The sequence below is a fragment of the Ptychodera flava genome, chromosome 21 (genome assembly GCF_041260155.1).
Source record: "Ptychodera flava strain L36383 chromosome 21, AS_Pfla_20210202, whole genome shotgun sequence".
Classification (NCBI taxonomy): Eukaryota; Metazoa; Hemichordata; class Enteropneusta; family Ptychoderidae; genus Ptychodera; species Ptychodera flava.
The window spans coordinates 13,649,994-13,785,832 of record NC_091948.1 but is presented as its reverse complement, the minus strand read 5'-3'; the positions used below and the strand labels follow the sequence as shown (position 1 = coordinate 13,785,832).

General features: G+C 36.9%; 3 protein-coding genes across 4 annotated transcripts; all 3 read left to right on the top strand.

Annotated features, from left to right (window-relative positions):
• The first annotated feature begins 3,858 nt into the window (after window positions 1-3,858).
• Window positions 3,859-14,821, top strand: LOC139121475 (sodium-dependent multivitamin transporter-like). Its single transcript, XM_070686376.1, has 11 exons — window positions 3,859-5,123; window positions 5,603-5,822; window positions 7,277-7,394; window positions 9,418-9,485; window positions 9,881-10,035; window positions 10,703-10,840; window positions 12,740-12,825; window positions 13,023-13,079; window positions 13,632-13,690; window positions 13,963-14,051; window positions 14,516-14,821. The coding sequence occupies exons 1-11, from the start codon at window positions 4,942-4,944 to the stop codon at window positions 14,679-14,681; spliced, it is 1,338 nt and encodes a 445-aa protein (XP_070542477.1). The 5' UTR covers window positions 3,859-4,941; the 3' UTR covers window positions 14,682-14,821.
• A 28,694-nt stretch (window positions 14,822-43,515) lies between these two features.
• On the top strand, window positions 43,516-58,200 carry LOC139121474 (sodium-coupled monocarboxylate transporter 1-like). 2 transcript variants are annotated; one of them, XM_070686374.1, is made up of 16 exons: window positions 43,729-43,880; window positions 47,747-47,918; window positions 48,336-48,555; window positions 49,011-49,128; window positions 49,712-49,779; window positions 50,893-51,047; window positions 51,471-51,608; window positions 52,398-52,483; window positions 53,107-53,163; window positions 54,099-54,154; window positions 54,471-54,559; window positions 55,331-55,473; window positions 56,040-56,193; window positions 56,491-56,596; window positions 56,981-57,117; window positions 57,693-58,200. In XM_070686374.1, the coding sequence occupies exons 2-16, from the start codon at window positions 47,794-47,796 to the stop codon at window positions 57,793-57,795; spliced, it is 1,755 nt and encodes a 584-aa protein (XP_070542475.1). In that variant the 5' UTR covers window positions 43,729-43,880; window positions 47,747-47,793; the 3' UTR covers window positions 57,796-58,200. The 2 variants fall into 2 exon arrangements, with proteins under 2 accessions (XP_070542476.1, XP_070542475.1); XM_070686375.1 differs by lacking the exon at window positions 56,981-57,117 and having other exon boundaries at window positions 43,516-43,880.
• A 9,259-nt stretch (window positions 58,201-67,459) lies between these two features.
• Window positions 67,460-135,427, top strand: LOC139121473 (uncharacterized). The gene is made up of 14 exons (XM_070686373.1): window positions 67,460-67,756; window positions 68,237-68,282; window positions 74,825-74,998; window positions 80,748-81,011; window positions 89,741-89,934; window positions 94,600-94,831; window positions 103,034-103,155; window positions 103,509-103,596; window positions 103,877-104,059; window positions 109,548-109,741; window positions 130,221-130,452; window positions 130,975-131,096; window positions 131,454-131,541; window positions 131,840-135,427. The coding sequence occupies exons 1-14, from the start codon at window positions 67,577-67,579 to the stop codon at window positions 132,028-132,030; spliced, it is 2,310 nt and encodes a 769-aa protein (XP_070542474.1). The 5' UTR covers window positions 67,460-67,576; the 3' UTR covers window positions 132,031-135,427.
• Window positions 135,428-135,839: the final 412 nt, after the last annotated feature.

The following is a 135,839-nucleotide window of genomic DNA, read 5'->3' as shown; positions in this document are numbered from 1 at the left end:
TGTTTAAAAAATCACTTAAAATTGACACAAACTGAAAGGCATAAGCTTTGTAACTTTAAAATATGGACTTTTCCCAATAAAACTATACATGTTTGGAAAGGCCCATTTCAGAGCTTCCAAACGGTATAACATTTATATTGTTTCATAATTCATGGTTCAAGACAGAACGGGAAACATTACCCCTACCCCTTTATTAAAATTTTGTTTAAAAAAATCACTTAAAATTGACACAAACTGAAAGGCATAAGCTTTGTAACTTTCAAATATGGACTTTCCCAATAAAACTATACATGTTGGAAAGGCCCATTTCAGAGCTTTCAAACAGTATAAAATTTATATGGTTTCATAATTCATGGTTCGAGGCAGAAAGGGAAACATTACCCCTACCCCATATGTTGTAATTTCTTTTCTTAAAAAATCACTTAAAATTGACACAAACTGAAAGGCATAAGCTTGTAACTTTAAATATGGACTTTTCCCAATAAAACTATACATGTTTGGAAAGGCCATTTCAGAGCTTTCAAACAGTGTAACACTTATATGGTTTCATAATTCATGATTCGAGGCAGAAAGTGAAACATTACCCCTACCCCATATGTTGTAATTTCGTTCTTAAAAAATCACTTGAAATCGACACAAACCGAAAGTTTAAGCTTTGTAACTTTTAAATATACAATTTTACCCCATAAATCTATATATTTTTAGAAAGGTCTGATGCAGCACTTTCAAAAAATGTAACATTGTTATGGTTTCATCATTCATGATTCGAAACAGAAAGGGAAACATTACCCCTACCCCTTATGTTACACACGGATATGTGGCATACCGCGTAATAAGAAAACAAGCTCATGCACCCACTAAATCTCAAGACACATACTTTTAATGTTGTTGTTCTTGTTTATTGCGCTCAGTTCTTCCAAAAAATATATAAATACCTTATGAAAAATTGTTTGGAGGAACGGGAACTTAACTATTGGGTGTGAAATTTAGCAAATTTTACGATTTACGGCCAATGGCCGATATAAAGTCTAATCGACGTTCGAATATTAATTAATCCCTATTAAGTTATATATCAATGAAAAGGCCATGATCTTGGCTTTCTAAAAATGTAACGTTCATAGTATTTTATTGTTTCTGTTTCCGTCGAGCGGTAGATACGTGACCCCTACCCCATTGTTGAAATCCAAGATGGCGGCCAAGATGGCGGCAAAGATGGCGCCAAATGAACCCCATGGGACACGATTTGATTTTGGGAACATCAAAATTCATTAAATATAGACCCTAAGGATTACAAAAATGTGGGTTTAAAAAATACATCCATGGGGTGCATGGGACCCTACCTTCCGACTAGACTACATTGATTATTTCACTCATTATCTGCCAACGATATTCTTTAAGTCTGATGTGTGTTTTTACAGGGGTGTCTTTAATGGCCTCGTTACTGCCCTAGCCTTCGGTATCTTCGTCAATGCTGGTCCAATATTAGCGAAGGAGTTCAATTTAGAGGTGCTAGCGATACATAAGGTAAAAGAAATTCAGAAAAACCTACATTTATTTTCAATGCATAGACACAGCGAAAAATTTGTCCGCTTAAGTAAAATGTGTTTTCCCATAAGTATGTAGCTATGTTTGTCGGTAACGACTGAAACCTGGCATCAAACGGCATTACGTTGTGGTTTCACAAGACTTAGCTTTCATTTTTGTTTTTCCGCAATTATACATGATTTGTCTCTTCAAGCATTGTGATTTCTCTCTACAAAGTAACAATTCCGAACTTATCAACGTTTTACAAGGTAATCATATATTAAATTTTCTCCGTTGCAAAATTAACAGAATTGATCCTTGAGTGCATAGTTTCTTTCACTTATTGATGCCCAATTTCAGTTATTTCCTTTAGGGTTGACTCTTTGTGTCTGACTTGCCACGACTTATAAACTAATTGTAACGGCTTATAAACTAATTGTATCTCCTCAGATATCCTTCATTTTGTTACGCAACTGTTAACTTTCTGGTCACAGTATTTGTTGGTTTAATAGTCAGTGCTCGATGTGTGAAACCATCACTGAAGAGACCAGTTGATCCGTCGTTGCATGTTATTGCACGCAGCTAAGGAAAACAGGATTATATATACAAAAGTCAAAGGAGTTGCATCAACGCTATTTATTTAGTTTGAAGGGAGGGATGGAATGGACAATTGGGATAGGAGTGGGTAAGATATCATTAAATGGCATAGCACGGGATGGTAAGGGGTGTGTTGGATGGAGGCATGATTGAATGCATTGAATGACACACTACTTTGATAGCACATATACTCGAATCCGGGGTACTACTTGTTTGTATACTGATATGAGTATTTGTACAGTATCAATGTCTGCTTCAAAGCTGCTTATCACAATTAATTGATTCGCACATGGGTAGAGGCTAAAAGTTGATCCGCCAGGTAAACTGTGCATGCTTATCGGCGAGATCTTATTCTTCTTTTGGACGGGTTGATAAACAGTATAGCTGCGCGGCATTTACTCTTAACAACAATTATTAAGATACGTACACTGTGGCAAAGTGCTTTCTTATAAAATTTCAATGATATGAAACAAACAGGCGAAGATCTTATCGCTGTGTAGAACGTCTAAACCGGGGCAGCTGGTTCACTTTGGTGAGTCATGACCTGTTCATATGACACTTTGCCCCCAAATAATCACGACTTCGACGTCTAGACTTTGTTTAAGTGCTACAGCTACTTCAGCTGGTGCACGCACGAATAAAAAAACTGTCAATTCTCTGGAGGTCCAGGGACGAATAAAAAAACATTTACTGTAGATGGAATTTTCTTTGTCAGTGCACTATAAAACAATAACACGAATTTAATGAGTCATCGGGCGCACAGTGAGCCTGCCAGGCTACAGACGAGAGTAATAAGATTGAAATTTAATATGCACTGACCATAGTACTAACAGAAAGCACAATGTTCAAAGAGTCAACTCGCTTAATCCGACCTTAGAAAATGCATTTGCCATCAGGATCAACCAAAGTTTGAAGTTCTCAAGTATCTCTATCTCATTCAAAAGTCTCAGAAGGTATAAATCATACAGCAATGGTCGATGCACTTTAGTTTTGATGAACCAATAGACATGCAGGCATCACAATTAAACACAGCCAAATAAGGCGATATCCTTGACAGCAAAATTGCATTTTAATTTGCCCTAAATTTTCTCGCAAGATCTTCCACCTCAGGGTACATGACCAACGGTGAGCCTCTGATTATCCGTCGAAACCATATGTTATCCTCGTTTGACAGATTATGGTGTATTCTATGGTATTGTCATCGATCATATTGAGATTATGATCAACGTTTGTAATCACAACTATATCACACACAGACTGTTTACTGTGTTTGATCCAGGTAAGTTCGTTCAAAAGGTCCCTGTGTAATATCGGGTTTATAACATACACGTTAACCTGTTACACGAATGGTTGTGTTTAACCTAGGGGCGCATTCTTTAACAGGGGGCGTGTTGCTGTTTTCGCGATACGTAGGCGTTTGTAATTGTCGTCGCACTTCTATATCGGCCCAGGTAATTATTAATTTGTGTGTGTGTGTGTGTGTGTGTGTGTGTGTGTGTGTGTGTGTGTGTTTATATGTATGTATGTATGTATGTATGTATGTATGTATGTATGTATGTATGTATGTATGTATAGCAATATTTTAGCTAGCTGCAGTAATTGTAGCCTTGGTTGGCCGTGGGGCTTGGGCTTATGTCGTGCGGCCCGCGCCTTGCCCCTAACCAGGCGCGAGCCTCACGACAGAAGCCCAAGCCCCACGACCAACCAAGGCTACAATTATTGCAGCTATATTTTAGCATGATATGACGTTCTATGCAACAAGAGTTATGTCATTTCATGATTATATGTTGGCCTCCGACTGTTTGCCTGTAGTTGTATTGAAAAAGTCCCGGCACTGGTTTGGTGGAGTTAGTTGAGGGAATGTGTCTCTGGTGATTGTGTGTCAAGCATTAGGATATGAGATTGATGTTTCAATTTCTGAGTTAAGTTGAGTGTGCGATGGGTGAAAGTGAGTGTGCGAGCGTGGATGCTTCTGAATTCTACAACGTGTGGAGGGGTAGCAGTTTGAAAATATAATAACTTAGCCGGTTATTAAACCACTTTTTTGAGAGTTGGGACTTGGCCGATCGCTAGCGGTTTATCTCTTGCTCCTCCCCTAGGTGAATGGATACCATATGTTTTGAGTTCGAACCCGATTGAAAACACCGTATTAAAGGGAAGGAGTAGTCGCAACTGTACCTATTCGACTCTCTTGTTCACAAGCAATGGATTTCAGGCACGATGTCTCGATGCATAACGCCTACATCACTACAACATTTACATGTTACGATGTATATTACTTTTAACATGTTTTAACTTTATCAATCGCCAACGTACCTTGGATACAGTGTTGGTGAATGGGTCCCATACGATCTTGTAGCGCAGTTCCGACGACCTCCGCCTTTTACACTGCTAACTAATATGACAAAATCTTGGCTTAATAATATGTTAAAATGTTTATCAGAAGATAATTTTCAAACACAACACGCTAAATGTCATAGTCATTATGATGATGATGATGATGATGATGATGATGATGATTAGTAGCTTTAGTGTAAGTAGACATAGTACAGTAGTGGTATCATCATTCGACTTTATTTACATAGGGTAGTCTATGCTAACAATATAACATGTTCAAATCTAAACAAAACTTGGTGAAAATAAAAGGAGTGCTAGTAACAGAAAATATCCCAATTGTAAATCCCTTTAGAAGGTATGTTTAGTTAAAAACTGCTTTCAATATTAAACAATTTAGAAAATTCTATTCTGATGACAGTAAAAACTACTAGTTTATAAATTGTCACGTTTGCGTCTGGTATGTAAACTTGGTGACAAAAATAAATGAGCTGTCCCCATGGTAATCGATTTCAGAAGAGTTCTATTGCAGATTACAAAAACATGTCCACTGACGTTGTACCCTTTGGAGTAGTTGATTATATCATCTTTGGCGCCATGCTGACCATCTCGGCTGCAACGGGAATATATCACTTTTTTGCTGGAGGAGGACAAAAGTCAACGTCAAAGTAAGTTCATTAGTCAAATAATTGTTAATTCTCACAAATTGGTACTCCATATTTCATCTGATGTAGACACTAAGTCTGTTTTCGAGAAGTTTCGATTTCGGGCATTAGATTTTGGGCATGATATAGTTCGTATGCGAGAGATTTACGATTTGTTTCTCCAGTGGATAGTAATATGTTGGGATTCCCCTAATTTAATCTGCAGAAAATACTATGAGTGAAAGAAATTAGGCCGTTCTGGATGTTGTTTTTATCAATTTGAAACTGTGTATCTGTGTATCATGTTTTATTTGCTTACACAAACTGTCGTTTTATCGAATATTAAAATATCCGCTGACATATTCAATTTTAGATCAAACAATTGTTTACCTCAAATTTTTTAGTTTCACCGCTTATTGAATAAAGATATGCATTTCAATTTCTACACAGTTTAATTAATCTGTAAATTTGAAGTGGTACCTTTCATGCATGTTCACTCGCAGGTTCTTGGTTGCAGATGGTCGAATGGGATGTGTACCAATTGCTATGTCGATATTTGTCACGTTTACGTCATCAATAGCTATTCTTGGATTTCCGGCCGAAGTATACATAAACGGAATTCAATATTTCATGTATGTCACCAAGTTCTTATGGGTCTACCCCTTTACTGCGTATTTTTTCGTACCAGTCTTTCGGAATCTTCCTATAACGAGCGTGTACGAGGTAAGATAAAAGAACGACAGATTCAAATTGAAGGTGCCTGAGCCAAAGGCAATATTACGGTCATGAGCATTTGCCCGAAGGCATCGTGCCCCTGTTATCATGTGTTATGAATGTTATTACACCGAACGAATAGCTTCATGCGATTTTTAGCGAAAACTTAAATCGAAAATCAAGCAATGTTGCCGCTATGGACTGCACCATTTTCTCGAAGTGAATGGTAAACTTGAATATTGGCAAAATCTAAATATTGTTTGTTGCTTGTTGTGCTTTCTTATTGAACAGTTATAGTAAAATGTCTTCCAATACAGCTGGAAAATACAGCCACACACTCTTATGAAGCAATTGCTATACAGGAAATAATCCAGCCAACGCTCGCTCAAAAGCGACGTTCGCGGTGTGCCAGGCTAGGTGTGTGATTCAGTAAACGCGACATGGCGATATCAGTGCATGTGTTAGGGCTATATCACCTAAGTCATTTTTATCATGTTCCGTTCTATATCAAGCGAGTGAGGCTCAGCCAATTACAATAACTGAATATTACATGAGATGTAATAATACACGATAATCAACAATGTCTCAATTTCTTTTAGATTAACTGCATGATACGAATGCCAGTCATAGTTTGTAGGCTTGAGTGAAACGACAAAAGTGTACAATTGTATCAGTGATTGAATTTTGTTCTGCCGTTTGCACCCTTGAAGACAATGTAAAAGACGTAATGTCAATGTTTCAAGGTTAATACAACTAAAAAGTATCGTGACTATATATGTTCACGAAAATCATCAATTTCCCAAATTTTACCATGGAACATTACAGTCCCTTCTTTGGTGCTCTAAGAAACAAGAACATAAATCGTCTAGCGTCTAGCGATGTGCAGTGTGCCAAAATGCAGTGGCGGGCTGTATGAGTACATGCTACATGGCAATATCCTTGAATGTGACAGGGCTATATCATTTATGTCATTTTATCACGTTTTGATTTATATCACGTAAGTCGGTGGCTCAGCGAATTACAATATTAAACTTGATAATACACGAGATATACACGATAACAAACAGCAATGTCTCAGTTTTAGATCGATTTCACGATGCGAATGTCAGTTATATTTTAGAGGCATAGGTAAAGTGACAAAAAGGTACGGTTTTTATCAGCGATTGAATTTCGCACTCTTGAAGACAATGTGAGCGATAAAAATGTCATTGTTTTAGAATTAACATGTGACTTGAAACTTAAAAAAAGTATCGTGATTCGATATATTCACGTGAGCCATTCTCAAATTTTAACATAGAACGTTAAAGTTCATTTTATCTACATTTGGAAACAAAAACGTAACGTCTAGCCGCGAGTTACGTTAAAAGTATACAACAAAACGTTAATAGACGGGGAGGAAACTGCTTTGTATATGCATAAGTTGAGCATTGCAATGATTTATCAGCCTCTCCCCCTGTTTGCAGTATGTCGGTATGCGATATAACCTTGGTCTACGTATTGCATGTACTGTGATATTCATATTGAATACTACAATTTACATGGCGACTACGATGGTGGGACCAGCACTGGCAGTTGAAGCAGGTACGGAGGATGATATTTGTGCACATTTTGCATTTTCAGAATGGATGGAACCCCATATTGAAGCAGAGACTCCGATAAGTAGTCTGTTTCGTACACATATTACTTTGTTCCAGAAGGCATGTTCGTTTTTGCTATGAGGACCTCTGCTTACTTACATATCAGAGTTCATAGATGTCGTGTTGGAAATTACAGTGCTCGATGCTAAAAACAGAGCGTTAGAATAACACAAATTACTTCAATTATAAATACTTATATTTATTACTAAGGTTTAATGCATCCAGCATTTTTTGAAATCATATGTATCAATACATATTATATATATATATATATATATATATATATATATATATATATATATATATATATATGTTATGAGATATTTGTAATATTGTTATTTTCAGCTATAGGGTACCTAACATTGTTGATAAATTTTAAAAATAAGAAGATCCAATTATTCTGATTTAGTTCCATTCGTGTTAAGTACAAAGGTACAAAGTAATAATACGTTTTACTTAAGCGTCATGCGTCTTGCAATCTTTAGACTCAAGTGAAAGGATTCTTAGCTGTACACTATCATTTATACGGTTCGGACGTACCATTCTATTTTTAGGTGGTGAAAAATTTGAAAAATTAGATTTTTTTGGTAGTGACATTTTGGAACAGGCTCAGAGCGTTTGTTTAACAGCGTAGATTTGCCAGCATTCATAATATATAGCTTTTCTGATAATATACAGAGATTACATTGCTTGCTTATGTCAGAGTAACTCGACGCTTTGTCAATAATTGACCACCAGATGTCAAAGACGTCAAAGACCTGGCGCCGTATTGTAGTGATCTTTGTATTTGTCAAAGACGCCCCTATCACTGGATATAGCTGAGATGCTTTTTCTTATTGCGTCAAGTATGGTTTTAATTATAGTTGCAGGATGATTAATAGAAAGGTCACTACAATACGGCGCTGAACACAAGTGGATACAACGAACAGATAAAATATGTCTACACCAACCAATCAGCGAGAAAAAACAATAACGGGAAACTTCACGTGGTTTAAACTCCTTTCAGCAAGAGCGTTGAAGCTAATATCGGCAAGGAATTTCTTTAACTTTTTGACAAACGCTTTCAAAGGGTTTTACTTAAAGGTTTTCACTTTTTATCGTAAGATCTTCCATAGGAACACAATGTTGGTTACAGCCCTCTGAAGAATGTGGCTAGTATAATCAACTCGCACAATAAGAGGTTAATCACCGGAGACCAGCGTAGAGATCGGCCAGCTGATTGTAATTGCAGAGACAAGTCTACATGCCCCTTGGAGGGTGACTGTAAAGTCAAATGTGTTGTTTACAAGGCCAAGGTGTCAACGAGGACAGCATGAAAAAGGTGTTCGATCATCCTCACGCCTCAAGGACACGCTTCGCTAATCACATGCAATCATTCAGGAAAAAAATATCGGAACTTTACAGAGCCTTCAAAGTTTCTTTCGTCTATAAAAGACAAGAGCCAGGTCTTTGACGTCTGGTGGTCAATTATTGACGAAGCATAGTGCCCATGTAACAAGTAATCTTTTTATATCAGAAAAGCTCCACATTACCGATGCTCAGAGACAAATCTACGATGTTGAACAAACACTCTGACTTAGTTTCAAAATGTCACAAGCAAACGAATTTTAACACCACATAGAAATCAAATGGTAGGTCCAAAAAATATAAATGAGAGTGTAAAGCTAGGAATCCTTTCATTCTGTCTGAAGATTGCACGACGCATGAAACTTAAGTAACATATATATTACTTTGTACTTGAAATAATGTGTGTTGTTATCGATACCGCTCTGCTTTTCGCATTGAGCACTGTAATTTCCTCGAATTCATTTGTGTACGTGGATATATATATATATATATATATATATATATATATATATATATATATATATATATATATATATATATATATATATATATATATATATATATATATATATTGTTTGGAGACGTCTTACTAACGTCTCTTTCAAATTTATTCTTTTCAGTCCAAGGTATCGACATGTGGAAAACGTTGGTCTTTGTTGGTGCAGTTGCTACCTTCTATACAACATTGGTAGGCAATGGCATAAAATAATACAACGTTTCCTTTTTGACGCCAGCCGTTAGCAAATCCATGCAGTACCTATGAGGGACTGTTAGGGCCAATCTACCGAAGCTGCGAGCTGTTTGTAATTGTAGACAGGAAAAATATTATCAATTAATAAATCGGTCCATGGTTCCCTGTCCGTCAAACCAGTACGAAATTTTCAGGTTGGAAAAGCTCTGTGTTGCCTGATGTAGGATGACCAGGGTTGCCTGATATTTTCTATAAGGACTCGACATGGCCCTCTTATTTCACTCATGTGCTCATGGTTGTCAATTTACAATTTGTCTGCTCATGGATGTCAGTTTTCAATTTGTCTGCTTAATACTTAATTTTAAATATTTGATAATCTTATTTTTTAACAGGGTGGAATGAAGGCAGTCATTTGGGCGGACGTATTCCAGTTCATTGTTATATTCGGATCAGTTGTGGCGGTGGCGGTCCTAGGAACCAATGAAGTCGGGGGAATTGAGCACGTATGGAATGTCAACAAAGTTGACAACAGACTGAAATTCCTTGAGTAAGAGGTGTCATGATGTAAAATATATTGACTTCAGATTTTTGAGTTTTGTTAATTTGCATGATCAAGCGCTGATGCTGAATGTCAATTTCTAAGTAGAAATTGTTACATCATACTAGTCTAAAATATTCTTAAGGCGAGTCACAAAAAAATGAAAGATTTATTTCGTTAAATTTAGATAACAGATAGTCCTCCCTAAGCTTCAACCATATCTATGGTAAATCCTAAAGGTCTTCCTATGACAATATTTAATAATTTAATGTATCACATGTTCTAACATTATTGGACTTCATTTTTTCAAAGCTGTCAGAATTATATCATTGCAGCATTATTAATTTCATTCTGAGTAATACATAGTAATGCGGCATCTTTAGACATTTCAGAAAGACAATTATTGCATTCATTGAACTCTTCCTCCTTGAAATTTTATATCACTTTTTAAGAGTTCCTTTGAAACGTCCGAGCTTTCTGAAAATGCAGATACAGAAATACCCATCGGACAAAACTTGCGACTGCAAACACTACACAATTTATGGGGCTGATGTTAGTCGTATAAGCGAAAAATCAAAATTTTCGTACATTGACAGTTCACAAATCTCATTGCCCTTGTCAACAATGCATGACCTACATTCATTACGATTATTTACATTCGATTTGTCATTAACAGTTTCAACTTAGACCCTTCATCACGTCTATCATTCTTCGGACTATTTCTCGGTTCTGGAATCGGCAGCCTGGACGGTGGTCTATCTCAGGCTACTGTGCAACGATACCTGTCGGCAAAGTCTCTGGGTCATGCAAGAGGGTAAAAAAATATTTCATTTTTTCGCAAAACCTAAATACTCATGTGTTTTTTTTCGCATTGATAGTATATACTGCCAGTTTTCAATCGGGTTCGAACCCACAAAATACGGCATCCAGTCGCCTAGCAGCGAGGCAACAGACAGAGCCGCTCGGCCAAATCCCAACTATCAAAAAGAGTGGTTCACTGTCTTATGAATGTACGTAGCTCATAATTGGAAAATGCTTTTATGCAATGCGGACGAGGACTGTGATCCTTAGACGTAGGTCAACAATATACATGGAGTATTTATCTTAGACTGCATATAGTCTCTCATGCTTTCTTTGTCTAAACAACCGATTTGACACCCCCAATGTCATAAGTAAGGGCCGTATTATTATATAGATATGAATTAAGTGCGTCCGTGCTAGGCACGAGGGTCAGTGTATCAACCTTTGAGCTATGTAATTTTTCCCATCAAAATTTGAATGCAACAGTTTACTCATTTTGATTAATTTTTCTGTAATTTGTTTGATAAATTTTGAACACATGGACATTCATTGGCTCCATTTTTTATATACATTTTTTGGCAAAACATGCAAAAATTGACTGGTTATACTTTATAAAGATGACAAAAATTCACTTTTGAGCTCGAAGTAAAACGAAGATCTAACCGGGGTTAACGGCTTTTGACAGTCCAACTACCGGTTGCCTTATTCATTCTGTAACCCAATTGAATGTTTTCATGCCAATATCTTACAAATTTATCTAATGTTTTAGTTTATATCGAGTACAATACAAACACATTTATTATTTTACTGCGAAGTGTAATGTCATTTTCCTCGACTAAGGTAAATAAACATGCATATAGATCTGATGCATTCTGTGAGAACTTACATGTATAAGACGTGGACACGAGACGAAGCAGCACAAATGACACGAATGCTGATACGACACAAGGAACAGGCGATATTGGGTAATAACCGATTTATCATATACCCATGCCCATAATTTTAGGGAATTTTTACTAATAGAACGAAAAACCTTTAATTTTGAGGCTTTACTTTATTACGCCTTGCGCATAAATATCAGAATGTTTATGTGAACAGGCTTCATTCATAAAGTATACGACGAAGATGTCAACATCACGCGCGACATCGCTGCAAGTCGTCCATATCTCAATGAAAGACACCGGGATACAAAAATCGTCATACAGAAGGAACATTTTAAGGTGCAATATGCTATTACAACTGTAACCGATCAAAAACTGCTCAGTTTTAAATCTATCCTGATTTCGATCGTCGTACGGCACGGAGCTCGCGCAGAGAGGGGACGTCATTTTGTTAGTTTACCTTTAGAGTTGCCATGTCAACAGTCGTCGAGCGCGCGACATCGCTGTCACGCCACGCGCTCACTACCTGTTCGGTGGAGACCGTGCACAGTGCCGGCGCCGTGCGAACGGCAGAATGTTTGCTAAAACTTGACCAAAAAATACCATGGGAAAACATTTCAAGACTCAACGTAATATTTCCGTATTTTGCAACCAGAAATACCCGTGTTCCTCGAAGCCCTTCAAGTTTTTACGTCGGCGACATCGCTTCGCAGGCGGGGAGCGGCAGCCATTTGTTGTTTACGTTGTTTACCAACAAACTGCTAATGTAGTTCGGGGAAACTCTAAAACTGATGACGTTCATCGTGCATATCTCGACGTTTACCGTGAAATATCACGGCTGATATTTTACGTTGAACGTCACTAGGATGTAGCAATATGGGCATGGGTATATGATAATAAACTTTATCTTCCTCTGTCAATTTAAGTTTACACGTTCAGATTAAATAAAAGAAGGAGAAAGTTTACTCGCATGTCAAAATATACCTATCCTTGTTATTATTTATATATTACCTTTGTCTCTCGTTTTTCAGTTCGATACTACTCAACCTCCCATTTAATTTTGTCATGTTTCCCATAATGTTCTTCAATGGACTAGTACTGTACGCTTACTATAGCGGTGAGTTTGCAGAGTTGGTTTGATTATTTACCGTACCTCTAACCAATAATTTATTTTCACAAAGGAAAAGAAGTTAATTCTACATCAAGACTAATTCGAAATGCTTAAAACTGAAGCTTTTCTCTGTTCAAGTAGCAGTTAAATAACATGTTCACATGTTTGCATCTGACGTGAATTTTATAACTTTTTGGCACCAGATAATCAAACACCATTGGTTGCTGCTATTAATTCTACGGATTCATCTATGCTGTTTGGTATGTAATATATTTTTCGCATTATTTCCGAAAAGAACCTTTCACGATCGATCTTAATCTGGGTGTTAAGTGTTTGCTGAACGTTTCAGTTTCACTACAATCCTTTGTCAGGTTTTGAAGTTGCACCATAGCTAAAAAATAGTCGTACAATGTTTCCTTACATCGGTAGCCATGAACGCTTTCCACGGCTGTAATACTTTCAGGAAAATATCCCACAGCCCAGTACATGCGTTGCATCTCGTGCTAAGTTAAACGAAAAGACTTTAAATGATTGATGTGTCTTACGTAGTAAGCAATCAAATAGTCAGTGCCAATGCAAGTGTCACGAGCGAAACTTAGCCTATTCTTGAAATGTCGATCATAAAGGAGTGGGTATACCGGTGAAATTCAACGTCAACCACTTAGTGTACGGAGTAAATCACACACAAATTATACGAGATCGTCTGTGAATGAATTTGCACGGCAACAGTGCTGACTTCAGTGGGACATCGTAGGGATGTTTAATTGAACAGATTGTTTTTTTGCATTCGTCTTTACCGAAACTAATTCCAGTGGATACTGCAAATTTGGAGCCAATACGATATGCGCCTGACTACGATAAAGCAGACCAGGTATGGATTTATTCTCTCTCTTTTCTTGTGTTCGAATGGAGAATGTACATTTGTGTCGATTACAGCAGTCAAGAATATCACTCTTTACCCTGTTTATGCATTCGAGACATCAGAATCTGCAATCAATGTTTATTCATCGCTGATTTTCTTTTTATGTCTTTCGCAATCTTTTATATGTAAGTGGTGACATATTACTATCTATTCCTTAACTTCATACACTTTTGAGCATATTTCGGCGTCTTTTAGGCATGTTAAAACATTTATCTTGGCAGATATTGATGTATTTCATAAGTTCGCAGTTTGGTCAGATTCGAGGAATGCAAGGTTTATTCGTCGCCTGTCTCTTTGCTGGTGCATTAAGGTAAGTTATATGAATAAAGTGATATCATGTTCCTGTCAGAAATGACAGAATATTCAGAAAATTTTGGAGATAATTTTAAGAATCAAAAGTTATATTTGTAGTATACGATGCTTGTTGCGAGGCACATGTATATTCCACGTTGATACATACAGTGCTTTCCATCGGGTTCGAACTCACAACGTACGGTATCCAGCCACGTGCACCTAGCGAATCATAAGCATGAATTTCAATACCGATGCAATTATCATTAATGTAATCTACATATAAAAGCATCAACCAATCTCGGATCTTGCACTTTGAGTCTTCTACTTATATTAATCAATCAATAAGTTGAAACTCCGGGGACTTCAGCATTACAAGCGCTGTATGAGGCAGTATGTTTAAAAGAGGTTCTGGAAATACTCTTTCCCAATCGATGCAGTCATATTATATGATTAAAATGTCATACTGTTATCTTAACGCAGTTCCGTTTCTTCTGGACTGAATGCTACTGTGGCATGCATTCTACAAGATGTTATCAAACCCTGGAGACAATGGCGATCGGAAAAGACAATAAATCGAGTTCAAAAGAACGATGCTTGGGACACACAATTGTCTAAAATATTGAGTATGTATCCTGTTTCAGTATAAGCGCTTGTTTTTTTGACATATTGTAAGCATATTTCGTCGGGAATGAACTGACATACCGTCGACTTTTTCGCACTCTGTACCCTTTTCTTTATTTCTGAATTTCTGTTTCCATTCTGTCTCCTTTTCTGTGTCTAGATTTCTCTCTTTGTCTGTATATCAGTTCCCCAATCTTCAACATCAAAGCTCCCAAAACAAAAAAGTATCTAAAATGTGACTTCAAAGTAGACGAATAAGCATTTCACATACATTTCCACATACAGTAAATCTACAGTTATCAAGGAAAGGAACGTTTTTCAATGATCCAAACATTAATGGCTACAACATAAACAAAATACTGTCGTGCAAAGACTATACATCGGCACAAAGATCACTGCTCCGTTCCGGTACACTTAATTATTTGTGATAAGAATAATCCTCACAATGAAAATGATATCATGTAGATTTCTATTGGCAAACTATCCGGAATTATGGGTGTCGTCTTTTTGGCGACCATTGAGTCTAGAGTGTGAACGTAGTATTAATAATAACGCGATTGGAACTAATTTAGGATAATTTGATCTTCCAATTTTTGAAATTTATCAAAGCTACTAGGTGTCACATAGCCAAAAGTTGCAATATTATCAAATACCCATAAGAACAAGTGTATTGCGAAAACAGAAAAGCAGATAAGCTTACATTTGCAGTTTGAACCAACATTACTACACTATCATCCAAAATTAGTTCTAATCTTGTTAGTGAAGCAAAGCAGCACGTATATATTTTTATTTCCGTTTAAACAATAATTGACATTTCATTTTTAATTAGAGACTGAAAAGCACAGATCATTAAGTATACTTTTGAATATTTGTTTTGTCGATACAATTCACACAGAATAGACCAACTGGCTAAACAGACCCTATGCTTGTTTACTGTGTTTAGATACTCTAGAACATCATGGATATTGCAAAAATGAGCACTTGTTTGTAGTCTTTGTGAAATCTTTCCTAACTAACAATCATATGCAATCATACTTTCATCACAGTGCACATATATCAAACGGATTTATTCAAAGACGTGACCCACTGATCAGATCTGTAAATTGAAAATAACCGATTACAATTACACATGCTAGATTTACCAAAATTGATTCAATCCAAATGTCGGTATATGTTTACTCGCACTCGTCATGAATGCCTAGACTTTACTTTCAGATTGCGTACTTGGTGTGTTTACTGTGCTAATTGGATTCCTAGTCCCATACCTTGGGTCGTTTGTAGAAATATCGAACATAATATTTGGTGTCTTCACTGGACCTTTAACTGGCATCTTTATAATGGGGATGTTCTTTCCAAGGACCAATGCTTGGTAAGCACTTATTCGTTTTGTAAATTGTTATCACACACTATGGATAGCCCTACGCATAACCCGGTATCACTTGTTGATTTACTAGGACCATTTTAATCTGGAAAAAGCGCGAAATTACTAGAGAGAACAGCTGCAGTGAAAGTAATACCTGTCAATGTTGTTTACACTATATGCGCGGTCCCTCCTATCCTTTGCTTGCCTTTTGCCAGAAAAATCTGAATGTCGTTACACTTTCACTTATGTTCAGGGATCATAGACATTATACGAACGAATATACTTTGTCAGGTTACAATGTGTAATCTTTCATGCGGTTACAGTGCATATACCTTACGTAACAGTTTGGGAACCGTTCCCAGTGATTGCTTAGCGTAGCCACACGCATATTTTTCGTTAATTTAGTTACCGTCCATTTCTCATCGGTCTTCCTATCGGTGTCTTCACATTATTTTATTAAAAAGGATGTGAATTGCAGATGCGAACCCGACCATATTCGCGAAAATTGGGTATGACCATGGTAACAGTAAATTCCTTTCTTACGTTACTGTGGGCGCTGCTTGTTGCTAAGCCCGAATTCCAGTTCCATCTTAATATCAGATCCGAATATTTCTCACCACATATGCATAATTAACTTATTCGACTAAATAATGAAGAAATATGTAAACCGATATTTGCGGGGTACTAAGGAGTGCATAAGGTGCATCAAACCCTTTGCCCGTATACGATAATCATAGACCTCGATCGTATGCCTATTGCCTAAAAGATTCACAGGAAATACTTCCTAGGCCGTAAAAATTTACCACACGGCTCGATGACCCTCTTGCGTATCACTACAAAATATATTTGTAAATCAGTTTAATCTAATCTGCAATCATAATACTACCTGCTTGCCTTGCAAAATCAATTTTGTTCCCTTTGCTTTCATTAATATTTATTCTTTTACTTCTACAAAGAAGTATTTCATCATAACAAAATCCTTGAACTACATTACATTTAGATTCAATGTATATGAATGCCGCGTACTTTATTTTGACGTGATCAGAAATAAAAATATTTGACCACATTATTTCAATCCTTTCATATCATATTTACTCACACTATATTTCATAATGTTCCATTGATGCATTTACAGGGGTGCTACGATTGGGCTCGTCATCGGCTTCTCCTTTGGCGTCTTTGTCGGTGCCGGTCCAATAGTAGCAAGGGAGTTCAATATGGAGTTACTCACGATACAGAAGGTAAGAGGACTTCAGAAAACATAAAAATACTGACCTTTGTGCCGAACGAAAATAGGATCATGCATAACTGAATGATGTCAGCACAAATATCAGACTCACCGGATTTCATACACGTAATTTACAGACTTAACCGTTTCAGTCTGTAACTCTTGCGGCAGTCAACAACATGAAAGAGAATGCTGGGATTTGACTCTTATTTCCATAGGCTTTTCAAGTGCTTTTACATTTATAGCTCATGTGTGCACACTCGAGAGCTTGTATATAATATATGACTGTGTATACGTCTGTGTGGCTGTTGGCACAACCTTTCAACCTAACGGATCTCTGGAAATGATGATCCACTACAAAGATCCTGTGTGGTAATTAAATAACTTAGTCTTTTGTGGTTTGTGAAGCTTGCATATCAATGCCACTTTGTATGATTAATTGTGGAGAAGTTTGATATTTTTAGATTGACTGTTTCAAATATGATGGATGATTTGGTCGCAGATATTGTCCACACAAAAGTTTCTCAGGTCGATGAGTCATATTTTGTAAATGTACTCTTTTGCATATTTTACAAACGTTTACAATTATGGATATCTAGAAGGACCTGAAAAAAGTTGATTGAACTTCATACAAAATACATTTCAGTAAAGATTGTTGGCCAGTCCAATATCAAAAAACTACTCATTTGCATATAACAGATATTTTCATTTACCCCATTATCGATCATGGCCGCACAAAGCTTCATAATACATTTTACAGATAGTGCTCATTACAGCATATAAATAAACTGGAAGGCATATTCGAGGTTTCTCTCAAATAATTAGTACTTCCCATTTTAAGTTTTACAAGGTTGACCCCATATCAGGAATGGCCATATAATGTTCAATGAGTTTTGTTATTGCTGTTTATCATAGCATGACGTAGGCATTATGTTGGAAAAAATAAGGTGTCAGTTTACAATGAATAGCTGCTGACACCCGACAAATACTGAAACTTTGTACTTTTGTCAAGTTATTTTGCCTTCAGGGCCTATGTTCATAGAAAACAACACAAGCTTCACTTTATGCTAGAGTAGGCCTACATTAAGTGTGTTACGAAGTGTTTCGTGATTTTATAGCATCGGTAAAGTTAATCCTTATATACAAATTAGAAAGCATTACTTTTAAAACAACGAGTTCATTGTTTCTCTTGTTATTCCGTATGGATACAACTTATGACATTTCGTCATTTCATGTCCTTAGGTTTCTTTCATGTGGTACTCAACCGTTAACTTTCTGGTCACACTAGTTGTCGGTGTCATGGTCAGTGAGATTGCTCGATGTGTGGAACCTTCTCTTGTAAGACCTGTTGACTCGTCATTGCTCGTTGTTGCGCTACGGTAAGGTCAATTAGTTATTTCATTACATTCGTCACTAGATTTTGTTCAGTACTATCGCCGACACATGTTAAATTATAATTAGATAGCGAGCTATGTGGGTACGTCGGTGGGTAAGACTTGATAACTAGGTATGAGTGTCTGCATGCAGTGAGTTACACATGCAGAAAGGTTGGTAGTTTAGTAAGTAATAAAAAACAAGTTATTCTATCTGTCATGGGAAGATGATTGACACACTTCTATCGATGGAGAGATCAAACAAGTTTAATCTTTTACCATGTCGCCAAGTATGTAAAACGCTTACACAGGCAAAAACGGATTACGCAAAGTACCGTGTCTCAAAAATCGATATTGTATTGTCATATATTTACCTACTGAACTTTTTGGGTGTCCTAGCAAACACGAAAACGGTCATTTTGCTAGTTTGCATATTGATGGACAAGTTTGAGTAAAGGAGAAAAACTGTGAAACAGAACAGCTCCGTAGCATTGTCATGTGGTATAATGTTCAAATGTGAACATCACTAAAAACAAATGCGCTGCTCACGGCAGAACCAATTGTGGATCATGTGTTAGGCTTGACAAATTTAGAGACATGCTCAAATCCATGAAATCTAACAGAATGTCATAGCATTCGTATTGAACGCGCTTTTCGAAATTACATATTTGAAACAAAGCTCACCTTTAGACAACTGCAGGGTATAGTAAACTCATTTTTCCTCCATCGGAATGAAATAGCTATTATCATTTTCGGCCTAAGATAAACATGTGAAATTATAATATATATTGTAAAAGTTTATTGACTGTGCAAATATAGCGATCTAGCATTAGCGCAATGGCTTTTTATATTTAAGTTGGGAGTTTATTGAGAAGGGAGAAAGGCTTTATTTAAAAGTATCTAATAAAATGAACAACACATATCACAGTTATCCTTTCCATTTTAAATATTAATTAAATTTAGGTCAATGATGATGTAATCTGTAGTGTTGAGTGTATGTTTGTGAAAAAACAAGACAAAACAAGACATCATCATTACAGATTTATCCACATTATAACTATTAAAGTTTGGCGTTCAAAAGGAACATTGGAGAATAGTTTATTTATTTATTCATTTATTTATTTATTTATTTACTTCAAGGAAGACCAACGGGAACAAGTCCCATTTACAGGTTTCATAAAATATGAATTAAAAAACAGATAAAGTACAATAAAACGAAAACGATGAAATTCTTACAGACGTCTAAAAATATAAAACCATTAAAAGTATCTACAAGTTTACGGATGAAATTCTGACCAGGTGTCTGAAACTTAGATAAGATGAGCTAATATCAATTGCAGGGTTAGAAATACACAATTCGTTAAGACTGGCTATACATCTTTGAAAAGCCGAGTATTTAAAAACATTGAGTTTACTAACTGCGAGTCTAAAAACAGTCTGAGTTCCTGTAGTTCTCTCGGGAACATTAAATTAATACGAAATATAATTTGCGAACTTAGTTAGAGCATGTTAAGATACAATACAACTATACATAAAATTATGTGGACTTATTCGTACATATTCACAATATTACATACCTTTGATGTTGTACTGTTGTACATTTTAGTAAGTAAAACATCTTTCGCTCCATTGTGTCCAATTATACAATATTGATGAGTTAACCAACTGTTGGACGATCATTTGTGAAAGGAGCTAGTCTGAGGCGATTCCGCTATTTTGCTTCTTGCAAGCCAAATTAGTATCAACTAGAAAACTATCAACGCAGCTTTAGGATTTTAGCATTGTCATAGTGATATAATATTTAGATTTGAATACCAGGCCAACTGTTGCTTTGCCCACGGAATGCCAGAAGCAGTTGTCAATGATACTCAAATTAAATGACACGCACAAATCCGTGAAATGTAACACAATGCAAGATCAGTCTGAAAAATTTGAAATTATACATTTTACGACTTCATTTTTACTCGTTGATTGAATACAGCTTAGAAAAGGGCTAATAAATTATCTTGTAAGATAGATAAAATACTATTATACATTGATATACTACGCTCTGATTGATTTAAAAGTAAAAATCCAGTGCTGTATTAGCGCTATACCCATTTGAACTGGACTAAAATCTAAACTATGATTTTGAAATATAAATATACAGGGTCAACACTATTCTAAAACAATGTAAACACAGGATATATAACTTTTGAGCTGGGTATTTGAAATGGCGAAGGGATTGTTCACTGATAACTGTGTTTTTGTATTTTCCAACAGACAAAGGCATCCCGAGACAGCTTATTACACAGCAAAGGAGCCGGATACACTGTCAACCACTGATTTAGATGACATAAAAAACAAGTCTGACTGAATGCAGATAAACTTGCATTGGACTCTTTTTGTTGGGACCATCAATATCATTGTCTTCTTATCACAGTCAAATAAAATGCTTTTTAAATACCGAATTAAGACGAAATACAATGAATATGAGCTGAATCTTGACACTACGAGAGTATATAATTTTGTTTATGTCACTGTATATCATCCATGGTAGACCAGTCATCCAATTCTTCGAGCACAACTTTTGTCTTTTTTTCGAGATGGCACAGCACTTTCCTGCCTATCGTCTATCTATCTTAACATCGGTGACAGTTTTCATTGGAAATATTCAATTCACCTCGTCTGCTTCGTCTATTTCGTTTTGCACGATTACGAAAATTGCATTTCCAACTGGACTATTGGCTTCTATCTTACTTCTGATGCTCGACTAAATCCAAAACAAAATTCGTTTTGGATTTAGTCGAGCTTCAGAAGTAAGAGAAGCCATTTAATGGGCCTGAACCGCTATTGTTTTCCATATCGTCGTCCCTCACATGGTCAGATACTTCACTCTTGCCATGTAATTTCAGGAGATGTAGAAGACGAAACACAATCGTTGAATCTTTGGGTTATTAACATAATGTATCAGGAATTCTTGTATCAAATTTCGTATCCATTACGGATGTCTAACAGTGATGCAAAGCGTCCTTTATGATGCAAACAATTACATTTCCATAACAGCTTCATAGGCACTTGGCACCTACTAGATTTACCTCTTTACTGTATGAGTATCTGCGAAACTAAATTTGATAGGATCATTCTTATGAATGAGAAATAGAATTGACCTATAAACTCTGTTAGCCATTGATCCTTTCATAAAGAATTAAGGAGGATCTATTTCGAAGCACGATCGTCTTTAGGCCGTAACATGCAAGTCTAGATTTTGTTGTGGTTCAAATTAGACAAAAGAATTTAAAACTGGGTGATCGAAAACGAAAAACTGGTGCTCTTTTGGACGTAGGACAACCGTTGACCTTTAGCCCTAATAATGTACCTAAATAAGCATAACTCAATTTTCCCTCCCTTTGGCAAATGACTAACTTTTTTCCTGCTTATTCGTTTATCAAAATCATGCCTTAAATCTATTTGATATGTCTCAGTGATTGATACAGTGATATCATTTATTGATTTTCTATTGTCAAAATTACCTTCCGTAGTCTTTAAGTGCTTTAGGAGGTAAAGAAATGTATGACACAAACATCTATCATGTTAGCAACTTTGGATGTATGCCAGAAATTTATGACATAGTTTGCAATAGAATAATAAAAAACGTGCATAATCAAACGCGGACAATGTACTGTCTTTGATCGAGGTCAATGGGCTGGTGAGATTGATTGTGTCTTATCGTGAAATATAATGAACCTAAAAGGTCCGAAAGTGGGTTTACACAATGCAAATTAAGCGTTTTACTGCCATTTGATAAATCTCTCTCAGAGGGGCGTGTTCCGTCATACGTGATGTGAGGCCGCCTCAGCAAACGTAGCTGCCTCTAAATATAATCGTTTGCATTTAATTGCGGCACTCATATTTTAACGTATGTAATCACTATTGCTTTACATGTGGGTATGTGCTTCACACAAATTTTCATGATCAGAGAATACCCACTTTTAAATCAGCATAAAAATAAAGGCTGTTTTCCTGTAGATTATGAAGTGTGACGCGAACACTACACTGTAAAAATAGCGGACGCTAGACGCGTCTTTACGCGTTCAAAATGTACATGTCGGTGTTCAAATTTGAACGGCTGGTGTTCATATTGTTAACACTAGTGTTCATAATATTAACAATGATGTTCTAAACCTGAACACTATGTGTTAACAACGATCTCCTTCAAGTGTTCAAAAACTCAGCATCATAGAAATTTTACAATACTGTGAAACAATTAACAGTCTTTTGTGTTTTTTACTTTACAATGGCTATATTAAATTTACTATTGCTTCACTGTCCGGTAAACGTACACGGATTTCGGTGTAACGAATTTCACACTAAGTGAAAATATTTCCGGCCTGCAATTGCTTAAAGCATGTTTTTTCTAAAAAAGGAAGTATACAAAATAATTTTACACGTTTATTACGGGTTGAAAGTTTAAAAATTAGAAAAGAAAATCAGAAAACCACCATGAACGTTTTAATTTTAACATCGGCGTGCAAGAAGCGTTCTACTTCTAAACACTTGGTGTTCAAGTTTGGTGTCTTTTCCCATCCCATGATGCATCCAAACGGAAGTTGCGACATTTTTCTTGTAAGCGCACCCTGAAGTCGTGATCGTGCGGAAGCAAGACCAGAAAGGGTAAGTTTCCTCTCCAAAATAGTGAAAGCTATTAGATTTTTGAAGCATCTATATTATCGTCCTTTGAAATTAATTGTATTGTACCTTGAAATAGCTTAACTAGGTGAAGAAACCTTTTTTTTTCTTTCATGGCTGGTATACCACAACTGGCTGTGAATACGCAGTGGTACTTTTGGCCATGGCCTATCGATCGATCTCACTCGGGTCAAGGGTCATAGCAACACAACTGTAGCGATAACCCTGACCTGAGCGCGATCGATACGCCTTGCATAGTGCTGCTGCGTAATCACAGCTAACACATGTCTTTTAGTAGACACAATCGCATGTTAAACATCAGGTAAACATCGTAGAGTATACATTGTATTGTTTCAGCATATGAGAGTTTGGCTTTTTTATTTTAATCAGTTGATGACAAGAAGCAGCAAATATTTTGTAACAGTATTGAAGAGAGGCACTGTATATGAAAGTCTCCCCTTTTCCTTAACCTAATCAGTCCCTTGTCTTTCATTTAAAGTTTCATCTCGCCATATTACCTATTGTTGCATTTTTTCAGGATGTAAAAAGTTGGATTTAACTGAAAATGGAAGAGTTGTCACAGAAGCTGGTGATACAGATAATGAAGAAGATGAGTGTACAGGTAGCTGTCTGGAAACAAGTGTTAGAACCTCAGTTCATCTGTAATGTACATTTAAACTTCCAAGGGTCAGTAACTGAATTTTAATAAATTTCTGTATTTTTTTTCTGAATTAATCTAAGCTTTGGTAGCATGCTATGATCTTTGAAAGCTTATGCCCTTGAAACATTTAGTTGATCATAGCCTGCTACCAACCGTAGATTATTTTGTATTGTAGCTCAACACGTCTCTTGTACTTAGCAACTGGTTTTTAGCTTTGCTGTCAGTTAAATAGGTGGATGTGTAGCATTATCCTCAAATTTGTACATCCAGAGGTTTTCTTCAAAACAGCCTGTACGAATCCTTTCATATTTGGATTACAGGTCCCAAGGGATTACCCTCATCAGATATGTTCAAGTTATGCTGAAATATGCAAATTTATTTCTGAGGCAAATTTGGCTATTTTTTGGAAAAATCTTCTTCTCTTTTACTCACGTCTTCAATATTTGGTAAACATGTCCCTAAAAATGACCTTAGTCAAATTTGTGCTAGGTGTGATGAAATATTAAATTTTTTATATTTACTGGCGAGTTTTGTCATTTTTGGTCAAAAATATCTTTAAAAATCTTTTTCAAAACTGCTAATATCGGTTAGCTTTGATATTTAAGACATAAGCTTAGATCTCTACTGATAGTCTTTTTCAGATTGTTCAAATTATGCAGAAATTTGCAACTTTGTATTTTAGGACATTAAAGACATTTCACACATTTTTAAGAATTAGGGATTACCAGAATGTGATATATTCAAGTAATGATAAAATGTACATTTTTTCAGTTTAAGGGTGATTTTTACCATTTTTGGTAAAAAAAATGTATAAAAATTAATAGCAGGGTACACCAGAATTCGAAAGGTCTTTACGAATATGTTTTAAATTTCTGAGAAGTATATTTTGAAATGTCACCGATTTATTTCAGGGTTATTTAAAGATATTACAAACAAACAAACCTTTTTGTTTATGAAGGACTTTGTTGGACAAAGAAATAGGTTTTACCCTGCCAAGGACCAACTTTCCCCACTTTCTGCATGTTGTGCCTTACTGTGACACTTTGACAACTTAACATGTTGTGTTTACTTTAGTGTGGATATACCATATATACCATGTGCTCTAGAGAAGCCTTGACTAACTTCTTTTTTCTTCAAAATTTACAATTGTCTATACAAGAGGAAATGTCTTTAAGAAACCATCTTACAAAAATGGGGTATGCACTTTTCAACACAATAAGTATGCCAAATTTGAGCTTTTTCAGATGATTTTTGTACATTTTAAACAAGTATGAACATAAAACGTAATCCACAATATGGTGATTTTTATTGCTTATGTTTTTGATAGGAAGGTGTTAACACTGTTGGTTTTTTCCTCTGACAAACTTTACATACAAAGTTGCGATGTTTATTAGCCCATTTTACAGTAAATTATTGTATTTCATTCTAGAATGTTTCGTGTATTTTTAGAATAAATAATTTTACTGGATATCAATGGTCTGTAATGTTATTTCAAGGCTTGAACACCCCGTGAACGCCCCAAATTAAAGGTGTTCAACAAGCGCGCATCATGTGTTCTAGCCTTAAACACACTTATCGTTGAACGGCGTCCATGCGTTCAAAAAGTGTTACAGCCCTTTGAACGCGTAAAAGCGTTCAATTTTTGAACACATTTCCTGTGCAACGTGTGTTCAGATATGGAACACATGGCGTTCAATATAATGTCTGATGAACACGTAGCGTTCAAAATCTGCACACGTGTGTTCAAAAATTGAACGTTGGTTGAACACGTAGTGTTAAATTTCTGAACGTCTACAGGCGTTCAAAAAGTGTTACAAAAAGGCGTAATTGGTGTTCTATCCTTTAACACTTAACTTTACAGTGTAGTGCTGCCATAATTTCGGACAGTTTGAAATGATCATGGTTCTTCGATTGTAAGACGTATTAAGATTGTCGTCGTTCGATGGAGTTTGCTGAAGCAGTATGTTCTGCAATAATTGTATTTTCCGGACTTAACTTTGCTGTGTTACTGCAGAAATCTGAGAATCTGATAATCTGAGAATGGAAAGTAAAAATGCATATCTGTCGGTTATACTAGTAAAGAAATATCACTCCTTTATGCATTCGACTCATGAGTTACTGCTGTCTTTCAAAAAAATATTTAATGTAAGCAGCGGCCTTTCCCGATTTATTCCTTAAACTCATATATTCCTTTGAGAGCATTCTACCTCCTAAGTTCAGTAAGGGTACTTACGCATGTTAAAACATTTGTATGGGCAGATTTTGATGTATTTCATAAGTTCGCAGTTTGGTCAGATGCAACGCCTGTTCGTCGCCTGTCTTTTTGCAGGGGCATTGAGGTAAGTTTTACGAATACATTGATCTCATATCCCTCAGAATATTTAGGGAACTTTGGAGAGAATTTTCAAAATCCAAACGTATCTCATTCCTGTTGTGTATATTACACACTGATAAAGATTAATTAGTTTGAAAATTTGATACCGAACAATGATCACCAGTAGCCATCATAAATGAACATTAATCAACCTGGGATCTTGCTCTACGAATCTTCCAGTTTTGATACTAATCAATCAATTGATTGAAACTCAAGGGACATCAGCAGTAAAAGTGGTTAATGAGGGAGTATGTTGATGAAGTTCAGGAAAAGTGTATCCCTGTATATGTCGTCAAGATCATATGACTTAAGTGTGATACTGTTCTCTTAACTCAGTTCCGTTTCTTGCGTGCTAAATGCTGACGTGACATGCATACTGCAAGATGTTATCAAACCCTGGAGACAATGGCGATCAGAAAAGACCCTTGACCCTTGCCGCTGATCTTGGTAAGGGACCTGAGAGAATCTATAAGAGGAGGGCCACCAATTTAGAAATACAATGACAATACACGGGAGGCTGCAATAAGTTTCTTGGCATTTATTACATTTTCTGTAAAATTAAATAACAAACTAAAGATTATGGTAAAAGTTACAGCAGATGCTCCTTACAATTTAAAATAGCGAATTGCACTGCAGGTAGTTTACAGCATTATTATTGTGACATGCGATCTCCATTATCGTGACATGTGATCTCTCATTACTCTAATTAAATGTTACATAATGTGATTATTTTTAAAGATAAAAGTGTTTTTGAAAGGTTCACAGCATGTGTTTTGAGCGTGTTTCATGGAAAAACGTTTGAAAATTCACTATTTTCCTCAGCATCCTATTAAAAAGCACTAGCCCTCTCGCCCTACAATTTCTTTTCTGTACCTTAGCACGAGTAGACCATTTGAGGAAAAGATCATGTTTGTTGGCTCGTTTTACTCGTTTTGGCCAGTTTTACCTTGTTTTGCTTGTTGTTGCCAATTAATGCTCGCTTCTGGTCGTTAATGGTCATTATTGCTATGGTGCAGCTCGTGACTGGTAATGGGCTGTACCGTGCCCAAACATGCCGTAGAGACAATGATTTCCAGGATTGGCGAGAACTCCGCTTGAAGTTTAATTTATGGACAGATCATAAAGTTTTGGCTCGTCATGGCTCGTTATTGGCTCGATCTGTCCAGTTCTAGGTAGCTACTGCTCGTTTCTGGTCGTTACTGGTCTTTATGGCTAGTTACTGGATTTACAGACACCCATTTTATTGACACAGTAACAGTCCTCAGTGGGTACAAGTGAGTTACAAGGGTGAACAACATCAATGCCACATTAAATGATATGCTTTGATCTAAGGACTGCCTGTTTAAAGGAAAGGCAACTCTGATATATTTTCTGGAAAAAAATAAACAAACAACTGGTATATGACATGAATGCACACAGTGTAAACGGTGCACGATGGATTGGTTGACTTTTAGACAGGAATTGGTAACACCTGTTTCATTACTATATGAAATGTATAGTAATTGAAAATAGGATAAAAAATCTTAGACTATGTTTGAATCATATGATTAGATATCAGTTGTAACAATTTGTGTCAAAATGAATATATTATGACTGACTCGGAGAAGACTTCAGATTTTCTAAAAGGCGCTATGGTTGATCATTGACGTCAAACTCTTTTGTCGAGATCTAGACTCGATCCGTCAACTGTCCTACACCTAGATTTTATCTGATAAACTTAGCTCTCTCTCACTAAGGCTGTCACTACTGCTGTAAGGACAGCTCAACCTTTGACCTTTAGCCTTCTATATACCTTTGTAAACAAAGTCCAGTGACATTTTTCAGCGATTCAAGCTAGCTTACACAGACGTCATATGTTGGTGTCTGGCCAAGTGTCCTGGGGCCAATCTTTCCGCCACTGACGTCTGCATCGAATATTCTACGCAAAAAAACTATACAAAGCGATAGCATTTGAAAATGACGTGTGTGAAACCAAATTTGTGTAAATGTTCACCTTTGATATGTCGATGTGTATGATCTCCGATACTCGTAAAAGTAAGCTTGCTGGTTTGTGACAAAGTAGCATTTCTTTGTCAACATGCTGACTTGTAAATGCATGTATAAGGTGGTGAAGACAGTCTTGTCTTGACATGTTTGCTTTCATTTAGGGGCAATGGGCATACTTAAGCTATGTACTTAAGGTGAAGTACTACGAATTACGTCAAAATTAAGTTAAGGTGTCATTTTCTTGAAACTTTGCACAAATATTCTTGGAAGTTGTGCAAGTGCAAAATAAAATAAAAAATGGGGGTCACCACGCTCGTTTCCCTGGAAACGGACGCTAAAATGGCGTCGTTAGAAATAATAAAAATGATATAATTCACTTCGACTAAATAAAGTAATTATAAAAAGCTTAGCAAATGAGTTATTTTAATATATACCAAGACTTAAGATCCATATCTATCGAATGTATAGTTTTCATGATATTTGTAAAGAATTTTTTACATAAGTATCGATTACAAAATGACGATATCGAAATTATATCACTACATAATTTTCGAACTTTCTTCCTGTCGCTTTGAATGGTGACATTTTGACCAAACTTTGCGAATAAAATCCTGACATAATACCATTTACTTTGCGCTTTTAATAAAAGGGTGTCACCATGCTACTTTTTACAATATCTCCAGGTGAATGGGTAATATGCGCCATGTAAATGGGAGTGAAATGTTAATTTTTCGCTCATATTAAATAAAAACCAGCTTCCTAGGGTGTCAAAATATAAAAAGGTCATAGGTCACATGTATTTCTCAGAGACGGGGTCAAAAAATTAGGTAAAAGCGCAATTTCAACAATGACAGGTGATGTTAAATACATGCGCTACAAGGTAACCCATTTGCGACAGGCTGGAGTTAAATCTGCGCAGAAACGTTCTAAAGCGTGTGCGCGTCCGAATTCGTCGCCCTTTACCTTAATGTAATTTTCAGATGCAGATTATTTTATGAAACAATTGACATATTACGATCTTGTTTTCCCATTATTTTCACCTCTTTAAAGTTTGGCTGTTCATATGAAGACATGCATTAGCATGCAACATCCCCGCCATATGTAAATTACCTAAGATGTTCCCAAAACTTTGGAAGTGGTTGCCCGGGAAACCGAAAACCCAATTGGTTGTGCTAAATTACACATTTTGGTCTCTGGGCGGCCACGCTGAGAAATACGGTAGTAGCACACTACTTATGAATGTTCATTAAATATGAAAATTAGCAATTACAGTGGTTTTCGTTGAACCGATGGCATTAGATGAACTAGACGCAATGTCTCAATCGAGGTGTTGTTAACACTGTCGGGCGTAACTATCAGCTAGGCGGTGTTATCAGTCAATTACAAAAAAATCAACTCTGCAAAACTTGAAACATTGTCTGGCAGGTGGTCAGACATCGTCAAAACACCACCGCCACATACATCCACACACAGCCTACTAACTGTCTGGGATGTATCACTTAATGTCAATTATATCATACCAGTATATTGATGGTGCAAATACAGCGATCTGATTGGTCGAGACGCGAAAAGAAGCGTGGTATATAGGCAATATACCACGGATGGCATGCGCACTGGCTCTCGCACAGTAAGTGAGGCTACCCACAATTCTCCATGATCCGTACACACGGAGATCACTCACTGAACTGAAGCAAATTTCTTCTGTACACAGAACAACTCGGTCCATATTTCAAAATTCTGGGACCATAGTTCTGATAATCATAATTTTCTGATTTCTCACTGTGAATAATGAGAAGATCAACCCCTTTTCCGCAGAGGAGATAGCAATTTTGTAATTTTGTCGACATAGTTTTTTGACAGCCATATGCAATATTTTCAAGGAAACTAAGGGAATAAGTAGCATCTGTGTTGGCAAAAGAAAGGGTATTGATTTTTTGAATGTTTGTAACAAAGGAAATTAACATGTCTGACAGGTGGTATGATGAGACCATCTTAGTTGCTGATAACTTTACCTTGACAAGTGTACAATTTTTAGCACCTTCAAACATCGAATTCTTATTCAATTTACTCCTGAATTTTAGACATGATCAATAATTTTGGAACATAGTTTTAACCAATAATCCTTAAATTAAATTCTAAATTTCAAATTGTTCAGAAACTGATAAAATTGGAGAAGCCTTTGGTAAATGATGTCTGAGCACACAAATCAAGGGAATTGTGGGTAGTCTCACTACTGTGTCTCGGCATGAGGAAAAGTCAGTTTGTGACATTCCATGCCAGTATTGCAATATACTGTTATGATATAATAGCAATAAATCACACCCAGCGACGGTATACAACTCAATTTAGACCATTTCACTTCATATATGCACTCGCTACCGCTCGTGCATATATGTCGTGAACTGGTCAAAATCTCGTGGATACCATCGCTGGCTTCTCGCCTGAGCAAATGTGGTATGTGTGGATCGGGTGGTGTTGTTCTGAGTACGTCTCTTCTCCTAATAGACAATGTTTCAACTTTTGTAGAGTTGATTCCTTTATGATTGACTTTTATTTCCGCCTAGCTGATTATTGCACCTGACAGTGTTGGCAACACCTCGATTTAGACAATATGTCTAGTTGTTCTTATACCAACGGGTCAGCCAAAACCACTGTAATTGACCTGATACTGCTAAACGCCTGATGTCCACCCACGTACAGAAAAATGTCTGTGCACCATTTCAGGACTGTGAGATCAACAACAACCTTCATCAAAATTGAAGCAATATATCTTGACATATCACCCTAATGGCGAAATTCGTTAAATATTTAAATTAGCAATAAATTGATATGATGCCGCTAAATGTCTTTACTAACTTTAACGGTATTTCAACATCTGTACCAAATTTCATCAAATTTTAGGAAGTACTTCATATATTGCTGGAATTATGAAATTCATAAAATATGCAAATTAGCATTAATTGACACAATTATGCCACATGTCTTTGCGCACTATTACAGCTCTATGTGACCAACATCTGTAAAAGTTTATTAAATTTTGCGTAGTTTCTCTGGAAACAGAACTTTTCCAAACACTGATTTTGCAAAGTAGCACTGATCATGTATGCCACACCCAAAACAATAGTGTATATTCTTGTATCGGGATAATTATTGACTGTTAGTGTTTGGTAACTTAGATACTGTGATAGAATTTTATAAATAAATTTCTTCTTAATAACATCCTAGAACTCCATTACATTTAGATTCAAAGTTACCACACTATTTCGATTTTTTCTATAACATTTACTCATACTATATGTTATAATGTTCCATTAATGCACTTGCAGGGGTGCTACGATTGGTCTCGTCATCGGCTTCTCATTTGGTATCTTTGTCAGTGCAGGTCCAATAGTAGCAAGGGAGTTCAATACGGAGTTACTTGCGATACAGAAGGTAAGAGGACTTCAGAAAAGAACAATATACTTACCTATGTTCCGAACGGAAAAAGGAACACGCATAACTGAATACTTATAACACAAATCGTGGACTCATTCGATTTGATACATATGCTTCTAAGATGTAACACTTTCCACTTCCACTTCTAAAATGCATGAAACACTTTGCATAGATACCAATGTGAAGGAGAATGCTTAGACTCATATTTGTGTAGGATTTTCAAGTGCATTCACATTTGTAGTGGAGCTTTTATTTCATCTATGTCTGTGTATTTGTTTGTGTTTCCATTGGCGCAACAATTCTACCTAATGGCTCTCTGAATCTTACGGTGAATTTCAAAATAGCTTGGAATTACAACGGGCTTGGATGATGAGAAAAATTTGCGCCACCTGCATTCATTACGAACATTCTCTTTCGATGAATTTTGCAACAATTTAACCCAGTACGGCTTTCACTATACCACAGTCAACATCGTCAGTGTCGCCGCGCTCCATTTGGAAAACTGCTCATTACACTGACTTTTTGGACATTCTTATATTGCCTGTATCACATTTCCCGTCGATTAAACTGCACGGAACAGTAACGATAGGTTATTTCTCCCGGTACAGTATGTACAGTTTGGTACAATGATGGGCATTTCCTACACTGAGCGTGTTTTGTATGGGACAACAGTGGACGTCGTATTGGGTTCAATTACAGATGCAAAATCAATCAAAAGACAATCTTTGTTATGATTGCAGCTGGCGTTATTTTCTAACGACAGAACGTTCTTCTAATCACCCTAACACGTTGTTATCCAAGTTATTTTTAAATTCACTGTAATCGAATCCATTGCGTAGGTTTGTGTGGCAATTGCAGGATGTGATTTTTTAGGGTTTGTATAGCTTGCATGAATAATGCCAATTTGCCTGATTAAATGTCCAGAAATAAGATATTTTCAGACTGACCACTTCAAATCTGATGGATCTGGTAACAAATAGTGATCTCAGAAAACAGTTCTCTAATTCATTGAGCCGTATCATGACAATGATGTTACTCTTTGCATATTTAACAACGTTTACAATTGCAGATATCTAGAAAACCTGAACAAAATTGATCAACCTTGTTACAAAAGACATTACGTCATTAAATTGTTTTGCAGATATATATAAGAAATTGTTATTTTTATGTAAAAGAGATTTCTATTTAGCTGTGTATCGATCATGACGGCACCAAGCTTTATAATGAGTGAACTGATAGCCATATTTCAGGTTAAGGTAGTATACGCCTCGGAAGTGAAAGACAAACTTTTGCTCAAACTTTCCTCAATGAATCTTTCAACCTTACTCTTGCAAAATCAAGAATAAAAATCTGCGGTCACAGTGCATATTGTGGTACTGGAGAAACAAATTACCCAAGATTGACCGATATTTGAAATTCGAAATGGCCGTCCTCCCTTTGTGTACTCTATGGAGAAAAACTTGTTTTGATTCAAGTTCGAAAAACTTAAACTGAAAATTTTCCTTACACCAACAGCTTTAAAATAAGTTTCCATAAGTGGTAGATCAAAAAAGAATTGTAAAAATTTGAAAGTCCGAATATCTGTTCCATAGCATTCTGCCTTAATGTCAATAATTTGTAATGGTCTTTTTAAGTAAGTTCTACCATATTGTCATTATCTCACGAATGACTGTGCAATATTTCGTGTTTTGCTAGACTAAGTGCTGTTTATCATAGCATGGTGTAGGCTTTTTGTTGGAGAAAAATTATGTGTCTAGTCAAAAGATATTGATTTGTTTCTATTGACAGGGCTAAGGCAATGTTCATGTTAACTGTCAACAAAGACAGGCCACCTCAGTTACTCATTTCTTTGATTTGAATTGTGTGAAATTTGTAGTACATGCATACTGTTATTTCTATCGCTTTTAAATTTTGATTTTGAAACTTTCACTCTAACTCTCAATATGTACTTTTAATGGATAATAATAGATAATTTTATTTATACTTTGTATCATTGTTAGTATATTAAACAGAAAAAGTTCTAAAAATGTCAACCTCCTATGGTAAAAATCACAAAGAAGCCATATTAAGCCATAATTAAGCCATATTATCTCTAAAATATTACTCTGTATGGCCTTGGCAACAGACTAGGTCTGTCTAATTCACGCAAAGTGTTTTTGCTGGTGGAAACCATATTTGGTTGCAAGGCAAAATTATTTTATTGTAAAAAATTTGTATGTTCTTCATCAATATTTGACAATTTTCTGTGGCCATAATTTGGGAAGAACTTTTGCCTGAATCACTCTAAATTTCAAATCATGATATAAAAATGATCTGAAACAATACAGCTAATGTACCTTTAAAGCTAGTTACGCCTTCTGTTATACTTTTATGGAAAATGATGTCTTAAGGGCACAAAGTTGCTCGTTCTGGAAATGCATTTGGTTATTTCAGTTTCGGTTGAAAATCATTATGTTGGTGTTCTCACTGAAATATACTCATTCATCACTTGTTATAATTCACCCTACACATGGCCATAACATGTGAATTCTACTTTAATAAAATTTTGGTACATACTGAAAATTAAATGATGGAAGTAATCATGCACTGTGGTCTTCACTAGGTGTGAGATAAAATGTGACAATCAGAGATTGAACCACTTTAAGTTAAGGGAACAACATACAGTGTTCTTCCCATAATAATTAAAGAATATCGGCCAAAATCCATCAATTTAGGGGAAAAATTAGTCGATACTGTATAAGAAATTCCTGGGGAGAACATACATAATAAATCAAAAGAAACCTACCCAAACTAATGTCAAGATATAAGTGGCTCTGACCATTTAATGAATAAAAAAGTTTGTCAGATGCAAGGTCTACCTCTCTTGCAACATATACATACTGGAATAACACAAATGTGAACATTTGTTTTTTGTTTGGGAGAGGGGTGTAAGCATGTATCTTTCTAATAACACTTGCACATTTTCCATTTAACTATAGGATAAAACAACAAACCTTGTGCAGACGACTTCTCTTTCTTCTTCTAACTTTCTGGTTTACTCCAAAATCAGTGTTTTCCGATTCTCTAAACTTGACACGGTCGGTGTCAAATCTTCTTTTTACTGCCACTGAGGAGGAGAAAAAATTGTAAGCTTGAATAAGCATTTTTACAAGGCAAAAACAAAATTATTTGTGGTAGTCTGGTTTTACAAGGATGATAATGAGAAATAAGTTTACTGGACTGAATGCTAATCTTGGTTGAACTACATAGCAGTGTGTTACAGTCAGCTGGCAGGTCATGTCTTTTAGACTCCTCATCATGATTTGTAGACTCCCCATGAAGGCAGCTGAGCAAAACATGCAAGAGACCAACACTCGATGATCAATTATAGGGGCCTTATAGCATGGCTGTCACAATATATCACAATACATAATATTGACAAACTTTCTTGTATTTATAACTCAAATAATTTTCCAGCCGCAACCACAAAAAACTTATCATTTCTTGTCATTCCAAAATAGAGCATGTGTACTTTGATCGAACTCTGACAAGCTGTTTTTGAGAAGATTTTTATCTTTTTAGACTAAAATTGGCAAAATTCGCCCAAACATATATTCTTGCATATATCAGCACAGGCTGATAAAATCTCACTCATATTATCCCATATTTTGTGCTTATCGAATCTGACACCTGATTTGAGAGAAAATGGTTTTTGACCATAAAACATTAAGAATAGCTCCATTAACACCAATGTGCAACTTTCACCACGATTTCAACAAACTGAAAAAATACCGCAATTATATGGTGTCGCTCAAATTTGATCAGAATTGTTACATACCAAAGATCAACAATAAGTGTTATTTCTATCTGTTTCAGTGCAGGAAAATTATACGTTGATGTTATGACAATTTCTGCACAGAACAACCAGAAAACAACAAGAAATATTTAAACCAGAAAATTAAGAATGACAAAAGTAAATAAGGTCTGAAACTTTAGGTACTGAAGGTCAACTTTAGCAACATGCATAGCAGAGAATTTTCAACCATGGATGTACAAAAATAGACATCCAAGGTTTCAGCAGATCTGTTAATATGTCACAGTTCATAAACAATGACAGGAAATGACCAATTAGCTGTTTGAGTTACTGCTACTACTCCCAAACATAACAGGTACCCTGCATACAAATAGGTTAAAGGTCAAAATCCTCTTATTCAGATGTGTGGGCTGATTCAGTTCACTGCCACCACTCCTGCACATTTGCAGGATTTCCCTTTTTCTTACCTCATTTGCACATTTTTGACACTGACGTGTTCATTTGAACAAATTCACATCTCAACCCCTACATCTACCTGTACACCAAATACTGAGACGGTAGCTTTGGCAGTATGGGAACCTTTGTGTGTGACGGACATACATCCGCACATACATACCCACAAATATACAGACATACAGACGCCACCGACTCATCATATAGCTTGTTTAGGTATTTATATATAAAACCAAATATGAGCTAAAAACGACATCCCACCAACCTGCCCACAAAATTTCAAACTGAAAGTATTCAGTTGAGTAGTTTCTGAGAAGCGTTTCTAAAATTGACCAAAAATGGCAAAAATTGCCATAAAAATATAATATTGTATCATAGACCCTCAAGAAATATCAGCACAATTTCATTACATACTAATGATATCATCCCTGGGAACATACAAACCAACTTTCACAGCAATCTGACAAGACCTTTCACAGAAAATGATTTTTGACCAAAAATTGGTTTAAATGGCCCCTAAATACAAATATGCAGATATTACCACAATTTTAACAAACTTGACAAAGGTCATTCCTGGGAAGCTGCATACAAAATTTCAACTTGACCAGTCGTTTCAGAGAAGACGACAATGTTGAATGATGACATCCAGCTATCTGCAGTTAGACCTAATTCTATTGTGAAACATACAGAGGCATTAAAAGTGGTTTTAGCCGATAACAACATGACCATGATTTAGCTGAATTGTCTGGGCCTGACATGACGCGGTAAACTTTGACAACTCACAGTATAGTTTTATCTCGATCTGGCACTTTCTCCTATGTTTTAATAACAAACAGCTGTTTGTTTTACCTTATGAAACATCTCACATTTTTTCCCAGTGGTGCTTCACTTCAGTCGGATTGAGTGGATTTGGGCCGAAATACTCAAATAGTTGCAGTTGGGCTTATTTCTGCATCGGGCGGTCTCCCCGTAGTCCCCGGGCACGTATTAGGAGTATTTAGTGGGATCGATATCATGAGGAGTTACCTAGTCAGTAGCATTTGTTGCATTGTTGTCAGAGTGCACGCTCGTAGTTGTAATACAACAACTGTGTAGGCTATGCTTTTTCACACTCTGATTGTCGAAATTCCTGGCTTTGACAACATCCACTCTCATTTTGTCAAGTTTGGGACCCGATAACATATTTTTATATGCAGTGCATTAATCATTATAATAGAATTCAACAGTATCCATAATGGATATAGAGGTGTATTTTCTATACCTGCACTTCTTACACCCCCGCAGATCTGCAATGCATTATGGTTAGGGAATCCAGCAATATCCATAAAGGATTACGAAATGTATTCCTAAAATCAACTTTAGAGAATGATTAACTAGATACTAAGGGAATCCAATGTGTATTCTACAACTATTCTCTAAACTGGATAGCAATGGATTCGCTTATGGATTCCGCTGTATACTGATAGAATCCACCGAACTATATTCTGGTGGATTTTGATAGATACGGAACATTTGGCACAGTGTAGGAATGTAATACTTTGTTATCCATAGGTAGGTGTGTCCGAAAGTAGTAAGCCTGTAGATTAGTAGAAATTTAATTAGTTAAAGTGAGATAATATTCACTTAGTCAATTGGAAAGGTGATAGACACAGTTCTATTGTTTGATAAACCAAACAGGTCTGACTTGTTACCATGTCGCCTTAAACCCTTACTGAGACAAAAAGGATTACGCAAAATATAATCTCTCAAATATTGATGTTGTATCGTCAAATATTTATCTATTTAACTTTGCCGGTGTTGACATGGCTAACATCAAAACGGTAATTTAAACGAAGCTTGTCATAGTTATTTTGTTAGTTTGCGTACTAAGAGGCCGATCACAATTAACGGCAGGTGGGGTCGGAAGAGAAAATGGGGGGGGGGGGGCACGAAAATATGAGTGTTCTCGGGGTGGGCCATGAAAATTCCAGGGAAGGTAAGGGGGTGGTTATTAAAGTTGTTTGCCATCTTGTAAGCTGTTTGCTATATGTGATTAGAGATAGTGATTACTCGAGTGTGTAGGAAAGAGGTCTGTTTCTTATGCACTTCATACTTACAGATAATCGTTCGCTTCGAACGCCTTTGAATATTGACACCATGACAGACATAGAATATTTTTCAGCATTTTTGCTCCTTGTTGAAGCTGGAGTTCCCTGTTAAACTTCTTGTAGCATGATGAAATACCAAGTATTAAACCTCACAATGCAGTTGTTGTTTGTAAAATGAGCAATATTATTATTGACAATTGACTTCATTTGTCAACAATAATAATGGTTGGTAATGATACAGAGGCTACGTTGAAACTGGGTATTTCATCATGCTATAGGAAGAACTAGAATACGCAGTGGACACACAGGAAAAAATACTGAAAAAGGAGAAAAAATGGCATTAACGGGTCTTTTATAGTTAGCCCATGAAGGACTATTCCAATGGCAGACTGTCATTACAGCGGAGTAACATTGAATATCTTTGGTAGTCACAGAAAGGCAAACACTGGGTTGTGGAAAGTACATTGAAATCACAATGGTCATGTTATATATTTTTCCCCAACATCTGAAAACATCGTATAGAAACTCAGTTGAAGTAAAGCATTGACATACCGGTATATGAAATGCTAAACATGCGTAACAGCAAACAGACTCAAAAATAAATATGCAGTTCAGTTAAGTCTTCTCAGTGACAAAATTGTCCTAAAATTCTTACTCTTTGCGGTATCATACTTTGAAAATTAAAAAGACAATGCATTCATTCTATATACCATGGGTAATATATACATGACCCCTGTGTGACCATGTGTTCGGATGACTTTGAGTAAAGGGTTAATTTAAAACTATATTAAACTGTAGGGGGAAGGTTACGTCGAATTTTGCTCAAAAAACACTTATCTTTAGGGTTGTGCAGGAATCTGTCAAAAATGTCCTCTAAATGTCTTTTGTTTTCAGGGTATTCAAACTAAACACACAACACACAACATAATAACTGAATTCTTATTTAGGGCTGGTTAAAGGTACGGTGGCTAAATTTCATAATTTCGCTGGTATTTAGTCTCGGTATAAATTGACAGTTATTGTTCAACTCCCTAAAATATGTGGCAATGTCCAGTGTTCAGCATGGTGACAGCATACTATACATGTTCTTGATAGTATAGATTAAAAAGTCACAATATTTCAATCATAACAGATCAATTTGCACACATTGTAATAACAAGCTAAACACTGGGTATTTAAGCAATGTTTTAAGGAGTTGAAAAAGAAATTTGAATTTATAAATCAATGCTTCAACTATAACAACTATAACAGCACTGAATGAACTTGTAGATTGTTTATAAGGTATTTGGTAATTTCATCATTCTTTGAGATTAAAATAGCACAACACAATACTGAAAAGTAGCTGTAGGTGTTACAAGTAGTAAAGCTTGAACATATATTATTTTGTTTTTTTATTATTTATATATTTATTTGTTCATTATTTATTTCAAGAATGCAAGAATCTTGCTTTCACTAAAGCATATATTAAAAGTTATGAGGATTATATATATGTGTACAACTTTGTACCTATGTAATCTTTCTTGTTTGGGGAGGGGACCACAAAAATTTTGTTGCCGGTGATGGGGCCACTAAAAGTTTGCTTGTGTTAGGGGGGGGGGGGCTGTAAAAAATATTTGCACAACATTTTTTCTTTTCCAGCTCCCCTGCCGTTAATTGTGCTCATTCCCTAATGAACAAGTTTGAGTGAACGAGAAAACTGTCAAAAAGGAAATGTGGTATAATATTCAAATGTGAACATCAAAACCAATGTAAAAGCCTATGCGTTGCTTAAGGCAGAAGCAGGTGTGCACCACATGTTTGCCGTGAGACACATTCAGCGTTCTTGTTTCAAGGTGGAAAGATTCGAATTACAAATTTTAAAAGTAAGCTAATTTTTGTGTGTTATTCGGGATAAGATATACGTGATATTATTGTAAAAGGACATTGATTGTGGAAATACAGCAATTTAACTGATTGAGAAGCGAAAATATCAATTCGGCATCAGCGCAAGTTCCTTATTAATTCTATCCAGGTGGTTCTGAATTTTAATTATCATTTGAAATGTAAATAAGAGTTCGATACATTTATACAAATTCAAGTATTAGGTTAACTCTTTCTACAATGTAAACATACCATATATATTACGGTTTTGGAAGTTTTGCATAGTTCTATACGGGTGGTGCGTCAGTTGTTCAGATGTACTGCCCGCATTTATGGAGATTTTATCGGGCCTTTTATATGTATCGCAGAAAAGATCAATACAGTTGAATATAGCAATAAAACACCGCAATATACGGGACTACTATTCAGTTTTTACTAGAGCATTCTATGTTTGCATGGACAGGAGCTGTCTGCATGTGTCGAGGACCGGTCACATTTAACTAGTATACCCATCTATTTATGGTTTATTATAATTTATCATGCTTTCGAAGTTGACTCAATGCGAAGATAGAAGCTATGATGGAAACTGTGTGTACAGTCAATTGCATTTCAGATTATAATATGTTCACCATTCCCCGTATAACGGTGATGTTGTGTTTCCCCACAGACCGAGGCATCCCGGGAAATCTAATGATACTGCGAGGGAGTCGGCTGAACTTTCAATCTCTGATCTCGATGACATACATAAGTCTGACTGAATTTAAGATAAATCTTCAGAAGACTAGTTTATCTTGATACTTCCATATCACTCTCTCTTATCATAGTCAATGTAATTCAGATTATGACAACTGATAATAAAGAGTCATACGAAAAGCCAAACACACCTCGTCTAGCGTAAATTTGGATTTGCTGATACCTTTCTTTAAATTGTTCTCACAGAAAAGCAATCATCCGACCGTCCGTCCACCTTATCGTTTACACATTACTCCTCATAATACGATGCAATTGAATACCATTCGACACGAGGCAATTGTCTATGAATATTGTAAATCGATGAATGGATGATTGTAAAGAAAAGCTGTTAGAAGATTAGAAGAATAATGGTGGCTCTGGTTGACTATGATTTCAAGGTTAATCGTCACAGCACTTGTCTAATGTGACACTAACAGATAAATTCTGATAAAGCAACAAGGGGAATTGGACATTAGCTAGTGTAAGTGAAATGTTAAATTATGTCAGCATTGCATATCAACCATCATATCAATCGGGTTGTCTGCATCCTCTGTTAGTGTGACAACGAAACGAATTTGATTTGTGTTAAGGCTTCACATAATTTCTGATCCAGATGGTGGAAATATATTCACATTATTCGTCCCAACCTATTCTCGCTCTTGAGATGGACTATAGGTTTACATTGGATAATACTAGTTCATAGTTTTCTCACAGACTACCGATTATAGTGAATCAAATCGATGAAATCTAAAAATCATTTTTTTACTTTTACCTGCCACTTTAAGCAAAGTACATTTACATGAATTATCACATTGTAGAGATATAGCTTGTTTTATGGAAAAATGTTAATAGTTTGCCCAATAGACTCCCGTGTATTATGCTTTGATTTTTTTGAACGAAGCACAATATCAACCACATTTTGCCTTCATTTTGAGGGCTCATTGCGGGACACTTGCACCTAAAAACGGTGCATTTTAGGGCTCTTTCTATACTGATAATATGCAATCTGAAGTAGTGATATCAGATATAATCAGACATCACATAACACTGGGTCAACAACTTTAGTTACCATAAGCTTGACCGGTACTACTTTATGGCAAGGAGCCTCATCTCCTCTCTTATTTTTAATCTCTCAGCTTTACAGTATTATCATTTCAGGACATCGGACTTTGTTCCTGATTTTATTAATTTGAACTAAACCATGGTTTGTAGTTTATGGGTCTTATTCTTTGAAAATTCGAGTACAATATTCAAAGAAGTTCGAGGCGAACGATTATCTATACGAGTGAAGTGTATAAAGCACAGACCTCTTTCCTAGACACTTACGTAATCACTATCTCTAATCATATATAGCAAACAGCTAACGAGATGGCAAACAACTTCAATTAGGATGTAAATACTCGAACAATCCTTCGTTCTCCTCGGGTTTTTGTGCGCTCCTTCTTAGTTGAGAGTGTCCCGTCATGTAGGGGACTTCAACATTATAGCAAGTCAGAAGGGGGACTGTAACAAATTGCGAGTTAGTTAGGGATATATGAAAAAAGTTTTCTGGAATCTTCAGCCCCCCTCCCCGAGGTGTTTATGAATGCAGCCTGAGAGGGTTTTGTCAACTGGAGGGCATTCCTAAATAAAACCAACAGCTATAACATGAGTTAACCTAAGTGATGAATTGTAGAGGATATAGTTGCACTTGAATAGTAAATAAATACTTTTTGTGTTGTCTTCTACATTTTAGTAAAAAAGCATAAAGAGTGGGACAGTTCAATCATTGACAAACAAATGTCCATTGAGTTAACTGAGATTCCTGTGGCAAAGTCAGCAGGTTGTCAACTTTGCACGCTATATTTGTCACGTTCCTCATTCTTTTTCTCTTTTCGAAAATGTTTTGAATTGATACTTTGTTAAATACCTATAAGTGCATTGATTTATGTCACGAATTGGTGTGTTATCACTCCACTTATCAGAGACTGTGCTTACTCTTTGCCACCCAATGAGCTACATGCACTGCATGCAGCCAGATCAGATGAAAAGTTTGAGTTGAATTACACATTGCTTTGGTAATTACCTGTCAAAGTCTAAATATCATCTCTGAACTTGCAGGGTAATTAGCTTATTTGCTCTCCGGTTAATTTTTATTTAATTTAATCCTTTTTAATTAATTTTTAGTGTTACACCTCAAGATATGTTGTGCAAAATGCAATGGAAGTCATGGTAACTTCGAAAACCGGTGTTCGATTCTTTACTCGCGGAATATTTTGATTAAAGGGCAACAGCACACGTGATGTTGGTTCTGACTTGTCAATGTCATTGCATGAGGGTCAGTAAAAAGCAAACAAATAAACATATATTTGCTTGAGCTTTTTCACACTCACGTCTGCCCTTGGCCCGGGAATATTTATTAAGTAGTAACCGCACCCTACAATACGCGACATATTTACATGGGCAATAGTTTTGTTTGTTTTTTTTCTTTTACCTAGTACCTACCCTCACGCAATGACAGTACTAGTTGACAAGTCAAAATTAAATATCACGTATGGCATTGCCCTTTTGACTAAAATTGCCTATCGCAAATGTTCCGCTAGTAAGAAATCGGTCACCGGCTTTCCCAGTTACCACGGCTTCATTTTCAATGAGCAAAGCATCTCTTGAGATTTAATATTAACAGACATACACAGACTGTCTCAGCAATATGCAGTAGTGTTTCCACCAGATAATGGGGACACATATGGCCATGGAAATAAAAATGATCAATCTCTTCTATTAGTCAAACATGCAAGTCTGTCATGCTCATTTTAGTTTACACAGATAACAAATGAATAAAAGTATCAGAAGACTATCGACGATGTAACATTAGAAAAACATGTTTTTGCCAATTACAAGTCGCCTGTTACATGACTGCTGTCGGTAGGATCAGTCATGTAGTTTGAATATTTGCTGAACTCTGATTTACGTGTACAACACGGCTTACCTTAACCTTATCTAACACCTTTGCCTTTTTTATCAACAACAAACAAGAGGTTTTCAAATTTCCCCTTTCAAAATTTATGATTGATCATGCTTTGGTGTGAACAGAGACGGATTAACAAGAACGCTATAAATAAGCGCGGCATTACCCATTGTTCATGGCACTGTTGATATTTTCCTGACAAGGTATGAACTATACCCAGAGTGCCTAGACGCAAACCATTTGAAACCGTCACCACGCTGACAGGTAGGGATATTCTAATGGTGTATTTTTGTCAATGAGTGCACGAACAATGCTAGGATAGCGTTTCTGTGATTGTAGCCAACTTTCTCGTCTGAGTTTCTTACCATCGCATGTCACAAATTGAGTATGTATTCGAAGTGCATCTTTACGGAATAGTTGCTGTTTCAGGCCAAGTCAAAATGGAATCGCTTGTTTCCAATAATTACAATGTTAGCTGGCGTAGATGTATAGCATGACGAATGTCCAATATTACATCTCTGTAACAGCCCATGTTGTTCGCGTTTGCAGTTTGGTAGTAAAGAGAAAATGTTGACTCACTAGCTCACGTTTCTGGTACACACAGGAAAGCATGTCAAGGTTAACTAGATCTGTTATCTGCAAGCATTGGTCGGCCTCTAGTTGAAGGTATTTTATGACGCTTAGGATATGGATGGCTTCATACAAATTTGATAAGACTGTCTTATGACAGAAGCGTTGTCCACTTATTAGGCTGCAGCTACGTTCACAAGTACCTGTGTGTTGTGGGGGGGATGTGGAAGAATGGAACATTTTCAGATAATTCCCATGTAACTCCTATTACCTCAAAAATGTCGATCCCTTCCCACCCATAATAATTTTGAAGCCCACAGTTATAAAGTCAGTCGCACGCTACAGCAGGCTGGTCATTTCATGTTTTGCTCATTTCTTCTTGTGACAATGACAAAACTGATCACCTGAAAATTTTGAAACTGTGTGACTTCCTCTCTTGTATTGAAAACATTCTAAATGATACCTGTTTGAAAAAAAAATCTACGCGCTACGTCAAGCTTGATATTTAAGTGCAGGCATCTATAAATACTGTGTATAGGCAGCAAAGAGGGAGAACAAATTCGCCAGCTTACTTATTTGAGAGGGAGAGTCAGCTTCGTTAGCATGTAATGATGAACATGGCGGTAATGATAAAACGTCATATGTAATTTAGTCCACATACCTTTGAAAACTTCCTTTTTCTGGGGTAAATGTTCATTGTGACCGAGTGACTTTAGGCTGCGTTCACAACTAATAAAGTACCATCAACTTTTTCACACCCCTCCTATCTCCAACACCTCTAAATGCAGCGTTAATCCACAAAATCACCTCACAAAACAATCTGTAAGCCAAATTCTTTACGCGATACATTGTCTTATCTTATATACAGTAGGCCATGTTAAACTCATCACATTAAATAAATAAATTGCGGACACAAGGTTATCGACTTATACCATATTATATTATATCATGCTACCATGCGCCATTCTGATTGGACGAGAGCTCATTCCACCGATGCTAAAATACTGTTTTAGCACTGATAGCAGTGCTAAAACGGGCCCCTAAACCAGCATTTTCGAAAATTGCCCGGTCGGTGCATTTGAACGTACCTATCTAAACCATAGATCCTCGAGAAAGACCGAAACAGTCCACTTTGTTTCAAAGACTGAAGACCGAATTTTGATACACAGATAAAGTGTGGGTCTGTAACTCACCTCTTGGTGTAAATAAGTTGGGATCGATGATGAAAGACATCTCTGAAGCAGCACGTTTGGGGTATGATGCACACAAATATTAGGGCGACAGCGCACCGTGCACTTTGCGGGAGTCGAGACGCGATATATCCTAGTACCGCTCTTTAAAATGAAGATAGTATTCGTTCATACACAAATAAATTGACACTTCCTCACAGTAACGGTATGTCAGATATTATTTACCAAAGTTTGGGCTATAACAGATCGGGATGTCCTAACGATGTAGACCAAGAAGTTCAAAATAACAATGGGATGACTCCTGGAGACTGTGACGATATTTGACATCGAACGCAACGAGCAGTGTCAGCGTCTAGCTCTCCCTGCATCGGGCAACACACTCAGAATCTGCATAATACTGTTCATCACAGTTGCAGTCATCGCAAGTCTGGATTATTTTAAAACTGCTTGTTTTCTGGTACAATTAACGTCCAAATTATCCATCAAAAATAGATCCTGTAACTTCACTGTGCCACCACTGAATGTCGCGACGGTATGCGGTACAGAATGAGACAAATCTATTTTTAGTATGCCAAAAAAGCCAGGACTATTGTTCTTATGTAAATTTACGAAAAAAATTGTTACTTTTTTCTTTTGATTTGAACTCTTGACCCATTTTCTGTGTGAGTGCAGCAGGTATTTTTTGACAAGTATCGTTCGTGTTGCATGCGAATAAAATGCAATGTCGATATGGACGTAATGCGTATTTATCGTAGGATACTGTGTAGTGTGCCTGTACGGAATCCCAACTTATAAAAATGCTCGGTCTCGGGCGCAGAATTTCCGACGTTCGATCTCTCAGACGTCCGTTTTCTGCATTTGGCGCTTAGAATGATGAAAATACCCAAGTAAGACAACAAATACACGCAAGTTGATATAATATAATAGCATAACCCCCCTCGCAGTCGGTTATACACTCGATTTTTGTACAATTCGATCCATATAGCACTCGCCTATCGGCTCGTGCTATATGTCGCGCATTGTACCAAAATCTCGTGTATACCCTCCTGTGCGGGGGTTATTGCTTAAATATACGAGCGACCTTGCGGCCGATATACACCCGCTGTGTTATGTAGAGAATAACTATTTTTGACACATGTGTTGATGAAGAAGTTGGAAAGCTTTGATGGCTATTTCAGCGGCCAGACATAATATGGTAACAGTAGCTACAAAAATACACAATTGAAAATTTAATCATATTTTGAACACATCACATTAAGATCATCCCTAAGAACATGCCAACCCAAGCTATCAGGCGAGTAGTTTTTTTAGAATCATTTTTTTTTACCAAAAATGGCAAAAATTGTTCCCAAAATACAAAATTACAGATTTCTTCAATATTTCAATACATAACATAAATTAATCTGTAGGAACCAGTATGCCAAATATCAAAGCTATCAGATGAGCAGTTTTTGGGAAACACAATTTTTGACCAAAAATGGCAAAAATTGCCCTCAAAATAGATAATTGCTGATTTCATCACAATTTCAAAATAATACATTTAGTTCATCTGCAGAAACCTGTATATAAAACTTCAAAGCTATCAGACCATTAGTTTTTGTGAAACACATTTTCTGACCAAAAATGACAAAAATTGCTTTAAAAAATTTGCGTATCCGCATCTCTGCACAATTTGAACAAATCTGAAACAGATCATCCCAAGGGACCTCTGTACTAAATATCAAAGCTATCTGACATGTAATTTTGAAGAAGAAGATTTTTAGAGATTTCCTGACAAAAAATGACAAACATTGCCTAAAAATACAAATATGCAAATTTCACCATGAATTGAACAAACCTAACTGAAGTCACCCTAAGTAAACTGCATATCAAATTTCAAAGCAATCGGACATGCGGTTCCAGAGAAGATTATTTTTACCAAAAATAGCAAAAGATGCCCCAAAAAATACAAATATCCAAATTTCACCACGAATTTAACAAACTTAAGTGAGGCTACCCCAAGTGAACTGCATATCAAATTCAAAGCAATTGGGCTCGCGGTTTCAGACGACGGACGAACGGACTGACGGACGATGATGACGACGGACGACGACGGAAAATCAGCCTATATTTGATAAGCTTCGCGTTGCTGACAGCAGAGCTACTAATACAATATATCACGTTATACCATGTTTTTCGAATTTCAACCTTGCGAAAAACAGGATCTGATTAGATAGGAAGGGGAGCCTCGACCCTTGAACTCCACTTATCGAATGAATGCTGCCACAATAAGCGTTATCTGTACAAGTGGTGTAAAACGTGAATTAACTTGAATGTTGTTTGCCTGAGAATGTCGCCTCATGACACAATCTGATATCACTTACTTTATAGAATATTACAGCGTTCCTGACAAACGAAACCGGTGAAAACACTGAAAAATGTCAACAGATGTTATCCCTTTTGGACCCTTGGATTTTGTCCTCTTTGCCGCTATGCTTGCCGTCTCGGCATCCACTGGAATATACCATTGCTATGCAGGGGGAGGGCAGAAGTCAACATCTAAGTAAGTCTCAGCGATGAATTCTTTGCCTGTCTTCAATAACTAAATTACAACGATTTTACTGGTCACTTAATGAGTATATCTCGCCAAAAAAATTCTCAACAATGGTCCCATTTAAAAGAATACCAACGGTACCACGTTAGTTTCTTCGTTTAAGAAGACATGATTTCTATATAGTGTTCGAATACCCACTTTAACTCGTAGATCCCATACACTTGAATGAAGATTGATAAGGTTTTACTCAATTTCTCATAGTAACATTCTCTTCACTGCAGCATGTAACACCACGTATGAAATAATCCACCCCTTAAAATATATTTCAAAAAACATGTGCCTCAAACTGCCCGTATGCTCCTTTCTCGATTTTATAGCTGGCTCCTTTGTTATTGTTTGTTGGTTTTATTTGTTTGTTTTTTGCAGGTATCTTGTTGCAGATAGAAAAATTGGTTGTGTCCCTATTGCTTTATCAATATTCGTGTCCTTCACGTCTGCAGTCGCCATTCTCGGATTTCCAGCTGAGATTTTCGTTCATGGAATACAATACATCAACTTTATTACCAAGTTCCTTTGGGCGTACCCATTCGCTGCATACTTCTTCATCCCAGTATTTCGAAGTCTTAATATAATCAGTGTGTATGAGGTTAGACTATTTACACTGATATTTCCAATCTTATTTAGTAAACGATTAACAAGGTTTTATTGGTTTTTCATTCCTTTCTCCTTTTTGACACAGTTTTTTGAGCTATAAACCTAATATTTCCTTTAAAATTGATGTTCTTAAAAATAATTGCATTTAGGAAGAAATCCTTTTTTTCCGTTTTTTTCCCTATTGGAAAAGGCAAAGAGGGGTGACAGCACTTGTCAGATACCAACAAGAAATGGCTTCTCTTATTATTGTTTATGGCTTGAGTGTCGAGATTTAGTGGTACTTAGAATATTTAAAGGAATATTGTAAGCTTTATTGGCTGATAATCAGTCAGGTAACACGGAAAATAAGCGCCCTTGTTCAATACTGCATAAGAGACGCTTCATAGAAATGTACAGTTTCTCCAAAAAAACATTTTACTGAAACAGTGATACTTTCCCAATTTGCAGTATATTGGTTTGCGATATCACCCGACGATGCAAACAACGTGCGCTCTTATTTTCGTCCTTGAGCGTTTGATCTATATGGCGACCACAATGGTAGGACCAGCTCTGGCAGTTGAAGCAGGTAATTCTACAAATTTGACTAAGTATTAAAAGTGCGTAAAAAGATTAAACTTATGCATTCTAGCATTTTGGAGACTGCCGAGGAAACAGTTTTCCCTCAGTGTATTAGTTGCCCCATGAGTGCCATAATTTTATTGTCGACAGGGAAATGAAATATGTGCATTGCCATAACGCAATTGCTAAGTTCAGGCTATTGTAGATATGAGAACACATATAATTTCCTGGTTTAAGCCTGTTTAAGCGATGTATTCATTGCCTCGATGAGAGATTGTGCGCGATGTCCAATACTGAGTGTACGAATGTGAGTGCTTCATGAACTCTATAGCGTATGGAGAGGTCACAGTCATAAAAATTGTATCAAGTTAGCTTCGTTATTGAACCACTCTTTCTTGAGGTTTGGGATGTGAGAAAGCGGTTTTGTCTTTGGCTTCTACGAAAGGTGACGGCGGTGTGAGGTACTTTAAATTTGTGAGTTCATACCGGGTTGAAAATTTACCTTCTCCATATGCCTCACATGATATTGGCGACTTGGCACTTTCTTTTGACCATACATTTCTCTCTTTCTGTTGCTCATTTGGATTCAGTACAGGGATATGAAGTATGGCATACGCTATTCTTTGCTGGCGCTATTGCTACGTTCTACACCACACTGGTAAGCAGCTACTGTAACTTTTTTGAGTACGTGTCTATGTTTAACACACACATCGACAGGGCGGCAATAGCAGTAGGATGTACTTAATATTGATCACATGCTGCTGAATGTAAGCTAAAGTATTATTAAGTTGTGCATCCCTCAAACTAAATCTTTTAAACTTTTGCTCAAACGTTTCTCAAGACAATGCTAAATGATTCTCTTTAATAATCAACAATGGAAGTTTGAGGTCTGTGGGCAAGTGTTGGTATTAGAATCACATATTTACTAATACTTACCGAATCGGATATTTGAACTGTGTTTACAACAATAGCTAGTCGTTTATTATCACACCAGTGATAAACATACTGTTCACTGATGTTTATATCGAATGGTCGATATAAACAGTGTGAGTTACATGAGAAAAATTAAATTGCACTTTAAAAAAAGACAGTGGAAGCCTCATTTACTTAACTGGCTTAAATGACTTTGTGTAAACAGCATGTCACAAAAGTTAAATAACATTTTGATTGTACGAATAAATGTCCTCTATTAGCGTTTTACATTCATTTACTCAAACCATCCTTATTATACTTTCACACATTTGATCAAATGGGAGAAATAAGCAGAGTGATACGGGTATACTTCATCGTTAAATCACTTGTAATCCTTTCGAAGTCAGTGTTACCTTCGTCTTAGCTCGGTTATTTAACCACTATTTTTAAGGATTTTGCCGAGCGGTCTTGACTGTGACGTCTTAGGTGACTTAATGTTGACTCTAATTCACTAGATAAATTACAAAATCATGTAATTGTCCCAAAAGCTGTCTGAAGCCGAGTTTAGCAATATATATGTATAAATTGCTTTGATTGAGTTCGTGTCCTATGTATGATAGCGAGTATGTATTGTGCTAGTGCCACGGCGTTATGAACTGTACACCGTGGCGGGGGGGGGGGGGGATCAAGGTAAGACAAACTGACTTAGCTCTGCTATTGCAACAATATTTTTAATGAATGAGATTTAGCCGAGGAATCACAAACAAACAATTTATGAATTTCTTGACATATTCATATTTCCGGGGGTCTTATGCACGAACTTTTCCTTAGTTAACTAAAATGTACGCTCTTTTATTAGGGTGGAATGAAAGCAGTCATATGGGCCGATGTTTTCCAATTTTTCGTCATGTTTGGATCGGTGTTTGCGGTGACCGTCCTTGGATTGATCGCAGTTGGTGGCATCGACAATGTATTGGACAATAACAACGTTGAAAATAGGCTAAAACTATTTGAGTAAGCCTGGTTTTTATATAATTACCATACTTTGTTACGACATTTTGCATACACCATACACCTGGAATTGACAGTGTTCTTCAAAAGATGTCGAACAGTGAAACGTGAATAAGGTGTTGGTAGAAACCAATGATATTCACAATTTTACAACATTTCGAAGTCAATTTTCATATTTTTGCTCCTTCACTATTACTTGAACGAAACTTGGGACCTCAATTTCGATAGTGTGGTGTGTGAATCCTCTATGAATATAAAATTAATTTTTTTTCAATAGTATCATAACCTCATCCTTTTACAGTAGCTTCTTTTCCAAATATATCAATTCGACAAAATTTTTCATTTAGTAGTTTTTGTAGCTCATTCTATTCAATTTGCTAGATTCGAACCAACAATAACAATATCACGGTGGATATTATTTTCCAGTTTCACTCTGGATCCCATGACGCGTCTATCCTTTTTTGGATTGTTCTTCGGTTCTGGAATAGGTACTCTCGGTATTACATTAGGCCAGACCAATGTACAACGATACATTACAGCTAAGTCTTTGGCACACGCAAGAGGGTAAAGCTTATTTTTCAAGTTTAACAATTTGTAAAGTATTTTCTCATTGAATTTAGATGGTTATGATATTTTATATGATATGTCTTATGATCTAATTTTATCGCTCTTTTTTAACAACAAGAATATTATCTTTAAAAATCAACAAATTCGAAGTTACAATTATTCAATTTACTTTCATCAGTTCAACGAAATCAGATACTTCTTTCACAATATAACTTGCATGTATTGGGCTTGCATATCTATCCTTATTTTGTTTGCTTTGCTTGTTTGTTGTTGTGTTTTACATATGTTTGTAGTGTGCAAAGAAACCATTTCCAAATTTCTTGCCAAGGGTAGGAAATATGAAGAGCCTTAAAATATCTTCTTGGCAATTCGAAAGTATAAAGATTTCTGCACTGCAATACGATTTTCTTTTAATGCTGCGTGCAATATTCAGTGCCGTAATTCTATTCTTGATGCTGAGCTGCATCAATGTACATGTCTAGATATTTCAATAGTTCAGTGCAATATGTGGGTATTACCACTCATCTGAATTTATAATGAAATAATGTGATATCGCCATTATGAGGTGTAATATCTACATATTACACATTAACCAATGCAATATCAACTGAGATGAGTGAAAGATTAAGAACGGATGGGTATTATCGCACAGAGAATGACACGACAGAGTAACGGGTCGGAGCTCGTCTAGCGGCGAAATCTGTTAAAATAAAGTTCGAGACTCTTACGCAGATTCTTTAATACTTATTTTTGTCTAATGGTATTCTCATTGCTTTCACGTTTCAGTTCATTGCTGCTCTCTGGTGTGATTCTTTTCGTGATGTTTCCAATTATGTATTTCAACGGACTTGTACTGTATGCATTCTATAATAGTGAGTGCTACCATTTAATGCTGCTTGAATACATTTTTGTAATCTTGGATAGTATGCTTTATTATTACGAAAACACTGCCAAGTGTCAACAAGAGCAATAGCGCATTTTAACACTTGACGTACCATACCGAGGAATGCAATGTGATTCGTTAGTTTCAGATAACATGTACTTTTGATACATTCGTAGTGACAATCTTGTTCTTCATGTCAAGTTCGTTACTGGGTAAATCGGCTATGTCTCGACTATTTGCATATGCGAAGGCAATTTTGATTCTATTCAAAAAACTAGTATGATTGACAACGCACTTCTGACAGCCTGCGAAACTACAAATAGATGGCAGATGGCACCATACATATTATATGGTCGTCAAATGAGTATACCTTGAAACCAATCAAAGAGAACGATCACAGGCTTTCCTTGATATGCAACTGTCAGAAGTTACTGAGCGGGCGTTCCATGGTATTTGTAGATCAAGCATCACTCTATTGTACTCAGTTACAAATATTATAACTAAGATGACTCGATTTAAGTACTGTTTTAAGAATTTATGTGAAGGCATTTGGATGAGGGATGTGCCTACTAACGTCTTTCATATTACTCGAAATTCTGTTCTATTGATTAGATCAACAAACATCACTGTTACCCGCCATTAATTCTACAGATTGGACTCCATTTACTGGTATGTAAAGAATCTTGTAAAAGTTTTATGACGCCATCTCGACGAAGTCCACTTCCTACACAAATTGTTCGATGGTAGAAAGACTGGAAATGTTCAAATGCTTGCGTTTAGTGTTTCAGTGTGTAACATTTATAACCAGTTCTCTATTTCAAAAGGCCAGCCGGACTCATGATGTATATGATGGCCAATAAGACATTATTATACATTGTCATGCAGTTACTAAGTTTGACTCACTTGGATTGCTACAGTTTTCTAAACACATGGTTCTTTTGTTTTAACTCGATATCAGGCTTTCTTGGTTTTGACTTATTGACTTTACTTTCGTCCATTGTTGTTTGTAATTACCCAATTGTTTGCGATTGTGTCTGTGGATTTTGAATATGTGACATATGGTTATGGCTAAGGTCATAGCCATATATTTACATATGGTTTTGCCCTTTCTTCACACTTAACAAAAGGTATAACGTCTTTGTAAAAGTTTCTTTATAATACCCATATTTCTTAAATATCATGTCATTGAACCTTCGTCGAAAATAAGGCATCCTTAAGGAAAACATGACCACTTTGCTACATGTTAGCAATTGACTGCAACTGGCATTAGAATGGCCAAAATTAAAAGAGTTTGCAAAAGTTACATAATAATGAGGTCACAAGCTATTTATTACAAAATGTCATACAGAACATTAAACGACGTTTTATCTTGATAGAAGAACATAACGTGGTATGGATAACTTACAAGTTGGCAATAATTTATAATCGTCAACACTTGTTTCAACTGCAGGTTCCGTCTTGCAGTGCCTACGGTATAAACGGTTAGACGGCATCAGCAGATACACTCCCATAGGATATAATTTTAAGGATAAAAAGAATAATTACTCGTTTAAAATGTCTGGATTACATTTGATTCGAACATTTTCCTATCACTGTTCCATTAGATTCATCCAACGGAGTACCAGTGAGATATGAACCTAACTATAACAGTGCAGATCAGGTAGGAAATCAATGTATTAATTCGAAAAAGTTATTGGACGTGTCTACGTAGCTAGTTGCAGATCTTGCAACAAACGACATCCTATACCATGCCAACTTTAACAAAAATCTTTCTTGCATTCACTAGACTCTACCTAAATCAAATTTACACGGTTGTTGTCAAAACGATCCCTTTTTCCTTAAATCATACCGACTGGTCTATTATTTGCAGTTTTGTAATGACCAGGGTGCGCCAGGAGCTTACTCGTGTCTGCATTATATTGAGCTATAACCTTTGAATGAAATTTCTTGATACTCTCCATACATTACACTTGTAGATATTGATGTATTTCGTGAGTAATCAATTTGGTCGGATCCCTGGCATGCAAGGTCTGTTCGTGTCGTGTCTCTTTGCAGGGGCGCTGAGGTACGTCGGTTGATAAGTTATTTACGACTTTAGTAAAATAATTGAAGTAGTAATGGAAGACTAATTTTTGCTCAAACTTTCCCCGACGAAACTTTAACCAATCGCATTCAATACGAAGGAAAAAATCCGTGACTCAGTGGGTCATCGTGTAACTTTTCGTACTAGAGAAACAAATTACTTGATATTTACTGACCAAAAGAATCCAAAGGAACTTGGATTATTCCGTAACAGCACTTATGAGAATAGTACAGAATTATCAAAGTTTACTTGCTCTCAGAAGGGCATGGGCAAGGACTTTGATATATCATGGTCTATCATTGCAAGAGATTCGAGTTACTCTAACATAGGCAAAAAATGTAATCTTGTCTATCAGAAAGTCTACACATAGTAACTGCAGAATCTACGCTAGGCTATTACAAATCGCACTGAATCGGTTTCAAAATGTCGCTATAAAACAAATATTATTTGTCAAATTTGAAAACCACCATAAACCGAAATACAAAGATGTGACCAATCGTATGAAGGCGCGAAAAAAATATGTGAAAACGTTCGATTTGTCTGAAGATTGCAAGATACATTCAACATAAGTAACATATATTATTACGTCGTACTTGAAGTTATTAGTGTTGTTTATATTAGCCTATGGTATTTCCCACAAAATCACTTTTTAAAGAATGACAAACTTTAGCGTAAAAATATTTTCGTCTTTGTAACGGAGTTCAAATGTACTCTATTCTATCACTGTCAACTTATATATTATATCTTATGCAGTTCTGTATCATCTGGGATAAATTCTGTTGTGGCCTGCATGTTGCAGGATGTCATAAAACCTTGGAGACGGTGGCGCTTAGAAAAGACAAAGAATAAAGCAACACAGAACGATGCTTGGGATACGAAGTTAACCAAAATACTAAGTATGTGACGTTTTGTTAAAGCAGAATGCGCCTCGGCGACAAATATTTGGACTCTGAAATTAAGACGATTCCTTTCTGACTTACCATATATTTAGGCTGATTTTAAAGCTCTTGGAGTTGAAAAAATTGTTCATCGTCTTAGTTTTTCGAAAATCGAAAAAGGTATTTTCGCCCATAGAGTTAATTCCTAAATAAGACGGCCAGTTGTAATGCCAAATATTGGTCAACATATGGCAATCTGTTTCCCTAGTACTAAACTTAGTACAGTGACCCCGGATTTTTATTCTTGATTTGGTGAGAGAAACGACTGAAAATTTCATTAACGAAAATTTGAGCAAAAGTTTAAATCTTTTACTTTCGGGGCGCATACTACCTCGATAATATTTTTAACGTTAACATCAAGGGTTGTCAATGAGAAGTGAGAACTAGTTCCCCATCTCTCTGTGGTCGCATAGTAGTAGTTTGAAGTTCCTCATATCATCTGTTTCCGATGTCCATAATTCTACACGTGTTGTCTTTGCTCTCCTCGGTCTTTATTTCCCTCAACCTTAAGTATTGATTTTTAGATTGCATCGTTGGAATAGTGGCAACTTTGTTTGGATTTCTCGTGCCGTACCTTGGAACGTTTGTAGAAATAACAAACATTACAGCCGGCGTCTTCGGGGGACCTCTGACTGGTGTCTTTATTATGGCAATGTTTATTCCAAGAACTAATACATTGTAAGTGATCCGCTCATACATTCATAGGAAATGACTGTCCAATATTATTTACCAATATGTATTTCCTTGCTCCTAAGCATGGATATACCTTCTTTCATTTGTAACCAGTTCATAAATCATGAATATATATTGTGTTTAACTGTTACTTTGAAACAAATCGTCAAATAAAGTAAAAAATTAATCAGTCAATACATTTCTTAAACTTAACTTTGTTGAAAACCGAAATATATGCCCAAATATGTAGTCTACATTTAGCATTTAACGTTCTTTTTAAATTTCCTAATGCTTTGTTTGAAGGGGTACATCCATTGGCCTAGTCATAGGCTTTTCCTTTGGTGTGTTCATGAGTGCAGGTCCAGTTGTGGCACGCCAGCTGGATACGCAGCCGCTCGCCATTCATAAGGTAATAGAACTTCATGAGGATTTCTAAACAAATAGTAAAGATTGAAACAGACAAATTGTGAGATGTAAAAGCTGCATGGTAAAGGAGTCATGAAATTTAACAATTCATTTTTGTTGCCAATCAAGTTAACTTTATAAAAACACCTACCATTTGAGTACGGTAACAATAACATACTTAAGATACGGCAAAATGTTGAAAGCTCTTTTACAAGGACTGGTATGTGAATAGTTTATTTTCAATTGATATTTCATAGGCATGTTTACAGTATGTTTGTTGTAAACATTCTTGATTTACTTTAAAAACAGGAAAGAAAAAAATGAGTGCGTCATACTTTGGCAATGTGCCACACATCCATCATGTCAACAGTTTCTTTCGGATTTTCAGATTTCATTTATGTGGTACACAACTGTTAACTTCCTCGTTACACTTATCATCGGTTTCATTGCAAGTGAGATAGTTCGATGCGTGAAACCTTCATCGCTTAAACCAGTAGATGAATCATTGTTGGTATTCGCACTAAGGTACGGTCAATATGCAATTACAGTAGTTTGTATTGAACCGTTGGCAATACGGGAACTAGTCTTGTCGACAATGAGGAGTTGAAAACGCTTTCAGGTGTAATTCTCGCGAATACGATAATATTTATCAATAGCAAAGAAATCAACTCTGCGAAAGTTGAAACCTTGTCTAAAAGGAGGTCATGTAGTGAAAACAAGAAGAAGGAGACGAAGGAGAAGAAGAACACACACACAAAAAAACCCCTATTTGTCCAGATCACATCACCAATTGCAATATATCTACGTAGATATTATACAAATACATAAACAGAAATGCATACAGCAGACAAATTACAGAATTGACACAAGACAGACAGAAAAATGTGTGTGTGTGTGTGTGTGTGTATGTGTGTGTGTGTGTGTGTGTGTGTGTGTGTGTGTGTGTGTGTGTGATAACTTTGTCCGACTGTAATAAGCACTCATGCCGACTAAACCGTCGCAATAGCGCATTCATTATCAAATCAACTTTTACAACCTCGAAGATTAAACATGTCAGCAATTAATCAAATGACGGCGCTTCTTGTGTGTGTTTTGCATAGACCCAAGAATCCGAAGAAAAGAGGTTTGAAAGTAGAAGACACAAAATTATCAATGACGTTACTCGACGACAAGGATAAAGGAATTGCCGACAAATCGGATTAGGAGTGTCGGATTCTTTGTAGAGGTTCAGATGGTCCCCTGAGGTAAAGGCAACTGTGAGACTAAAAGCAGGGCGTAAACATTTGGGATAAGAACACACCTAATCACTGAAAGGTTGTGTTTAACATCACCATGAGATCAATGACAATGTAGTAAATTTTATTACGTTTGTTAAATACGTTTCAGTTTTGGCCAAGTTTTTTTTATTGCACTCACCCAACGCTCTCGTACTTCGAATTATTCCACCGAGTCGATGTTAGAAAGGATGTATTGATATTGAATTCCACGTTTAGATACTGTATGGCATTAAAATATATATTTGGAGATTTGTTATCAAACTCGAGCATGAAATTCCCCAATTGACATAATGAGTCCATATAAAACATATTTGCTTGTTTGGCTCACTTATGTCAGTCTATATGTGTCTTTCTATCTACCTGTATACATATGATTCAAATTTTGTGCACGTGAACTTCGTTAATTCACTCGTAATAGATTTTTGGACTAAACCAGATTGATCATTGGAAGAGGTCAGTCAAACGGTATTTTAAAGGACCGTCAGCCCATATGGTCACATGTACTCGCAAATTTGAGCGCATCACTCCTACTTTTATCGCTTGACACTGGTTACCTTTACGGAAAAGACTGTTTTCATCGGTCTCTATGCACCTCGGGCCGATAACCTTGGACAAAAACTTATGTAAATAGTAAACATATACTTCAGTATTAGAAGAAACAACGTACTTTGGTCGCTACGCCTGTCTAGAGAATCGATCGCTTATCTTTTCCTTTAATGCTTCTTTACTCATGACGAGCAAATCGATCGCACGTATTTTCCTTTTAATTCTCAAATCTTGAACTTTTCCTGCAAGGTTTGTAATTCTGCTCGACAGAGGCAACTGCAAAGCATAACTTCTTCACTTACTTCGATTTATATTGAAGCACCACAGGCCAAGAAGACACTGGAAACTGGACACCAGACAGGCGCTTGAGTGATCAGTAAACTGATTTGTTAGATTTTAATATATGTAGAGCATTTATTCGTCACACCTGACGAGTTATTTTGTCGCTGCTGGTTTCCTTTTCATTCCCCTTTTTATTACTTTCGTTGCTCCCTCGTAACAGTTGAACAACATTAGTTATCCTGATTATTGAAGTCAGTCATAATCTACTGCAAAACTTGTATTTCTCTACGTATGAAATAATATGAGCGTTGATAAACACGAGTGTTTGCAATAAGGATCAAGGTCAACTACTTTTAAACAATGTTGACAGGCTGTGAGCCAAAATCCGCAAGGCCAGCTACGTAAATATAATATTGACAGGCTGTGAGCCAAAGTCCGTCACTGTGGGTAGGACGAAGTACAAAGAAAGACAGAAGGAGTAGAGAGAGGCATAATATCAGTAATATGGATATCAAAATTTATAGCAAGCACTAATGGACCTTGGTTGGGAGGGTGCGGGGGGAACGTTCGAAGGTCAAATCTAACAATGGTAGACCCGAGGGCAGCCTCGTTCCACGACTGTGCAGTGCTCAGCCTCGAACACAAACCCATTTAACTACGATAAAACACAAGTATTTTTGAACACTAAATATATTTGGGTCCTTATGTCGCCATATGTGTATGCATTTACATGTGTGTATCTGTGTGATTTATTCGTTTTTCCTTGGCACAATTGTTCGAGAACAAAGACATGTGTTGGATATACTTGTAAGTATTTGACTTTTGCCAAGCCCTCCTGTATAGTATGTGGGATGACCCGGGCTATCGTTTCAAAAAGATCACTGAACACTCAAGTTTAAATCATATCAGCTGAAATGATGAATTCCCACCATAAAGAAATAGGAAAACGATAGTTAACCCAAATCAGTTTGTTCGATTGCGTGAAATTTGGCGGAAAAGTTAAAAATATATAATATATGCTAATAGGTGTTAAAGGTCATCATCAATGTTAAAGCTTGTGGATAACAAGCGTTTTCATTGGTGGAGGCATCAATGAGCCAATCACGTAGTCCGATACATACCCTTTCAAAATGGCTGCTTCAACAAGCATGGAATGTGTGTGTCATGTCACTGACATATAAGACGAGCCGATCAAGGGTTTTACTGACCACTCTTGGGCAAAATTAATGGAATGCGCTGAGATTTGGAAAAGCTCCGATGGCTTGGAGCGGGAAATTGCACTCCAGTTGGATCCTGAAGCACGAGATCAGTCCGGCTTTCACCTCGGGTGCTATTATAGTATTAGCGTTTCACTGGTAAACGTCGGCTGGCATGGCACAGGCAGAGAAACGCAGAGAAAAAGGTAAGCTACGTAAAACGCTTGCCACAAGTGAACCGACGGAAGTGAATGATGACAGTGAACAACAAGTGTCTCCCGTAAAGCGATACTTAAGGTCAAACCCTAGTTCAAGTTCCATTTCGTCAGCCAAGCGGAGAAGTATTCACGTACTGCCACCGATGTGTATATTATGCAAGGGTGAGAAACGAAGGGTTGACCCGATTTCAAGAAAGAGGTCAAATGAAAGACTTGTCGCTTGTGAAACCGACGGACGTACATTACTTAAAGCTGCCGAATTTAGGAAAGACGAGAAACTTCTACTGCAGTTGAGAGGTCAAGACTTGGTCAGTATTGAAGTGAAGTATCACAAATCATGCTACCAAAGTTATGTCAGATGTGTCACTTATTCATACCAGAAGAAAACAGAGGAAGAAAGTGGTATCATGTATGCACCATCCTTCAAAAAATTCTGTGATGAAGTAGTGCAGAGGAGACTAATAAATAATGATGAAGTTGTTCCAATAAACTTGTTGAGAAATATCTTCATTAAACTGACCAATGACATTGAAGATATTGATGCATCGTCATACAAAAACATGTATTTAAAAAAAAAGACTCAAACGACGATTTGGTGATAAAATCAAGTTTCTTCGACCACAAATGCAAAAATGTGAACTGGTAATGGCTCACAAAGAATCAGATTCAGGTGGCCGGATCCTGAACATTACTCATACAGATTCTGAAAGCGAAGAAGATGAGGCAGAGTCTAACTCTAACACCCAGCAGCATGAAATGCTTGAGATGATTCACTCTGCCATGAATATTCATGCCACTCTAGAGAAAGCTCAAGGTGTTGCAGCATGGCCTCCTCGGGCAGAGGTCTCACAATCCAAAGAAGTAGAGATATTGTACCCACCAAACTATTTAATTTCCTGGCATTGTGTACTGGCCTATCACAGGACTTCCATTCACAAGAACGATTAGATGTCCAAGCTGATGTTGAGAACAAATTGTTATCAATTTTTTAGGACATGATGTTCTTGTCTTCTCAAAGACGGAAACCTTCAATGAGATTCGTATCACACGTCCATCCCTGAACATGCCAATGCAATTTAAAAAGTTCCTTGCGTCTGGTAAGAATAAGGAATCTCTGCTACTCTTTCTGTTTGAATCATGGAAAGAATGCCTGCAGGGTATCACCATGCATGTTACCAAGGGTGAGCTTTGCTACAGATTGCGTTCAGCAAATGGTGTCATGGATGTAACTGAAGTACCAGAACTGCAGTGTGACCATGAAGAAGCTGACACGCGACTACTACTTCATGCTGAACATGCATCACGTGTTGGGGAGGCAGACAACATTGTCATTCGCAGTCCCGATACAGATGTCTTCATGTTAGCTGTGATTTGTGCTCATCACTTACAGGGCCAGCTGATATTACATCAAACCAGCGAAAATGGTCAGATAATACACATCAACAAGGTAGTAGAGGCATTGGGAGACAGAACTGCACAAGCTCTTGTTGGTCTTCATGAATTCTCAGGTTGTGACAGTGTAAGTGCTTTCAAAGGCAAGGGCAAGAAGAAGATTGCAAATATGTTGCTGGCCAATGATAAATATACAAGTACATTCCAACAACTTGGGGCAGCATGGACACTTTCTGATGAACTGTTCACACAAATAGAATCATTTGTGTGTGATGTGTATGGCCAAATTAGGTGCAGTGATGTAAATGCAGCAAGATACAATTGCTTTCGTCTTGGTTCACAAAATGATGGTGCCCTTCCTCCTAACAGGGACAGTCTGAAATTGCATACACAGCGTGCAAACTACCAAACAGCAATTTACAGGCGATGTTTGCAGGCCAAAATGGATGCACCAAGTCCACATGGACATGGATGGATACTGCAAGACTCAGATGTATCAATCCATATCCAGTGGATGACACTTCCCCCTGCTCCAATTTTGTAAGCTGTAAATGCAAAAAGTCTGGATGCTCGTCAAGATGTTCTTGTAGAGAGGTGGACCTGCTATGCACAGAGTTATGTCAATGTGTTTCATGTTCAAACTCACAGAACGATGAGGAAAGTGGACTAGGAGATGACAGCGCTTCAGACATTGACAGTGACTATGAATGAACTGATAGATTGCCTTTGAAAAATAAAACAACATTCGATATTAATTTACTGTCTTTGATGATCTTCAATAATGTTAACTGGTTACATGGTTAAAAAGTAATGAGCATTTCATGTTTTTGCACGGGAAAAGAACTGATTTTAGTTCTGTAGACTCGGTACATGAACTCCAACAATGAACATAAAATAGAATGCATTGACGTGACCATCTTAATTGTGACAGAAAAAAATCAATTTTTGATCAAAAATACATGTTTAAAGTGTAAAATTCTGAAAAGAAAATCACCTGCTAACAATTTTAAATAGACAATTCAAATATCTCTTTCAGTTACATTGTACACAATACATTGGCACATGTATCTTAATTTTGGGGTAAAAACGTATAAATAAATAGTTTTTAGTACAATATTCTAAATTGTGTTGTCTAGATTTACATTGCCAGTGAGTAGATTTGATATTACAGAATGAAATACTGGTTATTAAGTTAAAGGCAATGCACCTGTGCTGATATCTACAATTTTGGGAAAAAACAATAAAATTTCAAGTTATTGGTAGAATTTTTGGTTTCTTGTCAATATTTCACATTTCCAAGATATTTTCGTTAATATCCAGTAAACAACATTCAGAAAAAAATCAATACATGTGAAGGATAACACACTTGCATGGATCTCCCTTGTTTTAGGAAAATATGTTAAAAAAGCATATTTTTTGGTCAAAAATCTCCCTTGTGACCGTATTCTTATAGGTTAAGTATCTCTTTTCTTTATACACACACTATTAACAAATATTTGAAGCTCATACCAAGTATCTCAGAGACCCTATACAACGAAATGCTATTTCTAGAGCCCTTTTCAGGGTTTGGCCCACAGACTATAAAGCAGATGTGTATTTACAGGAGAAAACAATTCCAGACATCAAAGCACAGGCTGAAATGAAATGTCAAGTAAACGGCTTCCCCTTCTCTGCCTCAGGTCTAATGTATGCAAAGAATAAGTGGTAAATAGTTGATCCAAGGCCTACAGCGTCATCACTCAATACAGAAAAGATAGACAAGACCAAAAGGCCATGTCGCCATCACCCAAAATGAAAATATATTTCAGTATACACAAGTTTTGCACAACATCTTTTTATAGAATGTGGATTTAATTATTTTTAAGTAGAGTGATGCAGATTGGAGAACATTATTGAAAGCATTGGTGTTTTCTGTGATAAAAACATGGGATTTCAGATACTACCTGCAAATTTTGAAATACGAACGGATGTGAGAAGAAATAACCTTACACGCCAACGATTTCTGTCACACATTCGCCTTGGGCTCGTGTTTGACAGAAGTCCTCTAACAAATGTGCAAGATTTGATCTCAGCCTTTTCGGATGTGAAATTATATTATTCTCCATGCATACACGCTAGGCAGCGTGGATCATAAACCACGTCCGCTAGCTAAGGCTGCACTGATTCACAAACACCTGGGGGATCAAAGTGACTCTTTTCGACTAAAAATTCGTTAGCAGCTCATAAGGCAAGCTGTTAATGAGTTATTTGGTTAGGGTGATAAGCTCAAATGTTGGGTGATCGGTAGAAAAAAAACTAATGCAGGAGATTAAGGAGGGTACTATTTTCTTTAAAATACTATAAACAGATAGCAACGTAAAGTAATAGGTACACGCATGACACAGATAAAGCTTGTAAAATATGAAAGTTCAATACATCACATTTACTCCTAAACAAATATTGCCGGCAATATCCTATGCCGTAACCTTCCGTACCCGTTGCCATTGCAATGTGGGGCTTGTTCTTCTCAATAGCGGCAGATTCTTGCGGTTCCTCGTATAGAGACAGAAAAATGGGCTTTGTGTAAGTTTACAAGCGCATGTGAAACATTTATTGGCCTGATGGATTGAACCCATACAATGACATTGCATACATCAAAATTAAACATTTTGTATCACTCACGGTGAAATGGATATAGAAGGTATGCATAACGACATGACGTCAGTGATATCTCCTCAAACCGAGCTAGCCCAACCATACCGAGCTAGGTCACTATAAAAGTAGTATTTGCATCATGAGGTATTGTCCGGTATTGTCGGGTATTGTCCTCACGCTACGCGTCTCGGACAATACCGAATCGTACGATGTACTCTGACATAAATCGCGGTAATTTTGGGAATAACCTAATTATTAAACACCTTTTAGATCCAATTTTACCAGAAAAAAATCGAAATTAGGGCGTTTTAGGATGTCCGTCGCGCACTGCACTGAGCGAGCGCGAACAGACAGGGAACGCGTTCACCGCGTCCGCTGAGCGCATACACGGTCCGCACTAGACTCTCCACAGTCGCTGTGCCTTGTTTTGTGCGCGCCCACGGTGCATGCCTGCATTCGAAGGCTACGCTGTGCAGCTGTGAGCACGCGCTGCCAGACACAGCGACTGTCCGTTCTTGCAAGGGTATGAATATTCATAAGGGTAGTGACCTCAAAAGAAACACCTATCTAACTGGGTGGAGAGAATATATACTAGTAGCCGGTAGACCTATGTACGTGATATGTTTTTATTTTTCATTTTTCATTTTATTTTGCTATGCTACTTGTCATTTTTGTTTTGATTAACGTCTGTGTGGAGTTCTATAAAGTACCCGGATCAGGCAGAAATCCGACCGGTCGCTTGCAAGAACGTCCAGACCCTGGGATTCGCGTCGCGTCTCTGAAGGGTGCGCGCGTGTTCCAACAGGGAAGAACGTGAATCGCAGGTTCTCTGCCAGACACGGTCCGCGCAGAACGAAATTTCAACCCGCGCAGCGCAGTGCACGTTGTAGAATTTGTAGGTCAGTGGCATAATTTCACTCAAATTCACAGGTTTTGTAATGAACATCATTTATTGCGTGAAGTAATGAATGTTTCGAAGTATATTTATTTGTAAAAAATGTAAAATCGTCTCTCGTTTTTCCTGTGTTGACGTAAAGGTGTTATGAGGTCAAGGTCAAATACCGTCCAATAACGCCTGAAGTTATTGTACTCCGCGTCAAAGTTATTGGACTCCCCGTCCTCTGATACTTAGGGGTTATTACACGAAGTTTTGGCGATACCGCGTCGTATCGCCCAAACTTCGTGAAATAACCCCTTCATCATACATGCATGCTTTGGTTATGACTGTTTTCCTACAGACGCTCCGAAATTAGCGACGAAATCAACTTGAAATCGACCTTGCTTCCTCCAGGCTGAACTTATAAAAAGTTGGTTGCTAAGCAGCGATGACAACCGTATCACTTTTTGATATTATTCCGCTATTGGACCATTCCACTTTAAAGGAGGGTTTATGGAGCACTTTTAAAGCGAACAATTTAAATATTACGATGTCGACACATGTTTTCACAATTTGAAGATTTATTTTTAGTTTAAAATGACGGTGGATGTAAAACATAGTCTGGAGTGTGTAAGTGTGTTTTCGTGTTTTGATACATAACCTCATTCCTGCGTGAAAGTTATGCGCCAAAACCGGGTCAAAATACTCGGGCCACGCCAGCGTTCGATTTCAAACTTGATCGAGTATGAACAGCTGAAAGCATAGAGTTAGAGCAAGAAGCCAGCTCTGCGACATCTGTGAATGCACAGTGGATATAATACCCGTACCAGTCAGTTTATCCCGAAGAATTACACATGTCTCCAGACGTCAAATATGCCGAATTTACCATCTTAGTGAGCGGATTAGGGAAAACATAAAGTGAGTACACTGTAAGCTGTTATAACTCGTTCGTGATTTTGTTGCTGTACGAATAAAATATTTCAAAGGTATTTCCGTCGTCTGTTCGTATATTTTCGTACCTGGCTTGCCTAAATAGAACTAAACTTCCTTCAACAACCTAAACGAAAGTTTAACTTTCCCTAGATCTTACATTGTATCTGAAACCCGCACCACACCGGTGCCACCAGACACGATCATGACCTGTGAATCAGTAACAGGTACAAAACTGGAAATATTATGTGCACCTTCAACCTTGTCTGTCGCGAGTATTTTCAGTGCAGTTGGGTTTTTGTGGCTCAATTACGGCTGTAAACGATGTAATTCACCACCCAGATACTTAAGCTCATCAACAGGAAACTTGTCGTAAAGCGGTTCTTATCATGATGCACTCACTGTCAACAGTAGCAGCGTTGACGACATGAAAACACTGCACTGTACATGGGACCGGCCGTGAACGATGACAGGTGTCGGCAAATTATACAAATTTTCAATGCGTTTCTTTGTATGTTTTTGGTACAGCTGTACTTGTGCCTAAGTGCAATGCCCATGAAGTGTCTGCGAACAACAAAATTTTGACCATAATCATAATGACGTTTCGGATTGTCATTTGTCTTATTCGCTCAGCTGTTCTATATGTAGGCCAACGAAGGTCATGCATACCAGCGAAGGTCAAGCGTACGCGTCGCTTTAAGTAGTTCGGTAACAGTGAAAAAATAATTCGTATTTTCACTAGTAAAAATATGAGTTCATATCAGTACCGTCTGAACAACAGAAGAATGGCAATACAGGCATAGCATGTATGATACCGAAACTTTACTGTGCGACGAAATCCCATAGGTTACAGGCGCGGGTGTATAATAATACAGCTTTTTCTGGACTAGCGACTTTTCACATTATAAATAATTCATGACCAGTTTTCTAGTATGCATTTCCGCTTAAAATCCTGTTTATCTGCCCTTGTGTTTTCTTTTTTTATCTTTTCCGTTCTTCAAAGTTGTCTCCTTTGTACATGTGAATGTCTTTGTATTTCTCCATCCTTTGTATCCCCTTCACCTGTCTCGGAACCAGAACATACATTTTGCTGACTGTCTGAGCTGGCCAAGACTAGGAATCCTACGTGAGGCAAAGAAAAATAATTTTGTTTCTGCTTCATTCACTGTCACGGGTGCCAAATTCACGCGCTTGTTATAAATGAAATGTTATTTTTTGCGATTAACTCTCATAAGATGAACACAAGGGAAACGCTTGACCCCTTTTAGAATCACCCTCGCTATGATTACATCTCATGCATCGCGTAACACGATCTATGCATGCCCTCTTTTCAGACACTTGTGTTGTACTCCTAGCGTTCGTAAGACATTTTCACTTGTTCCTATTCAAGGGCCACTGTATTAATGACCTCTGCCTCATGCATGTACACACTTGTTATCGCCAAGACATTATAGTCGTAAAATAAAAATTGGCTTTATGCCATTTCCGGGTATATTGCGAAAACTGACACAGTACGTCTGTGTCGAGAGAGCTGAGTGTACGACGAAACGAACTGCTGCCTTCAATTTCGGTTAAATTGATACAGCACTTATGTAGATTTAAACGAACTTGAAGATTGGACTAAAAGTCAACATGCTGCGAGGGATTCACTTGATTTTCACTGTCACAGTAGTACTATTGAGCATCAATCATGCCACCTTTGGTGCAGTTACGCAGAAGAGTGTAGATCTTGACTTAAAAGCAGCAGTATTTTCTACAGATGCTGAAGTTTTCGACGGCAGGAAAGTAGAAATCGGCAACGACGACTTGGAGGTATGTATGAAATTCATAATATTCAAATCGTCCCTAGCATCACATAGTGCCTTCCCAAACACTCGGAAATTCTTTGTTAAAACTGGCAAGTAGTAGATCATGAAACGTTCTTGAGGCGATCGTAGGATCTAGGAGAGCTAAGGACAAATACATTTTAATGAAAAATAAAACTCTAGCGTACAATTTAATTTCATTCTGACCTATGTACCATCATATTGGTACATGTATAATATCAGTATTCTGTCAAGCTATCTACATATTTTTGTAACAGTATGCGGTGTTTTGCTAGGGTATATGTGGACGATAATAGCTATGTCTACTGCCACTATAGCAACGGACACAAACAAGGAAACGCTTTGATATAAATACTGTAAGTTTATGTTCCTGTACCCTTAACTTTGAGAGTAATGCAGGTTTCAAAAAATAGGTATTGAATGAGCGACATTTAATTTGAAATCATTTTTTATATACTAAATTCAGGGAAAAAGTAAAGAACTGAAGAAAAGGGACGTGTATGAAACATGCGGTAAGGTAGAATATTGATATGTATATCTTAGAAATTAAGAAACTTTGAGATACAACTTGACTATAGCTCATTCAGTATAAACATTTATAATACATGCTATGCCTGTATTGCTATTCTTCTATTGTTCAGACGGTACTGATATGACTAGTTAAAATACGAATTATATTTTCACTGTAACCGAACTACTTACAGCGACGCGTACGCGTGACCTTCGCTGGTATGCATGACCTTCGTTGGTATATGTACATATAAAACAGCTGAGCGAATAAGACAATAAATGACAATCCGAAACGTCATTATGATTATGGTCAAATTCTGTTGTTTGCAGTCACTTCATGGGCATTGTACTTAGGCACAAGTGCAGTTGTACCAAAAACATACAAACAAACGTATTGAAAATCTGTATAATTTGCCGACACCTGTCATCGTTTACGGCCGGTCCCGTGGCGGTGTAGTGTTTTCATGTCGTCTACGCTGCTGAAGATTACACGTAAGATATCGGTTGACAGTGCATCATGATAGAACCGCTTTACGACAAGTTTCCTGTTGATGAGCTTAAGTATCTGGGCGGTGAATTACATCGTTTACAGCCGTAAATGAGCCACAAAAATCCAACCGCACTGAAAATACTCGCGACAGACTAGGTTGAAGGTGCACATAATATTTCCGATTTGTACCTGTCAGTGAGATTCACAGGTCATGATCGTGTCTGGTGGCACCGGTGCGGTGCGGGTTTCAGATACAATGTAAGATCTAGGGAAAGTCAAACTTTCGCTTAGGTTGTTAAAGGAAGTTTAGTTCTATTTAGGCAAGCCAGGAACGAAAATATACGAACAGACGACGGAAATACCTTTAAAATGTTTTATTCGTACAGCAACAAAATCACGAACGAGTTACGACACTACAGCTTCAGAGCTTACAGTGTACTCACTTCATGTTTTCCATAATCCGCTTACTAAGATGGTGAATTCGGCATATTTGACGTCTGAGGACATGTGTAATTCTTCGAGATAAACTTACTGGTACGGGTATTATATTCACCGTGCATTCATAGATGTCGCAGAGCTGCTTGCTCCATGTTCTCAGCTGTTCATACTCGATCGAGTTTGAAATCGAACGCTGACGTGGCGCGAGTATTTTGACCAGAGTTTGGCGGCCTCATAACTTTCACCCACGGAGGAGGTTATGTATCAAAACATGAAAACACATCCATTTTACAAACTTGCGCCTATCCAACGTCATTTTGAACTAAAAATAAATCTTCTTCAAATTTAAAAACCTGTGTCGACATCGTAACATTTACGTTGTTTGCTTTAAAAGTACTTCATAAATCCTCCTTTGAAGTGGAATGGTCCAATAGCGGAATAATATCAAAAAGTGATACGGTTGTCATCATTCCTTAGCAACCAACTTTTTATAAGTTCAGCCTGGAGGAAGCAAGGTCGATTTCAAGTTGATTTCGTCGCTAATTTCAGAGCGTCTGTAGGAAAACAGTCATAACCAAAGCATGCATGTATGATAAATGGGTTATTACACGCAGTTTGGGCGATACCGCGTCGTTCGAGTGATGTGTCCGTATTTTGACGAGTTGCGTCAGTAATAACCCCTAAGTATTACTTTGTATTTGAAGGAATAGCGTTGATCGCGATTTAGGGTTTGTTAATAAATATAGCTGCACGCGCGCGACTTTCGGACAAATATGCTGAAATTTTTTTTGTTGTGTTGTTGCAGCTTGTATTCTCAGTCATCAATTCATAGTAATAAGTGTGACGCTAAATAGCCATTCTAACACTAGCAGGTTTGTTTTCGTCGTTTATGCGGAAAATGCGGACAAATGTTTATTTATGCATGTTAACGAGAGAGAACAGTGACGTCATTTGCGATCAGCGCTATTATATTTTAAACGCTGATTTTAAAAGTGTGTGAGAATATCTATGTGTATGTACATGTTGTCTTTCCGACATTTTGTGATAAAAAACGCTTTAATACTATAAGTCAGAGAGAGAGAGAGAGAGAGAGAGAGAGAGAGAGAGAGAGAGAGAGAGAGAGAGAGAGAGAGCTATGCAGGCGAGCAATGCCGAGTTATGTTAACAAGCACATAGTTGCTAAGCTAAGTGAGATGATTTGTTCATCGTGTGTAGTTAAGAATAGTCCTGTCACATATCGCTTTGTAATGGCTTATTTTCCCCAATGTCTGTCACTGGTTCTATGAGGTGGTCATCGAAATGAAAACAGCTTTCAAAAGGTAATCTTAAGCTACAAACGCCCCCACTAAGAAACTAAGTATTGCGGTTATCTGTCCCAAGGGCTCACTTTGTGTCAACTCGGACGAACTCTGTTGCAAGGAAGAGCGTACCTGTTTGTGCTTGTAAGTCACCACTGTAGCGTAATAATTATCTGAAGTCAGAAATTCAACGACTGTTACACGCATTTGACGTGCACTAATATACGTGTTACAGCCACTGCATGTCATTTTTATTGAAAAGCTTTTATAGACCAACTTAAACGCGCCGGCCACGCTTCACAGCCCACTATGAAACTGCCGTCTGCTACAAAATCAGTAGGAAGAGTTTTGAGATTTTCATTAAATGTCATCACAGAATGAGTATTAAAACTCCCTGTAATTCAAGATTGTGTAATCGAGACGGCCCAAAACTACAGCAATCAAGGTCATTTCGGCGAGGAAAAGGGTTGCCCGAATACTTTGAAGTTGGCTTTGGTATCGACTAATAGACGGGTGATTGATCACTACTGCCGCCAGATGCCTGTTCGTTTTGTCCATTTTACAACAGAGGAAGTAGGCCACAGCCAAGTCAACCAAAGCATGGATGCCATAAATTTGTTAATAAAGTGTCCATACTGTTTCAAACCCTTGTCAGCTGTGTTCATTTTCGTGCATACCTAAGCCGCTGTATATCATAAATGTAGCCTTGTAAACCGGTAAATTTCGTGATTTTCGTGACAACCAACTACACAAACCATGGTCCATGCACAAACACTGGCGAAGCTCACTAAACTTTGATTAATAACGACGTTAGATGTGCGTACTTATAGAAATGAGTAATAGTATGAAACTGCCGTCTTCTACAAAATCAGTAGGAAGAGTTTTGAGATTTTTATTAAATGTCATCACAGAATGAGTATTAAAACTCCCTGTAATTCAAGATTGTGTAATCGAGACGGCCCAAAACTACAGCAATCAAGGTCATTTCGGCGAGGAAAAGGTTGGGGTTGCCCGAATACTTTGAAGTTGGCTTTGGTATCGACTAATAGACGGGTGATTGATCACTACTGCCGCCAGATGCCTGTTCGTTTTGTCCATTTTACAACAGAGGAAGTAGGCCACAGCCAAGTCAACCAAAGCATGGATGCCATAAATTTGTTAATAAAGTGTCCATACTGTTTCAAACCCTTGTCAGCTGTGTTCATTTTCGTGCATACCTAAGCCGCTGTATATCATAAATGTAGCCTTGTAAACCGGTAAATTTCGTGATTTTCGTGACAACCAACTACACAAACCATGGTCCATGCACAAACACTGGGCGAAGCTCACTAAACTTTGATTAATAACGACGTTAGATGTGCGTACTTATAGAAATGAGGTAAAAGGTTACTTTCTGAAAGGGGCGATAATTTATTGTTTTAGGGTCAGAGTTAGGATTGGGGGCTTGGAAACTTAGGGGGAAATGATTGAAAAGAAAGGTCCCAAGTTCACGATATTCACTAAATTCCCTCTTCCCTCTATAACTTGTAAAAAGGAGATGCAATGCTACATATTAAGGTTAGGGTGGTAATGCATTGCAGGTAATGGTTGATTTATACTCTTCATTTGTATTGACTTTAAATTAAGGGAGCGTTCAGTTATTATGCCCGGGGGTGGGCCGGCAAATTCTTCCTTCGCATCAGAAGAAAAGAAGGGAAACCCAAAATGTCTAAATAAAATTTAGACATTTTTGGTTCCCTTATATATTAATTTTTGGCCTTGCATTTATTTCTTTTTTTATTTTTGTTGATTTTGATCATTGCCATGTTTGCTGTGAAGGCTTATTATTTCACTATTTTTGTTCTTTATTTTGTTTTCAATGCCGTGTTTTTGTGCAGGTTTGTTATCGATTAAATGTACTTTCATATTATTTGTCGCATTTGCAAAGATACTCTAACGTGGTTGTTGAGAATGTCATATATGTTGAATACTTCATGTTTGATATTAATTAGTGAAAATACTCTGCAGTTTGCAGTTTTGTTCAGAACGTTCAGAAATTTAACACTACGTGTTCAACCAACGTTCAATTTTTGAACACACGTGTGCAGATTTTGAACACTATGTGTTCATCAAACATTATATTGAACACATGGTGTTCCATATCCGAACACACGTTGCACATAAAATGTGTTCAAAAAATTGAACGCATTTACGCATTCGAAGGGCTGTAACACTTTTTGGACGCATGGACGCCGTTCAACGATAAGTGTGTTAAAGGATTGAACACATGATATTCACTTGTTGAACAAATTAAATTTTGTAAATTAAATATCGTTTTTTTCCGTACAATGATTTCCCTATGGAGACGGTAATGACAGTGAAGACATATATCAAGAAATACTGCACAAAATTTCATGAAACCTTTCACAGATGACAATTTAAGAACATTATGATGATACTGTGTGTGTCATAGGTGTCATATCAATTATCTTCTCATTTGCATATTTAATGAACTTTTGTTATAAGTGAGATAACTCTGAAATTCCAGCACCAAACTTGATGATACTTGCAACAAATATTGATCTGATATCTGTCTAATTATACTTAGAACCATTAGGCAGTGTCAAGTTAATAAATAGCTCATTTGCATATTTTATGAAGGTTTGTAATTAGTCATATAACTCCGATATAACTTCACCAAATGTGATGAAATCTGCTGCACATACCGATCAGACTGATATTTAACTGTAGTGTAAAGCATTTAGTAGTGTGAAATTAATTAAGGGTTCATTTGCATATTTAATGAACTTTGTAATTAGGTATATAAATCTGAAACTACGGCACCCAAGTCAGTGAAATTTGGTACAGATATTGTTTAGATAAATATCTAATTGTACTGAGGAGTGTTTGGCAGTGTCAAGTTAACAAATAGGTCATTTGCATATTTTATGAAGTTTTGTAATTAGTGATATAACTCCAAAATAGCTGCACCAAATGTGATGAAATTTGCTGCAGATACCGATTCGACAGATATCTAATTGTGGTGTAGAGCATTTAGTAGTATAAAGTTAATTAGGGGTTCATTTGCATATTTAATGAACTTTGTAATTAGTGATATTACTCCAAAATTGCAGCGTTAAATTTGATTAAACTTGTTACATATGTTGATCTGATAAATATCCAATTGTACTGAGAAGCATTGAACAGTGTCAAGTTAAAAATTAGCTCATTTGCATATTTCATGAAGTCTTATAATTAGTCATATAACTCCGAAATAACTGCATTAAATGTGATGAAAACTGCTGCACATACTGATACGACATATATCTAACTGTGTTGTAAAGCATTTAGTAGTATAAAGTTAATTAAGGGGTCATTTGCATATGTAATAAACTTTGCAATTAGGTATATTACTCTGAAATTTCGGCACCAAAATTTTGTAAAACGTGCTACAGATATTGATTCGATAAATAGATAATTGTGCTATGAATCATTGAACAGTGTCAAGTTAATTTAGGGTTTATTTGCATATTTAATGAACTTTGTAATTAGTGACATTACTCTAAAATTACAGCATTAAATTAAATAAAACGTACTGCAAATGTTGATCTGATGGATATCTAATTGTCCCATAAAGCACAGAGTAGTGTCAAGTTAATTAACAGCTCATTTGCATATTAATTAAAGTTTTGTAATTAGTGAGTACTGTGCGAAGTTGGAAAAAACCTGCTACATATAGTGATAACATATATCTCATTGTTCTGTGAAGCGTACTTCTATTGATAAACCTGTTGTAAAACACGTGAGCATATTCAGTTCATATCTGGTTAGTTATTGGTGTCATTGGTTTTTGTGTCATTTGTAAATGTTCGTATTATTTGAGCCTCTAAATTTTACTGTGCTATTATTCACGTATTAGCGTTGTTACATAAGTCTGTATCTTAGTTTCAACACCTTGTTTAATCCAATATTTCCATTTCAACTCGTTCTACTCCATTCGTTGTTCTCTTATTTGTTAATTGTCAATATATATCTGAATAAAAGAACTTTTTGTTTAATAAAGTAAAGTTGATGGGGACTCTGGTCGAGAACACTTCATCGTCAACTGTTTGTGTACATGGGACATAAAAAAGTGGAACAACATTATTCGGTCAGTGAATCATCCATTTTGGAATTGGATATGACTCTGTCTCACTGATTTTGACTACTTGCTAACATTTGACCGGTATCTCTAGTAGTTCTTGAGTTCAAGTATCTGAAGAACCGTGACTTCTTTATACGCTCAGCAAAGAGGCTTTGACTAGTAACGTTTATTCATGCACATTTTTCTGCTTTGCAGGGAAAACCTGTCCCATTTGGGATCCCGATGAGCAAGATCCTTATAGATTGTATGACTTCAAAGCTAAAGGCGCAAAAGTGTACATTTGGTCCCTATTTAACAAAGACACAAGAGATTTACTAAATCTGCTCGAGCAAAGTTACAGAGATATCAAAGCAGAATTAAGGAAAGAAGGTAGGTAGTCATACTTGGTAATAAGCTTTGAATGTGTTAAATTAGTTTACTTTCCTAGATTGTAATCGGTGCAAACGCAACACAATATCTACAACAGTTTAGAGTCGTAGGAAGCAATTCTCTATGGAAGGGGGTAATGCGAACACAATTGGAACTATTTTGTGATTATAAGATGAACAGTAAAAGTCACAGAATATGCTCTCAAAGACAGGGTTTACTCGAAGCATTTAGTAATCATCGATTTTCCTAGTGAAAATATCAAAACTGTGATTATCGAATTAAATGTTAAAGTAGTATAAAAAATTGTAGTATTTAAAGCCATCTGCTTTTCAAAAATTGTAAATTTATCCTTTTTGACAATTTTTTTAAGGATATTTCATATCACTGATACACATTCTTCAAAATGTCAAGAATTAAAGGTCAAAACTTGATGATTGCTGTATTGTTTAGAGGACCTGGATGCATTTGAAGCATTCGGGATCATATCTGATTAGTACTTTACTGTTTCAAAGTGACTCTCTAGGCCAGTCTGTAAAAACTGTTTAGGGGTCATATCTAAGTGGTCCCTTTAAAAGATTAAGGGACACATCAGGGTGGTCCCCGAAAGATTCAAGGACCCATCTGGGCGGTCCCTGAAAGTTTCAAGGTCACATAAGGATAGTCTTTGAAAGATTCAGGGGCACCTCAGGTTGGTCCCTGAAAGTTTCAAGGACTCATCCGGGTGGTCCCTGAAAGTTTCAAGGGTCACATCAGAGTGGTCTCTAAAAGATCCAGGGACACATCAGGGTGGTCCCTGAATGTTTCAAGGACTCGTCTTGCAATGGCGGTCTTTGAAAAATTCAAGGTCACATTAGGATAGTCCTTGAAAGATTCAGGGACACCTCAGGTTGGTCCCTGAAAGTTTCAAGGACTCATAGTCTTAGTCATGTTCATGCTACGATCACAGTTGCTGACATCATTGTCGAGATCGGGAACAGCACTGTCAGTGTCACTTCACAAAGGACCATGGTAACAGACATCAAATTCATCGGCGATATCCAGTATTCCATTGCTTTCGATGTAGTCCTGTCATTAAATAATTGGGGTACTGGACGTCCTACATTAAGAATCGGCAACCTTTCCCGACGAAGGAATTAATGCAGTGGACAAAATTCATTCGAACATCGCGCCGTTTACACACTCGACTTCAAACAATGCAGAGCCTCACAACAATGTGACCCGTGACCTTTACTATGTTAATTAGCAAGAACTATATTAGTTGGTGTACGATTCGGTGTCTCACTTAACGAGAAAAGTATCATTGACTACATCTCCAAATTAATCATGAAGACTGTAACATACAACCACAGTATTTTAAACGATGGGAACACTTTACAGCATAAAAGAGCAATATGTACCTTACCCAGGACCGTACACAATCGCGCGGTGCGCCCTAGGTGCCCCTGTAGGTTAAAATGGAATATGCCATCATGAAATGATTGTTTGCGAATAATTGTTTACTGTTCAGACGAGCGGCGCGTCGGCTGGCGACAGCATACTTCAACGAGCGAGTACGTTACCATTAATCGCCATGACTGCTCGTCTAAGTCGACTGAAGGTTCAGCCACTGCCCAGTTCATCACATTTATGCCGGGGAGAACATGCCTTGTAGATCTCGTTGCATGATAAATACGCAAAGACGTGTTTCGGAGCCGGCCGACCAATCACACATGGGAGCAATGAGGACGCCGTGTTAAGCCATTACATAATCTTAACTTCGACCGTCATGAATATTGACGCTGTATGTGCAGGAAGTTGGACCACATCTTTTCAGCCTGTCAGCTTTACCAAGTAGGATGCTTGTGAATGCAAAAGCTGACGAGCGAAGGTCACATCAGGATAGTCCTTGAAAGGTTCAGGTCTCATCTGGGTGGTCCCTGAAAGTTACAAAGACTCATCCGGGTGGTCCCTGAAAGTTTCAAGGACTCATCTGGGTGGTCCCTGAAAGTTTCAAGGTCATGTCAGTGTGGTCTCTAAAAGATGTAGGGTCTCCTCGGAGTGGTCCCTGAAAGCTGCAAAGACATCTCTGTACAGTACCTAAAAATTCCAGACAAAAACTGTTGGTTTTGGCCGTTAATATTTTAAGGTTTCAACAAACAGATGATATTGATTACAAAAATAGTTCACTTTTAATAGAAGGGCTGAAATAGTTCAGTGATTTTTTAAAATTTTCCAGCATTAATTAGCACACTCACAAGAAAAGGGTAGTTTGTTCAAATTTACCAGGTCTCATTTCCTTGTATATGAAATAAACAAATGTACAAGTCATTTTCTTAACAGCTACCAAATCATTTGGAAGAGAGGTCACCAATAAACATACGCTACAGCAGAACTGATTTGGATAGAGGTAGAAGGCCATTTTCCCATCGAAACTTTAAAATTTTATCATGCATCGTTCGGTGAAAATAGCAAATGCCTACAAATCAACCTTGGAAAGGGAATTTGTATTTTCACTTAAACCTAAACTAAATTGACAAGTCAGTTACATTTAATGGGTTCTCCTTTCCTGAGAGTGCAGAAAGCTAGACAAAAATATAAAATTTGTTAGAGATGTATTTGATAATTGTGAAATTAACTATAATTTATTTCATTTTGCCCTCGTCTTCACACAAAAACACTGTTAGATTGATGATTTTTAAACAGATTATAACAAAATGCTCAAGATCTTATAGTCACAAAAAAGTTCCAGTTGTGTTTGTAACGTACTTTATGTTGGTAGTTGAATCACGATATAAATTTAAAATGAATAAATTAAATTCACGAATAAATTCAAATAATTAAAATAGGATGAAATAGGTGAAAATAAAGTGAAAAGTATTATAATTAAATCTTCACTATCCTTGACGTTCGCCAATTTTCTCAGTAGTGTATTATGTGTATTAAATCTAGCTTCCCGTTGAATTCCCTACCGCATGATGACATACCCACATTCGCTTGTGGGTCCTCGTACGGCTATGTTCACAAATAACGGTGGGGAGGGGGGGGGGCTGGAGGAATTGTGATGGAAATTTTTTTTTTCAAATCCCCCCTCGATACCCTCAAAATTTTCGAGTCTATATGATCAAATATTTTCAAGTTCCCCAATTATAATAAAGCCATACATAGGGATGCACGCAATTAAGAAAAAATAAATATGTATTGCATAGTTCTGCTCACAGATGTTCAACAATACCTATTATTCGCAGTTTATGGAGCCATATTCCTAAGGAAAGTTCTCAAATTGATACATTTTTAAACACATCAGTGAACTTTCTCTTTATTTATCAGCCAAAGCCGACATAAATTAATCCAACTCGATCTGACCAGGCCAACGGCACCTACTGAAGAGCATAAAAAATGAGATCATGAGAGGATATTCAATTTGTTAATTCCTGGCTATATTATATTATATGCTACTTATAAGTTTTACAAATGTGACAATTCTGGAAGGTTAAAATGTTCCATCAAATAAACGTGTAATCTCTGAAATGTTTGGTGTAATTATGGTAAAATTAAAATAATTCACACATTTTTTCAGAAATTAGAGTCTTAACTGTACAAATATTTACTTTTGTGTTATTGTACGATGAGAATGTGAAAATTTAGAAAATCAAGCAAGGTGACCCCATCTTTTCTCTTTAATATTTGATCATTCTTATATGCCTATCAAAAATCCCTGATAACTTTCAAGTCTCCAGGTCTTTCTGGCTTGATCTTGAGTACAAGTATGTTTCACTGTCATGAGCGTCACATGACCCGAGCTCTTCTTCAGCTACTTCATAGTCAGAGCTATCTCTGTCACTGCCGGTATGCAGTGACAATGACACTGCCCGTGAGCAATAGCAGGGCAGTAGCTGTATTAACTTTGATAATTTTGACAAAAAGTTTGTGCAGTTAATACAACTGCATTCTTGTTCTACTTCCTACAGCGTGTTGAACTGTCCAGTATTAAGCTTGCTAACACAGCCCGTGAATATGTACCCGGCATTTGTATAATTGACAAGTTATTTTCAGTCTTGCCTCTCATTCAATTATCACCCAATATTCATATATGTAGGCTTTTGTCAACAAACAGAAAATTGTGAGTTTCACCATGCTATAGGGAGGCAGAAACTATATTTGATATATTGCATAGAAATATTTATAAAAAATTACCAACAGTTGCAGCATCTGCCCCAATACTAGGCTTACTTATTTGTTTTTGTTTTTTTTTCTACAAAAATTCATTCATTTTTAGATTTTTTTTAACAAAACATTTTCAGGTCCCCCACAAGGCAGAGCAAGACTCTCAAGTCCTCCCTTCACTACCCCAAAAATTTTCGAATCCTCCCTAAATTCCTCCAGCCCCCCTAGCTGGTTTTTTTTTGTGAACACAGTCTGAGAATAAAAAAGAGAAAAAGCGTGGAAACAGACTGTTTGCTTCTGACAACAGCTAAAGTATATTCGAAAGTAGTGGTGCTGTGATTGGCCATCTACTGTCAGTCCGCTATTGGTTGAAATATTTATCGAGTATGCTGATTGAGCCGTGGAGTGTACGACAGATGTTGTTAAAAAGGGCCCCTTTGAAATCGTACGCAAATGCACAGAGGGTCACTTTTGACGCTAAGAGGATAGCAGGTATGAATTTAGAGATGCAGTTGAAGCCTGAATGATGCCAGTTTATTCAATAAATTGTGCCTTTTTGCGAGCGAAATTATCCGTCTCTGATGTGTGTATCGAAGCCATTCTCTTACCGTGACAATATTGAACTATCAAAGTATGTTTTGTCTCTCAAACACTTGAACTGGGGCTTTGATGTACCACATGATGGTCAATTATTGCCAAAGCATTGAGTTTTTCAAACATAAGAACATGATGTAATCTTCGTATATCAGATAAGCTACACAAAATCAATGCTGAGAAATCTACGCTGTTAAGCAAACGCCCTGGGTTGGTTTAAGAGTGTAGCCACAAAAACAAATCAATATTGTACATTGAATTTCAATATTTGAAAACCATAGAAGACTATATTCTAATGGTATGGCCCAAATGGGAGTAAGGACGTTAGGAAAAGTTAGGCTTAATCAAATGACAGATATAATTACATTTACTTTAAGTAATTTGCATGCATACAGACACAGGCACAGACACAAGCACGCACACAAACACATACACACCCACACACACACTGTTCCCAGCTCTGCTGATTTTTACCAAATTTCGCCTCTTTCTACTGTGATAGTCAGCCCAAACTCTCCCGATCGCAAGATCATTGTGCTGTTTAGCTACGGAGACTGAGGTAGTCGTTAGTAAGTCGAGGGCAGTGCAACGTGAAATTATATTCTGTGAGGACCTCCGCTCAGGTAGGCTTGTTGTCAAGCTACCGTAGAGTTAAGTTCAGTGGTTCGGGTGGAGAGTTTTATCACAATGGTGGCAGTCGTTGGATTCTCGAAGCTCATTTTGCCTTCCTTTGAGGGGGACTTCAAAATTATAGCAAGTCAGAAGGGGTAACATAAACCAATTTTGAGTTTGTTAGAGTCTATTTGAAAAAATCTTAGAACGTTTTTGGAACCCCCCCCCCCCGACGTGTTTGTGAAGGCAGCCTTACACCTGACTTTATATCTTGGTCTCCATCTGAGTACGTGTCTTATTGGTTCAAGCTTTCAAGTTTCCAAGCACTGCAGTGAAAGCTAATCTAGTACTGTTCCCAGACTCCTCTTTTACAATTTGTCATTTCACACTCCCTTAACAGGCCAACTTGATATGGTATCGTTACACGCGTGTACAAATGCACTGTGGATGTACCGTGCAGTATTCACCTACGATACAGAAACTGCCAAAGGAATTGGAGATGCCCAACAAAGAACTAGCATCATGTCCTTTGGCGTGAAAGTCCGTAATCTCCGCAATCTATGCATTGGGCGGTGTTTGGCAATGAAGGAAACTGACGAGCGTGATGTTGATGTTGTCATGAGAGCTCTACAGGCTGGAATACTGCAAACTGAAAATTTCGCAGGTTAGTCCAATGCTTATTTCTTCATGCATTTCATACAAGATAATACCATTAAAGAAAACATAATTGGATTATGTTTTAGCAAAGCTTGCTTTATCAGAGCTTGTACGTAAACTAGTCAGTTTTAATGTAGTGACCTCAAACATTTATACATAACCACTTACAACAATTGGAGATTGTTTTAATAAAATAACAGTAACCTTTATTTGATTCTTGGTTTGAGTTTTTTGTGTGATCGAACCAGAAATAATCTTCGTCAGAACAATAACATGATATTCACAAAAAAATTCGGCACTCTATAAATGCATTCAATTATGGAAAGCCATAATTTACGTGAACAACATCATATTGTAAGTATTATTGTCATCATGTCTATTTGTTGCTTAAAGCGTTTGCTATATTGTCCTGGGAATTTAACATGTTATCCAGGGCAAGCAGAATGTTGTCCTTGGCATTCACAACATTTTGATAGGCATTAACCAAATTGTCCTAGGAATTTACAGTGTTGTCCTAGGCATTGACTATGTTGTCCGGGGTATTTAAATGTTGTCCTAGGCATTAAGCAGCTTTGCACAGTTTGCACATTGTTGAGTGAACTTTCATAAGTAGGGTTACATATCTTGATTGACAAGACCAAAGTTGATGAAACTGTCTGTGTACACGGAAGATAGTATGATTACACAACATTATCAAAAGTCATTAAGCATTTTACTTCAGCTGATCACTAATTTGCGTACTGAGCAAACTTTCCAAATTAAGGATATATCTGGATTAGCATGATCAAAGTTGACGAAACTCGCTATGCATATTTGAGATACACTGATATAACAATCATGAAAGTTGTTTTAGCTGTATTAGCTGTGGCATACTTTGAAAAGGATATCACAGGAAAATTGAAAGAGTACAAAGTGCATTTATACGCAATAAATGGCGATGTCTACCGGGGATGACTACCTCTTTGACAATCGGTCACATCACCAGTTCGGCAATATGTTGTCTCACGCTACTCGTATTGTGCTATGATGGATGGACATTTTATCAGCGGCCTTAGTAATGGTACCGCGTGGACCAGTTTGATTAGAGGTGGGTAGATCTTATACGTTATCGTATTAGGGTCGTTTTTTCAGTGCGGTCCTCGTAGTGCGGCAAGGACGGCATAAAAACAAAAGACCGTAATACGATAATTTAAAAGACCGACCAATCTCTTCATCGGATTTAAATAAGATTGCGCGTGGACAAATACTAATTTCTTTATTTACTCCGATCCGATCGTTTCAAGTTCTGTCACAATTTGCATTCGATATCCTTTGCTCAGAGTTTATCCACAGTGAAATCAACGGCCCTTTCGCGTTTCATTTTTCAGAAACTGATTGAGCGACACGGCCAGCGAGACTGTTACAGTTAAACTTTCTCTCAGTGTACACGTAAGGAGCGTGACTGCTAGTTTACCGGAAGGTCAATGGTTAGCACGACGAAACCAAATTCTAATAACGGGAGGGAATCGAGTAGGCATTTCATGAAAAATCCTGAAAAGTATACTTTTATGTTTATTTTATTCCTAGTTAGAGTAAATGTAGAAATAAAGCGTTATATGATGGCCCGTAGAAATTATATGTTTACATAAATATGATTCCAAATTTATTTTCACAAATCCGTCGGAAAGCCTCTTTGTAAAATTGAATAACTACAGTCCTAAGTTTTTCAGTGAGTCGTCAATTCTGTTCCTTGTATATGGAAAGTGAGACGGTTACATCATGTACATAGTTTTGTGTACATCAGAAACAATCACAATCGCGACCATGGATGTTCAACCACAACTCCACTTGTTGATCTGTATTACTGATTGTATAGAGAAGATTTTTCCCGTGATTAGATTTTTTAATGAAGCAGCGATAAATTCTTCCGTACCTGAAACTTATAAATTATCGATGCTAGTAAGTACCGTACACAAGAGAATTATTTTAACGATGCGACTAAGGTTAAAGGGTCAATTTTAGCATTTTTTGGACACCGTGGCGCAAACTTAGCGCCCAAGGTGTCCTATGTCGCCGCAATATCTGTGTGTTTGTCCGTAGACGGATATTGTTCCACTCATAACTTAAGAACCGTTAGGTCTAATATCATGTAATTTGGTATGTAGGATTTTCACGATAAGATTTAGATCTGATTAGATTTTATTGGATGTGGCTTGTAAATTAATTGGTTATTAACATATTTTTTATGAATTTTGTAATTAGGTCATATGTCAATAAGTCCTGAACAAAATGTGATATGACTTTGCACATACTTTCAATACCCTAAAGAACAAGTATGCTGAAAGTTTAGTGGGTTTGGCTTGATTAATTCTCATTTGCATATTTAATAAATCTGTGTATTAAGGCTATATTCAAGAATTTCTCAAACAGATCTACATTAAGAACGGCTGTACAGAATTGGATGAGATTTGTTACAAATGGAAATCATACAAGGATTTATCCGCCATGAAAGAAATAACGGTGTGACATGAAAGTTAATTGCTAATTTGCATGTTTAGTAAAGTTTCCTAACTAGGGATATATATCTTGATTACCTCGACCAAAGTTGCTAAATCTTGCTATGTACATGGAAGATATAATGCTACGACATTATTGAAAGTCATAAAGCATTTTTACTTTAGCTAAGTCATATTTGCATATTTAATGAATTTTTCTAATTAGGTACATATATCTTGATCGACTCGACCAAAGTTGACGAAACTTGCTATGTACATTATTGAAAGTCATTAAGCATTTTTAATTCAGCCAATTCCCAATTTGCTTATTTAATGAACTTTCCTAATTAGGGTTATATATCTTGATTGACTTGACCTAAGTAGACGAAACTTGTTCTGTACAATGAAGAAACTATATTGATCAAAAGTTTAGATTTTTAAGATTTAGATTTATTTATTTTTTTAATCTATATTTTAACTCGATAACTCCATAGGTGAAACACCTCTTTTCGTTGAGGTCGAGTACTTCTAAATACCCATAACCAACAACCCTAATGGAGCACAGAGAAGTAAAGTGCCTTGCTCTTTACGCCTTTTAATTACTAGGTTGCATATTCAACGAACTTTTCTAATTAGAGAAATATATCCAGATAGGCTAAATCAAAGTTGACAAATTTTGCTATGTACATGGCAGATACCATGATATAATATTACCAAAAGTCAATAGTGTAACCTCTGTTCAGTTTGGTTGAGCCGTGCCAGCACATTTATCACTAATGTGTTTTTTCATAATTAAGCCATTTCTCAAATTTATTCAAGCCAACATTATGGTTCTATGATATACTTTGATAATCCTATAATATTAAGTGCTTGGAGTGTTTGGTTGGATTTGATTTTCTTTGCCACTGCACTGTCTCCCTGATACATACAGATTGGCCACAGTGTCCACTCAAGTCTCACTTTGATTCTTTTATTTCAAATTTCAAACCACTGACACGTGGTCTTTCTGTTGGCGAAATGTGTTGGGTCACATCGTACCGGGAAATTCCTGAAATATGACGAAAATGGCAAATTATCATCTACACCGCGTGCAATTATTTTTCTTTTGTCTTAACGGTCTCGGATTACCGACTATGACATCTTTGATAAACATGCAGAGATCAATAGTCTTTGCGGTATAGTGCGCATGCGCTAACATCTACGCAATAAGTGTTCTGAACTCGTCCGGTTCACAATCACTGCGACCTGGACGTCTCGTTTTACGTCCATGTGATGCATAAGCAAACCTTTCTGATATCAAGCAGACAATTTTTACGTTCATGAGCAGATTAACGCTGGCACTCGCCCTCAGTATCGTCGAAAACACAAGCGAGGGCTACAAAAGCCAAGCAGAAAACGACCAAAATGTGCGCAAAGGTCAATTTAAACATGGACGTACCACGTTCATGATTAAAAACAGTTCAACCTTGGCTCATACTGCAACAACAATCAAGAACGATGGTTAAATTTTGTGAAGTCACCGTGCAAGAACGTAGTGAAGAGTCTGATTTGGGGAAGACGCAGCCGCTAAGATCGTGCTGCCTTTTCGTCTGGGTGTCTGCTTCGGGACGACTACACTAACATCGAGCAACACTGTATCTGGCATCATGCGACATTTATATCAAGGAGTTTCCGAGCAGGAGCTTAGTTCATTTTTACATTAAAACATATTAATCAAGCACATTAATATCAATTGTTGTACACCTATAAGCAAAGATTTAGTTAATTTAACATTGAAAATAAATTATTCATAGTTTTCTCATAGACTCCAATGTATAGTGAATCAACATTTTAGTGAAATTGCAAAATTCAAGTTTCTTGCACATACATCAACTTGTAACCACCTTAGTCTAATCAAGTACTCTAAAATGAATTATCAAACGTCTATAAATACACAGATTTAGCTTGTTTTGTATAGGATAAAATGTTCACAGTTTCCTCATAGACTACTATGTATAGTGAATCTACATTCGGTAAAATTCCAAAATCAAATTTCTTGCGCACACACCCACTTATTACCACCCTAGTCTAATCAAGTACATGTATATCAATTATTGAACATCCATAAATGCACAGATATTGTCAGTTTTACACTTAAAAAAAGTGTTCATAGTTCTGTTATAGACTACGAAGTATATTGAATCAATATTTCGGTGAAAATATTGAACACATAATATGCACTTGTAACCACCCTATTCTAATCACGTACAATAATGGCCATTATCCAACATCTATATGTGCAGAAGTATAGCAAGTTTGGCATTGAAAAAAATATTCAGTATTGTCATAGACTACCATGTATAGTGTATCAACATTATAAATAAAACATTATAAATAAAATCCAAATATCAAATTTTTGTACCCTTGTGCACTTTTTACCTGCCACTGCAAAGCAAAGTACATTTACATGAATCACAAAACATGTGTAAATATACAGATAAAGATTTTTTATGGGAAAATGTTGACGGTTAGCGGAATAGACTGACATGTATTATGATTTGATATTTCAGGACGAAGCACTATATCAGCCTCATTTTGCATTCTAATTGTTGCACGAAAATGGTGACCCTCCCCAAAGGCATGCATGAATTTCATGACCCTTCAAAAATGTTTGCGCATAAAAATTGTGACCCACCTGTACTTTCTGTCTAATCCTTTTGATGGGATTTCAAAATCATAGCAAGTTAGAAGCGGAGATTTGAATGTTAATGCATTGTGAATTTGTTTTGAGGTCATTTGAAAAATCTGACAGTTTTTTACTCTATTGCCCCTCTCCCCCCAGAGGTGTTGTGTGTGCAGCCTCACTGAAGCAATGGGTGGGGGCATAAAATTTTTGTCATCTTAAAAGAGGGGGTTTATCAATTTCTTTTGTGCAACGGGTAGGGGTTTATTTCGGCTGATGCATAAGAAGAATTTGCCGGCCCACCCCCGGCCATAATAGTCGCGCCAGCGGCTTACTGACTACGCATGCGCTTATTCATAATATACTATGCGAGTAACCGGAAGTGTACCCTTCTTTCGTGGGCGCCGCCATGTTTTTTTTTTGAGTACTCGTAAATAAACAAATACGAAACAAATTATTATATATAACATGCCATTTATATATTTATATATAAATATATACCTCTTTTATATACCTCTTTTATTAGCCAGTAAATGTTGTTATGCACCTTGTCGCTGATACACAATATCGTTAATATAGATAAAGGGAGAAAACAGTCGTGCATATGAACGGTGGCATACGCAAAGAATGGTGTGATTGAATTTTAGAAAAGCGCCCCCAGTGTCAATAATTAAATTCAAAAATTGCCAGTTTTTAGACGGAACGCTATAGTTTTCAGCTTGCAAGTGGAAGTTGGGCAGTGCGGTTACCATTGCAATGATAATGATTGCATGATACGTCCCTTGTTTAACGCAATAGGCTGTTATCAATGTAAACTTGCCAATTTTTGTCCAAAATTTTACACGTTACAGAAAATCTATAGGCCTACCTGCACTGCTGCAGGGTTTGACGTCCGCGCGTGTACGTACGTGAACTGCTTTCATCAGAGGGAAACTGGGCATAGTTGTCATACTAGTATATACGTTTATGAAGTAACAATTAATTACATTTTATCATGAATAAATACAAATAACATTGCCAATCTTAACCCCTGGCGCGACACCAAGGGCTGAGCCCTATATAATAATAGCTAAATACTCCCTAACATGAACTTGACAACCACTTCTAACAAAGAAGATGCACAAATTGCCGATCGCTAGCAGAAGTTGACTACTTGAGTCAAGTTGAGAACAAGTGAATGCCCGACGCGACGACAGCACACAGGTCTCGATCGGGTAGATAGACTATTTTACACAAGTTTCGACATTTTTATATTGACCGTGAACTCTGGCCACCAGATTGTAACCGTTGAGACAACTGTATACAGTTAATATGCAAGTTTAGAGTTCGACAAGCAAATCTAACCGTGAATTATATTACTCTATGTTTGTTGTGTAAATACCACTCACTGCTGGCACCAAGCAATAGCCGTTTCACAGTGTAATTTGTTTCTATTTTCACACGATCTGCGATTCGATACAAGTTCATGATTTGCCTGATTTTTCACTTATAGACAGTGAATGTATATATCTGAAAGACCATGTCTCAGTTTTCCGGTAAAAGGCCTGGAAGGTACAATATCTTGACAAACGTAAAAAAGGCAAATAATTTATGCAAAAACTGTCGAGTTGCCGCTTAGAAGGCTCATTGTGCAAAAACAAAAGCCAATTTCAAAAATCCAAGACACTGTTTTTGTAAAGTATACCCAGCTCTCGATTGCTGTAAACAGATCACCAAGGTCAATTGTAGATTTGTACTTACTCTTTTTGAGTAAAAAACTTTAAAACACGTGTTTTTGAGTAAAACAACTGTATGCGCACTGTTTTTGAAAAACAAACAAATATAATATGTTAAAATGCGGATTGAAAATACTTGTCAGTGAACCTGAGTCGCTACCTTTAATGCAGTTGCGACGTTTCAGACGGCAATATCACATCTCGCAATTGACCACGATCTACAAGATAGAAATCCAGTTAGTGCTAACAATAAACCCATTCGCGAAAACAGCTGCAGTTTTTCATGTGGTTTCCCTTTTCAAATTAATATTAAAATTTCAGTATTAAGGTGCAAGTACCATAATCAATTTCTGTGTAATTTGTCACGATTCTCAACTTTTATTCAGCAATTTTTGTAAAACTTTGCAAAAATTCAAATTGTTTCTAATCAAATTTGCGTGTATAGTGTAGCTTCAAAGCTTCAAAACTTTTCTCTGTTGATTGTTTTGACAGCACCGTCTAGACACGCAAGCTGATATTATAAATGAGTTCCTTTGTTGACTTTTATTTGACCTCTGACAGTGAAAACTGATAAGTGCCAGCAATTTAAAAGACGTTCTTATCAATCATATCGCGGTCCAATGCCTATAATGGTTGTATTTGAAATGCCTAGGGCAACATGATTAATGCCTAGGACAACATGATGAATGCATATCACAACGTGGTAAAGGCTAGGACAATATCTTAAACGCCCAAGACAACGTTGCAATATGCTTATTGCCTTAGACAGGATTAATGAATGAATAGGACAACATTGTAAATGCCTCGGACATGATTATAAATGCACATGTTGAATCATAGGGGACTAAGGCTCCTAGTTTGTTTGTTTGTTTGTTTGTTTATGAGCGTTTGATTATTTGTTACGTATCAATATTTCCATATACAATAAAGAACCAATAAAGAGTTGTATTTGAGTTCATATTTGTCAATAAGGAACGGTGATTGTTTGTTTTTGTTTCTTTGTTCGTTTAAAAATATAGCCAATATATGATACTTTAAAAAGCTTCTAATACAATCCCACATATGAAATAAAAACACCCGCCTTTGACATGAGGAGTAAGCACTCATGTGTGTACACCACTCTCTCTGAATACTCACCCTTTCTAATAACTCACAAAGGATGCATCTCTGTTTGCCATTTTGCTCAACCATCCTATTTTCAAGTCCGGCATACAACACCAAATAAATGTCTGACATATAAAATACCGCTCCTGTGCAGAGAACATTACCTGTACTTACTGTATACACTCTTTAATGTATTGTAGTAATGTGTAAAGGTTTAAATTAGCGATTTTCGGCATCTCACTCAAAGCTCTCTTTCGACGAAACTCAGGTGCCACACTTTAGCGGGTTTACATGTGATTTAAATTCAAAGTGGACCAATCAGATGGCTTATATTTCTTGCCGCGGCCCTTGTACTCATATCGTCCTAAAGAGAATTTACATCGACGAATTCTGCCCTGTTTATCGTCCCTTTTACTTACTGTAAACGATGATTTTTTGTACGTAGCTAATGGCTTTACGATGATAGCATAAATTTAAATTATAAAGAAAGAAGGAAAGAATGAAATAATGTGAGAGGAAAAGAGTAAGAGTCTTAAGCCAATGTGCAGGAATCTTTATTTTCATCAACAAAAGACACACTTACGTATTTAGCTCGCTGGTACATTAAATTGCAACAGCTCAGATACCAAGAAAAGGGTGTACCGTGATATAACATGCAGAGTAAAAAGATTCTAAGAATGTTTTTTTATACCCGGATGTATTATTCGCTAGTAATCTACAACATGCAAAATGCCGTGCTAACTAACGTAATATATTTTTTCATTTGGCAATATTCCATCAGGCGTAAGCACTGAGTTTCGGCTGTACACACGTGCTAATCCAAAAACCTACCAGGTGATTAACAGAAAGGATCCATCTTCGTTAAAATCATCATGGTTCGATCGTTCAAGTGACACAAAATTTATCATCCATGGATACAGACAGAACGGAGCTTCTCCGTTCGTCATTGAAATGAAGAATGCACTTTTGAGTAACGTAAGTGTAATTTTAAAGTACTTCTTCTGCAACCGAGAAACGTGTGCAACATCATCGCATTCTTCTTTCTTTTTTAGCTACCATTATATATAATCCCCCCCCCCCCGTATTCCGAGCCGAAGGCGAGGGGGGATAGGGCCGCTACACGGGGAATCACGAGTTTTCCAGTTTTCCAGTTTTCCGGGGAATCACGAGTTTTCAAGTTTTCCAGTTTTCCATGAATAATCGTTTCAGATATGATATCCCACACTAAAATGCCGAGGAAAAACGATAGGGACTATTTAAAAAGAATTCCAGAGCTTATGTTATTTGGTCACGGCTGGTTCATTGCTGACTTGACGGCGCTCAGCTATTCATGGCCACGCCATAGTTTACAAGTACTTGGAACACACAGAGGTTGCTCTTATGGATAATAACAACTCTTGTTGGGGGTATTCTGCGCGAATCAAGCGGAACAACGAAAGATCAGGCATTTATTTGATTTATACCATAACATCAATGTCAGTGAAAATTCATCGATCAAAATAATAATCACAATGACGTGCACGTGCGAGTGAAGCGGGGTGGCATCATAAGTACTCTGTCACGTTGTTACCGAGAACAGATATCGATCGCTAGTATGTTATATTTCAAAAAATGTCGTCGATGTTTGAACATCATTCAAAGAACACTGCTTTCCAAACTTTGTATGAACTTTTGAAAACTTTGTTTTCACGAAATTATCAATTGTATGTTTTATATTTTACGTATAAAAACTAGCTTGTTTAAATGTCATTAAGAACGATGTGCGGCTCGAATTAAAATTCGGTACTACCACAGTCCCTCCACCCAGTGTGGTACTACGAATGTCCGGACGAATGTCCAGCCGTCACGGTACTCTGTCTTAGGTCATCATCGACGCTTCTTATCATGTTATCATGTTGTTGGTAGACATCAACAGAGGTTCGACGGTGGCATAAGACGATCGTTGCGGCATTGGCATCAGTTGATTTCTGAGGTTTTCGGCGCTGGTCAAAATATTTGACAATATTTTCTGTTGATTCAAAGAGTTTACGGCGTACGAATTGATAGACTGGACATTTCTGTGACCGGAAAGTTGCATTGGCATTATTTGGGTCAGAGGAATACCATGCTCCCCGAGTTTCTGGATTGCTGTCTTGCGTGCACTGTGATTCGTTTTACGTCATTTTATTCCGGCTCGTTCTGTGATGGTTTTCACGATACTTTCCAGTTTGTTTTTGCCCATCGGTTGTCGTTTGTACCATACTGGGTGGTTGGGTTATAATTTATAACCAGGTAGAACGGAGAGTATAATTCGCTCATGTCATCTTGGGGATGGTCTTTATATATTTTGTAGGTTTCAACGGGACAGATATTCTTTTCTTCAACAGCGAACATTTTCGGTGCGTACGGGCGAACGTTACCCATATTGACCGTTCCTGGTTTTGTTGTAAAGTTGGGGACCCGCTGTAGTTGTTAGCTCACGTGTGTAAACACGTGGGCTATTGTCATAGCGATGTCTGTCTGTCTGTCTGTCCGTGTGTGTGTGTGTGTGTGTGTGTGGTGTGTGTGTGTGTGTGTGTGTGTGTGTGTGTGTCTGTCTGTTTACACGATAACTCAAAAATGCCTGAACGGATTCAAGTCAGATTTAGTACACAGGTACCATATGCTACTTGCAAGAACTGATTAGATTTTGGTTAGTGTGGCTTGCATATTAATGAAGTTATGCAATATCGTTTTTTTTCCGTACAATGGTTTCCCTATGGAGACGGTAATGACAGTGTAGACATATATCAAGAAATACTGCACAAAATTCATGAAACTTTTCACAGATGACAATCTCAGAACATTATGATGATACTGTGAGTGTCATGTCAATTACCTTCTCATTTGCATATTTAATAAATTTTTGTTATTAGTGTGATAACTCTGAAATTCTTGCACCAAACTTGATGATACTTGCAACAAATATTGATCTGATATATATCTAATTATACTTAGAAGCATTGGACAGTGTCAAGTTAATAATTAGCTCATTTGCATATTTTATGAAGTTTTGTAATTAGTCATATAACTCCGATATTACTTCACCAAATGTGATGAAATTGGCTGCAGATACTGATCCGACTGATATCTAACTGTAGTGTAAAGCATTCAGTAGTGTGAAATTAATTAAGGGTCCATTTGCATATTTAATAAACTTTGTAATTAGGTATATAACTCTGAAATTACGGCACCCAAGTCTTTGAAATTGGGTACAGATATTGTATTGATAAATATCTAATTGTACTGAGAAGCATTTGGCAGTGTCAAGTTAACAAATAGGTTATTTGCATATTTTATGAAGTTTTGTAATTAGGTGATATAACTCCAAAATAACTGCACCAAATGTTATGAAATATGCTGCAGATACTGATCCGACAGATATCTAATTGTGGTGTAGAGCATTTACTTGTGTGAAGTTAATTAAGGGTTCATTTGCATATTTAATGAACTTCGTAATTAGTGATATTACTCCAAAATTACAGCGTTAAATTTGATGAAACCTTGCTACAGATGTTGATCTGATAAATATCCAATTGCACTGAGAAGCATTGAACAGTGTCAAGTTAATAATTAGCTCATTTGCATATTTCATGAAGTTTTATAAGTAGTCATATAACTCCGAAATAACTGCATCAAATGTGATGAAAACTGCTGCATATACTGATCCGACAGATATCTAACTGTGTTGTAAAGCATTTAGTAGTGTAAAGTTAATTAGGGGTTCATTTGCATATTTAATAAACTTTGTAATTAGGTATATAACTCTGAAAATTACGGCACCAAATTTTGTGAAACGTGCTACATATATTGATTTGATAAATATTTTATTGTGCTATGAATCATTGAACAGTGTCAAGTTAATATATGGATTATTTGCATATTTAATGAACTTTGTAATTAGTGACATTACTCTAAAATTACTGCATTAAATTAAATAAAATGTGCTACAAATGTTGATCTGATGGATATCTAATTGTCCCATGAAGCATTGAGCAGTGTCAAGTTAATTAAGAGCTCATTTGCATATTAAATAAAGTTTTGTAATTAGTGATTAAAATCTGAGAGTACTGTGCGATGTTGAAAAAAAAACCTGCTTCATTTAGTGATAATATATATATTATTGTCCTGTGAAGCGTACTACTATTAATGAACCTGTTGTAAAACACGTGAGCATATTCATTTCATATCTGGTTTTCAGAAGTATGTCACCCCAACACATACAGTTTTCTGTTTTCGTCACAGGCTCGAAAACCAAGGAGTTTGGTGTTATCCCACCACACCGTGCATAAGACCGATTCTGGATTGTAGTTACCGAGTATTTTCTTTTCTCGCGGCATAAGTTTAATGTCATCGTCTGTCAGTTGCTCGGCGGCTTAGATTTATTTCCTTTGCCATTCGACTTAAGATCGCAACGCTTCGCTCTGAGTGCATCTTGGGACATCTTAAAAACTGTATCCCTACAGATGGAATATCGGTAGCCTTTCTCTGAAAGGTAACAATTGATGCCTCGTTGGTAGCTGGTTAAAGTATCGGGTTCATACTCACTGCCATCACTCTGTCGGGCTCCGATAAAAAACTTGGCAAGGTGTTGATCCAGAATTTCTGGTGGCCACAAATAAAATTCGACTTGACTGGACTCGATAGCCTGCAAAAAGCTTACGAACTGCTTCACTGATGTGTTGGTGGCTTTAACTGTGTTTTTTCGGCGTTGATTTCCGATGAATCGGTCAATTTCTTCACCACTGACATTTACGTGACGCTGCTCCGTTGCCGACATTTTGTGCATGTGTTGTCTACTCGATCTAAAAGTGACAGCAGACTACAATTTTTCCCGCCCGCACATAAATTAATGAAAATTCTAGAATCAGCCGTATTTTATATTTTACACATGTATTTTAACACCCCGTATTTCCCTATACTTCATTACCCTCCCACTTTTGCATTTCGGGAGTTTGAAAGCAGTGTTCAGCGTGTCCTGAACAGCTGATTTTGTTTGTTTATTTTTGAAAGTTGTCCGGGTCCCATATCCACCACATGTTGAATGTGGATTCATCGTCGTCATATACCTATAGTGTGACGTCATACTATAGGGATAACTGGGTCTATGTATGTGATAATAGACTATACTCCATAGAAGCTATTGGGATGGGTATCCGTCCGGCGTCCGGCGTCAGTCTGTCTGTCTGTCTGTCGTCTATCTATCTGTCTGTCTGTCTGTCTGTCTTCGTGTATGTATGTATGTATGTATGTATGTATGTATGTATGTATGTATGTATGTATGTATGTATGTATGTATGTATGTATGTATGTATGTATGCCTATGTATGTATATGTGGCGGTGGGTGTGTGCAGTCATACATCTTTTAGATTCGGACCCTTGTATATATATGATTGCTGAGGAGTTGTAAAAGAATATAAAGTTGCCCACAAAGTATTTAACCAGGGAGTTTATTTGTTGATGTTTCAACCATTGACAAATAAACATCTCTTTTCGACTCATCGATAATCCCTGATCAGCGTACATTTTGGTGCTCATATCACTGTCGTAACAATTCATCCAACAACAGGAAATACTTCACGAAGGTCAACTCGAATAAGATTGCGTGTTATATCTTTCAGGCTGATTACAACGTGATCTCTGTCGATTGGCAAGAAGGTGCTGGCAGCGTTGTTTATTTTCCTAGCGCAAGAAACGTCTACATCGTTGGAGACACAATTGACCTGTTCATCCGATTTTTGAATAAAGAAGTTGGCTACAGTTACAAACGTGTACACTTGATCGGATTTAGTTTGGGTGCGCAGTGCTCGGGGCAGGCTGGCATGAGGAACCCATCAATTGGTAGAATCACTGGTAAGGCACATGACGTCACTCGTTTATGCAGAATACTTTGGTAAAAACATGATAATTAATGGAAGTACGTAATGTAATTGCGTTTTCTTTCGATTGAAAGTGCTAATCTATTAGTAGAATCACAAGGAAGACATTCGACAAACGGCATTTTTCCTTGGCATATTTTGGATATTACTACGACAAAAAAAAGCCCACGAGATTTCCCTCAGTCATTTAATAATCAACTCAAGCAAGGGACTTGATACCCGGGACCAAGTTCATCCCGTTCACCTTTGACTTTCACGGGCGGGATCGTATGTTGCTGTCTTTGTAAATTACGGTTACGATTAGTGTGCACAGGAAGTTGTAAACAGGCAAATTCGTTGACATGCAAACAACAGATTATTACGTAACTGAATGTAACGGCGAGACAGTATACTGAGAAACAACGTTTCATGAAGCCCGCAATGCTTGTAGCAATAACAGGGCACGGTGTACTTCAACAGAAATGACAAAGGTGCAGTCAATCAACGACGCCGCTGCAACTAAGGTTATTACGTTCCGAATGTAGGCTTACCCGGGGCCCGGGAGCGGGCTACAACGATTATTGCAGCTAGACGATAGCGTGGACGTCGTATCGTTGCCAAGATACTCTGCTATTTCCGATCGATTCTTCTACAGAATACTAAAAACCCTCTTTATTCGACCAGAAAAAATAAATACGGTTTGAAATCGTTCGATTAATCGGAAATTAACACCGCTGAAATAATTCAATGGTCGACTTCATAGGACCATAATGAAATTTACGCGAGACATGATTTTTATACGGAGACTGCTTCAAAGCATGGACGATGACATCTTTTGAGGTCGACAAATTCGTCATTTAGTCGATGAGTAAGTTGTCATCGTGTGCCAGTATATGATAGTATTTACAGGTAGGTAAGATAGTCCAAAGGCGTATGGTGCATGTAAGAACAAGATGGCCGCAACGCCAGGCCATTGATCGTCGTAATGCGCAGTCAAACGCCAACCCGATTTGATGTTTCAACAGTGGAGAACAAGGGCACACATTCAGAGTTTGTCGACATGGGGAAGTTATTTCTTGCTGGTCTTGTGGAAATTCCGGCCACAAAGCCAAGAACTGTTTCCGTGACTAGGTATCCGGCCACGAAGAGAGTGCCGTTCATCCATCAATACACGACAACATTGCTCTCAATTCAGCTTCGCACTTTTCTCCGTACTCTGTCCTGAATCCGTTTCATGAACTCTCCAATGCCAAAAGTCTCCGTATAGGTCACTGGAACATTCAACACATCACTTAACAAGATTGATGAGCTACGTTTAATTTTAAATAATGAAATTAAGGACGGGGACTACGTATGAAAATCGACGTTTGCGCAGCTGAGGTCTTACGCAATTATGTCGTAACATTCTAATTCTTAGTGAAACTTTTCTTGGGGACACGCACTCTGGTTTTGAGTTTTTCATTTCTGGTTTTGATTTATGTCGGAAAGACAGACAAGCTGGTATAGGTGGGGGTCTTCTTACGTACATTTCTTCCGATATTTCATGGATTCGTAGGTTTGATTTAGAACCAACTACAATCGAAATGATGATTCTTGAAATTCACATCGAAAAAAGGTCGCCCACTCATTGTTATCGGTGTTTATAGATCACCAAGTTCCACAATATATGTTGACAAGGAACTTGAATCAGTCTTTGAGTCTGTTTATCTCGAGAACAAGGAAACGATTGTCTTGGGTGACTTCAATTTTGATCTTCTTGTCCCGAATGGTATGAATCATCACATCCACAAATGTATGGTCTCCCTCAATTTAGAACAACTTGTCACTGCCCCGACTCGGCCTGTCTCTGGTACACTCCTCGACCATGTTTATGTAAATTGCCCGATGAACATTTCCTCTGTGTGTATAGCTAAAGTTGGTCTGTCTGATCACTACCCCGTTTGTATAGTGAGACGTAACCGTGGCAACATATACAATACTGGCTCCCATATTTGTGTCAATCAAGACAGTTTCGTAACTTCAATGTTGTCAATTTTACTAGTGATTTAATGGCGACTTCATGGGCACACGTTTCTCCGTCAAATGACGTCAACTTAGTTTTTAATGGTTGGACTAGTACTTTCAATAATGTTTGTGATTCACACGCTCCTTATTTCGATAGGCGCGTGAAAAGGTACAGACAGCCGCCATAGTTTTGCCCTGAGATTCTTGACCTCATTCATGTGAGGGACTATCATCTCGTTAATGCTACGAGGTCAAATTCTCCCAACGATTGGTCATTGTATAGATCCCTGAGAAATAGGGTTGTTCATACCATTACTTACGCAAAGCGCAGGTACTATAAAGATATTTTCAGTAGCAATTCTAGCAACCCGTCCGTTATTTGGCGCTCTGTGAATGAAAATTTGTCTCAGGATGATATTCGTACACAAAACCCTTGCGTTCATAGTGATGGTAGATTACTAAAAAACCATAAGGACATTACCCAGGCATTTAATGTTCAAGTTACTGGAATTACTGATAAGTATCATAACTGTATCAATGTTTCAAATGATTTGAATATTACTGCAGCATGGGTTAATTCAAAAGTTGGCTAAGCCTCTGTTACTTTTCAAATTCCCCCTGTCTCAGTTAATATTGCAAAAGACCACTTTCTCAATTGAATGATAGCACAAAGTAACATAGACAGAGTAGCAACACTTGCATGCCTTTTGTTCCATGGTCGTCTCGGTAGACTATTGGCTTTTCATATCAAAATGAGCTTCAAAGGTGTTAAACTTTTTGGAGGCTTTGTTTGTGGTTGATAATTACACGAGACACCGTCCCTCCACCCACGGACGGTGCACGAGATTATGCGAAAAATACGACGAGATGGCATCGTACTGCCAGTCGCGTAGCAACCATAGTTACTTTGTGAGCTCTCAGGCCAGAAACACTGCTTCACGCCTGTCAAAACATAACACGCCAGCAGTGTCATAAACATGTCCTTCCTTGACGCACGTGTAAAAGAGGGTATGACTGACCGTAAACCATTGAGTAAAACCAGACAGTATCGATAAAAGACTTTCAAATTTGGTTCAAACATACTCATTATATATTCATAAAAATATGAGAGGAATTTTTAAAACGGTAAAACTCATTTTCCTGAAGCTCAAAACACTCACGTTTTCGCCAGCACGTCAATTCTGCTCAGCACCACACGACAACAACAACACAAACTTTGCCGAACATACTTTCGCTTAACAATTGGCGAAAATCCGAAAATTACCGAAGGATTCATGGTCGGCACTCTTCGGAAAAGAGAGGCGAGAGCAACCTGAGGCGAGGCGATCATTGATGGGTTACGTAACTGCTTCACGCCTTAAACAATACGCGTTGCCACTCTATTTATGTTTCTCTATGATGATAGTAAATCTGCTGGAAGGGACAATATATCTCCCAAACTTTTGAAACTTGGTGCAAATTGTATAGCAGATTCTGTCACCAGTATTTTCAACATGTCTATTTTCAATGGCATCTTTCCTGATTGCTTCAAAAGTGCCAAGATTGTTCCTATACATAAGTGTGGTTCAAAAAGTGACATTAACAACTATAGGCCTATTTCTCTTTTACCTATTCTATCAAAAATTTTAGAGAAACATGTTTACAATAGTTTGTACAATTTTTTGCAAAACTTAATTGTTGACTCTCAATCTTGTTTTAGAAAGTTACACTCATGTCATACTGCTCTGCTTAAGTTAACCGATCAACTCCTCAGCAATACAGATCAGGATTTGTACACTGGCTTAATGTTTTTAGACTTGTGTAAAACTTTCGATCTTGTTGATCATGGCATGCTGCTGAAGGTAAAGTGCGACGAATTCGAACGCGCAAGCGCTTTAGAACGTTTCTGCGCAGATTTAACTCCAACCTGCCGCAAATGGGTTATTTTGTAGCGCATGTATTTAACATCACCTGTCATTGTTGAAATTGCGCTTTTACCTAATTTTTTGACCCAGCCTCTTAGAAATAGATGTGACCTATAACCTTGTCTTATTTTGACCCCCTAAGAAGCTGGTTTTTATTCAACATGAGCGAAAAATTAACATTTCTCTCCCATTTACTTCCAAGAATATTTGTGCAAAGTTTCAAGAAAATGACACCACAACCTAATTTTGACGTAATTCGTAGTACTTCACCTTAAGAAACTTTTTACTTATGGTGTAACTGGGTCATCTTTAAATTGGTTCCGCTCCTACCTGACCGGTAGAAACCAGCTTGTCAGTTATATGTCTGAAAACTCTGACGTGTTACCAATTACTTGTGGAGTCCCACAGGGCTCTATACTGGGACCACTTCTGTTTTTAATCTTCATAAATGATCTTCCACTGTGTCTCAATGGGAGCAATATGGAAATGTTTGCAGATGACCAGACCATGTGGGTTTCCGGGGCTACCATAGAAAATGTCAACTACAGTTTGAATGAGGATCTTATATCGGTTTCAAACTGGGTTTCCAACAATGCTATGTCAATTAATACCACTAAATTAAAATGTATGGTTGTCGCATCACGTCCTAAAATCAAGCTTTTTACTGATTCTGATGCCTCTTTCACTATTCAAATCAACAACACTCCAATCGTAAATGTGTTTACTCACACACTTCTAGGTGTGCAAATTGACAACATCTTAAGTTGGGATGATCACATTAATATTAAGCTATGATATGTAAGAATTTGTCTATGAGAATTGGAATTTTGCGTAAACTGCGCCCTTTCACTCAGAGAAATGTACTACTCTTGGTTTACAATACGTTATTTCTTTCTGTAGTCGATCATTGTTGCACTGTCTGGGGTAGCACTTCGAAAACCAACCTCCAGAAATTGTATAAACTCCAGAAAAGAGCTGGCAGGGTTATTTTAGGTGTCGATACACCTTTTTCCTCTCGAATTGTTTTCACTAGTCTCCATTGGTTGCCCATAGACTTTCGTATTACTTTTTTAACAGCTGTAATGACTTTAAAGCTCTACACAATCTTGCACCTTCCTATTTATGTAATTTATTCCATCCTCTCACAAAAATGCATCATTTAAATACGCGCAACACTAGTCATGGTAATTTATACACGCCGTCATTTAGAACTGCTATGGGTCAAAGATCATTCGCTTATCGAGCGATTAAACGCTATTCCCTCGTCCGTTCGTATAGCTGTGAAACTTTGTTATCCTTTAAATCTACTTTACGTAATTATCTGTATGCTAAGTTCATGGACGAGAGCTCTGATTTGGATTGATGGTGTCTTGTGAGACCTGATGACATTTTAGTTTCGCATATTTATTTACAATCTGTATATCTATCCAAATGTCCCCAATTCAATACTTTTTCCATGTATGCTTTCCCTTTTTATGACAATGGACTTATTTTAGAGGGCTCCGATGGAAATACAATTCATTTTGTAAATCAAACTACCCTCGTTAAATAAATAATAATAATAAAAATAGTAATAATAATAATAATAATAATAATACTTCTTCTACTACTACTACTACTACTACTACTACTACTACTACTACTACTACTACTACTACTACTACTACTAATAATAATAATAATAATAATTGATCTATATTTACAAAAATAATAAAATGTGACATTACCTATCATAAGAAACGTAGGGTTGAAGAACATATTTTTTGAACAGAAGATCATTCTCGACCATTTTCGGTATGTATAGTATAACTTTTGCAAACTTGCGAATTAAACAAGTGAAGAGTAACTTCAACACTTCTTGTTTTGTTCTACTCTTGTTATAAAATTAGTCAAATTTCGGGAAAGTATGTGTACATTTTCGATATCTGTGCAGCGCCAATGTGTACACCGACACTGCATCCATCCATCCTAAAGACCATGATCACTTCGCGATTGCACCCCCTCCCCTCTCTCTCTCTCTCTCTCTCTCTCTCTCTCTCTCTCTCTCTCTCTCTCTCTCTCTCTCTCTCTCTCTCTCTCTCTCTCTCTCTCTCTCTCTCTCTCTCTCTCTCGTGACAAGTCTAGCCATTTGATGTTTTATTTTGCCGACATTTATATAACGGTTCACGATCGCAGCTCAATGTTGATGTCGATTTCGATTTACGAAGTGTGCCGGGTAAACCTCGTAACTGGAGACATGTCATGGCCTGGAGCTAGTTATCATCATTGAAAGTCTGTAAACGGTTTTGCTTCCGAATGGACATATTTTAAATGCAAAAGTATCTTCGTGCACAAAATATTGAATGGCAACATGAATTTCACCCTTAAGAAAATATATGACTTCCAAAGTAGTCGTACAAACAACAATAAACACGACAGAGCATTAATACCAACCTTGTAAGTGCCCTTTGCCCAGTGTGCTGGGTTATGTACATGTAAACTAATAACAAAAGTTTAGTATTCTCTGTAAATCAATAAGCCTTTCGAACAGGAAATATTTGGATATCTGAACCTCGACATTATCTACGCAGCGCGAAAGTTATCCTCCGAAACAGGACAGGAGCATTGGTCAAAGCTGGATTTCGCATGGTAGCTATGGAAACATGCGGTTCATTCCCCGTTCATTCTCGTAAACCATGCGATGTACTGCGTACTGCTTATATTCCCTTGGTCCGTGGACTTGTCGTCCGTCTCGCGCTTACAACACCGTCAATTGCCTAACAATCACAGGATTCAGTCACGTTGTCTTCAAATTTTGATACATTAATTCTACCAATCATCAACCACGAAACATGTCAAAAACAATAGTCGCGGCTACGGGTTCAAGGACGTTCACGAAGAGACACAATCATTGTCGCAGAATTGTTTTGACGAGTTTGAAGAGAATAACTTATCATTGATCTGCGTACGGTCGCAAATCGAACCGACAGGTGTATGCCTAAATACAAAAATACGATGTCCGAAAAGTTTTGTTTTATTCAACTAACTGAGTCATCGCCTTAAGTTTGTTATCGCCTGAACATCCCCGGTAACATCATGAAGAATATCTCTCCAAAGCTTAGAGTATGCTCGTGCTTATAATATTTATTCTAACCGTTTCGCAAAACATATGGCGAACGGGCCAAGTCTTTGTAAGTTGGTCAGAAACTAATGACAATATAGATTAGGATATATATCTGTCAAATTAGGACAGAATATTGAAGATGAAAATACTTTCATCGATCGACAAAGAAGAGAAAGAATGAGTCAGTAAATATCGAATCATAGACGGGAGAATCAAAATTGTCTGTGGTTTGGTAACAAAAGTATTTCGATTGATTTACTAACACAATCAGAAAGGAAATTTTATTCAACTTTAAAAAAGTCACCGCCTTTCCTTGACATCGGATTCCATGGTCATGGAGCAACACACGATGAGTCGTTTAGGTCCTCAAAGTCTTCTAACACGGCAAGACGATAATAATAATACTTTTCACGACAGCAAACAACCAAAAGAACTTGAATCTGAACTTTAAATGATAGTTCTGTTGAAGAAACGATCGGAAATAGCGGCGTGTCTTTGTAAGATGTCTACGCGAGAACGCGCTATGGCTCGAGTGACGTACTTGCGGGTCTACCGTTCTAACAGCACTGCGGTCACTCCATGTAATTACAATGCTGTGCCATTACTAACATGTTAACATCGCAAACGTTTACCGATTCACGTCATTTTTTTATCGACAGCTTGCAGACCTTTGTTATGGCCGCTTGCCACGCTAGTTGAAGACAAAGAGAAATACCTTCATCGATCAAAATCAACTTTATTTATGCTTAAATCATAAAATACATTCAATCACAAGACATTCATAGTTGGATATATGTGCAATGACGCCTAAGTTTCTTCGACTGTGACTATTTTGGTATGGTTTTTACGGAGCGGTCGAGCTTGACTCTACCCAAGCCACGCTTTGCATGAACTTACTCCAACAGGGGCAGCTTGCTATTTATACCCCGCCCTGGAACAGTGATAAAGATTGAGTTTCTAAATCGTAATAGAATGTCATTATCCTATGTATGAAATGTTATCGTGAACATCTGAATGCTGATAGTTGTTTTACAATATAGTAATGTCGGCTTAAGGTACTTGTTTGAAGGTAAATAATTTCATTTGGCCACTGTCAGGGATTGACTCTCTAATTTTTGATTATGAAACAGTATTGCTAAAATTCCTCAAGTTATTTTGTCTCTCACTGCTGTTATGACATTGACAGGTCTGGATCCAGCCAGTCCTAATTTTGAAAAAGAAGATATCAGCAAAAAGTTAGACGCCAGCGACGCTCAATTTGTTGACGTCATACATACTGATGGAGATACATACGGGACTTGGGAGCCAGTGAGTAATAAATAAATGATCGATCGAGAAGTTTTACCCCTTTAAATAATTATTTCATTTTTCGTCACAGAACCAACTTTGTTATCTGAGAAACCAAGCCGAATAATCTATCCCAATCTCAGTATGCCATTATTGTTCCGGATGATCAATTTGCCTGATTTATATGTAAAATGTGTGACTAGGACGATCTATCTTCGATTGGTACCATCAGATCAAACAATTATAATTTTGAATACATGTGTTTTATGTAGAATTCCACTTATCACAAAATAATTGTGCATACTAATTCTAAAATTATGAAAGACAAGAGTTTTATCCTACTTTTTAAAAAAGTTAAGTTTGTTTTCTTTTAGACTGGTGATGTTGATTTCTATCCAAACGGAGGCAAAGATCAACCAGGATGTACCAACATTGGTAAAGATGATGCCAGTGCTAAAGGAGGTGAATACCAATAATCTACGTCTATTATTTTTAGAATCTACAAATTGATTGCTACTAACAGTGTTTATCTTGTACTTTATGTCGACAAAGTCCAAAGGCGTTTCGAGTTTTAACCTATCTGGCTAGGCTGTCGTAGATCAACAGCATGCAAGCGCGCGCATTTATTTATACGTTTGTTGCTGGAATAAATTGCACGTTATTTATGTTTTCGCTATGATATATATGCTTGTTATGTGATGATTTTTTTATTTAAAATGTACGTATGTATATTTTATTTCAGATATATTATCGTGTGACCATGGTAAAGCGCCTGAATATTTCATAAAGTCCATCACTTCTGACTGCAATTCCCTTGCCTGTCCATGTCAGCTGGGTCACACTTGCACATGCAGCTCCGGGCAGAATTATATGGGCTTTTACGCAACGGAATCTCCAAAAGGCACTTTCTACCTGAAAACACATAGTAGGTAGTCAAATTACTTTAACAATGTAATAATATCTGTTACTTAAACCCGTAACTCTCAGTAGGACCCAACCGAGAAAAATCGATAAAAAATGGGGGAGGAAATACTTAAATAACAACACATGACAGTTAGGGCAATATATATGGTGACCCTGACCGAAATATTGATGATACTCTTGCCTGTGGCTCGTGCATCATCAATATTTCGGTATGGATCACCATCCCTTGGGCAGGCCACAAATTGGCATGCCCGATCTTCATGTGTACATGTTATTAATTTCATGCCAAACCAAGCCGGCAAAAACGTTGTAGGTTCATATCTCGCCTAATCCCCAAACGGCGGTGAAAAACCGCCGTTTGCCGGATTACAGCCAAAGATGAGAACGTGTTGATCAACGCCGCAACGAACCTCCCGGAGAGAAATTCTGTCATTTATACCCTGATAACGTAACAAAAGATGGTCACACTAGACGATTGCTATGTTGTTAACACCTTGTCATGATTTACATGTTACTTGTTAGTGGAATGCGCAGCACGCGTCACAGAATGATGGTATATTCTACGCGTGCCAACTAGGGGAAAACCGACACAACGATGAATGATACTCTTGAATAGATAAAATTCTGTGGCAAACAAATGCTGCGAAAAAAAAATAACAACTCTATACCAACTCTCTACATGGAAACTAACTGAATATAAATGAGTGGTGTATCTTTAGTTTTTTTCAAAATCAATCAGTTACACCTTCAGAGTTACATATACTTGGCGTATACTGTTTTCGTAATATTACTCAGACATCGAGAATCGAAATTCAATCTGGGACACTGCATAAAAATCCTATAATACTTACTGTATTAGCATGGATTAATGTCTGTATTTTAGCTGAAGAGTGCATACACAGATGAATACCATCAATAATCCATTTCTTGTATTCATCAAGCCTGTATTCATGTGGATTCATGTGAATTCACGTGTATTATACTATAATACAGACAACTCATTAATGTGAATTTATCTGTATTATTGCGTTTTCATGCAGTGGGAAATGTGATCTAATTGACAAGTATTCCTCCAGGATGAATTAAAGATACAACACACATGTGAGTGTCTTTATCGACACACTTTCTAAGTTGGGAGGACTTGGAAAAGAGTTTCCAACATGACAGATTATAAAATTTCGTTGCTTACGCAACGTCAGTATATCAAAATGACATAAGCCTTTACAAAATAATCGAAATCATACTAATCCATAATCCGATAACACTAGGTCAAAATTCGGAATACACTAGTTCTAAACATAGACACAAAACGGCACAGAACAGACAGTAAAGCACCGGTACACACTCATGTAACTCTCATTCTGGGACTGAATTACAGGTAAATCTCAATTGCATCAAAATTCGTCAATTTTGCAAGTTACCTCTGTAAGCAAGTCCAGTCAACAGACTTTGTAGACAACATATTGCTTTTTCTTTTTATCGTTTATGTCGTGATTCACGTCGTCACATCTTATTTGAAGTAGGATTACGAATACATCGCAAAATTATTGAGTAGTACATAGCATAGTGCTGATAGAAAAAAAAAACACGCTTAGGCCAAGAAAAATAAAAAGGTTGTTTGCCATCCTCGCGCGCGTCAATTGAGACCCGCTGCGTCAGCCTTCTCTGCTCATCAGGAAATAAAACGAGAAAAACACAACAAAACAAAAATATGCGTCGATAGTGCTTAACACAGTGCTGTATAAAACAGAACTGTAAACAAAATAACTGACTTTAACATCCCATTCAGTTACTGTACACGTACATATGTCATTGTTATATTAAGCTGTCAAAACTGTGCATTGCTGCACTAAAAGTCAAACCGCAGAACTGTTGCTATACAAAAATACTAAAGCAACACTGCTTTGCCTTTATGTCTGCGTGCATTCTTTGTCGTTTTCATGTTTTTTTTCGCATTCTTGTTGGTTAAAGAGTAAAAAATGAGAAAAAAATCCCGCGCCACCGCATCATTTTTGCAATATGTCCAGGATTAAGCTAAACGGAAAAAATAAATAGAAGAAAAGAAAATTGAGTACGAGAAAATGTGATAACCAATCGATCTATAGATCTATCTATCCATCTTTTTATTGACCAATTTATCGAATCAATGGATCGAGCTATCGGTTAATTGATCATCTTTCTATCGAATTGATAGATGCTTCGTTCTATCGATCGCTCTGCCCATCAATTCATCTATCGATCGATTGATCGATCGATCGACCGACCATCTATCAAACACTGATAGATCGATCGATCGATCTATCGATTGAGTGATCAATTTATCTATCAATACATTGATCTATCTATCTAACTATCTATCTATCTATCTATCTATCTATCTATCTATGATCTAATACATTGCCAAACAGTCCCTTTCAGGATAAACAAATTTTCAAAAAAGAGAACTACTGAATCAAATGTGTTTGTATGTATTTATTATACACAGTATTTGTGTGTTTGTATCTTTTGGTATGTTCCAAACAGTATTTTATGGTAGTTTTTCAAGCTGAGCAATCAACGTACATAAAAAGTAAACAGTGTATAATATTATGACAAATTTTAAATTTGCATACCACATCAATCACGCAGATTCAAAATGAATTCTCAAACTGAATTCTCAAACGTTATACTGGCGAAAATGCCGGCGAATATTTTATCCTTTTTCTGGTTCCAGACGTAATTTCAAATTTAATTTCGCCGGAAGCCAAGTTTGTTGTGCTAAAAATACTTATACATATATCTCTCAATTTCAAAGAAAAAAATTCATCGGTAGATTTCTAAATTTAACATTTTTATCGACAACGTCCTGAGCCTACCGAGAAGGTTTAAATATCCAACCATTATGACGACTCTCATTAGTTCTCGCGCTTTTATACGAGAGTTGCGGCTTTAAGTGTCATGCATCCTGCAATCTTCAGGCAGAAAATAAATCGCAATCATACCTATCCATAATCCGAAAACACTAGGTCAAAATTCGTAATACAATTATAGTTATAAACATAGACACAAAACAGCACAGAAAAGTCGGCTAAACACCGGTACACACAACAAAGTCAAAATCACGAAAGAAAGATATAAATGGACCTCTGGCCAAAAGGCCAAGAAGTGATGTCAGGTATTTCGAAAATAGTAAGCGCATCCTGACCCACATGTGGTGTTACGATTGTATGTCTGCGTGCATTTTTAGAGTAAAAGTATTACAGGGAATATGTACACTTTTGTTGAACTTATAACGAACGTTCACTGGGATAAACAATTTCACACGGTACAACGTTGAGGGTCTTTTCTTTTGTGTACTGAAGTATCATTACCGGTAGTTCTTTTATTAACTCAAGTATCGATGCTGATGTGTTAATTAACATACAATGCCACTACCGGTCAGACAAATACGAACAAAAGATGTTTACTGACATTGACATTGATACTGGTACTCGAATGGACAATTAAGCTAAAACAATGAAGTGTGACACCGAAATGGCTGCGTCACAGTGGTCATCATTTAATTGACTTCGGCATGAAACAATGGCTCATACATACATAATCAAATTCTGGCTCCACAAATCTTGACCATGCAACGGTAGTAACTATTATTTTTAGAAGTCGGCATTTGTCAAAAGAACATTATAAATATTAAAAAGTATTGGTTGGGATGCCAACTCAGCAGAATAATTCTAAATATTTTAGATTTAAACTTCCTTCCAATCAAGTACTTTGATTTTTATCTTTTATCCAATCAAGTATCTTTAATACTTTTTAACCAATGTACAGTTACTTCCTGTAAACTACTTTACATGTTCAGGTTACGCCCTGAAAAATTGTCTATTTAATGAGAAGTTTTGAGATGTAGAGCATGATGACTTTCTGGTCGGTCAAGCTGACAGCGTTTGCAATAAACATCGTCCACTTCAACTTACGACACCTCTGTGTAGTAGCATCCTGTGTTACCTCTCAGCGAGTTAATTCCCTAGCTGAAGTTATCAACCGTTAAAACAGCCGGCAACAGTGGCACCCGCCATATATCAATCTGTAAGTCAAAGTGGTAGTGGTCACCAACTAAAGGCTGTTGACCTTTGGCGTAATGATGATAAACTGTCAGACAGTATAATGATGCTTGATAAGTCGACCATCTACTCGATGTACATTAGTATATGGACCGAAATTCAAAATATTTAGTTTTGCTCAAACTTTATGTATGGAAATTGCATAATTTCTTTTCCGTACAAAATAACCAAATTACCGATAGATACTGATATTTATTGTTCACAAAATGGCCGCAATTCCCTGCATGAACTCTATGGGGAAATGTAAATTCGAATTTTACAAAAGAACAAGTTGGTAAAACGTTAAGTTCCACTGGCTTTAAAATGAGTCCAAGTTGTAGACTATATAAATATTGTAAAATTTAAAAGAGTCCGAATATATGTCCTCCGAGACACATGCTACCTTGCAGTGGTATACGTTGAAGCGTTGGCAATACGGGGACTAGACATGCTGTTTAAATTGAGGAGTTGTAAACACTGTCATATGCAAATATTTTCTGGACGGTAATACCAGTCCACAACAAAGATATCGACTATGTGAAAGTTAAAGCATTGTCTTTAGGGAGGCCGTGCGTAGTCAAAACAACACGACGCATCCGCACACCTGAACGCATTATTTGCAAGCGTCGTTTGTGCTGATCTGGTAGTGGTGTTTTAACAACATCGCCACTTTCCGGACAATGTTTAAACTTTCGCAGAGTTGGTTGATTTGTGATCAACTGATAATACTGCTAGACAATAGTTACATCTGTGACCTGGTAATGTTGGCAACTGCTCAAATTAGACAGTTTGCCTAGTCCCCGTATTGCCAACGGTTCAACGCAAACCACTGTCGATACACCTGTAGTGTTACTTGTCAAGTGATGACTTATTCGAATCATACATTTTGCTGATTCTTCTGACGATATTGATGGTCAGTCAACAGTCCGGCAGCCGAATGCAAGAAAGACACATGCAAGCTTAACAAATATTAACAGAGAACCACCAAGTTGAATTTGTATTGTATAACATCTGTGTACCTGATCAAGATCATATTATCACGGATTCAACTGTACGGAGCATATAGCTTTACGATGGTTGCATCAAAATATGTTATAAATCCATTATTACACAAAGGGTGGAAGGAAAGAATAAAATAAAGGGAAACGAAAGTCGGACTATTGTAAGAGTCTTAAGCCCATGTACAGTAATCGTTTTTCATAAACGAAAGTCACACTCACGTATCGGGCGCGCTGGTACATTACACTGCAACATCTCTGTTGACAGGAAAACGGTGTATGGTGATATTGCATGTATTGTAAAACGATTGAAAGCATGTCATTGTATACGTACCTGTATACTCTCTAGTAATCGACAGTAAGCAAAACATCGTGTCGACCAATGTAATATTTTTATTTGGTGATATTGCAGGCGCATGCACTCAGTTTCGGCTTTACACTCGTGCCAATCGAAACAGCTACCAGGTGATTAACAGAAAGGACCCGTCTTCGTTAACATACTCAAGCTTTAATCCTTTAACGGATACGAAATTTATCATCCATGGATTTACACAAGACGGAGCTTCTCCCTTCGTCATTGACATGAAGAATGCACTTTTGAGTAACGTAAGTGTAAAAGTAATCAATCAATAAATCAATTAATCAATCTATCTATCTATCTATCTATCTATCTATCTATCTATCTATCTATCTATCTATCTATCTATCTCTCTCTATCTATCTATCTATCTATCTATCTATCTATCTATCTATTTATCTATCTGTCTGTCTGTCTGTCTGTCTGTCTGTCTGTCTGTATCTATCTATCTATTTATCTATCTATCTATCTATCTATCTATCTATCTATCTATCTATCTATCTATCTATCTATCTATCTATCTATCTATCTATTCTCCTGCAACCGAAAATAGGGTCATCGCAATCGCTTTTCTTTTTTTTCAAATAATTATGCAGTTGTCAACTATTACTAAAACTAATTACGTTTTGTAGTGGTTGAATGTTTGAGTATTTGGCAGTCAATATAATACCTTTTTGGGGAAATAAAGATATCTTCAGCTAAGTATGACTATTTACGATAAAATCACTTTTCACGAAGGCTTACCCCCAAACAGATCTAGACATGGCTAGGTGTGGCTATCAGAGCCACGAGTCACAACTGGAAACGTCTTTTAATATTTATAAGTTTACTTAATCTCTCTGCTATCACACCAACGACATCCAAAAAGTAAACGGTTTGGTCCTCCGTTAGATTGGTGACTCCATACATTTAAACTGACAACATTTTCTAAATAAACTTGAAATCATTTTAACTATTAAAAAACGGATTTTCCTTTACCTAGCCAATTAAATTGCATCGTGAGCCCGCGTTACAAACCATGAGATAAACAGCATATCAGAAAAGGTTATGACTATCAAGTTTAGTGCTGATGAAACAACTGAGAGCAGTGATTTACTGAGAAAACAAAACTTCGCTCTTTTTATGTGCATGTCTGGAGCCCACAACAGGAAGTCAGTACATTGTTGTGTAAATTTTGCTTAGCTCATCGGTGTTAAAATTAGTCAGCTTAGCATGGCATCTTAAACGAAACTTTTTGGTGGTGTAACTTTTTTGTAGTTAAGAAGTTGTTTATTGGCAACAGGATGTGTAACGTTAACACCTGACCAATACATTGACCTATGGGTCATACCAATGGCTAGAACAACCACTTTGACCAAGCAGGTACATGTTTCGGGAAAGGTGTCAAACACATTGCGCTGATCTAACATTTGCAGAAAAACATCGAGAACAGTATAAGTAGAGACTGTGTCATAATCCCAACCAGGCCAGTTTCTGTGTGGTCGAGCAGGGATACCTCGTCTAAGTTCCGGGGAATTCGTTCAGGAACATGTCAGTGAGAGATCCGAGCGCTAGTACAAAAACTTCCGCTCACTGACAAAATGACTGTACACCACAGGGGACCCTGAAAGCTGGTTGTTGTTGTTGTTGTTGCTGTTGTTGTTTGTATTGTTGTGTATGTTTACTAGTGTTACTGTTGAAGTTGTTGTTATTGTTGACCAATAAGATTCAACGAACATAACTATTGTGTTGTTTTTTCAAACGTAATGTAGATGTCATGAGAAACACTACAAGGATGCTATCATTATTTGACCCAATGCGGAAGTTGGTAATGGCGGCTCCCAGAAATGTTTTCGGAAAGCGATCGACGTGTTTGAACAAATTCAAGCCTGGTTTAAATTAATGACTTTGCACATCTTAGGGACTGGACATAAATTACAGGGGGGGGGCCGGTGTTTTTTGGGGGGTGGGTCGCAATTTTTCGCGCAAGCATTTTTGAAGGGTCATAAAATTGTGTGCAAGCCTATGGGGGAGGGTCACCTTTTTTCATGCATCAAAGCTGAAATTGCATGTGCACGTATTGAGGAATATGGAATACTGAAAAAAGAAAAAATACCTCCTGGCACTTTCAATTTCTGCCATTTCCATTTTCGGCGCGCCCTTCGGGCGGAAATTTCAGGTATAATAAACAATGTGTTGATGATCCAAGCAGCAACATTGATTTAAGTTGTCATGATTTCTACTTATTAAACTCCTCTATTGTGCATTACTGTCCCCTATAATGACTCTTTCAATAACAATTTGGGAGATCACTTATTTTAAATCATTCTCCCATTGACAATACATTGGGTGTAGGTCGGTGTCAAACGTTCATGTCGCTGTATGTACATTTTTTATTTTTTTGAGGACAATGACAGAATACAAACTATTCAGAATAGTGCATAGTGTCATCTGTAACAACTGGAAGGTTCAGGTCGAACAACTTTTGAATAACAATTTAGGATCAGATAACCTATGAGTTATTTGTAGTTTCCTTATAGCCTAAAATGTATAGTGAATCAACATTTCGGTGAAATTCCAAAATCAAAGTTCTTGCCCAACCATTGACTTGAAACCACTCTAGTCTAATCATGAATATTAATACTAATAATTAGGTGTACATAAATGCACAGATTTACCTAGTTTTGTATTGTAAAAAAATTATTCATAGTTTCATCATAGACTGCCATGTATAGTGAATCAACATTTCGGTGAAATTCCAAAATCAAATTTCTTGCCCAACCATTGACTTGAAACCACTGTAGTCTAATCATGAACATTAATACCGATAATCAAGTATACATAAATGCACAGATTTGCCAAGTTTTGTATTTTAAAAAAATTATTCATAGTTTCGTCGTAGACTACAATGTATAATGGATCAACATTTTATGCGAAACTCCAAAAACAAAGTTATTGTACACAGATGCACGTGTTACCACCCTCTTCTAATCAAGCATAATTATGTCAATTATTCAGTGTCCATATATGCACAAATATTGCATATTTTCAATTCTGAAAATTTTTTTTTACAGTTTTGTCATAGACTCCCATGTATAGTGGATCAACATTTTGAGTGAAATTCCCAAATCAAAATTCTTGCCCAACCATTGACTTGAAAGCATTCTAGTCTAATCATGAACATTAATACCAATAATCAAGTGCACATTAATGCACTGATTTACTAGTTTTGTATTGGAAAAGAATTATTCATAGTTTCATCATAGACTGCCACGTATAGTGAATCAACATTTAAGTGATATGCCAAAATCAAATTTCTTGCACAACCATTGACTTGAAACCACTCTAGTCTAATCATGAACATAAGTACCAATAATTGAGTGTACATAAATGCACAGATTTTCCTATTTTTGTGTTTAAAAAAAATATTCATATGGTTTCATCATAGACTGTCATGTATAGTGAATCAACATTTCGATGAAATTCCAAAATCAAATTTCTTGCACACACATGGACTTGTAACTACTCTAGTCTAATCAAGAACATAAATATCAATAATCAAGCATACAAAAATACACAGATTTGCCAAGTTTTGTATTTTAAAAAAATTATTCATAGTTTCGTCATAGACTACAATGTATAATGGATCAACATTTTATGCGAAATTCCAAAAACAAAGTTATTGTACACAGATGCACGTGTCACCACCCTCTTCTAATCAAGCATAATTATGTCAATTATTCAGGGTCCATATATGCACAAATATTGCATATTTTTAATTCTGAAATTTTTTTTTTACAGTTTTGTCATAGACTCCCATGTATAGTGGATCGACATTTTGAGCGAAATTCCAAAATCTAATATCTTTTTCACATGTGCACTTGTAAACAACCCATGCGAATCAAGTATATCTATATCAGTTATTAAACATCTATAGATGAACAGATATTGCTAGTTTTATACTGGAAAATACACATTTATAGTTTTCTTATAGTCGACTACCATGTATAGTGAATCAACATTATCGATGAAATCTAAAAATTACATTTTCTGTACACGCATGCACTTTTTACCTGCCACTTCAAGCGAAGTACATTTACATGAATTATCACACATATGATTTGATATTTTTTGGACAACGCGTTATATCGGCCACATTTAGCCTTCCTTTCGGGAGGGCCACTTAAATGTATAGCAAGTCAGAAGGGGGTCTTGAACACATTGCGGGTTTGTTTGGGGGGTATTGAGTAACAGGGGAGGGTCACTTATTTTCATGCACGGATAAGGGGGAGGGTCACTAATTTTTGTGCATGAACTTTTGAAGGGTCACTATTTTTGACGCAGCGGTTTTTCGAAACACACCGGTCCACCCCCCTGTAATTTATGTCCAGTCCCTTATACGGAATATAACACGGAATAAAACAAATACGTAAGCTTACGTTTGATTTGTACTTCAATTGCCTTCAATTTCAAAGACGTCGCTTGAACGTATGAATGCAAATAGTTATCGCTGAGATACATAACCAGTTCTTCGGAAGTCATCCTTCGTCGGTGTTGGAAGCAATTACTGTCGACTGTTATGTGGGAAATTTTGTAGGTAAATTGACGGACTACCGAAGTACGGAATCGGAATTGTACGAGGTGAGAGGTCGTAGAATACCATCTCGGCTGCGCTGCGAGGCCAGTACCATTCGAAACTTTGGCGCGCAATCAGTGCTTACAGGGGAATTAATACGCAACTCCCTTTAAAGTGAAGGGGTGAGGATTCCACTAGCCAGCGGTCACTTTAAGAGTATGATCAATCAGCAAGTACTATAATTCTTACATATGTCACGGAGATGTAATATCTATAATGAAGTTAACATTGGCTCGGCGAATCATCGTGTAAAATTGAACTATTTTAAAGTGTAATGTTACAAAGGGTGAACCGTGGGTCAAAGGTTACGGAACGACCGCGACCGTTGACCTTTATTGACACACGTTACGTCTCACAATATTATCACCTTTGCTATGGCATGCATATTTTACACACACTTCAGGGGCATGGGACATCCATTCCAAACATGTCCTTATTAATAAATACATCGGAATTGTCCCAGGATTAAGGCTGTGGCCTGGAAAAATTCAGGATATGCCGACAATAGCGTTGATCGCGATTTAAGGTTTGTTACTATAAGCTTAGCTGTACGCGCGCAACATCGCTGCCTGAAATTCGACCAAAGTTTGTTGTTGCAATGTTAGTCTGAGCCATAAATTACTGTGGTTTTTACTTTCGTTGTTCTCTCGGAAAATGCGGACAATCCGACATATAGGCCCTACATTTATTTTTGCATGTTAATGAAAGAAAAATGACGTCATTTGCGATCAACGCTATTTCAGTATTGTCAGTTAATTCCTTCAATTTATTGTTTTGATATTTATATGCCTACATACTTGAAACAAATCCATGTCTGCTGTCCAATTGAAAACTTAGCAAAATTGTATCGTACTACAAAATTAAAGCTATAATCAATCTGTCGCACTGAATGCAGGCATGGATGCGCACCGTCCTGTTATCAATGTAGTGACGTGATGTACAATTCTGGTTTAGATATTAACCAGTGACTGTCATGACAATGGCTTGAATACAGGCCGATTAATTCAAAGTGCTTGAGTGGTTAAACTTAAACCATGCTCACAAAGTTGCCACTTGTGGTTGTCTTAAAGATGAGCCAATGAATTTGTCGGTATATAAACAAACCAATGATGCCAGAGGCTCAAATTTAAATCAATAAAATTATATTGTGACAGGCTTAAAAATAAGACTTTTGGCTTACATTTATGCCATTACGGGCTTTATATTAAGCCACCAATGTATTGGTATGAATACACGCCATTCATACTCTGTGTGGTGGCGTGACTTAAAACCACAAAAATCTTAGTGGATTTTAGGCAAACCGAAATATTTCAAACACATACACACTGGTTTACCCGCAAGCCACATACAAACCAAGTGGTTATATTTCAAGCCAGAAGAATTTGCAGTGTGTTTGTAAAAACAACCTAAGTTCGGAAAAAACTTGACCATATCTTTATCAAAATATACACAAATATGCCAATTTCATCAAAATTAAAAAAAAAACGGTCAAGTTTTTTTTCACAAAATTAGGATATTGTTACAAATAGGGTTGAATTTTGTTATATTTGGTTAGTATGAGCATTGGGCTAGTATGAGTTTTATCAGAAAAGCAGATTTTTGACATTTTTTGACCGAAATTGGTGAAAATTGCCCCAAATTTAAATTTGTCATGTTTCTGCACAACTTGATTATATCTTATGAGTGTTATCCCTGCGAACCTGCACACCGAAAATACGGTGGTTTCAATCGGGTGCCAACTCACAACCTACGGTACCCAATCAACTAGCGGAGAAGCCACGGACTAAACCGCTTGGTCAAATCCCCTATCTCAAAAAGATTCGTTCAATAGCCGAACTAAGTTGTTACAATTTTTCTGACTGTGACCCCTCCACACGCTGTAGAGTTCATGACGCAGTCACGCTCGTACGCTCACTATCATACATCGCACACAAACTTTATCGAAGCGAAGCAATGAATTCATCACTTAAACTGGGAAAAATCAGCCCCGCGGACAATTCTGTCCACCAGCAGAGCTTCCAACCCCGGGTAGAATATACGGTTGTTTCAAATTCAAAACAATCTGACGAGCAGTTTCCGACAAAATGAGTTTCGACAAGGAAAAACAAGAAAATCGCCCCCAAATACAAATATTCATATTTCATCAAAATTTAAACAAATACGGCCAAGTGTTTTTGAAAATTAGGTTTTTGTTACAAATTGGGTTAAGTTTTGTTACAAATTAGGTTAGTGTTACAAATACGGTTATATTTTGTTACAAATAGGGTTAGTATGACTTCTGTTAGAAAACAAGATTTTTTAACATTTTGACCGACATTGCTAGAGCAGTGGACTCACGATCAAAGATGGTGAGTTCGAGCCCCGGCATGGCCATGGTGTTGTGTCCTTGAGCAAGGCACTTTATTCCTCATTGTTTCTCCCCACCCAGGAGTGATGGGTACCTGGTAGGACAGAGGTTGTTATGTGTGCGTTTAGCTCTGCTGCGCTTATTGGCTGCACATGTGAGCTGTTGTCTGCTCCCCAGGGAGTTGAGTGGTATCATATTAGTCCAGTGACCAGGGGTATTAAGAATTGTAAAGCGCCTTGATCACATCTACTTGTGGATATGTGCGCTATATAAGAACCAAATATTATTATTATTATTATTATTATTATTATTATTATTATTGGTGACAGTTGCCCCAAAATAAACTTTTGGCATATATCTGCACAACTTAATCATCTCCTACGAGTTGGCCCATTATCCCTAGGAACCTGCACAACGAAATTTAAACTGACGAGCAGTTTCCGAAAAAATGATCGCCCCCCCCCCCACGAAATACAAATATTCATATTTCATCAAAATTTAAACAAATACTAGTGCCAAGTGTTTTGGAAAATAGGGTTTGTTACACATTGGGTTAAGTTTTGTTACAAATTGGGTGTTTTGCTAATAGGGTTAACTTTTGTTACAAATTGGGTTAGTGTTACAAAAAGGGTTGATTGTACAAATAGGGGTCACCGTGATACAGCGACATCGTACTGACAATCCCCTTAGAATTCAGTGGAGCCAAATTGTATGAAAGTCCTGGGAACATACTTAGGGAGTTCTGAATCATACAGAATGCGAAACTGGACTGACTTGTAGAGAAGGCCTAATTAAAGCTTACACACATCTCCCGTTATGCACTCTGTATGTCATACAGAGGAAGAGTTTTCATCGTCAATCAACTTGTAGAGTCCAGATTATTTCATAGACTCTCATATTTGCCACCTCCAAAAGGGATCATACAATATCTGCAGTCACTGTGCTTAGATTTTCTATGGCAAGGCCGTCATTGGATTCCTGCCAAAACAGTGTGCTTACCCCTTGATGAAGGAGGCCCCGGTTTGGTTATTCTTCGTACACGTCTAAAGTTACTTCATTTGAGACATCTACAGCGTTATCTACATCTTTTATCACAAGAAACAGCTCCTGCAATGTTGTTTTACCTATTTTACATCAAAATCTCCTCACTTGTTGAGAGTCGACTGACAAAATTCGTAAAAGCAATCCTGACGACATATATTCAATTTTGAAGAACCGCTCTTTCATAACCTGGTCGTTCCTCACATTTTCAATATATGTAAAAGCAATCAAACTTGTTTCGCTCGCAGTGGAATTACTAAAATCGGCGATTTAATTGATACTAATTAAAAACGTGAAATTGCTAACAAAGTTAATATCCATTCTTGTCGTCTGCTTTTTCGGACACTCAGAGAAATCAATGATGTCATCCTAGACAGTATGAAATCAATCATCAGCAGTTACATCGGCAATCAAGTGCCGACTGATGTGTCACTCTTTCAATTGTTTTGAACTACATCACTCAAATGAACTCAATCTTGCCTTTTACAAACTAAAAAGAGATGCGATTTATCAATATATTATCTTAATTCAACATTTTATGTATCGTCCAGATGCCATTGACACAATATTGAGGGCTATTCATGGTTTATCAGACACTTTAAAACCACACTTCGTCGAGTTGGGTGTGAATGACCGATCCATTGTCATCCTAGACAGTATGAAATCAATCATCAGCAGTTACATCGGCAATCAAATGCCGATGTGCCCCCTCTTTCAAATGTTTTGAACTACATCACTCAAATGAACTCAATCTTGCCTTTTACAAACTAAAAAGAGATGCGATTTATCAATATATTATCTTAATTCAACATTTTATGTATCGTCCAGATGCCATTGACACAATATGAGGGCTATTCATGGTTTATCAGACACTTTGAAACCTGCTATACTTCGTCAATCACAAAAGTGAGGGCGACTACTCATGGCGCGTTATGCATAAAGGTATCACCATAGGAACTGCTATCATAATGGTCTTCGTTTGTGTTCTAATTGCCCATTATGTGACACGGAAGATTTCATTATGCATGCCCTTTTTGAGTGTCGGAAAATACTGCCGTTATAATTTGAACTTGTCACAGGAATTACTTCTTTCCTCAGTGTTACTAATGAGCTCACTCCTATTTCCTGGTATTTCATCGACCCACCAAGGAAAACAACATCCTAGTCAGTATACGTGCAATTAACCTTTTCATATGTGCGGCATCGAGGGTTTATGGGTCAGTAATCGTTTACTTCAATTTTGTTTTGTGGGTTGAAGCGGTGTGTGTCAAAGGCTTTGAAGTCGACGGTTTTTCTATTCAAGTTCAGCTGTTGGTCAGGCCTGCAGCCAAAGTTGTTATCTCAGGCGTACCACCGTTCCTTCCAAACCTAGTTATTGAACAAGAACTTTCAAGATTTGGAAAAGTTGTCAGCAGTGTGAAAAAATGCCTCTAGGATGTAAATCTGACAGTTTGAAGCACGTGAAGTCGTTCAAAAGGCAGGCTTTCATTCTCTTGGACAACGACTTTCATGGTGTTCAACAACAGTTGAGTTTGAACGTAAACTGTACCAAGCACATCTATCTACTGATGCGATGAGATGTTTCAAATGTAACAAAAGGGACATTTACGACGAAATTGTACTCAACCTGATTTTGGAAATGTTAATGAAGACGTGAACAATGGATCGGTCATTCACACCCAACTCGACAATGATAAATCAAAACCGATCAATAATAGCCAACATGTCCATTATACTGCTGAATCGATTTATTATAACGAATTCAATACAACTGACAAAACCGAGTCAACTAGTGTCACTGATAACATTGAGCAACTCAATAATAATAGTGATGATCAATCTGGAGTGGTTGACCTGATGGAAGCTAGTGATGTTAATTAAACAAAGATGTTCAGAAGAAAGCTGTCTCCACAGAAAAGCCAAACAACGAGTCAACGACAGAGAGTTTACAACATGGAGAGGGGAACAATACGGTGATAGACCAGCAACCTTAAGAACAGATAAACTAAACCTGTGTGACTGTTGAAAGTGAGAAGAATAGTTTGCAACGGGACCCTGATACAATTGGAAATTCTACTGATGAGAAAAGTATTGATTACATCGACGATGGAGAGAGGATAGAACCCCCTCCTTCACCCTTCCCTAGGCCTTCTACCACGTATTTTTCTCAAGCCGGAAGTTCGCCTTTGAATTCTCCAATTCCGAGGCCACCTCCTATTTGTTCAGGTTTTTCCGTTACCAGCTCACAAAGTTGTCCAGACAGTCTTCCCATTGGTGTGTCGGATGACAGAGACGATTGTGATAGTTTTTCGTACTCTCCATGCTTACCTTCACATACGGACTCCCAATCGTCATTACCCAGTTCAAAGAATTTATCAAGTAAATACACAGATGATAATGAATCGGTAATCTCTGGCATGTGTGAAACATCTTTCCAGTGTGATTTATCAAAGTCATCAATTGAAGTGTGACATAGCCCGACAATTACTTAGATTTAAACCTGTGAATTTTACTGTAATGACCGACAGTATTAAACCCCTGCACGTTACCTCTAGTTTGTTTTCATGACCTTTTATTGTTCCAACTCCGTAAGTCATTCATTATCAATGCCTGGACGGCCTTTACCCCTCTTTGACATTGTGCTTAACCAAGAGCGATTTGACTTAGCCGATTGTTCTTAGTTTATTATAGACGCATGACTTTGCAGATTTTCACCAAATATAAACTGTGCATTTTGGCATGTTAGATTGACATTACCAGCGAGGCCCCAAGACAACGCTCAACTGTGACCCTTACGACTAGTGTAGGTCATAGAGGTTTTACCGTGTAACTTGTGTTACTCAGCTGATTAAAGTACTACGACTTAGAGTATTTCTGTGTACCCGTTGCCATCTCTTATACGTCTACCAGACTAAGCCGACTAACTACCCACATCACAGACAAGCCATGTTACATATTGGTGTACAGCGAGGGATCGAATCAAGCCAGCGCCTTCTGCTCGACGTGATATTTTGGTGACGCCCATCTTACGAAGAAACATACATTGCTGTTGCTCGAACATTGCTAGTATTAAAATGCCAGGCCGTAGGCAACGATCGAACGACACCCCTGTTACAACCGATAACGTAGTAACTAACCGATAATGTATCAAACCCGATAACGTTGTAAAAATTAACCGATAACGTAGTAAATCAACCGATAACGTAGTAACGAACCGATAACGTAGTAAATTTTTCTGACCGATAACGTAGTAAAAATTTACCGATAACGTAGTAATTTTTCCTAACCAATAACGTATCAACAAATTTACCGATAACGTATCAATGAAACAATAACGGATTAAATCAACTGATAACATAGAAACTCAACCAATACCGCATCAAAACAACTAATAACGTATCAATTAACCGATAATATCTGATTAAGCGATTCATGGGCAGCAATAGATTGATCGGTTTATAGATAGATATTAGATAGATAGACAGACAAATAGATAGATAGATAGATAGATAGATAGATAGATAGATAGATAGATAGATAGATTGATAGATTGATAGATAAATGGGTCGATCAATGTATCGAAATGAATCGATCACACAAAGGATAGATCGATCGATCTATCTATTGATGTTTGATAGATGGTCGGTCGATCGATCGATCAATCGATTGATAGATAAATTGATAGGCAGATCGATCGATAGAATGAAGGATCTATTAATTCGATAGAAAGATCAATGAATCGATAGATCGATCGATCTATTCGATAAATTGGTCAATAGATAGATAGATCTATATATCGATTTGTTATCACATTGTCTCGTACTCAATTTTCTTTTCTCTTTATTTTTTCCGTTTAACGTAAATTGTTACAAATTCTGTAGCAAATCAATCATGTTTCGGCTGTTCTCATGGTTTTACGAACGACTAAGTTTATCTAAATGTTGTTAATCTACTGATAAATAGATTGGGAAGTTGTTTCTAATTTTGTTATAGTAGCTATACAGTTTAGTTCTAGTTGGGTAAAATTCAAAGAGATAGTATAGGTACTGATGAAACAAAGGCAGGGGAATGAGCGGCTGTTGTTTACACAGAGAACCCTACCGAGAAAGAAAACTATAATGTGTATGTATCGGCTACAAATCAGACAGAAAGTATGGTTATAAAAGCAAGATTAGAAACAACTTTCCAAACCCATTCCAGTAGTGCAGCAACATTTAGATCAAGTTAGTCGTTCGTGCTGCAACAAAAGTTATACAGGCAAGTCGTGGGTATACTTTGCTTCGCATATAAATGTGATTATCACAAAACATTTTTTAACAAAGTAATCGGACCAGCTACAAAATGGAAGACCTGTTTTCCCTGGGGACTGATTTTGGCTCTAGCAGACCAATACCGCAATCACCGACAGCTAACATCGCAAATTTCGCACACATATTGGATACGTCGACCGATAGAAGTAACTGCGAATTAGTGATTAACCAAAGAATATTAATGATTTATTCGTAAAATTGACGATTTTCATGTTATTGAAATCTCCATCGGGTGTATTTTAAAAAGGTAAGCATATCAGTGATTGATATGCCGGAACCTAATATATATGAGTGAACTCTGGGAAGGCGAAGAAAAATAAAAAGTTTGTTTCTCATCCTATACATATTGCAAAAATGATACGGTGACGCATTTTTTCTTCTTCTCATTTTTTATTTTTCAAACAACAAGAACACGCATAAAAAAACCCGTGAAAACGACATAGGAATGCACGCAGAGATAAATGCACAGCAGTGTTGCTTTAGTATTTTTGTATAGCAACAGTTCTTCGGTTTGACTTTTAGTGCAGCAATTTACAATTTTGTCAGCTTAATATAACAGTGACATATGTGTACAGTTCTGAATGGAATGTTAGTGTCAGTTATTTTGTTTACGGTTCTGTTTTATACAGCGCTGTGTTATGTGCTATCGTCACGTATTTTTTCGGGTTTTTAAAACTTTATTTCCTTATGAGCAGGAAAAAAATTGTTGACGTGGCGGGTTTGAATTGTGACGCGCGCGAGGATGAGAAACTAACTTTTTATTTTTCTTGGCTGAAGCGTTTTTTCTATCAGCACTATAATATGTACGACTACTCAATAATTTTGCGATGTCTTCGTAGTCCTACTTCAAATAAAATGTGACTTGACGTGAATCATGACAGAAAGGATAAAAAGGAAAGAAAAACAATAGTTGTCTACAAAATCTGTTGGCTTGCTTACAGGAGTAACTTGCAAAATTAATGAATTTCGATTATAAGGAATTCAATAGAAGAATGAGTCCAGATTAACCTGTAAAATCAGTCCCAGAATGAAAGTTACATTGTAAAGACTTATTGTCATTTTGATAAACTGAAGTTGTAAGTAACGAAATTTTGTAATCGGTCATATTGAAAACTTTTTTCCAAGTCCAATTTGTTGACTTGATGAATTGTCAGTTGATTGGAATCTTTACTCTTTGACTTGACTAGGTCAGTGGTTGATTTGATACATAATTGGTTGATTTGATACGTCATCGGTTGATTTGATACGTCATCGGTTGATTTGATACGTTATTGTTCACTTGGCTACATTATGGGTTGATTTGATAACTATCTCTCTATTTATCTATCCGTCGATCGATCAATTTATCCATCGAAATGTATATATATATATGTGTATATATATATATATACATATATATATATATGTTTATATTTATATATATAGATCTATCAATCATTCTATTAGTCGAGCAATCGATCAATCCATTCAATCATTCAATCGATAGAAAGATCGATCGATTGATAGATCAGTGCACCGATCGATCAATCGGTCGATCTATCGATTGATAAATGGATTGATCGATCGATCAATCGATCGAGGAAATAGATCTATCCCCATGAATCCATTCCCATGAATCACTTAATCCAATACATTGATACGTTGATTTGATACGTTATCGGTAAATTTGTTGATACGTTATCGGTTAGGAAAAATTACTACGTTATCGGTAAATTTTTACTACGTTATCGGTTAGGAAAATTTACTACGTTATCGGTTCGTTACTACGTTATCGGTTGATTTACTACGTTATCGGGTTTGATACGTCATCGGTTAGTTACTACGTTATCGGTTGTAACACACCCCTGCTGCGAGATATCCTGATATGGCTGCATATACCGAAGCCAGAACTGTTGTAACTCCATCAAGGTTCTACGGAAGACTCGGTGACGACGTGGAAACTTTCCTGAAGGAATTCGACCGTGCCGCCTATGCTAATAGGTGGTCGGACGAACGAATAGCTGAAATATTGCCTGCCTAGAAAATTTTCTGCCGAAAGAAACTCGGAGACTTTTCTACAACGAATCAAATAATCACAATCACAAACCAGATGAGCTGGTGGAGGAATTCACTAGAATTATACAGCTACTGACTCTGCGCGCTCATATAAATATGCCCCGTGAGTTTCAGTCTGAGCTCATGAGAGAACATTTCATCCGTGAATTGCGCTCGTCTCTTTAAAAAGTATCAATCACCGTCCCTCCACCCAGCGTTCTGGCAACGCTGATTTTCCTTTGTTCCAATGCGCGTTACAGATAAACATATCATTTACACATAATCCGATAATCCCTGACACAAGTACGTTTGCGTAATTGTGAGTGAACTATGAATATTCATTACAAACATGCTAATTTTAACCCTGACGACCAAGATGCAACACGGTATTTCTTACTGCGCGCGCAAACTAAAATTTACGTCAGCTCCCCAGAATCAAAACAAACCATTTCCACCGCACGCGTAAAGATGTCGTCTAATGACCTTGCTGAGTTAAATGAAAAGGATAGATTGGGGATTCGTTTTGGAAGAGGCCGAGGTTATAGCTGACCCTGATGTCGAACTGGATGAAACTCCTTGAGTACATGTGACAGTGTACAAGAAATCTGTAATCCAGCACGGCCATTGTCCCTCCACACAGATCCACCCGTCTCGTACCGATGTCCGACATGTGCAAGGTAGTTAAAAAGTTCAAGCGGTTTTCGAGGACACACGAAGAAGGTGCATTGCGAAAATTTCAAAGGTACCATATTACGTTTTTCTCCTATTTCCGTGAGACTGCACTTGACGCCAAGCGGTTTAGATGTTTGACTTACTCACTGTCCGGTATCCCTCACAGACATGACAGAGTCACTGCACTGCGAACCTGTCCCGTTCCCGTAATCATTTCCTTAACCCGCGAAAATGATATCATTGTGATCGTCATAAGTAGTTATTTGTTCATTGTTTTTCAGTAAGAGCATAATTATAAAGCTTTTTTCAGAACTTTGCTGTCGTTGTAAAAGACATTTCAACGTGGAAATGCCTAAACGTCCCAGCGACATACAAACGGTCAACATTCTGTCACATCATATACGTTTGTCATGGTGTTAATTGCTTGTCAGGCTTGTCATTTACACGCCTACGTCCACTTCCACATTGCACAAGTGTGAAGGAGTGACAGTTTCTGATTGAAATCCACAGTGGCAAGATGTCTCCCAACGCGTAAAATGACGCTACCAAAGCTGCGCAACAGCCGTAACGCGCATCAGACTTACGGGGGAGGTCGTTCACACCTTAAACAATAGCGCACGTGTCGCGTTTCCAGACCAGTGGGTGGAGGGACGGTGTATCAATTAACAAAATTTTGAAAATGAAATTAGCAAATGCAAAGCAACATCTCTTTCACTTGTGATTCCTTGCCTTATATTTTCTTCAATAATTTCGTCGATTAGAGCAATATTAGTTGATGCAAAATTTCCTTTTACGAGACATTTATTTCATCTGTATGTATGTATGTATGTATGTATGTATGTATGTATGTATGTATGTATGTATGTATGTATGTTTATACTGTATGTCGATCCATCTGTCTGTCAGTCTTTTTCTCTGAACATTATATATTTATATATATATATATATATATATATATATATATATATAATATATATTTATATTTTATATATATATATATATATATATATATATATATATATATATATATATATATATATATATATATATATATATATCTGTTGTAATATTGAAAAAGTAACTTAACTTCAATAACTTAGGGAGCTTTCAGTAATTACAGGGAGAGTTTGGCCTGGGGAATTTCGCGCACACCACTATTCATGGTGTCTATGATGAATATCAATAGTTTTTCCAATACAAAAATAGGTAAATCTTTACATTTGTGTACTCTTGATTATTGATATAAATTTTCTTGATTATACTAGAGTGGTTACAAGTCAATGGTTGTGCAAGAAATTTGATTTTGGAAATTCACTGAATGTCGATTCAATATGCATTGCGGTCTATGATGAAACTGTGAATGATTTTTTTGTTAGTACAAAATTAGATTAATCTGTGCATATATGTATGCTTGATTATTGATATTAATTTTCTTGATTAGACTAAAGTGGTCTATGGTTGTGCAACACATTTGATTTTGGAATTTAATTGTAATGTCGATTCACTATGCATTGTGGTCTATGATGAAACTATGATTTTTTTGAGCGTCTATAATGTGCATGTATTTTGTTGGTGATTTGCTATTCAGGAAATATCACATGGACAATCAAAGTTTTGGCCATAAAATCAGCTTCTGTCGTAAGTGACCCTCCCCCCAAGATAGATTCATAAAAAGTGACCCTCCCCCTTGATTGTTTTCTAAAAAGTGACCCTGCCCCCAATTTTTCCGGCCCAGCCCCCTATAATTACTGAAGGCTCCCTTATTTATATTTGTAAAGTTTGTCAACCTTCTGACTACCGTTATTTAATCAGTCTGAAGATCCTTTTTATCAGCTTCTATAGTTTTTGATATTTTTATTTTGGTGTTATGCGTACTAATTAGACTTGTACACCAACAAGTAAAACTTTCCATTTCAAAATCTGATGGATTCGTTGAGGCGCCCCTCACGCAGTACAGCTGTATACAGCTGTAGCATGGAAGTATAATACTTCCATGGCCGTAGCAATCGATCTTGCCAGTAAAACTGTCTCCCACCCTCAATCACATTAATATTTGCTCAACTAATCTAGAGACACACACACAGAATGTCTTTCAAATATGAATCACGAAGAAAGATACTTAGAAAATTAATTGCATGAGGCAGTAAGAATAAGTAGTTAGTATCGCTGCTCAAGTGCAATCACTGGACGCCATATTTGCTCTGGCCCATTCCAAATTCTGGTACAGGTGTCAAAGTCCTCACTGTGTTAGGCCTTTTTTAAATGACATTTTAAATTCAACCCTAGATTATCAAAGCTTACAGTATTTGTACGTGCCTCTATCTCCACCTACAAACTAATGTTTATCACTAACAGAATTAAGCATCTCCCTACTGATTAAATACAACTTTCCTTTACTGATATACCTTCAACAAAGTGGTACAACTCAAAACAAGGCTTGAATCTCATCAGAATATAAGTACATCAGCCAATCGGAAAACTGGACATAGGCCAATGGGAAAACTGGACATAAGCCAATCGGAAAACTGGACATAAGCCAGTGAAAAACGTCAAGCCAATTACAACATATTTCAAAATAGCCACGCATTCAGTTCAATTTTTAACGTACTATTTCAATTGTTAGCACAGATATAGCATAAGATTTTGGCCTGTGTCTGGAAAATTCAAAATTTAAGATTTAAAGAAGACACAATATTAGAGTGACATTGCCTCAGCGGTAGTGTAATGCTGTTAGAAGTACATTAGAAAGTGTATTGTGTCTGCACTAATTGATGTTTATTTTTGTGTGTCTTGGTCTGAAAATTTATGTTTCATAAAGTTGACCTATCTGCAAATAATATCATATGACTGGCCTTTATTTTGAAAATAATTAAAATAAAATAGAAGAACATATTGGAGTCACAGTCTGAGAGTTGCATTGTTATGCTATAGCATAAGATTTTGGCCTGTGTCTGGAAAATTCAAAATTTAAGGTTTAAAGAAGACACAATATTAGAGTGACATTGCCTCAGCGGTAGTGTAATGCTGTTAGAAGTACATTAGAAAGTGTATTGTGTCTGCACTAATTGATGTTTATTTTTGTATGTCTTGGTCTGAAAATTTATGTTTCATAAGTTGACCTATAACTGCAAATAATATCATATGACTCAGGCCTTTATTTTGAAAATAATTAAATAAAATACAAGAACATATTGGAGTCACAGTCTGAGAGTGGCATTGTTATAGCATAAGATTTTGGCCTGTGTCTGGAAAATTCGATATTTAAGATTTAAAGAAGACACAATATTAGAGTGACATTGCCTCAGCGGTAGTGTAATGCTGTTAGAAGTACATTAGAAAGTGTATTGTGTCTGCACTAATTGATGTTTATTTTTGTATGTCTTGGTCTGAAAATTTATGTTTCATAAAGTTGACCTATAACTGCAAATAATATCATATGCCTCAGGCCTTTATTTTGAAAATAATTAAAATAAAATACAAGAACATATTGGAGTCACAGTCTGAGAGTGGCATTGTTATAGCATAAGATTTTGGCCTGTGTCTGGAAAATTCAAAATTTAAGATTTAAAGAAGACACAATATTAGAGTGACATTGCCTCAGCGGTAGTGTAATGCTGTTAGAAGTACATTAGAAAGTGTATTGCGTCTGCACTAATTGATGTTTATTTTTGTATGTCTTGGTCTGAAAATTTATGTTTCATACAGTTGACCTAGAACTGCAAATAATATCATATGACTCAGGCCTTTATTTTGAAAATAATTAAAATAAAATAGAAGAACATATTGGAGTCACAGTCTGAGAGTGGCATTGTTATGCTATATCTGTTGTAATATTGAAAAAAGTAACTTAACTTCAATAACTTAGGGAGCTTTCAGTAATTACAGGGAGAGTTTGGCCTGGGGGAATTTCGCGCACACCACTATTCATGGTGTCTATGATGAAATTATCAATAGTTTTTCCAATACAAAAATAGGTAAATCTTTACATTTGTGTACTCTTAATTATTGATATAAATTTTCTTGATTATACTAGAGTGGTTACAAGTCAATGGTTGTGCAAGAAATTTGATTTTGGAAATTCACTGAAATGTCGATTCAATATGCATTGCGGTCTATGATGAAACTGTGAATGATTTTTTTGTTAGTACAAAATTAGATTAATCTGTGCATATATGTATGCTTGATTATTGATATTAATTTTCTTGATTAGACTAGAGTGGTCTATGGTTGTTCAACACATTTGATTTTGGAATTTAACTGTAATGTCGATTCACTATGCATTGTGGTCTATGATGAAACTATGATTTTTGTGAGCGGTCTATAATGTGCATGTATTTTGTTGGTGATTTGCTATTCAGGAAATATCACGTGGACAATCAAAGTTTTGGCCATAAAATCAGCTTCTGTCGTAAGTGACCCTCCCCCAAGATAGATTCATAAAAAGTGACCCTCCCCCTTGAATTGTTTTCTAAAAAGTGACCCTGTCCCCAATTTTTCCGGCCCAGCCCCCTATAATTACTGAAGGCTCCCTTATTTATATTTGTAAAGTTTGTCAAACCTTCTGACTACCGTTATTTAATCAGTCTGAAGATCCTTTTTATCAGCTTCTATAGTTTTTGATATTTTTATTTTGGTGTTATGCGTACTAATTAGACTTGTACACCAACAAGTAAAACTTTCCATTTCAAAATCTGATGGATTCGTTGAGGCGCCCCTCACGCAGTACAGCTGTATACAGCTGTAGCATGGAAGTATAATACTTCCATGGCCGTAGCAATCGATCTTGCCAGTAAAACTGTCTCCCACCCTCAATCACATTAATATTTGCTCAACTAATCTAGAGACACACACACAGAATGTCTTTCAAATATGAATCACGAAGAAAGATACTTAGAAAATTAATTGCATGAGGCAGTAAGAATAAGTAGTTAGTATCGCTGCTCAAGTGCAATCACTGGACGCCATATTTGCTCTGGCCCATTCCAAATTCTGGTACAGGTGTCAAAGTCCTCACTGTGTTAGGCCTTTTTTAAATGACATTTTAAATTCAACCCTAGATTATCAAAGCTTACAGTATTTGTACGTGCCTCTATCTCCACCTACAAACTAATGTTTATCACTAACAGAATTAAGCATCTCCCTACTGATTAAATACAACTTTCCTTTACTGATATACCTTCAACAAAGTGGTACAACTCAAAACAAGGCTTGAATCTCATCAGAATATAAGTACATCAGCCAATCGGAAACTGGACATAGGCCGATGGGAAAACTGGACATAAGCCAATCGGAAAACTGGACATAAGCCAGTGAAAAACGTCAAGCCAATTACAACATATTTCAAAATAGCCACTCATTCAGTTCAATTTTTAACGTACTATTTCAATTGTTAGCACAGATATATATATATATAATATATATATATATATATATATATATATATATATATATATATATATATATATATATATATATATATATAATATATATATAATAACAAAGGAGTTATTTGTTGAAAATTTAAGCAATGAAAAATAAACATCTTTCCGATTAAATTGTCGACTCATCAATAATCCTTGATGCGAGTAAATTTTTGTGCACCCATCACTGCCCCCAAAAAACAATTCATCAAACCACCGTCGTGGGTGGAGGGACGGTGATCAAACAAACGGAAATTCTTCACGAAGGTTACGTGTTATATCTTTCAGGCTGATTACAACGTGATCTCTGTCGATTGGCAAGAAGGTGCAGGCAATGCTCTTTATTATCCTAGCGCAAGAAACGTCTACATCGTTGGAGACATAATGGACCTGTTCATCCGATTTTTGAATAAAGAAGTTGGCTATAGTTACAAACGTGTACACTTGATCGGATTTAGTTTGGGTGCGCAGTGCTCGGGACAGGCTGGCATGAGGAACCCATCAATTGGTAGAATCACTGGTAAGGAAGTCACTCGTTTGTGCAGAGTACCATGGTAGAAAAACACGATCATTTAATTTAATGGAAGTACGAGTATAATGTATTTGCCTAGTTTCTTTCTATGGAAAGTGCTAATCTATCTGTAGAATCACAGAATGCACTGGGAAGACATTGTCACATTGCTGCACTAACGGCATTCTTCCTCGGAGTCCGCTGATTTTGGATATGACTACGACAAAAAACCGAGATTTCCTGTGTCATTTAATAATCAACTTTCTTAAGAGAAACAAACAGTGGTTGAGATGGAGTTTCTACATCTTAATAGAATGTCATTATCCTATGTATGAAAAATTCTCGTGCACATCTGTATGCTGATAGTTCAAGTTGTTGCGCAATAGTGACGTTCGCCAAAGGTACTTGATTAAGGGTAAATAATTCGTTTTGCTACTGTCAGGGATTGACTCACTAATTTTTGATAATGAAACAGTATTGTTGAAAGTCCTCAAGTTATTTTGTCTCACACTGTTCTTATGATATTGATAGGTTTGGATCCTGCCAAGCCTAATTTTGAAACAAAAGATAAGAATGAAAAGTTAGACGCCACCGACGCTCAATTTGTTGACGTCATACATACAGATGGAGATACGCTCGGGACTTGGGAGCCAGTGAGTAATAAATAAATGATCGATCGAGAAGTTTTACCCCTTTAAATAATTATGTCAGTTTCGTCACAGAACCAACTTTGTTATCTGAGAAACCAAGCCGAATAATCTATCCCAATCTCAGTATGCAATTATTGTTCCGGATGATCAATTAGCCTTATTAATATGTAAACATGTGTGACTAGGACGATCTATCTTCGATTGGTACCATCAGATCAAACAGTTATAATTTTGAATACACGTGTTTTTATGTAAAATTCCACTTATCACAAAATAATTGTGTATACTTCTAACATTATGAAAGACAAGGAAGAGTTCTCCCCTACTTTTTAAAAAGTCAATATTATTTTTTACTTTTAGACTGGTGATGTTGATTTCTATCCGAATGGAGGCAAAGATCAACCGGGATGCTTCAACATCGGTAAACGTGATGTCAGTGCTAAAGGAGGTAAGTGAATCCCCATACTCTATGTCGATTAGAATCTAAAAAACTGATTTTTACAGTGTTGAACTTGTAGTTCATGTTGACAAAATCCAATGGAGTTTTGAATTATTTTGTCTAGGCTCATGAACAGCGTACGAGCGCATTCATTTAATACGTTCGTTGCTGGAATAAATTACCTGTTATGGATGTTTTTGGTATGATACACATGCCTAGTATGTAATGGCTGTTTTCCGTAAAAAATACGTATGTATGTTTTATTTCAGGCATTTTATCTTGTGACCATGGTTATGTTTTATTTTAGGCATAGGTTGTGACCATGGTAAAGCGCCTGAATATTTCATCAAATCCATCACATCTTCTGACTGCAATTTCCTCGCCTGTCCATGTCCGCTGGGTCAGACTTGCACCTGCAGCTCTGGGCAGAATTATATGGGGTTTTACGCAACGGAATCTCCAAAAGGCACTTTCTACCTGGAAACACGTTGTAGCTAGTCCTCAGTCAAACTGAATATATATATATATATATATATATATATATATATATATATATATATATATATATATATATATATATATATATATATCTCGAAATATACCGATGTCCTCGTGTGGAATTACGGCGCTCGATGCTATAGATGCTATAGTAGAGCGTTATAAAATAATAACACAAATTATTTCAAGTACAAAGAAATAATATCCGTTCCTTAAGCTTAAGTTTCATGCATCCTGCAACCTTCAGAAAGAAGTGTAAAGATTTCTAGCTTTACACTCTCATTTATATGTATGGGACTTACCATTCTATTTGTGATGGTGTTAAATTCGATAAGTAATATTTGGTTTTAGTGGAGACATTTTGAAACCAAGTCAGATCGCTTGTTTAACAGCGTAGATTTATCGGCATTGACAATATGCAGTTTTTCTGTTATACACAGATTGCATCGCATGCTTATGTTAGAGCAACTCGATGCCTTGTTAAGAATTGACCATGAGACGTCAAGGCCATGCTCCTTGTCTTTTAAATTCCAAATGTAGTTCAACAACTCGGTATTATTTCTGTAGGCCCCCTATCTGCTTTTACGGAATGACTTTATATGGTTAGCAAAGCGCGTGTTGAAGGTGTTATCGGTGAGGTCGATGTAAACCTTCTCCTTGTTGACTCCCGTTGATATATTTGCCTTGTATACGACACCTTTGACTTGAGAGTTACTTTTAATGGGTATGTAGACTCGTCCCAGCAAAATTTTAGTTCAATCGGTGCGTTGCTTCTGGAATAAAACATCATCTCCAGCAATCAGAAAAATTGGCCAAATTCGATGATACTTGGACAATACCAGCACTAAAAAACTCGTCCACGCGTTCATTACATCTAGACTGGACTACTGCAATGCTGTTCTGTATTGGCTTCCAATAAAAGAGTTGCAAAAACTACAACGAGTCCAGAATACAGCCGCTAGACTTGTCGTCAGGAGCAGGAAATATGATCATATCTCTCCTGTATTACGAGATCTCCACTGGTTGCCTGTGAAGAAGCACATTGACTATAATATTCTACTTACTGTCCACAAGGCTTTAAACAATTCATGTCCATCGTATATCACTGAACTCCTGTCTTTGAAAAAGTTGTCACGAATTTTGCGATCCAACCACAATGCTACATTGACTGTTCCGCGTTTTGCAACCTCTACTTACGGTGAACGGGCTTTCTCTTTGGCAGGTCCAAAGGTATGGAACTCTATTCCTTTTAAAATCAGATCGGCTGTATTAATTGGATCTTTTTAAATCTCAGCTTAAAAGTTTTCTTTTTACCGATTCTTAATGTGTTTTTTTTAATTTATTTATACTGAACTGTTTTGTTAAAGTTTAATGTACGTGTATTTTACCTGGTTTTGTAAAGCGCAAAAAGACTTTATGTATAATGCGCTGATCAGAACTATTTTATTATTATTATTATTTTAAATATTAAATAGATATTTTTCAAAAATCCAAGATGGCGATCATGGTCACGTGACCACACGCAATTTATGAACAAATTACCAAAGCCTAAGGTCATGCTTGCTATATACCAAATTTCAAATCGACCAGACCCCTAGGTCATGACAGAAGCCATTTTAAGGTTTTTGAAATTCCATTATGGCCACTAGGTCATGCGCCCAATCGAAATTTGTAGGGTCAGGTGCACGAGTACTCACATGTACCCATTAGCCCTGCAAGTTTGAAAACTTTATGTTTAGCGGTGTTTGAGTTCTAGGTGAGCAACAAAGTTACGGAAGAAGAACATGAAGAGGAAGAAGAAAAATATTGATCGCCTACCAAAAATAGGGCCCAGCCCATAGGGTTGGGCCCCTAATAAGGATCTAATCGGCTAATAGCGGGACGATGGGCTTGGTGTATTTTATCTAAATAACTGCAAGTTCTATTCGTAACGTCAACCAAACGACCAAACAATGTATGTCCATATATTAGGCAGTCTTATCACCCACAACTACAATTAAATACCTGACGCAGTAAGCAAACGCATCTCAACAATATCCACTGATAAGCGCATCTTTAATAAATACAAAGGTCACTAGTACAACACAGCGTTGAAGCCAAGCAGGTACATACAGATCAAATTGAATATGTCAAGACTAACCAATCAGCGCTGAGAAGCAATAACTGGAAAGGAAACATCACGTGGTTCAACCCTCCCCCTTTCAGTAAGAACGTTGAAACTAATATCGGTAATAAATTTCTCCAACTTTCTCCAATTTCAAAAAGGGATCCAAACTCCACAAGGTATTCAATAGAAACACAATTAAAACGAGTTACAGCTGTATGAAGAATAATCGCAATCATACCAATCCATAATCCAATGACATTAGGTCAGAATTCGCAAGACAATAGTTGTAAACATAGACACAAAACAGCACAGAATAGACAGAAATAGACGGTACACAAACAAAGTCATATTCATGAAAGAAAGATATATGGACCTCTGGCCAGAAGACCAAGAAGTGATGTCAGGTGTTTCGAAAATAGTAAGTGCATCAAGTTGCAATCTAGTTGCATAATAAGAGCGTAATAACCGGAAGCCAGCATAAGGTCGGCCGGCTGATTGCATTTACCGGGACAAGTCTGCATGCCCATTGAAAAGTAACTGTCAAGTCAAAGGTGTCGTAGGCAAGGCCAAGGTATCAAAGGGAGCCAACAAGGAGAAAGTTTACATCGGTCTCACTGATTGCAATTCGTGCTTCTCTGACCACATAAAGTCACTCCGTAAAAGCAGATACAATAATGCTACCGAGTTGTCGAAGTTCATTTGGAACATAAAAGACAAGGACCAAATCTTTGACGTCTCGTGGTCAATTATTGATAAAGCATCGAGTTACTCTGACATAAGCAGGCGAGGTAGATAATAAGTAGATAATAAGACCCAACTTATAATGTTATTTCGTCTGTCACGAAAGGAACAATGTAGTGTATTCATTAAAATTGGTTTAAACCTTTGATGAATGTTGAGTGTAAATGAAATCACAGAAACCTTACACTGTGCCCCCTCAGGCTTATTATGGAGAACGATCTGGTGTTTCTGTTTATTTATATACGGGATTTACTGTTAATTTTACGTATGCAAGAAGTGACTATGTATCCTAGACGGTATGCAGTGTTATATAATAAACATCACTAGCAATGATCATCGAAATTTGATTTTTCTATTTTTGAGTTTTTGAGATAGAAGTGGTTTTGAGTTTTTTATATTATGCACATCATCACTCATTTAACATTGAAATTGCATTATGTCTTTCAATTAAGTAACAAATGTAATGAGCGATGTCAGATCTGTACTTTCATCAAACTTCGTGTAATCAGCCTTAATACATACCCTTAATAAACAAATCAGATACGCAAATTAGCAATCATCCCGGGCATTTCCTCACACACAGTACACACACACCATTCTCTCTCTCTCTCTCTCTCTCTCTCTCTCTCTCTCTCTCTCTCTCTCTCTCTCTCTCTCTCTGTCTATCTCTCTATCTCTCTATCTATCTATCTATATGTCTATCTATATATATATATAATATATATATATATATATATATATATATATATATATATATATACCACAAATTATGTAACACAAATTAGTTTAACTACGCAGTAACAGTACGATGGTTGAATGCTCTTAAATGTAGAAAAACTTTTGTATTTGAATTTCACCCAAAAATATCGAATAACAGTAGAGGGAGTCTCTTGGGCCAACTATTAATAATCTTTTCCTAAAAAGCAAGCTATATAAGTACACTTTTTTTTTTTTTTTTTTT

What these genes read in the sequence shown, in the direction of transcription:
- LOC139121473 (XM_070686373.1), top strand. Translation starts at nt 67,577, where the DNA reads ATGCTGCGAGGGATTCACTTGATTTTCACTGTCACAGTAGTACTATTG. An exon ending in AGCAGAATTAAGGAAAGAAG is followed by an intron (nt 74,999 to 80,747) that starts GTAGGTAGTCAT and finishes CTCCCTTAACAG; the next exon opens with GCCAACTTGATATGGTATCG. An exon ending in GCAAACTGAAAATTTCGCAG is followed by an intron (nt 81,012 to 89,740) that starts GTTAGTCCAATG and finishes ATATTCCATCAG; the next exon opens with GCGTAAGCACTGAGTTTCGG.
- LOC139121475 (XM_070686376.1), top strand. Translation starts at nt 4,942, where the DNA reads ATGAGCTGTCCCCATGGTAATCGATTTCAGAAGAGTTCTATTGCAGAT. An exon ending in CTATAACGAGCGTGTACGAG is followed by an intron (nt 5,823 to 7,276) that starts GTAAGATAAAAG and finishes CCCTGTTTGCAG; the next exon opens with TATGTCGGTATGCGATATAA. An exon ending in CTACCTTCTATACAACATTG is followed by an intron (nt 9,486 to 9,880) that starts GTAGGCAATGGC and finishes ATTTTTTAACAG; the next exon opens with GGTGGAATGAAGGCAGTCAT.
- LOC139121474 (XM_070686374.1), top strand. Translation starts at nt 47,794, where the DNA reads ATGTCAACAGATGTTATCCCTTTTGGACCCTTGGATTTTGTCCTCTTT. An exon ending in AGCTCTGGCAGTTGAAGCAG is followed by an intron (nt 49,129 to 49,711) that starts GTAATTCTACAA and finishes ATTTGGATTCAG; the next exon opens with TACAGGGATATGAAGTATGG. An exon ending in AGATTGGACTCCATTTACTG is followed by an intron (nt 53,164 to 54,098) that starts GTATGTAAAGAA and finishes CTGTTCCATTAG; the next exon opens with ATTCATCCAACGGAGTACCA.